The sequence below is a fragment of the Petromyzon marinus genome, chromosome 10 (assembly GCF_048934315.1).
Source record: "Petromyzon marinus isolate PM22_M1 ecotype Great Lakes invasive population chromosome 10, UKy_Petmar_22M1.pri1.0, whole genome shotgun sequence".
Lineage (NCBI taxonomy): Eukaryota > Metazoa > Chordata > Hyperoartia > Petromyzontiformes > Petromyzontidae > Petromyzon > Petromyzon marinus.
The window spans coordinates 5,939,653-6,083,831 of NC_133676.1; the positions used below are offsets into that span (position 1 = coordinate 5,939,653).

At 46.8% G+C, this 144,179-nt stretch overlaps 2 protein-coding genes across 3 annotated transcripts in view; both read right to left on the reverse strand.

Annotated features, from left to right (window-relative positions):
* Positions 1-3,620, reverse strand: part of LOC103091859 (homeobox protein DLX-5) — an 8,150-nt gene extending 4,530 nt beyond the window's left edge. Inside the window, exons 1-2 of the mRNA XM_032951639.2 lie at positions 2,685-3,620; positions 1,531-1,727 (exon numbers count right to left, since the gene is read on the reverse strand). Of these exons, the coding sequence (XP_032807530.1) occupies positions 1,531-1,727; positions 2,685-3,039 (552 nt within the window). The 5' untranslated portion in view covers positions 3,040-3,620. The remainder of the gene's footprint in view (positions 1-1,530; positions 1,728-2,684) is intronic.
* A 7,398-nt stretch (positions 3,621-11,018) lies between these two features.
* LOC116941047 (vitamin D3 receptor-like) lies at positions 11,019-111,031 on the reverse strand. 2 transcript variants are annotated; one of them, XM_032951637.2, is made up of 9 exons: positions 110,794-111,031; positions 87,681-87,860; positions 66,154-66,284; positions 54,706-54,890; positions 50,972-51,062; positions 38,375-38,546; positions 25,903-26,054; positions 20,566-20,682; positions 11,019-18,748 (listed from the first exon to the last, which is right to left on the reverse strand). In XM_032951637.2, exons 2-9 carry the CDS (start codon positions 87,854-87,856, stop codon positions 18,489-18,491), a joined length of 1,284 nt encoding a protein of 427 aa, XP_032807528.2. In that variant the 5' UTR covers positions 87,857-87,860; positions 110,794-111,031; the 3' UTR covers positions 11,019-18,488. The 2 variants fall into 2 exon arrangements, with proteins under 2 accessions (XP_032807528.2, XP_032807529.1); XM_032951638.2 differs by lacking the exon at positions 110,794-111,031 and adding an exon at positions 99,872-100,416.
* Between the last annotated feature and the right edge of the window lie 33,148 nt (positions 111,032-144,179).

Genomic DNA, 144,179 nt, shown 5'->3' on the forward strand with positions numbered 1-144,179 from the left:
GAGTTGTCTGGTCACACTTGAGGCTATTCAGTCCTCACTTTTACATCATTAAAAGAAACCACACGTCTCCGTGCACAACAACAACGGGTGTGTGCATAACGACGCGTGGCCGCACCTATGACTCCATGCTCAGCCACTCATCTCCCGACCAAGCCCTCAAACTCCCCACCGCAAGCTCCATTTAACAACTGGACACATTCGCCAATACCATTGCCCTGAAGGGAAAGCGAATGTACAAGAGGTGACGTTTCGGGCAATGACCCTTCTTTGTAGCACGTCACATTGCGTCGAACCTACGAAGAATTTCTATCAGAAAGAGCCCTAGACACCCTTTGACATTCGAGTAGGTTCAAGCAGCATTGGTTTGAGCGAGCCCGACTCTGCTGATGAGCCATTGATTGTCAAAACCGGTGCAGAGTTTGCCTGTGATAAACCAAAGCTGCTGGAAAAAAAAACTCCCCGAAGGACGTGGGGCCGATGAGATGTGTAAGAAAGTGTTATTTTGTTTAACGTGGAGAGATACATATGGGGAGGACGTAATATCTGGGTTATTTATTCTTGTCACCGTTCAGTAGGAAGCCTCGCCGTTTTAAATGAAAGCTATTTTTATTTTACCAGGTAAGGCCGACTGAGCTATATAGTTATTTTCCAGAAGCGACCTGGCCACAAATGATAGCTCAACGAAGTGGCTTATCACGTGGAAATGTATAGCAGCCAAATACTCTAAACGCGTGATATTGATTCTGAATGTGGAGAGAAAAGAGCAGAGGACCCGGAGAAAAAATCCACGCGACCACGGGGACAGAGAGACACGAAAACTCCAAATATACAGCAGGCGTCTGGGTCGGGATCGAACTCACGACCTCCTGCGTACCAGCCGAGGCAGTTAACATCTCGCCACCGTTTTCCAACCCTGCCACACCTCGCTCATCCCGCACACCGCGCTCGGTGAGAGCGCGGCTCGTTCAGGGAAAACAACAACAACAAAATGACGCGAAGTTCGAGGCTTGGCGCCTCGACCCAGAAGGCACGCGTGGGGTGTGCGCATCACCGCGGGGCCGGGCGTGCCGCCCCCTCCTCCTCGTCTCCGCGGGCTGCGCTCTGCGCGAGAGCCGGTGTCGTAACGCGACACGAGTTCGAGCAGTGGCCACTTCGTGTTATGAGTCGAGCCCTGCCGAATGGGGCCTCGCCTAAAAGCATGACTCAACATTACCGAGGGTTTTCTCGCACGTGTACGTGGTTTAACGTCGGACGCCACGGGAACACGTGGCCGGCCGGCTGGCTGACCCCACCACGGCAAATGCAAAGGGTTACCCCAACACGCGTAGCCTTAACAGACTGTTGGGGGCAAGTGGTATTAGACTCGCGCACGAGAAGCGTTCGCTGACAACGCGCACGACCTCCTCGTGTGCCGTGCCGGCACACGAGGAGGTCGTGCGGGTGGCCAGCACCAGGCCCGCCTTTGTCTCCCTCGAGGCTGAGTCGACCTAGGGGAGGCCCAGGACCGCACGCACACCAGCACACACACACCTGGGTCTGCGTGACTCCCAGTGAGGCGGCGAGCTCGGCGCGCTCGGGCAGAGCGAGGTACTGGGTCTGCTGGAAGCGGCGCTGGAGGGCGGCCAGCTGGAAGCTCGAGTAGATGGTTCGGGGCTTGCGAATCTTCTTGGGTTTTCCGTTCACCATGCGCACTCCGCTCTCTCGCGACGCCTCTTCCTTCTCGTCCACTGCGCACGGGGGAAGGGCGAGCAAGAGGGAGAGAGAGGGATAAAAGAAAGAGACGCGCACACACACACGGTCATCATTCGTGAATAGTCGTGCGCTTGATCCAGAGATGGAATCACACGAGCGAGGGATTGTGTCATTTCGTCTTGATATCGACTAAGAGTCTCTGACGGCGGCTTGGGGGAGGCATTCATCCAGCAGTGGATTGATCATGTCCCAATGATGATAACGATTATGAAGACGACTCAACAGCGGAAATATATCTCATCCGTATCAAACATCGATGATGTTCCGTGGAGGAATAGCAACATATTACACAGTACGTTGTGATGTTTTGATATTCGCTCAAGGGCTGCCTATAAATGTGGAGCCCCCTTTTAACACTGTAACGCAAACATCGAGCAGCTACCTACGCGTGGTCATCGCTTGGTGCGCTACAACTGCGCAATGGTCCTCGACTAGAGTGGTGCTCTTACGCCGAGTCCGTGTCCGCCGATGAATCCGACTGTCGCCACACGTTTACGCAGCACATTTTGCTCCATCACGACGACGATAGCGCGCGCGGGTGCTTTAATAACACGCGGCATGACGTGGGTTCCACATATATACACACACACACATACAGTCTAGGCGTACACACAGTATATATATACGTCGATCAAGGTAACCCTTGATGCAGACAGGTTTAGACCTCTGGTAAATTCATCAATCGATCAATCAAAAAAATAAACCTTTAAAACACGATCTCATCTCGCTGCGCCAAAGCGCTCGTGGATGCCGCTGGTTCATGTCGACAGCGATGATGGTCGTGCCGCTGTTGCTGCTGCTGATGATGTTGTTGACGACGATGATAGCGATGGTGATCACGATGAAGGCGATGATGACGGTGATCACGATGAAGGCGATGATGACGGTGATCACTCGGGCGATTACGATCATCATCGTGACCGGTAACTCACCATCCTCCGTAGCCTTGGGTGGCGCGCTCTGCCCGTACGCCTCGTAGGCGCTCCCAAAAACCCCGTACTGGTGGTAGCCCTGGTGGTAGGACTTGTCGGCTCCCTGGAGCGGCAGCTGGTAGGGGTAGTGGTTGAGAGGCTGCTGCTGCTGCTGTCCGTATGCCGGCGCGCAGTAGGATCCGTAGCCAGCGTAGGCGCTCGGAGGGGAGGGGTAATAGCTCATGCTGGAGTCCGTAGATGTGGACTCGGGGAGAGTCGGGGATGAGTGCGCCTGATGAAGCCCGTAGAAGTCGGCCTCTCTCTTCATGAAGTCCGGCCGCAGGTCAGCCGAGCCGCAGTCGAACACATCCGTCATGTTAGACTGCGGACTAAGGCGAACGGCCTGGCGGGTGTGTTGTTGTTGTTGTTGCCGTAGACAGGGGTGCTGCGTTTACAGGTGTGCCGTCTCCTAGGTAGAGCTGCCGTGCCTGCTTTCTGCTGTTGCTGTTGTCGTCTGAAGATCCGGAGGTGTCTACGCAGACTCCTTCCTGGCGGACGGATCTTCAGGTGGGCGTGTAGCTTCTCCAGGTGTAGCCGCGTGCAGGTGTTCCGCCTCCTCGTCGCTCGAGGCTCGCCCTCTTCGCGCGCAATATTCTTTCTGTCGACGCGTCTTCTCTGCAGGTGTGCCGCAGGTGTCCCTTGCCCAGGTAAAAAGGTGCCTCGTTTGTACCTGTCGCCTGCCCTCCCGGTGATAGGTAAGTGTGTCTGCAGGTACAACAGGTGCGCTGGCCTGGCCCCGCGCGCTCAGGTGAGCGAGCGGAGAGAGTCGGAGAGGACAAAACCTGTTTTTTTCCCCCTCCCCCGCCCTCTGTCTCTCTGTATCTCTCTATAAATATCTCTCTCTCTAAATATCTCTCTCGCTCTCTGTGGCGCGCGCGTGCTGGGTCCCGCGGGCGCGCGCCTTTTATGCGGGGAGACTCCGCGCGGGGGTCGGGCCGGAGCCCCATTGGATAAGCCAGCCCCAAGGTGCACGATGTTGAACCCTCCCCCCTCCCTGCAGCCCCGTCCCCTCGCCCTCTGCGCCACCCCCTCCCTCCCTCTCCCCCTCGACCCTCCTCCCCTCATCCCCTCCCTCACCACTCCCCGTCACCATCATCATCATCCACAACCGGCCCCAGCACCTCACCCCCGCACACAAACCCTGCCCTCACTAAGCCCTCACCACCACTCACGATCACCTCACAACCACCTCGCTCACACCCGCGCCCGTGACCAAAGCCTACCTCATCTCTCAGTTATCCCTCACCACACACCACCACTCACAGCCAACATTCACAGCCACCTCACTCGTCACTCACCCATCGCCAAACTCTCCCTTTCCACCTCTCTGAGGCCTTCGTCACCACTCCCTCCATCACTCACAATCACCTCACCCCGTAACCTCATCACCCACACAACTCTGCACATTGGTCCACTCACAAAACTCGGACCCACGACAACAACACCAGCTGCAACCATAACAACAACAGATACAACCATAACAACAATAATATGATATGTATGCACGTCCCAACTGTACGCGCTTTAAAATGTTGTCCAAATTCACACTGACGCCTGCTCCTATGGTTGTATAAGACTGGCAATAAAATGTTTTATATCTTGAACGAAAACACACATTAGGCATAGCAAGTTCTAGAATACAGATTCAGACGCAGGCGCTATCGATAGAAAGGTGCTCAAATTTGCAATTACTCGGGTTAAAAATAACACGGGTATATTTGGCACAAGTGTCGCTATACACAGCGAGCGGTGTTCAAATGGTCCCCCATTCGCAGATAATGCCCCGATGTATGGGATTTATATTAGAAACAGTGGCACGGCCTAGGCCTATGAAACCAGGCCACCTCAGTTCGAGCAACAGTGGGGGTTGACATCTGAGCGGGTTTCATGGAAGTCCTCCTCCACCTACCCGCAGTGACCATTTTTCTGCAATGACACGTAGGTATAGAATTCGTTTTATGCAACATAAAATCGTACGCTTGCATTTCGTTAAAACCGAATATGTATACCGCTGTTGGTTTTTTTTTGCACACAAGAGCCTCGGCGAAATAACCTGGGGAAAACACACATCTTGATGGTCAAGTCACAGTTTAAGTGAAGTACGAATAAACGAGGTTATATGTCGTGATAATGAATGATCATTATAATTGTTGAAATGTATTTATCCAGCAAAGTCTGAGTGCCGTGATCGTCACGAATGTCAGCCTGGGATGTGTGGCGAGTTCTTGTTTAAAATAGAGTCGAGAAAAAAATAACACGGGAGGAAGTTCACAGAGAAATCTTGTTGCGTCCGGCTGATGTCACAAAAAGGCGTTGAACACACACGCGTGCTGTCCTGCTGTTGCCAACTAATGTACAGTTTTTACATTCATAAATATACCCTGTCGTTAATAACAACAGTAACAACAATACTACGTACTGTGCAGACATGTTATCGATCCACAGCTGGATGAGGTCTTGGCGAAGTCGTGCGGGAGTCGAGGTGTGTGAGGAGGTGATATGACCATACTTCACCACGTTTGTCGCCAGTGCGGGTTAGTGTGTGAATGCGTGGAGCATAGACATTGGAGCACTGGAGTGGAGTACAACAGTGGATTTTACCACACAACCCCCCTCTGCTGACACGGTCTCTCCGCACAAGCAGCAGCCTCATGACCCTATGCAGGCTCGAAGCCTTGCTTAGCTTCCGAGGTTTGGCGAAAAATTGGGCGCATTCCAGGTGATTTCATCATTGGCCTATGACTTAACACAGTTCTGGAATTTTTTTTTTAAATCCCATAAATGGCCATACACAAGCGGTGTTTAAAAATACACGACGGTATTTATGATCGATGGACCTGGTAGGTCGATGACTGCCTTCACTCAAAGTCAGCGATGAGTCCGTTGAGAACAATATGGGCCGTTCTCGAACGCAGGGTTCAAGGAAGGGTCTTGGTTAAAATAAATACATCACGCAACAGGCTCGCAGGATGATAAATATGATTAGTATTGTTACATCGCAGAACCGCGAGAGACGGCGGCGTCGGCTTTGGGGGGGGAATGCATTCATCCAGCAGTTGATCGAACATGCCAGTCTCCTTTGAGAGTCCTCCACACTGTACGCGTAAGTGTGTACGCAACATACATGTTGATGATCTTTGGGTGAATATGCGCACGCGCGCACATCCACGTAGCCACGTGCGGATGAACGCACGGAGTGATCACTGCGACCTCTGAAATGTAGCGTGGATTATTAAAGATAGTCGTGTATCCACATATCTGCCGCCTGTTTGGACTTAAATTATACTAAAGGAAACCCCGCGTGTTCACATACGCAAACAAGCATTGCCCGTGCAGACATCACGAAACGAGACGAATTTATCAGTCACAAACACCCACAATAATAATATATTAGTAACAATACAATCAACGTGTTTCACCCGTTTACCAATCCAATGCTGGACAGAAGTCCACCGCACGCCGTGGTGGTCATGTCATGTTGGGCAAGGAGGGGGGGGGGGGGTTGTTTGACCATACTTCACCACTCCGGTCAGCAGTGCGAGTCGACGCACGCGTAATTTCAGTATAGCAATGAATGAATCCGGTAATTTAAAATAGAACCGCGAGGCAAATCAAATCACGGGGGGGGGGGGGGGGGGGGGGTTATCTATTCACGCGCTCAACTTCCCTATCCTCGTCCGCCACGTGGCTGATGTCAATGCAGCGCAACAACTTCAACTCGACGCCCAGGAGAGTCAAGGCAGGCGACGGTGTCACGAGCAGCGGGGTGTATCGTCGCTGCGACGTCTCCTTCCTATTTGTGGATCGGGCGTTGCGTCGTTATGAGTCTGATCGTCTATTCTGGATGACCGCAGACTGGAGAGGTGGTGGTGGGGGGGGTTGCCCCTTTGCGCATCAGGCATCCGAATCTTGCCAATGGTTTGTGCTGATGCGGTTTCAGGACGAGCCGCGAGCTTCGCTGGAAGATCAAATATCCCGGGGATCTCCTGCGTTGGGGCCTCTCCCAAGCAGCAAGGCGTTGTGTTTGTGAGTTCTCGCAGCGAACTTCGCTGTCGCCGTGACGCCGTCCGTTGTGGCCGCGTGACGCCGTGGCTGCCGCGTGCCGCTCGGCGCCCGCCAGCTGCGTGTTGCCTCTGCCCCCTGCTGACGGTTCTGGGGATAGCGCCACGCACCGCCAGGGAGAGCGATTGCGACGTTGAGTTACATCGGTGGCCGCACCCCCTCCTCGTGCTGGCTGATGCTGGCGAGTGCCCCCCACCCACCCCCCCCCCCCTGTCAAGCCCGTGTAGCCCTCTGTCCCAGGATGAGCCCGACTGTTGAAGGCCCTGGATGATGATGATGATGACGACAGTGTCACGACCCCTTCTGGTACGGCAATGTCATGGGCCCACGTTTGGTATCGCTACGAACCCGGCCACGACTAATTACATTTTTGGCAATTGGGTATCAGGACCGGTCCTGTCCTCCTCCTTTCCCCTCCCTACGCTACCCTCTTCCCCCAGCCCTCCCTCCAACCTTCACCAACCCGCACTGACCAGCGTGCTGAAGTATGGTCAAACACCTGCCATGACCTACACAACGTAGGGAGGCATTCACCCATTTGCATTGGGACACAGTAGCTATGCACTCTTAAATCTAGATTGAAAAAATAATTTCTTCAGAATATATTTTTGTCTATAGTTTGTTGTCCTTCCGCCGCACCTCCGATTAGTTCAACATACATACATTGGGTAAAGTCACGTAGGTAGAAAAATAATAGATCGCGACGTTTCGATCGCAACACAAGCAATCGTCATCAGGTGGGACAACCACAGCAAGAAAAAAACTGCTGAAGTAAGCCTACTTTATCAAGAAAAAAAACAGCTGAAGTAAGCCTACTTCAGCAGTTTTTTTCTTGCTGTGGTTGTCCCACCTGATGACGATTGCTTGTGTTGCGATCGAAACGTCGAGATCTATTATTTTTCTACCTACGCGACTTTACCGAAAGAACCAAAGAGTATGGATTCCTGCAGTCACGAAAGCTTCAAATCAAGATTGATACATACATTGCTTGCATTGCTAATTCCTGCATTAGTCTCATTTTTCCTTTCATTGTTGCTAGCGGGACATCATCACCTGCCGGCTGGCTCAGTGGCAGAACGAGCGGCTCGCATCTGGAATTTTGGCTCTGCAACGGGAAAAAAAGAGAGACAGCTGCTTTCATTTTCATCTTCACTATCTTCCCATACTGGGAGCACTAAAAGTTGTCCGCTTTTATGTAATAAAATGCCAAGCCAATGTGTATTCTGAGGGAGGTTTCTATTCTGGTGAAATAATTACCTGAAAATGAGCACAGATTGAAAAGGTAGTCATTTTAAATTACCCTTGGTCAGTCTCATTCTGTATTCGTTACTCCCACTTCGGTGTCACTTTCTACTATTATTATTAGTAGTAGTAGTAGACGTCTTCCGAACTTGTTATTCTGCCGTTTCAACTCAATGCTTATTTGTTGCACAAAAAAAATCCCATATAGCCAGTTACCCAGCTAGTTTAGGTGGCAACGGCCCGCAGCAGCCACGAACACCAGAGTTACTGCTGGGATGGAGAGGAGCCCAGCTAGTAGCCAGCCTTGAAACTCGAGGCATAGATGATTTTATTTTGATTTTGATATACTGCACATTTACTGACCAACTGCATACAGCTAAACTTTCAGTTGATGTCACGAACCAGTGGTCGGGCGTCAGAGAGACACAAGTTCAATATAAAATTCGCTTTAAAGGAGAGAGATATATTAAGGAACCCATCATTTATGCACCACAGTATCACCTACAGTTAGCGCCGATGTCTTGCTGATATTTAAATGCAGGGTGGCCACCGTGATGAGATCAGCTATACCGTAGCAGCAGTGCGAGAAGATGCATCGTGACATCGAAGGCAACGTTGTGGGTAGGCCTCCTTCATCCAGCAGCGGATACATTCAAGACTGATTTATGACGATGATCAACTGAAAAAAAGGAAACGTTGCCAAAAAAAACATGACGGCTTTCTGAATAAAACAGATAAATCGTTTGATTATTTCAATGCCAGACACAGCGAAAACTCCATTCTTTAGAACTCCTTTTTTGTGTTTAGTGTGTTGTCCTTTCCCCGCACCTCCGATTAGCACGGTTGGCTACAAAATAAATTGAACATACATACATTCACTCAGCCGTCGATGGCAAGAGCACAGAGGGAAATAACATTCCTTTGCCTCCAGCGCCACCTAGTGGAACAAATCAGTGTTAACTTTAACTGCTTTGATGGCAAAACAATAATACTGTAATTGCGTTCATTATACAGCAGTGTCTTTTACGCGAACTGCATCTCGCAATACTCACAAAGCCTCGACACATGGAGGTGCCGTGCATGTTTAGAGGTTTTGGGCCAATCAATGATGAGTGTTTATTATTCACGTGTGGGAGCAAGCCCAACGCGTGCGAGGGGGTGGGGGGACACTCTATCCCCACACAGATGGTACACGTGGATATTTAGTCCACACTTCACTGCACTGCATTCTCCTGGCAAGCCAGGGAACGGCACCTCGACGCCCAAAAGGGAACAGAGTCGTGTGACATTGTGCGCCTCCGCAGTGCCGGCATTACAGGCCACGTGCATCATCAGAGGAGACTTGGAACGCGGAGGCAGATATAACGTAAGATATGAGAGGACCATTGATACACTTGCCATTGGAGAAAGAAAATGAAGATGAAAAAAATCAGTACGGCTATTGCGTTAATGAAGACGATTCGAAATCAGATTGCGATCTCGGTGTACGCGTGTACGTGTGAACGCGTTCCACGTGACAGACAATTGCTCAGCGTGCCACGTGGGACGTGTTGAACAATCATCGGACGCGTGCGTCGTGGAGCGAGTTCCTTTGCATTTGAATGGGGAGAAAATTGATCGTCGCGAGGACTGGAGTTTGAGAAACCTTGACAGAGTGTCAATCATAGTCGTTGGGCTGGCTCGTCTAGAGCAGTGTTCTTCACGAATTTTCAGAGGGGGCGGGGGGGGCACCATCGCCGATAAGACATCGTCAGTGTGAGGGCCGCCACACATTTGAAACCATTGTGGTTTGACGGCAGCAGGATGATGATGATGGTGATGGTGGAGACGGGGGGCGGTGTTTTCACCATGTCTGTATTGTCTGGGACTGCCCGTCAGGGGCCGCACTAAAGTCCATCAGGCGCACAGCCAGGGGCCCGCGGGCCTTGCAATGAAGGGCACAGGTTTAGGGTCGGTCATGTGAAGCCGGTGACCCCGTGGACTGTACCGGCTGCCGGTGCGATGGCAGCCCTCCTGACTGATAAATCCCCGGCGACGACCTGGGATGCTGCTACCTGAAAGCGAAGGTTTCTAGCCACTGGCCCGACACACCGCTTCAATCATCCACCGGTGGAGGGATCGCTCGCTAGATGTCCCCCCCAGGGTGCGACTACAAACTTCTGGGGCCCGTTCCATTTGCTTCCATGCCCCCCCCCCGCCGCCTCTCCAACCACTCTGTGGAATTCCCTATACCTCGTCGGTTAAGGGGACTGATTGCCTGACCCTCCAAAGTAAACAGAAAAAAAACATAATACGTAACCCCGATTATCATAGCATTCGATGATGAAAATTGTATTGGTGATACAAAAGGTATGGCTGTCGTGTAACATAATTACTCTGGTTTTACATTTTTAATGGCGGATCCTTTATGTAGTGTTTAGTTTGTTGTCTTTTTCCCCGTACACCCGATTAGTACGGTTAACTATGTACGGTGCGAAAGAAGTTCAACATACATGCCTTGGTTTTAAGAAAGGTGCCTCTAAATAAATAAAGTTTCATTGATATTCTCGGAAGACATTAATATCAATCTCCATGATTTCTGCTGTCGACTATAAATGTGCAAATTGATGCAAGGATGCAAAGGCCACAAGACATGATGACGACGTGGGGAGGCCTTCATCTAGCAGCGGACAGATCGTGGGTGATAGTAATTATACACTTATTAACACAAGAAAGCCACCACACAAAGCCCAAATACACTTTGTTAAGAGGATCCTGTCCACATTGAGGGGTTTTTTTTAGCTCTGGGAGGAAACCGGAAACGCGGAATAACCCTCGGAGGGAGAATCAACACCACACAGAAAGGCGCCCGGGTCGGGAATCGAACTCTTGTCCTTCTCACTAGCGAGGCATGTGTGTTACCACTTCGCTGCAACCCCAATTGATGATGATGAGAACTGTAAAAACAAAGGCACGTACAATTTTTAAAAAATTACAAAAAAATACTTAAAATGCCTAATATAGCCTTTATTTTACACCCATATGTACAGGACACAACGCCTTGTGTGGTAGGTCAGCATATATATGCATGTACGCGACATTATTTGAGATGAAACAGACTTCAGTTTTCGTTTTTATGTTCTGTATTTCACGACACATTCATTTTACAATCGTATGCACACTCAGCTCAACAAATATACCGTTTTAACGTTTAGAAGATTAATTCTTTTGTTTATTGTAAAGATTACAGGTGTGTGCGGATGTGCACGCATATGCACAGCTTGTGTTGTGCGTCTGTATATATACAGTATTTGCAAAAGGGCTGCGAGATGGACATCTATTTATTTTTTCAATGAAAAGCGACAGAATTTTTTTTTAATAGGATAAAATATGATGGGGGTAAAGCTCACAAAGCAATGTTGCTGCATAAATTAACAATCGTACGATACAAAAAAAAACACAGCGGGGCTGATTGTGTAGAACACCTGAAAACCATTCTTTTATCTTACACATTTATTTCGTACACAGCGTTAAACTATGAAATTGTGTTTACTCTCTGTAATAATAATTCAAGGTGTTCAACACAAACGGGCGCACAGCTCTTTTTAAAGAAAAACAAGTGACAACACCTAAACACACACCCGAGGGTCATAGCCAAAAGGGACGTCAAGTGAATAGAGGGAATCTGCTTGGATCGACGAAACCGCAATGCTGTTTTTTTTGTTTAAAGTGCCGACGGATTTGTGGAACGGCTCGAGTGCAGCGATGTCACAAGATAAATACGTTGCGCATGCCTCTCAATGTCCATCACGCTCGAGAGTCGGTGTGCAATCATAGTGGGGAGAGAGGGGGGGCAGGAGGAGCGCAGCATCTGTTGCAGGTGTCATTTCTTTAAAACTGCTTTACGTGTTGAGTTTGTTGTACCTTCCTCCGCAACATCCCGAGTATCACGGTTGGCTACGTACGGTTTCGAAAGAAGTTCAACATAGGTACATGCATACGTGACAAAGCACTGCTCCCTCGCTCGGCGGTTTGTCCAGACTGACACCCACGCGACACCCGCATTGCACCCAAACAACACGGCACTGGCAGCGACTCCTCTAGGCTCCACGCAAGCACCGGCATAGCACAACGAGAACACGGCGCAACAACATCTGTTACCGCAACCCCACACCCTTTAAGGGACCTTTAATGACCCTCTTACAAAGAGTCCACCGATCAGTCAGTGGACGGTAGCTACAAAAGCAGCAGCAACAGAATTCGATGGCACACACACACACGTACACAGATCACTGGACATCAGCCATCACCTGTTGGTTACCCTGTCAGTCGCGACGCGGCGAGGAGACACATTCACATTTTTAACCAACAAAAACATTAACGAACGCGCCCCGTGCAGTGTTTACGCAGTGCTAAACGGACGTGACATTTTTTTTTGTACCTGACCCTAACGTCAAAAGCCAAGGGCCGGCCTTGTGCGGCACTGTTGATCCACCACCACACGGAGTGATATTGCATAAGAGTACAATTGTGAATAATGCCTGTTGGTTGCTCATCGCGCGACAGAAAACGAAGGCATTTCTCCGAAGACCTGCAGTCGAGAACGACACAAATTTAGGATGTGTTTTTGTGAGTCGTTGCGGGGGTGGGGGTCATATTTTAACAGCAGTATAAATACGACAAGAGCCAATGAAACATTCAAGCATCCTATGTATAAATTCATAACGTTGGCACATAAAATATACAGCTTTTAGTCTTGAAATATATATGGGTTTTTTAATGTTTATTTTTTACATAGGGTACAAGTTTGCTGTATTAATGCTGGTTGCATCTCCGGCACAGGTCTAGAAGTCACTCTAGTCATTTGGTAATACCGCATACATTCATAATACACCGTTACCGAGATCGCAGTCCACGCGCGCAACGCTACGGGCGCAGCTTGAGAATGCACAAGAGCGCCCAGTTGCAGAGGTTTGTGCCAGCGCGATCACGCGTTTTTGTTCAAAATCCAGAAAACAAAACTGCGACACACAAAACCCGATTGTTTTTTTTTGTCCCCGCCGTCCCGTAACCCGATTTCACAAAATGCATGGTTCCTGTGGGAACGCGTGCCTCGTGATTCGCACGAACTTGAGTGGTTGCATTGCTCCCTGCACACGGAGCCCCCTTACTGCCCCCACCACCCAACGCCCACAGTAGCTGCTTCTCAAAAGGCGAGACGACGTCCCCACAACGCGGTGGCCAAATGCGGAAGGCAATCGGCGCACACAACGACCGCAGATGGCGATTATTGGCGGCTGCGTCCGCTCCGTTTCACGTCTCCCGCCCTCTGTGACTCCGTCCACTCACGAACCCAATGTTTTTGTTGCTTGTAACGCTTTTGCAAAGGTGAATTTCCGGGCATGATGATTATTTATTCGACGGGGTGATCAATTGATGGATTACCCCCCCCCCCCCGTCACAAAATAACGGAGAAAGCATTTTACTGTGCAGGGAAAGCAACATTTAATAATATACAAACCTTTGCATGTATCTCACAGATAGCTCGGCAAGTATTAAATCGTTTTAACCAGCCCAGATATTGAACTGGTTTGTACCACCTTTAATGGGCCAAATTTCTTTAGGTGGCCAATAACAGTGGATTACGTGATAACCACTTGAAATTCACGAGGTTATCAAATAATACACTCGCGGTGGCCATATAGATGGATACGACTGATGTTTTGCTCAAATTAGGCGGTACCGACCTCTGATCGGGCCCATGGACGAAATACGCTCCTGTGTAAGATCGAGGCCAGCACTTTCACACAAATCAAGAACCGCTTGAGAAGAAATCGGGCCATTATAAATCAGCGGGGTTCCCAAAAAACGAATCGCCCTGTATTCAACAGCACACTTGTTACAGCGTGCGGGTAACGCCAACAACCACTCCTTGCACCAAGACAACAGCAACAAAACCACCTCTCTATAAGAGCTCTTTGTTTATTCTCAAGTGCAACGCATGACACGTGCGCAGACAAAAGTGTTGGTGCCTCGTCAAAACCATCACGAGATTGCGTCTCCGGAAACAAATTCTACGTCGGAACGACATCGCAATATAAACGGCATGATATACAAGCAAGGACACGCTTACACACATTCTTTGTTAAAATGGCTTAGGTTTCTTCTTCTTCTTCTTCTAACATTACAGCAGGATAAACGAGGCGTGTGATCTCGTGCACGAATGTTACTTTCCACGTAACGCCGTCGTATCTAGCGAGGTTTTACAACAACAAAAAGCGACACAAAACGACGCGGAGAAACAAACGACACTCTCCCCACTCACCCCAAATTCGACGACGGGACCTTCGAGTCTCCATCGTTCCGCCCCGACGGAGGCATCGACACCCTCCTCTTACCCGGGTCCTTTTCTCCGAATCGCCCCGACCTGTTTCCCGTTGTGTATTTGTGCGAAATGCCCATTTAACACGCAGAGTGGTTTGTTGAGAACTTTAGTGATCAAGCTAGGATGATGAGGAGCAGGAGGAGAGCTGTGCCATGCGTGGCGAGGTGATGCTTGCAGAAAGGGCAGAGGTCGGGACAAGGAGTAGGAGGGAGAGGCAAGAAGTCCAAGATGACCAAATCGGGTTTTTTTTCTATTCTACCCATTTCTGGAACGCAAGATCCTGCTTATATTTTTTTGTTGTTGCTGTACGAAAGCAAACACCCCAATTCTCAGGATAGAAATGTCAAATCTCCTAAGAAATATACCCATCGGCAAAAGCCATCACCATCGTCATCTCCTGTCACAATGCGTGATGGGTAAAAATAAGTCCTGCTCTGTCTGTGCCTCTCGTGCTCAGTGCATGCGCACGAGATGGGTGACCGCGTTTAAGAGCAAATGACCGATTAAAATGACCAATTAAACAAATCATATTCTTTATATGGCTGTTGCGACATTCATTGTTTTTCAACCAAGAGGTTTATATATATATCTTTCCACTGAGACATCCTACAATGCATATTTAGTTGTTACCATGGTAATTAACTTCGAAAGTGATGTCGGAAATAATGTAGTGCAAAATTGATACGCATCAGGTTGTTAGTTTAAAGAACACATCATCAGCTTCTGCTGAACATCTTTTCATCGCCGATGTTTGCGTAAAAACCAATTCATCTTAAAAACAATGTGACAGACACAACATCTCTGACATAAATTTCCACCAGCATATCATAAAATATGTTTTCTCCCCATCTCTGTAAAGTTGAACACTTAAAACGCCGTAAAGTATACGGTACAGCAGAAAAATAATAAAGTATGTGCATAGGGGACATCAGTTGTACAAATATAAAATGTATGACAATTTGTATTGTGTTTATACGCATCCGCGTCGCACGCATATATATCTCTTTAATCCTAAAATAATTTCTCTATCATAAACAACATTCCACTTTTAGTGACACATTCTGTCGTTTATATATCATCGTCGTGAAAAATAAGTGCTTTCGTCGGGAGCTCGTGATACGAGAGAAACGAGCGATCTCTTATTAGCGCCAGCAACGTTTCGTCAACCTAGAAACACACAGGATCGTTTTACCGTCCAAAAACTAGGTTGCTCTAAAACAGGGCGGTTTTAACCCTCAATAAAAGCAGCGCATATCTCAAAGTGACGATGACACCACATCCTTCAGTTTTGTCAACCCTGTCACAACATCCAGAAACACCGAGTACAAAGAGAGCGACAACACACCCTTGACAGAGCTCCAGGTAGAAGTTTGCTTAATCAAATACAGCACGCAGCAATCCAGCAAGTTCAATGTTATAGTTCACTCCACTAAAGCACTACCAAGAGTAACGGGTCCGTTTGAAAAAGGCAAGTACACTACAGTTCAGAAAACTATTAAAAGGAAAACAAAAAACACAAAAAAAATCTAAATGCCCATCAACGTTAACCACCGATAATTCAGAGCCCAGAGCCTTTAAAACTTGCAAAAAATAATGTACACTTTTTTTTTTAAATCACATAAATAATTTACAATATAGACGTGTATTTAAATGCTCATGCAACTGCCCAAGTAGTGTTTCTTTAACCACAGCTGTCGTCCGTCGTTGCAGCGGGTGAGGGACAAATAAAACGTGGTCATGTTAAGGTTGTTTGGGGGTATATACGACGTGGGTAAATGTTTTCAAGCACGCACCGGGTTATACGTTTGAAAACACAACGTAAATTAAAAGAAAACAAGGCCAATTTAATGAGGCTTGTTGGAAACGAGGAGGGGCGCTTTCCCCGCTCCCCCCGCCACCCAGGGCTGTGATGAGTGTAGAGAAGGCCCCCGATGGCTGAACAGCCCCAGAGTAGAATGTCCGTGGGGGGGGGGGGCGCCGTTAATTCATTCGCGACAAAAAATACCCAGGCTCTCTTTGTTTACATGGGGGGGGGCCCTCTTTTGTGGGAGACCAAGGGGCAATGTCCCCCCTTGTTGAAGCCCCCTCCAACTCTGGACAGCTCTGGTCTTTTGCAATGTTTCCGATGTCAAAAAGGTTAAGACATAAATAGCCAACTCTAGTGCAGCTAATGCCTTGCCGCTACAAACTGCCTGATCAATTTCCACATTGCAAGAAAGTAAAACAGTGACACACGCACATTTAGCTTGATTGTCAGGAATGAGCTTGCACGCTAACACGTGGGTTACTTGATTTACACATTCTTCCAAAGACACGCAATGCCTGGGAAACTTAATTGTCATAAGCGTGGATATATGACATGTAAACACGTCAAAAAACACCAACATTGTTTCAACAAAACTTGTCGTTGGTTGTCACAGATTATTTTGGAATGTGGAAAAAAAACGGTTAAAAAAATTAGTAAAGTTAACATGCAATGAATGACATTTCATTCGTGTGTTTTTGACAGCCGCAGCATTATGCAGTTTAATTTTCTCATTCATGAAACAAGCAATAGAGTTGAAGCTGCTATGCCTGCTGGTGTTGAAAATAAGCATTTTTCATATTATCTCCTGAATGTGCTCTAGTAAAAACAAAGAAAGAAACCTCACACAGAGGTAGTTTAAACAATCATTTTGTGAATTATTTAATCAAGAGGTTGTGTCTCTCTATCGAGAGAGAGAGACCAAGGTGCCATGCAAGCTCACAACGTATATTTGCCACGCACCACACCACACAGACAACCAAGCAAAGGCCTGGGGTCACTATAACCAGTGCACTGTTCACCACACTCAAGTTGGCAGTGCCACATCCAGGTAGGTGCGAACATCGTCCATACTCGCTACGGTAATGTTTGCATATTTCCTAGGATTTTTGTTTGAGAGAGGTCTCGTCTTGTCTAGAGCCCGTCCTCTCTTGCAGACGGTCGACAGCGAGCGGTGTCTCTCTCTCCGACTTTCGTCGCATTCCGGCGGTCCCGTTGCACTGTCGATCCGTATTCCGGTCCATTTTGTTTCATTTCGAGAAATATTTGTAAAAGTTAACAATGCAAATCGTAAACAGCACAAGTATGCGTGTAAAACGGATGGCAATGTTATTTTTTTTACAGACATAGCAGCTCTAAGAATATCTGTAAAAATAAATTATATTTTTGTTAAGACGCATTTTTCTGTTGCAGCGTCTTTGCTTTGTCGATAAAAAAACCCTGCTGACTTAACAAGTCATGCAATCTGTTAAGAATATTACTCACAATGCACAGTCCACACCCAACAGTTTACCATCGCTATCATTCCTACAATCATCACCACCATCATCGTCGTCGTCGTCATAATAATTACAATATTTAACGATCCAAAAACTCGACAAGAGTGAACATTTTAACCAAAAACGTCGTTGAGGATTGATATGGCACTGGTTTTGCGTAAAAGCGGGACGGTTTTTTGAGCAGCCACTGTGGAGAGATACGTACGTAGTTGAGGTAATGTGTAAAAAATGTGGAGAGGAAGGGGGGAAAAAAATAAATGACATAAAGACAGACACAACCATGAGAACGCGTGTCAGCTGGAACCAGCACCTGATCGCGTACGCAAGGGTCAGGCGGGCCAGACGGAGAAGACGCTACGTCAGCGTTACCTTGAAACCAAACCGGTTGAGACCTCACGCCTGAACCCTTTCCGCCGGGGTCATCTCGCCAAAGGGTGGAATCGCCCTGGCCGAAGACCTCAACAAAAGGACATCCTTTACGCGCGTGTCCCAGATGTGTCACAACGTCGGCGACCAGACCCAACGACAAACAAAGACCAACGATGCAAAACTTCTAACCAGCACCAGGATGGAACAAAAACTGGCTAAGTTGGCGACCTTGATAAAATGCAGGTAAATCAAGGATCTGCAATGCACCAGCACGCACACTGGTTGCATCTCAACGTCGACTCAATAACAAAAACAACAACAAAAACAACCACGACAAAAGTTCCGGGAAATAGAGGATTAACAAACAAAAAAATTCCAGATGCAAACGTGAAACGACCGAGGCTCGAGCGGCGGCGCCGCCGCCGTTAGGAGAGCGGAGAGCCGAACACCTCGAGGAGCAGCGGCGTGAGGTCGCTCGGGTCGCCGGCCTCGCGCGAGATCTCCAGGTACTGCTTCGAGTGCTCCTCGTTGAGGCTGCGCAGGTCGGCCAGCTTCTGTACCATCTTGGGGTAGAGCAGATGGCTGCTGGGCGGGGGGTGGTTGCACACGATGTAGGCCCGCAGCGTCTCCGACAGCCGCTCCTGGATCGCCTCCACGCGCTCGCGCTCCAGCAGGCTCGGCCGGTCTTGGGGCCGCCGATTTGTCGATCGCGGCAGGGGTGGCAGAGGAGGAGGAAGAAGAAGAGACAGAAGAAGAAAGACGCGATTTCTTACCCAGAACTGTCATCATCATCATCTGTTGCGCGGTTCATAAAACCACTTTCGTGAATAGTAAGTTGCCGCTTGGCTGTGGGTATGCAGAGACTGGGCCTCCCCTATCATGAGAGTTTAGAATTTTTGCCACAGCACCACAGTCGGTCAGCAGCTCTCCATGTGGTGGGGTAAAACGTGGGTACTTCCACCTCTCCAACCTCTTCCAGGCCATTTGGCCAGAGTGGAAGAGTAAACCAAAAACCCTCTAGAGCAGTCTTATTCATTGCAAGGCACTGGGGTGGCCTTTAGTGCGCCCCCGGACACGTGGTCCCCGACAATACACAAATGTAAAAACACCCCCCCCCCCCGCTCCCCATCATCGTGCTGCTGTCAAACCCCAATGGTTTAAAATGTGTGACGATCCTCAGCCTGCTGATGTCTTATCGGCGAAAGTACCCCCCCCCCCCCCCCTCTGAAAATGAGTGAAGACCACTGGCTCAGAAGGTCTTGTGAGTGCCCTCTATTGATGTTCATTCTGCCAGCAGTGGTGTGAGCGAGCAATTGGAGGGCTACGCCTTTACATTTCTAGCTCGGCGAAGTAAGTGCCAAGCGATGCTCACTCAAGTGGGGAAACAGCGACTTTTTTACATTTAGTTTTACCCAGGTACAAGTTGTTCCGATACACAACTGCATCCTTTTCGCACTCACAATGATAGAATTCAATCGTGCGTGCGAGAGTTAATTATCCATGCAAATGGCACGCCAAAGTTACAATTAGTTTCGCCGGTGAACAAAACTGCGCAGACGAGGATGAAAAACCCCGAGCAGCAATACCAACGAGATAACCAAAATTGACGGGCTGCTGGGGAATGGGGAGCAGTGGCGCAGTGATTAACACACGGTGACCAGAGTTCGTTTACCGCTCATGACCAGTGGCGAATATTGCAACTGTTACTAGGCTCCTCTCCTAGGTCGATTCAGCCTTAAATGAGTACCTGGCGGCCGGGCGTGGTGTTGGCCACCCACCCCTCTCGTCTGCCGTGCCGGCCTTCATAGGTGCTCCCTAACAACGCTTGTCCCACAAGTCTGTTAAAGGCTACACGGGGGACCTTTATCTTTGGTGAATTACCACACACATACAATTGCACTGCCGCTGAGATCCTGCCAACCTGTTTATGAAAAACAAAGAAAGTCTCCGATGTGTTTTTCTGGTTGCAGCGCGTGCCGATCGGCATGACATCCGACGTATATCCCAATTAAAATTCAGCTGCTTAAGTAGGTTGCAGCACGTGGAGTGAAACCAGTGAGCTAGTGAGTGAGCGAGCTAGTTAGTGAGCTAGTGAGTGAGCGAATGAGCTACTGAATAAGCTAGTGAGCAAGTGAATGTGCTAGCAAGTGAGCTCGCTCGTGAGTGAGCTCACGAGTGAACTAGTGAGCAAGTGAGTGAGCTAGCGAGTGAGCTAGTGAGTGAGCGAGCGAGTGAGCTAGTGAGCAAGTGAGTGAGCTAGCGAGTGAGCTAGTGAGTGAGTGAGCGAGCGAGTGAGCTAGTGAGTGAGTGAGCTAGCGAGTGAGCTAGTGAGTGAGCTTGCAAACTTGTGAGCAAGTGAGCTAGTGAGCGAGTTAGCTAGTAAGTGAGCAACAAAAGCCAGCGAGCTAGCGAGTGAGCTAGTGAGCTCACAAGCTTGTGAGCAAATGAGCGAGCTAGTGAGTGAGTTAGCGAGTGAGCGAGCAAGCAAGCGTGCACACCCACCAGGAGAGAAGATGCAGATGGCCATGAGCAGCACGTGTTCTGCCTCATGCAGATTCAGCTTCTTGAGTCCAATCTGGAACTTGACGAGAGGCTCCAGCAGCTCCATGTTGTGTCCGGCTGCGGAGAAGACAACGCATGGTGGAGGGGGTGGGGTGGGGGTGTTAATACCAAACAGCAGCCGTGGGCGGAGTCGAGAACCGGCAACCCTGTCAACGCGTTGCTCGCGTCGCACTAACGCGCCGCCCATCGACGCGACAAACGTTATCGATAAAGCCACCAGACGTCGCAGACTCGTCCATCTTCCCGCCCAGGTACTGGGCCACGAAGAGGGTAGGGGGTGGCGGGCAGCGGGAGGGGGGTGGGTGCAGGGGCAGGGGGGGGGAGTGGGGGCAGACAGAGTGGGCCCACCTGCATTTAATTTCCCGTACCAGGGCTCAACGCAGCCACGCTACGCAGCTGGGTCCCGCGGTCGGTGGTGGGACAGCAGCGACTCTCACACACAGCTCCCCCCACCCTTCAGAGCTCCCCCCGCCCCCCCACAGTTCCCCCCCCCCCCCCCCCACAATCAAAGCGGCCATCGAGCGGGGAAGTTGCCCGAGGAGACCGCCGCTTTGTGGCTGGGAGCCGTGGCCGGGCGCAATCCCGCGCCGCCACGCAGAGAGAAGGCGACGGACGACGCTGCCGGCTTAATGATGCAACAATGTGCTTGTGGTTATATTTAATCTGGCAAATTATTTCATTCGCAAAGCTTAAAAAATACATACAGGTGTGCGCAAGAAGGCGGCTCAGGCTAAAATTGTCTTGTAAACAATTGCCACGCCTGTAAACAATGTATAGCTATATTAATTCCCTGCTGATGTTGATTCGGGCGGGGGGGGGAGAATAAGCAACACACGTGTCGCGTTGAAAACATTGCTTGCCTCTAAAAATAACAGGCCTTAAAAAAACGACTTAATTTGAAGACAAGAATGTTAACCCACAATATCAACACTGTTTGGTTCTTTCGGTAAAGTCACGTAGAAATAAATTAAATAATAATAGATTATGACGCTTCGATTGCAACACAAGCAACCATCATCGAATCTAGTTCTTACAATATTAACAGTTTAACACGTAGGCTTTCGCGACAAATATCATCCATAATACAGTTTTTTTGGGGTTAGATCGCGTAAATATATAAATGTCTCGTTAAACCCGCCACCACCCGACACGGCCAAACAGTAAGGTTTGTCACGTTAATAGAACATGTCAATTCGTTCCGAGTACAGCACACCGGTGTGTTGGAGAGCAAAGCAACAACATTTACAGTCTGAGTACGACGTTTCGCCAGTAATTACAACTAGCTTCATCAAACAGGAGGATTTCTCCACAAATCTGGTTGTCGCCTGATGAAGCTAGTTGTAATTCCTGGCGAAACGTCATACTCAGTTTGTAAATGTTGTGGCTTGGCTCTCCGACACACCGGTGTACTGTACTAGTGACGAATTGGCATGTTCTGTTTATGTGACAACCCTTACTAATTGGCTGTGTCGGGTGGTGGCGGGTTTAACGACACATTTATATATTTACACGATCCAACCCCAAAAAAACCTGTATTATGGATAATATTAACATCGTTTACAAGGCCTTTTACATCCACGGCTGGATGAAGGCATTTCAGTCATGGAGGTCATTAGACTATACAGTCACACGCCAGCCAGTACGGATTGAAGAGGGAGTGTTGCTTGGGGTACCCGATTCAGGTACCACGTGGTACCTGTCGGGCCACGGATGGGAATTGAACACAGGTGGCTTAGTTCACCGTGGAGTGCGCTTAGCATTGCGCCATTGCTCTTCTTCATCATCGTCGTCATCGTAAGCCAAGTATGTGTGTATGTTGAACTTCTTTCATCGTAAGCCAAGTATGTGTGTATGTTGAACTTCTTTCGCACCGTGCGTAGCTCACCGTGCTAAAAAAATCGTGCTAAAATTCTGTGGTGGACCCTCCCTCTTGGGGGTGTGTGCCACTCCACTGTTAGTCTCGACCAGTGGGCATCGTCCCTCCCAGTGACGTTGCCATTCTCAGTATCGCACGAACACAACGGCGTGTATCTCTTCACCTCTTGTACATATATCACTGTACAAATGGCTCACGCGTATATTCTCGTTGAACTGAACAAAAAAACCCGCACATTTACGTTGTTTCAAATTCATGCCGTAAAAAAATATATAAACATATATTGCGCTATCCAAATCACGAACAAAAGCCACTGTTATGTTTTAAAAGTACCAGATGCCGCCGATCCATCCTCGCCAATGGAAAACCTCCCCCTCCCAGTAGACAGATGGGCAGGTTTTTCAAAATACAGTACCCATCCATCACCCCTGTTGCAAGTAGAGTGCTTCCAAGTCTATTATGAACACGTGCGTGTCCTCAAACGCGCCGACATGCACTGGAAGGGTTGTGGGCAGCGGGTCGCAGGACGAAGCAGCCGCCACCGAGGGGTCTTTTTGCGTTTGCTTTATCTTTCTGAAACTGCCATTGTGTGCCCCCCCCCCTCCTCCCGCCACCATCCTCTGGAGCTGCCACCTCGTGCTGAAGCCACGATGAATCCACTGTTGGATGAATCGCCTCCCAAAGCCTTTGCAAATTCTCTCAAGGACCTACTTTATAGCCGTTGGCAGATCCCTGTTTCGAAAGCCTTGATCTATCTACTGCTGCACGAAGGATTCCCCCCCCCCCGAAGCCGTCGCCATAATCTCATGGTCCTGCGATGTAACGAGCCACCAGCATCACATCCACACAAGCCGAATTCATCGTTCGATCCACACGAGCAAAATTCTTCAAGGGTGCGTGCCCTCCCGTTTGGATGCCAGGCGATACGCGACTACAAATAAACATCTGGGGGCCCGCGGTTCCATTCTGCTTACACAGCCCCCACTATGCAACATTCTCTACCTCGTCAGATAAGGGCCTGCCTGACCGTCCAACATGTAAATAAAATAACTTGCTTAACTGTTCCGGCCTGGCATTTACAGATAATTTGTGTAAAAAAAAAGTATGGCTGTAGATTAACCTAATTACTGTTTTAAGTGCAGAGTTGTAAAGATTTCATGGAGGATAATCATTTATGTACAGGGGGCCAAGTTTTTTTTTTTAACAGAGGTGCCTTAAAAGGAATAAAGTTAGATTTAAGTTTGACCGATGCACCAATTGAAAACAAGTCCTCTTTAATACAACCGTTCTGTTACTTTTCGTTATCAAAACTAATTTCTTTGGAACTGCTCTTTGTGTTTAATTTGTAGTCCTTCTCCCGCACCCCCCCCCCCCCCCGATGAGCACGGTTGGCTACGTACGGTACGAAAGAAGTTCAACAAACATACAGACATACATACATCGTTCCCCCCAAAAGCACTCCACAAACTGCAAGCTACAACAAACTGCACCCAAGGTTTATGGTTCCCCGCTGTTTGCATGAAAGTGGACCAATGGGATGCAGCTAGACTGCAGAGGACATTGGCTGCTTCGTACAGGATTCCTCTCCCCCGCTCGACGCAGCTACACTGGAAAGAACACCACTTCCCAGGGGGGCTTCTCTGGCTACGGGGCAAGCGCGAGTGAATTATTAAGCGATGCCCGAGCATGCGCAATCCAGCTATCAATTAAACCACCATCAGCAAATCCTAGAAATCCCAAAGCTGACCTTGTAATTCTCCGTAGCTGCAGGCCCCAAGCCATAGCTATTGAAGTTCTGCCAAGTGGACCGAATGTTTACGACGCATGTAACATCCATCGATTCGCCGATTACAAATTGATTCTCACGCCAACGATTACGCGCATCGTGTATCGTCGGCGTGAATGTGCGTAAATAATTAATTGTTTGCAGTGCATGCGTACTGTATGTAATTGTTGTATTTTAAGCTGATGAACAATTGAGAAACAATTCCGGACAATACCTCGCACCTTCAATTAGCACGGTTGGCTATGCACGGTCTGAAAGAAGTTCAAAATACATACAACAAGACATTAGCAAAAACACTCAATCATGAGTATGAATTAAGATGCTGGGGAAGAACAAAGCCTCAATGATTATACCACAAGTCGATCCCAGGCCCTTCTGTGCAGTGAGGAAACCCATCACCGCGCAACACCGCTGCTTGATGGGGACATTTTCAACTCTCCACTTTCAGTTGGTTGTCTCAACCATAGTATGACCAAAAGTTTAGCTCTTTTGAGCTGATTCTCTGGACAAGCCTGAGACCAATGTACATGCCATGTGGTGGTTGCATGACCGTGCACGAAAGGCGCGATGGGAGTCGTAACTTCCTGCCGTCGGTGAGCAGCAGCACACCTTTGCGCGTGTTGCTAAATTACAGATTTACACCACACCTACCAGCTCGTACGAGGTGAATGTAAGAGGTCATTTTCAGCACCAGGAACAGGCACAGGACCCAGAGTACGCGTGTGTGTGAAACGAATAAAGCATTTAAACACATTTTTATTTGAGCAGGTAAAGCCGACTGAGCTTGGCCACAGCTGAAAGCTCGACAAAGTGGCTTGTCACGTGGAAGTTTCTTGCAGCAAAAAAAAAAATCTGTGTGTCCTACCTCGGACAAGATCGCGCCACCCACTTTCTCCGATACCAATAACTATCTTTCTGTCTGTCACTTTGCCTGCCAGGGCTTGGCCAGGCGACGGTTCCCATTCGCCTCTCGCGACCACCTTCCGCCCGCCCCCCCCCCCCCGAAAGCATCGGTTTTCATGTGGCTGGCCGAACAAATTTTGCTTTTGAAAACTCTACGCAACGTTTTACGTCGCCAAGCGCAACCGGGTGAGCCGCTTGCTGCTCATGCGAAAACGCCGCAGCGTGAAAACAAGAAGTTGAGACTCTCGAGCAGACAATCGTTGCTGTGTTTAATGGAAGGGTGTCCCCCCTGCTGTCTCAATGCACTACACACATTCCGTCTGTCACGTCTTTCTAGAATTTTTTTTACAAAATGCCCGTTAAACAAGCCTCAATTCGAAACAGTTCCTGCACAGGTATCACGCCCACTGCGTTTGGCCTACGCTCGTATCACTCGAAACACCGCCAGACATCTTCCGTTTCCTTGATCCCAGTTGCAAAGCACACCGGGCCAAAAGGCCACAACAATGCAAAGCCCACAACAACAACGGGCACGATTGAAGGTTTAATAGAGGAGCTAATATAGTTCTCGAATTGAGATGTGGCTACACGGTTTTATTGATCCGATTAAGCTAGGGGCGATATAAGGAGAACGATTTATAGTAAGATGGAAAGCGGGAGTCCACCATCACAGCTGGTGGGGGGTGAGGGTGGGGGTCGGAAGCGGGCGAACCCTGGGTGACGTCGCTGATGCTGTACTTGAACTCTTCACTGCCGCACACCCAAGAGTTGTCCTCCGAGGAGAAGGACTCGTTGGACCGCAGCATGATGATCTCGATGACGCTGGACTTGAGCAACACGATCTGGTCCTCCGTGTTCAGTTCTCTGCACATTGACACCACCACCACCACCACCCCGTTATTGGCCGCCACTGTGACCAGACAAAGGGAAACAAGGACCTCTCGTATCACGTTAACCTGGCTGGTAGCGACGTGCCGGGTGCAAGACCGTCGGTCCCCCCCCCCCCCCCCAGAACGACCCGGAGCCCGATTCACAAAATGACAAAAGGAGGAGGCATCGTCGCGGCAGGGGCGATTCACCGCTTTCCGCTACTCCGGACGTAGTTACGCAACTCAACCGACTCGGCGTAAAATGATCGCCGATGCTCTCAATCAACGGCGGCCGTACGCCGACGATGGCGACGGGCAAAGGAGGAGTGCTTCGGGAACGATGGCACGGCAACCACGGTCGGGGGACCCACGGGTCGCACGTTCGGTTCGGCCGCCTCGGCGCGCCGAGTTGGAAAAACTAGGGCAGCTTTCGGCAATGGAACCCCACCGCCTCGGTGCACGCCCAGCGGTATAAAGGGGTACGCCACGGTCAGCCGATTGGCAGGTCGCGTGTGGCGGGGTAACACGTGGCTACACCCATCTCTTCCGAGATGTCCGGCCAACCTGGAAGAGTAGGCAAAAATATCCTCGAGTGGGAGGCCCGTGTTTGGTTCACTGTGCTCGTGCAACAATGCCAACGCAGCATCCTCAAACTATGTAATTTACACATTGTGAGCAGTTAACGAAAGCCTCACAGTTATCGTGCGCATCGTTAATTTAATTTACTGACAGAGCACCCCCCCTCCCCCCCCCCGCCACGTTTTGTCGACGTCACACGGGGGCGTGCATCACCGCCGGTGCACGCCGCTCACCTCGCACGCGCAGGTGCATTTCACCCTCACCGATGCTGCCGTTGGGTTGACGCTGCCATTCAACCCGGCACCAGCAGGTGGCAGTCACGACATACAGAGACTCGAGGCATCCATCCCAAAGCCAACAACCAGATCCAAATACACGGTACTGTAATTATTCTGCCAAGGCAAGCTTCGTGTTCCGAAATCACTCGTAACAAGACGTCTCCTGTCAACGTCGTGGTTCACCCCCCCCTCCCCCCCAATACCCCCCCCCCCCATTTGCTTTACCTAAAGCGGCCGCAAATCTCTCCCCACTCCTCAATATTTTTTTTCCCTCTGGTATAACCTGCAACCCCCTTGCATATTCTTTTGAAAATCACTGCAACGCTTTGCACAAGGTCGCAATGCAAAACAAAGTTTATTCTTTGACACTTGGCCCACCCGGCCATTGGCATACGGGGGGAAATAACCGAAAATGAGGAAGCTCATGTACGCTCGCGAGCATTGCTGTGCCAGAAGATGCATCAAGCGCGTGCATACGCGCCCGCAGAATTTATATTTCTCAATTTAGAGTTGTGTTTGTCTAACGTTACATAACGCTACTCCTTTTCGCCGCCCACGTCCGTGTCCTTTCGAGCGCATTTATATTTATATGGCCGCACAGAAGCTTCTTTGCAAACTTTATTAACATCATTAATTCGCCACCGGAGCACCGCGGCCCTCGCTCCGTTTCATCGCCATTCAAGCAAACCCAGCGGTGTACCCAGGATAGATTAAAAAAAACGCAGCACCACTATCAACAACATGCCCTCCTCCACTGAAAGCCAAACCCCACGGACACTCTCATCAGAGCTTGCTGCTGCTGCTGGTGCTTGGGCAATGACTGCATGCTACACCACATGTTTATGCTTGCCTTGAGCTGCAGGAACACAAGGCGATGTTTTATCCCCATAATCACTAGCTTCAGATTGGGCTCAAGAGGTCTGCGGAGACTGGACGTTTTTTCACTGCTTTTTTGCGTTTGTTCGAAAATTATTCTGTTTTATTTCTTTTAGCCGTCTCTCCAAAGAAACGCGTTGCACAGCCCGGGCAAATATTTCCCACGAAATGGAGCGCCCGTCCTTTTTCAGACATGGTGAAATATGGCATCAGCATTCTAATGAGGAAAATCAAAGCGTCCTCTGTAGCTAATGATAAAACCAATTCGCCAGAAACGAGCTGGCTGGAGACACAAAACGATGGTAATATTTTGACATCAAGGATAAACAACAGGAAGCGTTAGCTTAGTTGCGTGCTAAATATGTCAGAGCATGCTACGATGTGAAGATGACATGCAGCATTCTTGAGTTTGCTCCACGCACAGCCTCTGGCAGTCTCCGACTCGTAAGATGGCGACGGGGTTTGAAATGGATTTCATAAACACTGGTGAACAGCGTCGAGTTGGTCTGTTGGTCAGCAGGGGAAATGGTGTTGTTTTCATTAATTTCCACTTTTTTTTTTGAACGAACGCTTGGAACTGAACGCGTGCAAGCTGTCGCGAGTCACCGTCATCAGCGGTGATCTATCCACTACTGGACGAAGGCCTCCCTCGCCCACCCCATGCAATCGCAGTCCCTCACTGTCCTGCGATGTCACGTCGACCGGGAGGAGAAGTTGTGGATGGTGCGTAGTGCCCCCTCCGCCCCCCACCTACCCCGCATCCCCCAAAAAAACACAGTCTCCACTTCCCATCCGGCCTGACGGGGATATTTCTCGGGTTGGTAAAACCGCGAGCGTCCAGCGGGCGGTAACGGTCATTATCACAAAGTAACATACACCGAGCACCTGCGCCGCTTTCATCGCTCCATCTCTATTGGTGGACGAGGCACTCCTCTCCTTTGGCAGCCACTCCGTCGTTATTCTCAACCGCCAGCCATCAGCCTGGCTCGAGACGTGTCTTGGCCCAGACCCGCTAACGTTTATTTTTTTATAGTGACCGAAATGTTTCTAGCATCTTCTGGAATCCGCGTGTTCCACTGTTAATCTCTCAAAGTATTGCCAAATGTGCACCGCACCATGCTTCTTTGCGTACTTTTCTGTGCCTGAGTTTGTGATTTCTGATTTGTTGGCTTAAATTTTTTTTTCTGAGGGTTTCACATACTCAATATAATTGCTATAAACGTTTTAACCGTTCACGTGATTATGTATATAATTATCGGACAGCGTTGTCAGAAGCAATTAGCATATATTACGCTCTATACAACTAAAATTATTATTAATCATATCCTTGAATATCCAAGTTTTTTGTACAGGTATATTGCCTGCTCCGACACGTGGATCAGTCGCACAGCATACATCTATCAAAACATTACTCTCTAATCGATTTAAAGCTTTCGTGACTGCAATGATTCATCTTCTTTGGTTCTTTCGGTAAAGTCACGTAGAATGAGAATAAAATAATAAATTGATAAAATAAAATAACACAATAATATGATCACGACGTTTCGGCCACAACACAAGCGGCCTTCATCAGGTGAAGGGACGAGACAGTCTCGAGACAGTCTCGAGACAGTCTCGAGACAGTCTCGAGACAGTCTCGTCCCTTCACCTGATGAAGGCCGCTTGTGTTGTGGCCGAAACGTCGTGAGAATATTATTGTGTTATTTTATTTTAGCAATTTATTATTTTATTCTCATTCTACGTGACTTTACCGAAAGAACCAAAGAAGATTACTCTCTTATTTGTGACCGGCAGGAATTAAACCACAAGTTTTACCTCACGTTTCCTGCGGTGCTCTGGAACCTGCCTTCTTCTAAGTGAATTCAAACTGCACAGCGGGTTTTCTTGTTTACAAAACGTTTGGCTATGGATATATTCCACCCCGCCTACATCCACCATTTCCGACGACTGGATAAAGCGACGAACCGTTTCTACACGACAACACCAACCTGGATTCCCATAACCTGTCGTGATTTGCCATGTGACGGCAAGCAATGTCTATAAGTGCTGTCCCCCCCTCAGGCCCACCGCATCTCGCATCCTCAAAAACAGCCAGGCCAACTGTCCCGGCAAGGCCGAGTAAACCTGGCTGGCTGGCAGGTTGTATGCCACGCATCCGCAAGCAGTCAAAAGCCACACCTTATAAGGAATAACGGTTCCAGTGAATTCACTACAAGAGGTTGCAGTAACTGCGATTCACAATTAAGATTCCCCGGGGTTAGATCGTTTAGGTGTCATGTAAATGTTTTAACAATAACCCTCCACCATCCGACAGCGCCAAATCAAATCACTCCACTTCCCCTACCCCCCGCCCTCTCCTCCCTGGCCCCTCCCCCCTCTCTTACCTATATAACCTCATATTACGGGAGTCCTTCTACCCACTTCAGCAATTGTTTCTTGCTGTGGTTGTCCCACCTGATGACGGGCGCTTGTGTTGTGCCCGAAACGTTGTGATTTAATTTATTTTATTTTCTACCCACGTGACTTTACCGAAAGAACCAAAAGCGTATGGATCCCTGCAGTCACGAAAACTTCAAATCTAGATCAAATCAAATTTGTCATGCGATGGACAAATGCACTAATTTATTTACAATTGTTCAGCAAGCCTGAGGAGCAATGTTGAAAAGCGAGCAGAATTTTGACAGCGCCTTGTGCCTGCTCTGTTTATTTAAACACAAGGAGTACGCATGTGGAGACAAACATGACTAACGTTTAAAAATAACTGAACCTAGTGCCAATAATTCTTAACTGAATAAATTCCTACTACAAGCATTGCCTCCCCCATCCACCCACAGCCACCCGCGCCATCGTCTTCCCAACAGAACCCTGCGCGGATGTCGTTAGCCTACACGACAGAGGTTTTTCCACCTCGTCAAGGTAGTTGAATAAAGCAATGAATCGAAGGGCATTCATTGTCGAGGGCTCTCGCTCACAGCATAAATCGCCCCCTACCTCAGCCTGAGAATTTTAAACGCACCGGTGACAACAACAACCGCCATTCGCCACTAAGTGGCGGTGACGTCACCACGACGCTTGTGCCAGGCCATGTACACCTTGAGGCCAAGTGAAGTGTCGAACGCCCGCTGGCAGGAGGTCACGGGGCAGACCCAGGTGCCACGGGTCGACTGACGGAGATGACTGGCTGATGCACCACCTGTGCCCCCTACTGTGCCAATATGCTGTGCTTTAGCCACCCGGCGCTCCGCTCGTTGTTGTGAGTGTCGCTCCTCCGCCCTCCGTTGTTGTTGGAGGGCGACTGCCTCCAACTTCCCAGTAGTGTCCTTCACAAGCCTCCTCCAGAGGCCAATCTTGACACCGCTGGTACCAGTCATCAGCAAGTCCACTCAGCTCCACGTCCTCCTGTACCACATCACTCCATCTCTTTTCTAGCCCGTGCTGCGCCCGTTTAGCCCCCTCGATCCGCCCGAACAAAAGCTGTTTCGGCATGCGGTGGCTGGGCATGCGGGCTACATGACCCAGCCAACGCAGCCTTGCCTGCCGGAGGAGCTCACCGATGGGACCTTGCCCAGATCTTTCAAGAATTTGTGAGCTCCTCACACAATCCAGCCTAGTTAAACCCAGGATGGATCGTAGGCAGGCTAGCCTAAATGTTTCTAACTGGCGAAGATGTTCCATTAGGGGAGTCCACGTTTTGCAAGCGTAGAGAAGGGAGGGAATGACCGTGGCCGAGAAGACCTAAAGCTTAGTGCGGAGCGACAGACCAGGTAGCTTCCACACAGCGTTACGCAACCGGTGAAAAGATATTGCCGCTCGAATGATTCGGAGTGAGACCTCTGCTGTTAAACTGGAGCCGATCATAAGCACACTGCCCAGATATGGGAAACTCTCCACTCTCTCCAGAACTGCCCCATCACCGATTGGGAGTTGTGGGGGTGGAGTGTCCGATGGTACAAAATACCCAGGCAGGTGCTTAGTTTTGGTGGGGCTGACGGTAAGGCCCCATCTCTTAGTGGCACGCTCCAGTCCCAGCAGCAGCGTCTCCAACTCCTCCTCTGAATGAGCAGCTATTACCAAATCATCGGCATACATAACATGGTTGAGCAATAGGGAGCCATCCCTTGACCGCACCCGGGCATCGATCAGCCTCCCATTATATCTGTACCATATGGAGATTCCCCCGGTACAGCTATTGAAGGCTTCACGAACTACGTGGTCAAAATAGATGTTAAATAATGTGGGAGCCAGAGGACATCCCTGTCGCACCCCAAGGTGTACAGGGAAAGGCTCTGACTCCCGGCCACGTAGTTTTACCCGGGCCCGCCCACCATCATGAAGGTCCTTAATGATCGTGAGCAGAGGGTCAGGGACTCCAAAAGCATGAAGAACAACCCAGAGCCCAGGCCTACTGATGGTATCATAGGCCTTGACCTGGTCAATAAAGCAGAGATGTAGGTCTTGTTGGAATTCCCTACACCTCTGCTGTAGCAGACGGACAGAAAATATGGCATCTGTGCAGGACCGCCCTATCCTGAAACCGCATTGGGGCTCCGCAACCCTCTCCTCAGCGTGCCTGGCAAGGCGATGCTGAATAATCCTTGCCAGGACCTTTCCCAGCACACTGAGGAGTGAGATACCCCTGTAGTTGTTACAGTCCGTGCAGTCCCCCTTCTTAAAGAGGGGGACCTTCAGGGCATCCTTCCAATCCTGCGGAACCCGTCCAGTGGTCCAGATTGTTGTTATGATGTCATATAGGGCAGTCTGTGCACAAACGCCACCCTCCCTCAGCATTTCGCTTGGGAGATCGTCTCTACCCGGTGCCTTTCCTGGTCTCAGACTCTGGATCGCCTTCAGGACTTCCTCAACAGATGGCACCTCAGCCAGCCACTCGCAGGGGGTGACTTCTTCCAATATTTGAGGCACCGCAGCCTCAGCAGGGTCATCCCCACTTTGTGCCATGATATTTTCCTGGCTGAGGGATTTCCCCTCCCCCAGGACCTCACAGAAATGCTCAGCAAATCTGCAAACCTGTTCCTGGAGGTCGGAGATTGGATCACCGTTTTTTCCCTTAATGATAGTAATAGGTGTGGCGCTGCACGTTACTTTTTTGATGGAGTTAAATAGAGATTTGTGATCACGGGCCTCTGAGGCAGACTCCATCTCCTCAGCAACCCGCGACCACCACCCATCCTTGCAGCGCCTCACGGCTCTCCGAACCTCCGAGCGAAGGCTGCGGTAAGCCTCCTCATTCTCTGACGTGGGATTCTGTAGCCGATGACAGTGGGCCTGTCGCTTTTTCTCAACCATCTTGAACACCTCCTCTATCAGCCAGGGAGGTCTGGACCGCGTACCCAAAGCAGCCATTGCAGCTGCATGAGTCACAATCCTAAACCTCGCCCATTTACCCTCAACATCAGGAGGAGTGGGGGACATTGCCAACCCCAGCCGCAAGCGATGATGAAATTCTCGCTTGCAACTTTCATCAGATAACTGAGACCAGGCCACTTTAGGTTGGAATGGGGTCCTGGGTGTACACCCACCACTGGAGTGGAAGAATGGCAGGCGCATCTTACAGATGACTAGTCGATGGTCAGAGGGCAGATCAGCTCCACGGTAGGTCCTGGTGTCAAGGACATGGGCTCGCATCCGCTGGTCCGTCACTATGTAGTCCAGCAGATATTCTTGCTTGGACTCGGCATGCATCCATAATGTTGTGTGGATGCGCCGATGCCGGAACAGCGTGTTGGTAATTACAAGCCCATGGGCTGCACAAAAATCTAGCAGCCTCCTACTGTTGTTATTGAGCTGATCTGGCCCATGCCCTCCAATCACTCCAGACCAGGTGCCAGCATCATGACCAACTCGGGCATTGAAGTCACCCAACAAGATGACTCTATCCGAGGGGCCACTTTAGCCAGCACCTGTGACAGGAGGTCATAGAAGGCATCTGACTCATCGGCTTTGCCTGCATCCCTCCATGGATGTTCATCTTCGGTGGGGGCATAAGTAACCACGACCACCATTCCTCGCCTCCAGTTGATGGGAAGGCGAGCCCAAAGTAGCCTGGGGCTTACAGCTTCCCACACCTCACCGCCACGCTCCCACACCCCCTTCATTCTTTTGTTCAAAAGAAGAGCCACACCCTGTTGTTTGGCAGTCTGCTGCCCCGAGTAGAGGACTGTCCACCCCTCATGGTGGCAAGAGCCAGAACCGGTCCACCGGACCTCCTGAATGCCACAGAGATCCAGGCGGTACCGGTCCAGCTCCCGACAGAGGAGTGGCAGCTTCTCCTCCGCAGGGAGCGTTCGAACATTCCACGTGACCATCCGTAGTGGCATTTCGTTGTTTCTGGAGGAGCCCCGAGGGTTATTATTCAATATCCTGGCTCCGCCAATTGGGGTTTGGCCAGGAGACATCATAGACGCCTGTCCCCCCGGGGCCTCCGGCACAAGCTAATTAGTTACATATTTCATTCGTAGTTTAGTGGTAATTAATTGAAGGTGGAGGGGTTACTAGCCCCTCGCACCCATCCAGAGCCCCCGTTTAGCCACTGTGGTGGACACAGATGCCATGAAGGGAGGAGCCAATCGGAATTGGACCTCCCCCCACAGCACTGTCCATGACAGAGTTGCCCGTCTGGCACCGCGAGGAGGTAGGGGGTTGTTTTCACCGGTGACAACCACTGCATCACAGACACTTCGATCAGGGGCCCCTCTAGAGAGGTGGCTATCACAATGCTCGGTAGAGAGGTGGTGACCCAAGCATTATGATAATTGAGTTGTCCTGGTAAACTTGATAAGACAACGACCGCCTTGTATAGCGTTCAGACTGTTGGGGCAAGTGCTGTTAGCGAGCAGAACCTATGAAGGCCCGGCACGTTACACGAGGGGGTGGGTGGCCAGCACCACGTCCGACTGCCTTTGTCTCCTGAGTGGTGTGATATTGACACACCGCACCAGATACTCATTTGAGGCCGAGTCGACCTAGGGGAGGCCCAGGACCGATTCAGATAATCGTCACTGGTGTTGGCCGTGAGCGGGAACCGAACTCGGGTTGCCGGGTTCGTAGCGCAGCGTAGTGCTGACCGCTACACCACCGCTCCCCACAACGTGTCACGCACTCGCACACGCCCGTGCAATGCAATTAAAGGGCAGCAGTTGTCTGAATTTCTGCATCTGTGCCAATTAAGATGGAAACGTACACTCTACACACTGCTGCAGAGGAATTGCAACAGTGCGAGCTAGCGCCAATTCAAAGTGGAGGGCGGGCGGAGGCAGTGGGGGGGAGGGGAATGTCCTTTTAAAACACGAGGCCTTCAATGTGACCCCAGAAGTAGCACTGGAGTGACCCAGATGGGCCCACAACACTCGCCTCACACACCGTGCAGCTAGAATCGTCCAAAACATGACTTTCGGTACTTAGTGCCAATGGCAAATTGATTATGTTTTAAATAGATATATAATACCGTATTTATACGATGTATCACTGTTCTAACTTTTCTGTGAGGTGAAATCGTGGTCACTGCACCATCATCAGTCATGCTTTTTGTACAGCGCCCCGCCTAATTTAGTCCCGTCCGAGTTTTGTGAATTCCCTCGGACGGATAAAAATGATGCCACATGCCCAGTAACGTTCGATAGCATCGCAATAACATAACCTCAAGTGCACTCTGCACGAGACAGCAGCTCACTTGTCTCGCCTACATTTCCCACGACACATACACCACGTTCACTGTACGAGATAACGTCTGGCTTGCAACGCAGGTTTGTAAAAAAAAAGTTTTTAAATCTTACATATTATTGTTGTTGCTGCTGCTGCTGCAGGCGATGGCTTGGCTGATTCTGTTTTTAGTGAGCATTCAAATGAGGTCAGCCCAGGACAAGGCTATGGACAGGGTAGGGCACGGGACGCCACGCCCGGCAACCATTATCCCACTGTTCTGACAAATGCCGGCATAGCTGCTGCACATTCAACTCAGTCGAAACCAACGCGCGGCAAATTTTAAAGACATCCCCGAGGTTTTCCGAGAACGAATGCAAAACGGGGATTGCTCTCCCTCCCCCTCTCTCTTTCTCTCTCTCCCCCGGGTATGACGTTACACAGATCCCCTTGGCCTAGGCGGTGCTTTTGCCTTTTTTTTTGTTAAATCAAGCTTACGCCTGAATGAGGAAGCAGCTCTTGCTCTTCAATTTCGATACGGCCGGGATCGGAAGGTTGCGAGTTCGAATCTGGGTTGGGAGTCGACTCGGTCCGTCAAATAGCTCGGGAATCTAAACGGATTGAGCGCAGACGTCTCGCTACGCTCATTCGAGCAGTTAAGTCACCTTGACTTTGGCTCTCGCTTGGAGAAGTCTGTGCCCCGTGCGAGTTTTGCGGAATTTTTAAGGCAAATTAATGCACGCGAGAAAAGTGTTTTAAAAGGGCAGAGAGCGGCAGAGGGCATGGATGTTAGGCACTGTGCACACAGACAGGCTGCACTGCCATGCAGACAGCAAGGTCACAAACTGCAAGCCCCTCTGTCTCGGTAAACAAGCTTCCCCGCTGTTTCTTTCATTTCATGCTACCCAGAATTAAAAAAGGTGTTTTTGGCGCGATCTTATAGCTGCTATTATTTACCCAGACAATCTTGCCTCCACGGAAAGCTCTACGGCCACGATGGGGAATAGAGAGAGAGAGAGTGAAAAAACATCTGCGTGTGTGTGTGTGGGACGTGCAGATTAGCTTTCCCTCCACCGCGGACCTAACTCGTGATGCACGGCACCGCTTGTGCTCTCGCCCCCTCTCTTGCCGCGTGTCGGAAAAAAAAACGGGCGCCGAGGATGAAGGGACTCCCTCTGGCACTGTGAATAGAGCTCCGGGCGGAGGGTCCAGAGCATTGTGCCCCACCGATGGAGCGCGCGGTGCAACGCTCCTGGCCGCACGTTGCGGACCGCTCCGGAGGAATAAACGACTTTGACTTGCGTTCGGTTATCGGTTTGCGGTTTTTCAGTTCCGCTTCGCAGTTCGGTTCGGCTCTCCGAAAACGACAGTGGATGTTGCTGCACTGCCTTCTGTCTGCTGCCCACGATGCCTACTCAGCCCGTGTGTTTGCGCAATGCTGGTCACTCAACCGAGCGCCGTCAACAGGCTCAACTCTGCTTTGCCCCGATTTAATTTGTATGAAACAGCTTTCTCACTCCAGCCGTTATGGCATCCCCCACTCTCTCGGGAGGGAGGATAGACACGCTGCTTAATATTGATATGAACTGTAGAAGTGTAAGAGGTTTATTTGAAAAAAAAGGAGCATGGCAGTGATGCATGAGGCAGTCGTTGGGGAAATCATGCTAAGTTGTAGTCGCATGAAGGGCTGTAGCCTGCAATTACGTACCATCCGTTTGCCAAAATTTAAATGAATTGTTGGTAGCGAGAGAGCACATGCGTTTCTGGAAGTGAATGTTTCACTGAATAATCATTAGGGGGAAAAAACTCGAATTTTTGAGACACCCTCTTAAAAAGATCAAAATGGATGGGAGATGGACAGAGAGAGGGAGCGAGAGAGGGAGCGAGAGCTAGAGAACGGATCTTAGGAGTTAATTTCTTCTGCTCGTGGTTACTGGGAAAGATAAGCCACATAACACACCACAGCAGCACATGCACCTCCAAAACCACTTCGCATTTATATAACATAATTTACGTAATGCTGTTCGTATGAAAACTGTGCAACTCTTTTATCACAAAAATAAAATAAAAAATATGTACATAACGGGGCTATACGTTGTCATGAAGCCAAGGCAGACACGCACATACCGTTAGCTGCATTTAAGCTTGCTTAATAAATTGTTGAAATAGGAACAGTACCTCCAAAAGTTTTACTTTAACCCGAGTCATGTACTGATAATGGATATATCGTGCACAAACACAAAATGTACACATTCCAGAGGAACACATTAAAAAAAATCGTATATCGAAAAACAGATATCGATTCACATACAATCAGTCATCCCTCATTATACAACAACTCGATATGCAGAATTTTGCTTTTGGGAAAAATTTTCGTGAGCGTATCTGTTCCGTATATATTGGGGGATGTCCGTATAAAACATTTTTTGACGCAAAGGCACCAGCATAATGGTCGAACCTACAAACAATTCTGATACGTTCACAATTGGACTTGCATTTTTTTTATCTGGCACATTCCAAATGAAAACAATACCCCGCGGTGGAAGATTAAATCCGCTAGGATAGCGCCGTCGGGGTCACGCGCTCAGATCAACGTGCGTGAGCACAGTACGAAATGGAAAAACACAACTCAATGGGGATTACACAGCAACATCGCCCCCTACTACTGAAGACAGTGCATAAACACTAATGATGTGTTGACGTGCACAGCGACAACCAGACTTTCTCTAGAACCAGCAATCAATTGATAGAAAAATATTATTCCCAGTAACACGACTGTGAAAAAATCATCATCATCATCATTATCCTCGTCAGAAATAATCAACCCACTGCTGTACGAAGACCTCTTCAAACCCATTCCCAAACATACAGCCTTCCTCACAGCCTTTGCAGATAGAAAATGTGCTCGTGATTATGTAGAACTAACCTGAATCCGGGAATGCTCTTGGCAAAGCCGATGACTTTCTGGATGCTGTAGCTGACCAGGTCGGACAGATGGGGCAGCATGGAGAAGGGAGACGTCATGTTGCTGGCACTCTGGCCAAAGTTTTCGAAGCTGGCCAGCAATCCGAGGTTCCCCGAGTTCATGCTCGACTCTCCTGCAAGGGGAGATTCGCGGACGTTGGCATTAGGGCACGTCGCACGTCGCGCCACTGAGGCCAAGTTGGCGCACTAAAGACGGCAGAGTCGCAAGGTAAGGTCCTCTTACGTGCCCAGTTGACATGCGGGGGGCGAGGGTCGCGGTGCGCGTTATTCAAGTGTTGTTCCACAAAACGCAATTCACAAACGTGTCGTTTTTAGCACGAATAATATTTTTTTCACTGCAGGCCATGATGCTGGTGATCCACTGCTGGATGTAAAGAAGGCCTCCCCCCCATGGTGGCAAGATGTTAACTACCTCGCCTGGTATACTAGAGGTCGTGGGTTCAATCCCGACCCTGATGCCTGCTGTATATTTGGAGTTATACAGCATATTTCTCCGGGTCATCTGGTTTTTATCTCCACATTTAGAAACATCCGTTTAGAGTATTTGCTGCTAGAATTTTCCACACAGTAAGCCACTGCGTTGAGGTATCATTTGTGGTCGGGTCGCTTCTGAAAAATGCCCTAAATAGCTCCGTGGGCCTTACCTGGTAAAATAAAAAATAATGTATCAGTAAAATAGTATTAGTATGTCGCTGCAATCCTGCAACGCACGGTCTCGCGATGCCACGATCCATCTTATTCCTGCACGTGAGCCTGATCTCGTTGCTCTATCTCCACGGTTGAGCACTCCATTATTTTCCCCTTCCCTCCCCTCACCGTCCCCTACCACTTCCCTCCCCTACCCTTTTGTGACCCCAATGCACCCCTCTATCGTGGTCACTCATTCGTCAAACCCTTGCATGCCCCTGCCATCGAAATCATTTTATTTTTTCACCGTTTTTTTTACTTTATTAAGCGCCGTTAGTGAAGGCGATCTACGAATGTAAGATAATATATCGTTGCTCGATCCCTATGGTTGAGCACTCCGAATAAAATGCCTTTTCATCATCGATAGAAGCCCAGCCATAACGGTACTCAATATTCGTCTGTCTTTTCGAGAATTATTTGACTATGTGGTTAATGGAAGAAAAATGTAGCTGAGGTTGGTTGGCCTCTAAATTGTCCATTGTTCAGTGTTTTGCATGTGTGTATGTTTAACTTCGTATGCACCATACGTACATTATTTTAGTGAGACATGTATAATGAGGCTCATGGGCCATTAGTTCCTAAAATCTGTTTGGCCTTCAATATTTAGGCATCATTTCACAATGGAGGTATTCCATTTTTGCAAAAAAACATTTATTAAATAGGTACGATCATTTTTTTCAAAACGTGCCTTTGTAAAGCATTTAAATAGAGGAGCATCTGAAGATGCTGTGGCAAAAATAACCACAAAGACAAAGATGCCCCATATAACCATTAACAAACTGTTTGGGGCGAGTGCTATTAGGGAGCACCAATGAAGGTTAACACGGCACACGAGGGGGTGTGTGGCCAGCATTAAGCCCGGCCGCCTTTGTCTCCCCAGTGCTGACATTTTATACACCATACCAGATACTCATTTGAGGCGGAGTTGACCTAGGGGAGGCTCAGGACCGGTTCAGATAATTGTCACTGGTGTTGGCCATAACCAGGAATCGAACTCGGGTTGCCGGCTTCATAGCGCAGTGTGCTATTACAGCTGCACGACACAGCCACCAAATCGCACGCACTCAAAAACTGTTCTCTAAGTGCTTATGCACGACGTGTTGAAGGTGTACAATGGAAAATCAGACTCTCTCTAGGAGCAGCGATTAAATCGATAGAAAAATATTATTCCCAGTAACACAACTGTGAAGGAATCGTCATCGTCGTCAAACATGATCAATCCACTGCAGTTTGAAAACCTCCCCAACCCATTCCCATCTCTCACGGTCCTTGGATGTAACAATCGATTTACCACCGGCACACGAAGCTGATTTCTTCCTTCCATCTCCACTGCGGACGTGCCCCTATGGCTATGTTCCCTCCTTTGTTTGCCACCCTGATGTCAGTACTAACCACAGGGCTTCGCCTTGCCTGCTCGCGAAGTGTCATACCCCAGCCCACATGCTCAAGCCCACCTGCTCAAGCCCACTTGATTTTCTTAACAGAGTGAATGACTCGGGACGTAATAACACATAGTCACTTTAAGATGTTTTCTTGTTCGTGTTTTTGTTTTTTTGTTTGTTGCGGTTGCACCCGATTCAAGAGCCGGATGGCTCACAGGGCTAGACCAAAATAAATAAACTGAAAAACTGAAAAAAAAACCTGATGAAACATCGGGAATAAGCTGCTGTTTTTAGTTTCCACTGGTATCTCTATAGAAAAATACAGAATCTTCTGTACAAAATGTTGCAGAGATAAGCAAATTCATTATTAGAACAACAAACGGATGTCTATGTTCTTTAGAATCTGTAAAACACAGCATTGGAAAAGTGGCATTTTTTTCACGTCGGTTTGAATACTGAAAGGCATCTGGGTTCCTGGTTATTTCTGGTATTTTTTGCTGTTTGCGAACGTCGACAATGATTGACATCTTGTGGAAATTTGAGGCCCTAATGATCTCTTTACCAGGTAATCATTAACATTGTTTTTTTTGTCCTCTCCCGAAGCCACCCTCAATCAACCCCACCGCATGCAGAACAACGACCAGCCACCCCACCCCCTCATGCCTCCCACGATGCCGATCACACAGGACGATATGTCACCATTGACGGATCAACCAAAGGAAATTGTTCAAGTGCATTTAGCCCTCTGCTTGGCCCGAATGATTTCCCCACTCGCTATGGGTAAACGTGTCCAAGAGGGGCATGCGGGTCTCTTGTCCAGTGTACACAACAGCCACCCCCTCCCCTTCCCTATCCCCCCTGCAAAACGCACAAACAACCTTTCCCTTTACACTCCCCGCAGAGTCCTAATAATGGCCCGGCAATATAAACGCCTCTGACAAACACCTTGGCCTTCCAACACCTTGCCCCTGCCTACAGGGCCCGGGTGGACTCTGTCCCTCGCAGCGGTCGCGACGGCGCGGCAGACCGTCGCGCCGCCACCGTGCATCTCGATGACCCACCGTGTGCCTCACCAAGAAAGCGGTTTCTTGGAAAACATCCGTTTACTGCGCTCGCCCCCGGCGGCGGCCTCCTCCGCTGTCCAGGCCAGCGAGTCAAAGAGTTATTTCTGTTATTTATGGCGTGAACGAGCACCCCCCCCCCCACTCTCCCTGTTTGCAGCCCTAAGCACGGTGGTGTGTGAATTCCACATTCCTATGGCGGGGGGGGGGGGTCTATACATAGGACGACCTACTGTTGACTTCGCCCAAAAACGCTGCTCATTTTATTGACCACCCCCACCCCAAAGGGATGATGTGACGAGCCACCTCATGGCGGCAAGGATTTGAACTCGCAGCCTTCCGATTTGCGAGCTGCTCGGTCTATACTACTGCAACTGTCCGGCAGGTGATCATGCCCAGGTATTAAACAAACAAAAATAAAAGCCAGTCTCAATCCGCCGTCAGATAAAGGCCCTCCTCCCCCCCCCCCACCAAAGCCATGTGGATCATGAGCATTGTGTACCATACTTCACCACTCTGTTCCATAGGGCTTCCAAGGGGTGGGAGCAGGAGCGGGGGGGCAGTTCTGATGTCCCTTTCCACCGATGTTAGCCGTCACCAGGAATCAAACTTGGGTCACTGGGTTCGCAGCACGGCATGCTAACCACAGTCCCGTAGCTCAATATTTTATATTTTCTCTTCATCCGTTCAGGAGATGACATTTTAATCTTGTTCAACTACAAATAAATATATATAGGGTGAGCAGGGGCGGCAAGATAATTGGTATGTGCGTATGTGAATAATATACCCAACGTCTATGCAATACTCCTTAAGTGTGACATAATGAAAATAGTCAATTACACAAACACCAGGGAAAACACGCACTGCATTGGTGATGTGCTTGGATATAAATATTTATAGCGGAGTCCTTTTTTATTTTTTTATTAATCTTTAAATTGAGACGCCCTTTGCATGGCACTACGGAAACACTGCCTCGCGTACAAACTTGCACGTGTCAATTGAAGTGTTTTACAATTCATGGCGAGTGCACTGATGGTGCTCAAAAGTCGGCAAAATGTAACGCTCGAAACGGGGCGCCTGGTGGCCACTCCACACACATCGCAACAATGTAATGTGCAATTAGAGCAGCGTGTCCTTTGTCAGAAACACAGGATGCTGCTGAAGGCATTGTTTATTTTTTTTTTAAAGGTGATAAATGCAGAACGGAAGAAAGGGGCCACTGCATCACAAGATATTGTACGGTTTCATTATAAATTCACAATGCCTGTTCAAACAAATCCACGAGGGGCCAATTTTATAAGGCACTCCATGCAAGTGTTGGTAAGATTGCGGCTTGTTGAAATATAAAAAAAAGTTCCCAGTTGTTTTCCTCCAAAGCCACATCTTGAGACCACCTTTCTGGGACAGCATGTCGCTTTAACGGAGCACTCTCAGCCAGTGGCGGTTTCGTGTCAAGTGGCGAGTCACAACGCGTCAAGAGGCGCGTCACAACGTGTCAAGTGGCGCGTCACAACGCGTCAAGTGGCGCGTCACAACGCGTCAAGAGGCGCGTCACAATGCGTCAAGTGGTCCGTCACAACGTGTCAAGAGGCGCGTCAAAACGCGTCAAGAGGTGCGTCACAACGCCTCAAGAGGCAAGTCACAAGGCGTCAAGAGGCGCGTCACAACGCATCAAGAGGCGCGTCACAACGCCTCAAGAGGCAAGTCACAAGGCGTCAAGTGGCGCGTCACAACGCGTCAAGGGGCGCGTCACAATGCCTCAAGAGGCAAGTCACAAGGCGTCAAGTGGCGCGTCACAACGCCTCAAGAGGCAAGTCACAAGGCGTGAAGTGGTCCGTCACAACGTGTCAAGTGGCGCGTCACAACGCGTCAAGAGGCGCGTCAAAACGCGTCAAGAGGCGCGTCACAACGCGTCAAGTGGTCCGTCACAACGTGTCAAGTGGCGCGTCACAACGCGTCAAGAGGCAAGTCACAAGGCGTCAAGTGGCGCGTCACAACGCGTCAAGTGGCGCGTCACAACGCCTCAAGAGGCAAGTCACAAGGCGTCAAGAGGCGCGTCACAACGCGTCAAGTGGCGCGTCACAACGCGTCGAGAGGCAAGTCACAAGGCGTCAAGAGGCGCGTCACAACGCCTCAAGAGGCGCGTCACAACGTGTCAAGAGGCAAGTCACAAGGCGTCAAGTGGCACGTCACAACGCATCAAGTGGCGCGTTACAATGCATCAAGTGGCGTGTCACAACGTGTCAAGAGGCACGTCACAACGCGTCAAGTGGCGCGTCACAACGCGTCAAGTGGCGCGTCACAACTCGTCAGGAGGCGCGTCACAACGCGTCAAGAGGCGCGTCACAATGCGTCAAGTGGTCCGTCACAACGCGTCAAGTGGCGCGTCACAACGCGTCAAGTGGTCCGTCGCAACGCGTCAAGTGGCACGTCACAACGCGTCAAGAGGCAAGTCACAACGCGTCAAGGGGTGCGTCACAACGCCTCAAGAGGCAAGTCACAAGGTGTCAAGTGGCGCGTCACAACTCGTCAAGAGGCAAGTCACAAGGTGTCAAGTGGCGCGTCACAACTCGTCAGGTGGCGCGTCACAATGCGTCGAGAGGCAAGTCACAAGGTGTCAAGTGGCGCGTCACAACTCGTCAGGTGGCGCGTCGCAACGCGTCAAGAAGCGCGTCACAACGCGTCAAGTCACCGCAAGAAGATATCACGCAGTGCCCGACTAAAAAGAGTTAGGCTAGAGTTGGGTGAGGGTTAGTGTTAGTGTTAGGTTAGAGTTGGGTGAGGGTTAGTGTTAGAGTTAGGTTAGAGTTGGGTGAGGGTTAGTGTTAGGGTTAGGTTAGAGTTGGGTGAGGGTTAGTGTTAGGTTAGAGTTGGGTGAGGGTTAGGTTAGAGTTGAGTGAGGGTTAGTGTTAGGGTTAGGTTAGAGTTGGGTGAGGGTTAGTGTTAGGTTATAGTTGGGTGAGGGTTAGGTTAGAGTTGGGTGAGGGTTAGTGTTAGGGTTAGGTGAGGGTTAGTGTTAGGATTAGGTAAGATTTAAGTGAGGGTAAGTGTTAGGGTTAGGTTAGAGTTGGGTGAGGGTTAGTGTTAGGTTAGAGTTGGGTGAGGGTTAGTGTTAGAGTTAGGTTAGGGTTGGGTGAGGGTTAGTGTTAGGGTTAGGTTAGAGTTGGGTGAGGGTTAGGTTAGAGTTGGGTGAGGGTTAGGTTAGAGTTGGGTGAGGGTTAGTGTTAGGTTTATTGTTAGGTTAGGGTTAGGTTAGGGTTAGAGTTGGGTGAGGGTTAGTGTTAGGTTTATTGTTAGGTTAGGGTTAGAGTTGGGTGAGGGTTAGTGTTAGGGTTAGGTTAGGTTAGAGTTGGGTGAGAGTTAGTGTTAGAGTTGGGTGAGGGTTAGTGTTAGGTTTATTGTTAGGTTAGGGTTAGAGTTGGGTGAGGGTTAGTGTAAGGATTAGGTTTATTGTTAGGTTAGGGTTAGTGTTAGGGTTAGGTTAGAGTTGGGTGAGGGTTAGGTTCGGGTTGGTTAGGGTTAGGTTTCGGGTTAGGTTCGGGTTATGTTAGGATTAGGGTTAAGGTAAGATTAGAGTTAGGTTAGGGTTAGGTTAGGTTTATTGCTAGGTTAGGGTTAGGTTAGCGTTAGGTTAGGTAAGGGTTGGGATAGGGTAAGGTTAGGGTTAGGTAAGGGTTAGTTTAGGGTTAGGTTAGCGTTAAGTTAGGTTAGGGTTGGAATAGGGTTAGGTAAGTGTTAGATTAGGGTTAGGTTAGGTTTATTGTTAGGTTAGGGTTAGGTCAGCGTTAGGTTAGGTAAGGGTTGGGATAGGGTAAGGTTAGGGTTAGGTAAGGGTTAGGTAAGGGTTCGGTTAGGGTTAGGTTAGCGTTAGGTTAGGTTAGGGTTGGGATAGATAAGGGTTAGGTAAGGGTTAGGGTTAGGTAAGGGTTAGGTAAGGGTTAGGTTAGGGTTAGGTTAGCGTTAGGTTAGGGTTGGGATAGATAAGGGTTAGGTAAGGGATAGATAAGGGTTAGGTAAGGGTTAGGTAAGGGTTAGGTAAGGGTTAGGTAAGGGATAGATAAGGGTTAGGTAAGGGATACATAAGGGTTAGGTAAGGGTAAGGGTTAGGTTAGGGTTAGGTAAGGGTAAGGGTTAGGTTAGGGTTAGGTTAGGGTTAGGTAAGGGTTGGGTTAGGGTTAGGTAAGGGTAAGGGTTAGGTTAGGGTTAGGTAAGGGTAAGGGTTAGGTTAGGGTTAGGGTTAGGTAAGGGTAAGGGTTAGGTTAGGGTTAGGTAAGGGTAAGGGTTAGGTTAGGGTTAGGTAAGGGTAAGGGTTAGGTTAGGGTTAGGTAAGGGTAAGGGTTAGGTTAGGGGGACGGCGCTGATGGCGGGCACGGACTCCGCAAACGCTGGCGCAAGGTGAATGAGCATGTGGGTGCGAGCGAGCAAAGGGTAAATGGCCAGCGTTGGCACAACACTCAATGCCCCTTACCAACTCACCCGGAGTTGCACTAGGGCTCATCAAGATCTTGTAAGCTAAGCGAGTTTGCGTCTGGAGAGTGCTTGGATGGGCAACCACCGTATTTCTTGTGTGGGGCTATACTGTCAGCAGAGAGCAGTGGCGAAAAAAAACTACAGTACTCTTTGTACTGTACCTATGCTCCAACGTCTATGCCACCTCGCCTTTATCAACGCACACCAACCAGCGTAGCAAAGTATGGTTGAATAACCGCATGAACCACAAGGTATAGCGAGGCTCTCATCCAGCAGTGAGTTTCCAACATGAGTGTACATGTACAGAGGATTATTACTTCCATTGAGCGAGTTCATATGTAGAGGAGTACTGTGAGTAGCCAATGAGAGATGAGCGTGGGGGGGGACTTTCGGAAAGCACTTTCGGGAAAGTTGGTGGGGCCGAGCTGGGGGGAAGAGCTGCCGAGAAGGTTCTTAAGGGGGACCATGTGACGGACACGTGGTCATCGTGGGGAGCCAGGGTAAGGATCGGCTGGAAGAGGTCTCTCTTCTCCTCGTCGAAGGGCCATGTTGGCTGATCTCCAGGCCTGGGCAGACGGGTAAGAGAGCCTAGGGGTAGCCGAAGTAAGGCCCGACGTATATCGTTATCCCAGGTCCAAGTGAAGGACAGAGAATAGGGGGCACCTACACTGGTGTGAGTGTATAGTATTCCTCGTCTCCGCGTGGTTGGACTGCACTACACATATAAAGTATAGGCTAAAGCGGACAGTATGAGCAAGCCATTACATGTATAATATCAGTGTGCACAACCAGATTTTCTCTGCACCCTCTGTAAGGTCAAAGAGCTCCCATGGCCCACACAGAATAGGGAGGCCCTCATCCAGCAGTGGATTGACAAAAGGACTGTATAGGTTTCCCTCACTTTATGTGGTAGATACGTTCCAAAAAAAAAGGCACACAAAGCGTAAGTGTAGCATGGACCCAACAGTCACCCAACCCACAATGCTCAGTACGAGACAGCTGCCTGCCGAGTAGCACACAATTACACACAATGTTGTCCCACATCCGACCGCATATCCGCCCCAAATGAGTGAATTCAAAGCACATATCGCGAATTCTGGGTATAAATAGGTTAGCTATATATACAGTTTGCAATCACACAAAACCGAATCGCATAAATTAAGGGAAACCTGTACATAAATATGTAAACAAAGCATAGGCAAGCAGCTATTGGCAGGCAGTTGTGGGCAATAAAGCACGCACTATCAGCTGAATAGCATGAACCTGCACGAGAAAGTAAAAGCGATGCGCTGGGACAGACATGTCGAAATAAAACCAATGTCACCGATGGGTCCAGGGAGGGGGAAGTGAAAGTGTTCCACTGGAGAGGAGAAGCTGGTTCGTCGTTAATTAAAATGCCCCTTTCAGCAGAATCACAGACAGGGGCTCATCTGAATATGTGAACAATTTTGAGCAAACATCATTCCTGGTCTGGACATAACCTGCGTAGGAAATGCATTAGGCATTATAAGGGAATAAAATGTTGGATAGCTGCCCGGTTGTCGGGATATATTATACTTTAAATGGTTTACAGATACCAAGGCAACGCGGATAACTTGGAGAGGCCTGGCATGCAAGTCACGCTGACCCAAGCAGAACAACAAATGCCCAAGCCCCAACCAAAGGAAGCACATTGTCAGATTTGAAGGCGGTGAGTTTCCCAGTCTCTCGTGGCACGTGCAGGAGTGTGATGCAAATTACGCAGGCCTCAAAAAATAACCACACGCACATGGTATGTTCATTTCCATACAAGCGATATTTTATCGTTGCATTGTAACTCATCTTAGTTTGCTTCTCAATTCCAGATTTGTGAAAAGAATATCCATTGTGATACAGCGAGGGAAAAAGTATTTGATCCCCTGCTGATTTTGTACGTTTGCCCACTGACAAAGAAATGATCATAATAATAGGGTTTTTCCCCTTTTTTCTGACAACAAAACTGAAACCTTTTTTACAAGGATTCATGTCTGCATTAACCACAATACCTGCAGTCAAAATGCAAACAAAAAACATACTATGATAATATATGCATTGTCCTTGAAACTGATTGGTCCACACCAAGGGACGGCTTTCTTTTGAGCCTCGATCCAATTGGTGCTCGACCAGATGACGCCAAAAGGTGTCATCTGGTGAGCATCTACATCTAATGATGTAGATGCTCACCCCGAGCCCTCATTACTTTGATAGTGCATTGTCTTTGAGCTGTACGCCTTTTGGCGTCATCTGGTCGAGCACCAATTGGGTCGAGGCTCAAAAGAAAGCCGTCCCTTGGTGTGGACCAATCAGTTTCAAGGACAATGCATATATTATCATAGTATCTTTTTGTTTGCATTTTGACTGCAGGTATTGTGGTTAACGCAGACATGAATCCTTGTAAAAAGGTTTCAGTTTTGTTGCCAGAATAAAGGAGAAAACCCCTATTATTACATTTGGTACCGGCAAAGGAGGTCTAATGAAAAAATAAATTATTAGTCGATAATTTTAATGGTAGGTTTATTTGAACAGTGAGAGACAGAATAACAACAACAAAATCCGGAAAAACGCATGTCAAAAATTTTATAAATTGATTTGCATTTTAATGAGGGAAATAAGTATTTGACCCCCTCTCAATCAGAAAGATTTCTGGCTCTCAGGTGTCTTTTATACAGGTAACGAGCTGACATTAGGAGCACACTCTTAAAGGGAGTGCTCCTAATCTCAGCTTGTTACCTGTACAAAAGGCACCTGTCCACAGAAGCAATCAATCAATCAGATTCCAAACTCTCCACCATGGCCAAGACCAAAGAACTCTCCAAGGATGTCAGGGACAAGATTGTAGACCTACACAAGGCTGGAATGGGCTACAAGACCATTGCCAAGCAGCTTGGTGAGAAGGTGAAAACAGTTGGTACGATTATTCGCAAATAGAAGAAACACAAAAGAACTGTCAATCTCCCTCAGCCTGGGGCTCCATGCAAGATCTCACCTCGTGAAGTTGCAATGATCATGAGAACGGTGAGGAATCAGCCCATAACTACACGGGAGGATCTTGTTAATGATCTCAAGGCAGCTGGGACCATAGTCACCAAGAAAACAATTGGTAACACACTATGCCGTGAAGGACTGAAACCCTGCAGCGCCCGCAAGGTACCCCTGCTCAAGAAAGCACATATACGTGCCCGTCTGAAGTTTGCCAATAAACATCTGAATGATTCAGAGGACAACTGGGTGAAAGTGTTGTGGTCAGATGAGACCAAAATGGAGCTCTTTGGCATCAACTCAACTCGCCGTGTTTGGAGGAGGAGGAATGCTGCCTATGACCCCAAAAACACCATCCCCACCATCAAACATGGAGGTGGAAACATTATGCTTTGGGGGTGTTTTTCTGCTAAGGGGACAGGACAACTTCACCGCATCAAAGGGACGATGGACGGGGCCATGTACCGTCAAATCTTGGGTGAGAACCTCCTTCCATCAGCCAGGGCATTGAAAATGGGTCGTGGATGGGTATTCCAGAATGACAATGACCCAAAACACACGGCCAAGGCAACAAAGGAGTGGCTCAAGAAGAAGCACATTAAGGTCCTGGAGTGGCCTAGCAAGTCTCCAGACCTTCATCCCATAGAAAATATGTGGAGGGAGCTGAAGGTTCGAGTTGCCAAACGTCAGCCTCGAAACCTTAATTGACTTGGAGAAGATCTGCAAAGAGGAGTGGGACAAAATCCCTCCTGAGATGTGTGCAAACCTGGTGGCCAACTACAAGAAACGTCTGACCTCTGTGATTGCCAACAAGGGTTTTGCCACCAAGTACTAAGTCATGTTTTGCAGATGGGTCAAATACGTATTTCCCTCATTAAAATGCAAATCAATTTATAACATTTTTGACATGCGTTTTTCTGGATTTTTTTGTTGTTATTCTGTCTCTCACTGTTCAAATAAACCTACCATTAAAATTATAGACTGATAATTTCTTTGTCAGTGGGCAAACGTACAAAATCAGCCCCTGCGTGTGTGTGTCTACGGGTGTACAAGAAGTATTTGGACCAAAAGTATGTACAAATGTGCCTTGTGGCCAAAAACAATAATCACTGTGTCAGCTTGACCAGAATCATTAGCAGAATTATTAAAGCGGCTTTAATGGTAACCGTCCATCATTTTTTTACAAGGACACGTAGCAGTGCAGAAACTCGGAATAACGAGGGTCACACCGTCGGTAAAAACACAACCAACACCCCTTGTTAGGATGGCGGCCCAAGTGAGTGGTGTAAAGGTTTGCAGTTCGAGGCACTGGTTATAACATGGGGTGGGGAGCGGTGGTGCAGAGGCTAGCGCGTTGTACTACGAATCTGGTGACCCGGGTTCGATTCCTGCTCACGACAAAAAAACTGTGATTAATAACTGAACCAGTGCTGGGTCTACCCCGAAGCAAACTCAGCTATAAATAAGTGCCTGATGCGGTGTGAAAATATCAGCACTAGGAAGACAAAGGTGGCCGGGCGTGGCATAGGACATCCACCCCATCGTATAGATTGCCGGCCTAAATAGATGCTTGCTAACAGCACTTGCCCCAATAGCCTCTTAAGGCGATACAGAGTATCTTTATTTTTGTTAGAACATACTATGCAGTGACCGATGAGCGCCGTGTGGGTGTACAATTGGCTGCCCAGGGGGATGGTGGCGAGGGTCGGGCGGTGGAGGGGGCCAGGGAACAATTTTCCCAGAGCTTCACGCAAAAGAGGGTGCCACAATTCGCCCATTTTTAGTTTCTGCCACTCAGGAATAAGTGGACACCCCAATTGGCTTTCTACTCCGGGCCACCAAGTACCTCTGGCCAACTCTGACCGCCAGTCGCAGTGTGGGCTACAGTCCTCTGCTCAAGAGTGCAGGTAAGGTGTGGACATGTGCGGAGTGGACGGACACCTGGCGTGGAGGAGCCGAAGGAGCAGTCCGTGGGAGCCTCCGGCATGGAACAGTCGTCACTCGAGTCGAACTCATCCTTCCGCACAGGGGGCTGCACACGATATCGCAAGATGGGCGGGGGGGTGGGGGGGGTGGGCAAGGGTGCACACATTTTTTTAATGTAGTATCGCGTTTGATAAGGTCGTCTCTGCCTTCTCCGCGCTCACACAGAGAAACAGTGGTCAACTACCACAGGGCTTTCTTTCACAGCTTGCTCTCTCTGCTGTGGCAAATGATGAAAAATATATTTATTTATTTTTATTCGGCTCACTGCGGTCCTTCCAAGTTGTCATGGCGGCTCCGTGACATCACTCGCAAATGCCAAAAATGGCATTAAACGGTCACCAAAGACAGTCGCGTTTCGCTCGACATTTTTCATTAAACGCGATTAAACGTGACCCTTTATACGAACTATAATTTTATTTAAACGTTAAAGGTGTTTGTAGAATAGGGAGTGGTTGCAGTGGTGAGCACATTGCACTCTGAACCCAGTGACATGAGATCAATTCCCTGCCATGGCTAATATGAGTGGTGAGTTATATCTGAATCAGTTATATGGTGAACAATGGCATGGGCAGGCCTTCGCCCATCGGTGCTGTGATAAGGGGCCAAAAATTGTTACTATTACACTGCAATACCGTATTAAGGCAAAGGTGCATCACTGCAATTACTTGCTCACATCATGTTGGCGGAATCGTCTCCGCTAGAGGAAGCGCGAGCGAGGATGTTTTGGCTTACTCTTTCACACTAGCGAGCTGTTTTAGAAGAGGTAGGAGTACCCACACTTTACTCCACCGCACGCAACCTGCTGATCGACTGTGTTGAGCTCATTTACACTGCTGGTGTGTCAGGGGGGAAACAAGGAACTTGTGCCCAATACGTTTAACACGTAGGCTTTCGCGATCAATATCATGCATAAGAATTTTTTTTGGGTTAGATCGCGTAAATTTTATAAATGTTTCGTTAGTACAAATCTGGCTGTCGCCTGATGAAGCTCGTTGTAATTACTGGCGAAACGTCGTACTCAGATTGTAAATGTTGTGGCTTGGCCCTCCAACACACCGGTGTGCTGTACTAGTGACAAATTGGCATTTTCTGTTTGTGCCCAATCGTTTCAACGAAAAACGATTAAAACCCTAAACTATAAACTATTTTCTATTTTACCAGGTAAGACCCACTGAGCTATATAGCTCTTTTTCTGAAGCGACCTTGCTACCATAAATAATAGCTCAACCAAAGCGCCTTATCACGTGGAAATGTATAGCAGCAGTCAAATACTCTTGAATGCATGTTCATTCTAAATGTGGAGGGAGGGGACCCGGAGAAATATTCACACGACCACGAGGAGAGAGGGAGAGAGACAGACATGCAAACTCCAAGTATACAGGCTGCTCTGCCGGGAGATCGTATGGAAACCGTCGGGCTCCGGATTGCAAGCCCTATGTGCTGATCATCACACCGCAGTGGCAGCATCCCATAATACCGCAGTACATTGCATAAATCAAACCAGCGTTTATTACAATTTTTTTTTTACTAAATTAACTCGATGTGTGCGCCAGCTTCGTGGCCTGACCGGCGGGTTCACCGGAGGTCAGACGAGGACACGATTGTTCCCCGCACCTCCAGCTCAATCTGTAGCCGCCTAATTTGCTTACAAAGTAAAAGCAAATGTTTTTTTTTGATATATAATACTACAATGGCAGTGGTGCCAGACAACCACAAACAATATATATATAACACTGCCTTGAATAGCAATAAATGCAGTGTCGGTGACATTTATGACGTTGGCTAAAAGGTTGCCAACGAGGCGGTTCCGTAGAGGGAAGCAGCGGTTATGTAAAGTTTTATATCATTTCCTCTCCATGGCGTAGTTACCCACGGTAGCGTGTTTCGTCTTCGCTATTCGTTTGCCCAAAGAGCAATTCCCACCGCGTGGTAGTCGAGAACTCGGCAGTAATACGAACTGCGTCCGAGCCGTGCAAATGAGAGAACGAAAAGAAAGAAACAACAACGGCCAAATTGTTCTGATCAATGGGATGAAAGCACCTTCGTGAAAAAGACAAAGTACACTTTGTATCGGCAAAGCTATCACGGCTCTCTGGTTTAGCATTACATCGCTCCGTCGTGCCGCATTAGCCCCCGGCGCATCAAATCACCGGGGACCGTGTTACAAATAGCTCATCATAGCCCCGAACACACTTCAGCGATTGCTTTCCACAACACAGCTCAACGGGGAGTTGTTTGAACGACCTGTCACCCGGGTAAATCGTCGACGGTATTCCAACAACAGTCCATGCAAGATATCGTCGAGCCTTGCGTGGAAATTACGGTAATTATTTTTTTTAGTTAATTAGTTTTTTTTTAACAGCGGAAAGCCACCCCCGGCTCAAAAACAATTTTTTTTCAGGGGGGCCCTGCTACATTTGGATCTTTTGCCAAAACCAAGCATGCTGCCTATGTTTAGCTATGGGAGGAAACCAGAGAAACACGGAAGAAACGCATGCAGAACAGGAGGAAAGCATAGAAACTCCACGCAGAGAGTCGAACCCAGTCGCTGGGTTCGACTTGCCGCCGTCCTGCCGCAGTGCCAACCTGCCAGAGCATCAACCTGACATCCCTGCAGGGTGGCCCAGGGGTGAACGCATGTAGCGGAGATATATTTTAAAAAGTTTTTTTTTTTATCAAATTTCAGGTCATCGAAGAATTGCTCACAAGAACAATGGAAGCAAAGGCTAAAAAATGTTATTGGAACGGATCAATTCGGAATCCGGAAAGGGCGCCGGGACAGGAGAAGCAAGGTCCTCCGAGATGCCTCGGTGCAAGGGGCCTCTCCATCAAAATCAAATCGTTATTGTCCAGAGATGGATTTGCTGCATCGTAGGCAGCGTGAGAGGCGCTGCCTACGATGGGGATCGGCCTTCATCCAGCAGTGAATAGATCGAAGCTCAAGATGAATAAAAAAAAAGGAAGCCAGATGCCAATGCTATAAAATAGACACGTACAGTTTCAAGTTCAGCTGAACTTATAAGCTTTAAACATGCTACAAACGTCACGTTAATGTACCAATGAGCAAAGCCCACAGGCAGATCGATGATCAATATTATTAAATACAATATTTACCAAAAAATGTTTTATCACAATGACCTATAACACTATTTCATACTTCATATATTTCCTGTACACACCCAATGTAATAAATCTTGACGTGAAATGCCTCGTGCACAACCAATATCCAGACCACACTGGGCCGAGGGTGCCATTGCGTGGGGACACCAACACAGGCGCGCCCACACACAGGGCAGCCCTGCATTTAAAGCCGAGATGCACATTATTGCTCCATGACATCATGAGTTATAGGCAAAGGTGCAGCTCTGCAATGGCTTTGCTCATACCACTGCTGGAGAAAGAGGTCTCCACTCGAGGGAGCACGAGATCCCCCTCTAGAGCGTATTTGGCCGACTCTTCCACGCCCGCCACACGTCTTGGAGGTAAGAGCACCCAAACTTTACCCCATCGCACGCGACCTCTGCCGATCGACCAACTATGGTGGAACCCATTCGTTCACAGGCGCTGGGGGGGGGAGGGGACCGGAAAAAAAAACGCGCACCATCCGCTGTCATGAGCAGATGGGGAAAGTAAACCCACTTTGCCATGCAGCCGGTCCGGATGCCATCGTCCTCCCCTGCGCCACTCACCCGGAACTGCCCGAAATCCGAGTAGGAGGAGTCGTAGGTCTTGTGGTGAGCCTCGATGAGGGTGGCTATCAATTGCTCCTGCTCCTCCGACATCTGTGGCCGGCACTTCTCCTTGCAGGAGTCCTCCATCTTTCTCTTCATGATCATCTCCTTTTTCCTCTGGAGCTCTTCCTCCGTCATTATCACTGCGAGGTCGTGACCACATCGGGGTTGGGGGGGGGCGGGGCAGCGAGGTAGGAAGGGGGGGGTGGGAACTGTTGCGATCAGACCGTACACCAAGCTACTGCTGCCGTTCTCTCCGCGACGAGCATTCCGCGCGGGCCGTGTCGCTCGTCACTCGGCATGACGGACACCGTGCCGGCCATGCGCGGCTTAACCCAGAAACGCAACGTCGCGCAGAGCTGCACAGCACAACCGCGAAAAAAAACACACACGTAGGCAATAAGCACACAAAGCTGTTGTTCATGAACACGGTAGTATTTGGGTCTGCAACCACTTCCTACGCGGAGAAATTATCTCAAACACCCCCTTTGTGTTGTGGCACCACGGAAATGTGCACCGCATGGGAGGCGCGGTATAATAAACATCAAAGTTGCACCTCCAATTAGCGCTCTTTAACTAGGTGCAGTGCGAAAGAAGTTCTACATTTATACAAACAATGATGATGGCATAGGAAAGCGAAGAGGGACTTTTTTAATTTACATCTCCTTTTCCTTTCCAGAAAAAGACGAGATAACAGAAATGTGATACAACAAATGTGATACAACAAATGTGATACAACACGTAGTCCCACGCTATATATACACCGCACGCCGCACCGCCATCATCGTCGTAGCGTCATCGCACACAATCTCAGATGTTAAATTGAAAGACCATTCCGCAATGATTAAAATGATTTATGGAACAAGGTCTTGGCAAAGGGAGCTGACGGGTGGCTCAAATGGGTGCAAAGTTATTTGTTTTACGATTGATAAATGTTCATTTCCATTAACCACGGTGGGGGGGTTGGAGACGGCACGGGGCTATAGCCATGGACTGTTTGAAGGAATACACCTGGCGATTCTCACGATTGCTGACATGGAACCGTCATTTGATTCCGAGACTCGACGACGATTCCTGCAGGGATTCCCCAGCTGTAGTGCCAAGTGGACGGGCAAGGGCTACAGGAAAGGGACAGACTTCACGGAAATATCAATGCCCTAACTCTCAAGCAACTGTGCCGCCCACTCTCGCAAGTCTCCTCTTAACGTGTGAATACAGTATCAGAATAGACACTTCAACATGAGTGATCACAAGCATGCTTCCCTGCAACATGCCACTGCGTTCCTGAATCCTGGAAGGAATTTCCTCCCCCAATAAAGTCTAACGTTCACTATTTACGCCTCATTTTTTGTTCGGTAGAAATGTCATAATTGGCTGTTTGCAGTTTAAGTTTCGAGATTCCTCACAATTTCTGGAGAGACCACATTTGTGTCCCTAATTGGCCTCGCACCTCATTCATTCTTTTTGTTTGGACTGCCACGCAGGCGTAAAAAAATTTACATAAAAAATAAACAGCTTATTCTTTGGGTCTTTCGGTAAAGTCACGTAGATAGATTCAAAGAAAATAACAAAAAACTACGACGTTTCGATCGCAACACAAGCGGTGACGACAAGCGGTGACGACCGCTTGTGTTGCGATCGAAACGTCGCAGTTTTTTGTCATTATCTTTGAACCAATCTACGTGACTTTACCGAAAGACTCAAAGAATATGAATTCCTGCAGTCACGAAAGCTTTAAGTTGAAGAATCAACAGCTTGCTTCTGGATGCAAATGCAGACAGAAAGCATATGTCTGAATGTTCCCAGGCCCAATAACATACAATTCACTTCTTAGGAACGGTTCCACACTATGCATTTAAATATGTTCCATGTGAGGCAACAGACTTTAAAATTATACAGATACTAAAACTACAAAAACGAAACTTTTTATTTCACCAGGTAAGGCCCACGAAACTATATAGCTCTTTTGCAGAAGCGACATGCCCACAAATGATAGTTCAACAAAACGGCTTATTGTGTGCAAAAGTATTGCAGCCAAATACTCTAAAAGCACGTTCCTAAATGTAGAAAGAGCCAGGAGAGAAATCCACGTGACCACGGGGAGTACATGCAAACTCCAAACATAGAGGCGTCAGGTTCGTGATGTTAACTACCTTACCTGTATACCAAGCAAGGTAGTTAACATCTCACCACCATGGCACCCCATCTCACCACTGTGATGCCCCAATAGTAGCTGAGTTAGCCAGCAAGCCCTTAAATTATGGCGAAAGGGTTACGGTGACATGAAGCGTGATTTAAATGACAAATTCCAAAGCGCACATTTTACAAATTGTGGGCACTTGTTGCACGTTGTCTAAACGCGAATACATAATTGGCTTTGAAAATTGATTTTGAGTGGGCATAATTGGTCAACTGCTGTAATGTGTCATTACCGTATAAAAAACATCGCATTTGATGCACGCCAGACTTCAGGGATCTGTAATGACCGATTAAAGGAAATGGTACCAATAGATAGTTTGTCACTTGGAACACGACGCATTATTCACTTTTTATTTAACAGATGCCATTATGCAGTAAAAAAAGCAGAAGAAAAAAAAGTCTCACGTCATACATTTTTATTTCTTTAAGCCGGCTCTCCCAGCTTGAACAATATTAAGTTGTCGTGTCAAATCAGTGGCATCGATGAGCATCAAGCAGAGACAATGAATGCAAGCCAAGCGCGATGCACACCACCGCACGAGCACGCAGCGAACGAAGGCTGGCCTGGCCCGGCCCGTCTACCTCGGGGAAGGAGAAAATCACGAAGGTTGGAACGTACTGTAGCTGTCCTGGGGACACCAACCCCCAGATACGAGGATGGCGATCGATACGTCTCTTCTCCCTAGCCCAGGGGTCGGCAAACCTGTGGCTCTGGAGTCGACCGCGGCTCTTTAAGGACTGCTTCGTGACGTTATCTAAGGACAGCCATCACATATTCACATTGCACTGCGACTCTTGAAATATTGGGGGGCTCTTTTCCCGAATTATAAAAAAGGCTCTTTTTGTTAATTTGGTTTGCCGACCCCTGCCCTAGCCCATCCTGCCACTGCTATTCCCCTGGCTCCCACTCTAGCTACCTCAACCCCTATCGCTACCCCAACGCTTAACACTAGCCCTTTCAACTACCCCACCCCTCCTTAACCTCTCCCCGACTATTCTCCTAGCTGTCACCATAGCTACACAACCACTTTCAATAACAACCCCATTCTTTATTATCTCAACCACTATCATCGTATGTGCAATTTCGTAATTGCTGTGAAGCGCCTTGGAATAAGACACGATATATATTTTTTAAATATATAAAATAAGATAGATAAGAATTCAGAGTGGGGCCTGAGCCTTCAGCATGGGTAGGGGGCTCAGCCGCTTTACAGCCGCCCTCCCCGTCAACGCTACGGGGCTGCCCGTCGCAGCAAATAAAAAAAAAATTCCTCGCCGAGCCCGACTTGCCGTGCGCGTTGGGGCACAACAAAACGGTCAAGACCACGAAACTCTATGCAGGGAGACCGCCGCTGCGGAATAAAAAAAAATCCAAAACGTGGTGCCCGCAGCGCAGGTTTCACCAGTCGGCGAGTGGTGCCGTGCGGCCTCCTGTAACAAGCGCGTCCACAGCTCGACGGGAATGCACGTGCAAGGATGCGTGCGGTGTGCTGGCGATATTGCGCTCGGCCTTGTTTCGCACAAACAAGGCGGCATTGTCCATTCAATAAACTAGCTAGGTTTGAAAGTTCGATGGAAGGTGGTGGGGCAAAATAAAAATGTAGTATCCAATACGCTTCACCCTTCTCTCTGCCGTGTGTCCAGGCTGTGTGCTAGGTGTAAGTTTTTTCGCCATGGCATCTTGACATCTTACTCCACATGCCGGGCAGCTTCTGCAGGCACCGAATACATTCTATTAAACTTAAAAAAAAAAACTATTTAGACAATTTTTTATTTAGCTTTGTAAGGCCCACTGAGCTATATAACTCTTTTTTTAGAAACGACCTGGCCACAAATTAGAGCTCAAAGAAGTGGCTTATCACGTGGAAATGTATCGCAGCCGAACCCTCGAAACGCACGTTTCTGAATGTGGAGGAAAAAACCAGAAGACCTGGAGAAAAATCCACGCGAACACAGGAAGAACATCCAAACTCCAAATATACAGGGGTCGGGATCGAAGCCACGACCTCCTGTATACCGAGCGAGGTAGTTAACATCTCGCCACCATGGCGCCACGTTGAGTCGAACCGCGTATCGTTCGGCAGTCGCGACACGCGGTACGACCCGAAAAGCATGACGGGAGAGCGAAGCGGCGCAACTCTGACGACAACGACGAGGCAGCAATACACTTGCCATTGTTTCCAACTACGTTGCATAGAATTGCTCCTCGCATTCACGTTAATTTCGTTGATTCTCAAAGGAGGCACCCGATGCTGGCCGGGGGGGGGTTCCACCTCTTCCCACACGGATCACAAAGCCGTGCACCCGTTCATATTTATTTTTCTGCCACAGCGTCGCCGAAATGAAAGCGCCAAGGCGTGGGCGCGACCTCCCTTGTGCCGGCTGCGTCCGTGACCTTCTATAAGCAGCTCGTCATTTGTCAGCGCCCGGCGAGATTTCACGCTGGGATAACGAGTCCGATGCTACGCAATGACGTGATGGGACGTCGACGCAGTTTCAAACAGACATCGTGCCTCATCGGTAAACCCGGCTGCGAGAGTTTCTCCCGAACACCGCGTGACACTTTCATCTGCGCTACGTCTCATCAACGAACAAACAGCAGGATTTCTTCCACACCAAGTAGTTGGCTTCACGTTTCGCTAAACAGCTCGCCATGTCCGTTACTACTCGGGTACAATCTAAAATTGTATGATATCATGGTTATCGCGACGTCAGTTTCCCATAAAATTTGTTATTGAATTTAAACATTTTATTTTATTGTTTTTTGTGCTTTGCTGGAAGTCCGAATTAGAATCACTTCACAACATATTTGACTGCAGTTCATGGAATGCAAAGCTGCCGCATATCTTCTAATCATTGGAACTTCACAATATATATTAAAATGCTCATAACATAAATGCTGTCAGTTATACAAGACATTATTGAGTAATTCAACTAACTACGAAAATCACGACATTCTATATTTACCATGCCGTCACTCAGGTGAGAAAAAACATCGCAAATAAATAATTTAACATATAATCGCTATTTATTTCAGATTTTTCATTACCGACTTCGTTGTTTCATGAAATGTGTCAGAAGAAGGAAATAATTAAGAAGACTAAATAAAATGATCAACAAAAAAAATCACAATGCGATGAAATTCTGCAAAATGGCCGACGCGATCGTTGCGGGCCCCTGTACGACGCAGATCCAGCGGCTCCGCCACGTTGCGGTCACCCCAAGTCATTTACCGCGGTCCCGAGAGCCACGGATGCAGCGCCCGGGCTTCGGGCAAGACGGACAGAATACAGCGTCGGATAAAGACTGGCGGTTTGCGCGGGACCGCCGACGCTTCAACACCGTGCTGCTGATATCACTGCGACGGACGTGAGCGACCCCCCCGTGCGATGCCATGGCAGCGGCCGTTGCGACGGCGTTAGAGCACGCAATTAAGAGCACAATATGCAGGTTCTAACGATAGCGCCGTTATCGCTCGTTATCGGGCACCCTTGGAGGAGGGGAAAGGACAACGTATAACAATAACTTTGAGAGAGAAAACAAAAATAGCCGTCCTATCGCAACGCGGGGCCTCGTCAGCTCACAAATGAAAGATAAATTAATTCAATAGAACTCTACATTATGTACTTTCATGGCCTTGCACAGGCAAAAGGAAACTTAGCTAATATCACAACAGTCGTAGCACTGCTTCTAGAATGTAACCGATGCACCATCTGCATATTTTCATAACGGGTCGAGCAGTGGGTGACGATCACAGATCTGCCGCATCTCCTAACGGAGACTCAAAACAGAATTCTGGAAGACTGGTCAGGTGCAGCAGAAGTAACTGTTCTCGATTCATCAACTTCTTTATTCGTCATCACTGTGACCAATCCACTGCTGGATGAAGGCATCCCCTTTCCCGCACACCCCCGCCCCACCCCACCAAAGTCATCCTCTCACAGCAGATTTTGGCGAACCATCGAACAAAGCCGGTCACTGCAACGCGCACTTTAAAATGCGCTTTTGCGTCCGTCTGGAATGCCCTTTCTTTCGACATAAGGAAGCCACTGGAGCTATGCACTTTAAAATCATCGAGATTGAAAACGAATTTCTTTAGAACTGCTTTTAGTGTTTGGTTTGTTGGCCATTCCCCGCACCTTCAATTAACGCGCTTGGCTACGTACGGCGCAAAAGAAGTTGAACACACGTACGTACAAATACACTGCCACATCCCTCACAACCCCGCCAACCAAGAAATGCAACATCCACAGCACCTGCACGAAATGTTCCAGTGAAGGGAAAGGTGCAGCCTGTGAAACTGCTCGCTCACGACACTGCTCTGGCGGACGGGCCTCCACTCAGAGGGCGCTCCATGGGACCTTCTCTATCAAGGGTATTTGGATAAAACTCTGCCATGCTGGTCGGACGTTTTGGAAGAGCTGAGAGAGTACCCACACCATTCCCATATCCATTAGAGGGATTTTTTTGGGTTAGAACGTGTTAATATAAATGTATCGTTAAACCCGCCACCATTCGACACAGCCAATTAGTAAGGTTTGTTTCGTAAACAAATCATGCCAACTCGTTACTAGTACAGCACACCGGTGTGTTGGAGAGCAAACCCACAACATTTACAATTCGATTACGTGACAAACCTTACTAATTGGCTGTGTCGGGTGGTGGCGGGTTTAACAATACATTTATATTTCAGTTTCTGTTTCATGTATTAGGTATAACCCTGTGAGCCATGCATCTCTTGACTCGGGTGCAACCGCAACAAAACAAAAACATGAACAAGAATCATCTTCCATAAAAAGCACCGCATTTCAACGCTGTATGCAAAAATCCCAGTGGGATGCAAGTCAAACAATAACAACCATAAGACAATGTAGATTAAAGTTATCAGGCCAACTCTGTACTACAACAAACATGGCTAAACCAAAACGTTTTCAAAATCACCAAAATAAAGCTATAAAAACAATGTAACAGTGATCATAGGAACTGTGATTCAAATGTAACAATAAACGATATACATAACATGTACGACCAAACTATGCAGCCATAGTTGGCTGCATGAGTCACTCCATAACAGCAGGAGTATCAGTAGCAGACTCAAAAATTTTCAATACACAATTAGAGATCAGCACACTAAAATCAAAACTCAAGATCATACTTTGCAGCGGTCATCCGGAATGATTCATTTGATTTCAGGCCATTCTTAATAGCAGTGATCTCACAGGTAGTGATCCGAGTTGCAGTTTATTGGCGATAGCATTCCAGACCCTGGGGGCATCAATAGAAAAGGCCCTTCCTCCAGTATTTGTACGGCAATAAGGAATGTGAAGGTGGTAAATGAGCGAAGGCCTTAGGTCAAATTTGTTCTTCGAAACAGAGAGGAGATCCAGCAGGTAGTCTGGTGATTTTTTTGTAAGTAAATCGTGAATAAATAGGATCTGATGCACAAGCCGTCAATCATTAAGAGAAGTTAAGTTTGACCCAATGTAGAGATCGCAGTGGTGGGTCCTATATGGGCAGTTCAATGCAAATCTTAAGGCCGAGTGATAAATTGAGTCAAGCTTCTTGAGCACTGGGGGCTGATTTATATACGATGTCACAGTAATCAAGTAGAGGCAGTACGGTAGCTTTTATTCATTCCAAGCGGAATATAGGGGGGGAGCAGTGCTTGTGTCGATACAGAAAACCAATTTTTAATTTTGTCTTTTTACCAATATAATCAATGTGATCTTGAAAATTCAGTTTTGAATCAAAGATGACCCCAACATACTTATAGATCTTGACTTGCTCTATTTGATGATCATTTAAGGAATATAATTGGGGAAAAATAACTTCCTGCTTTAGTCCTGGTGAGAAGCATAGCACCTTGGTTTTGGAGGTATTCAGGACTAGTTTAAGAGCAACTAGCTGATGTTGTAGTTTGTTGAAATCACTCCTGGAGCTTAGCAATCACGTCATCAGGTGAACGGCCAGCAGTATTTACGCACTCTAACCCAAAAAAACTCTATTATGGATAATATTGGTCGCGGAAGCCTACGTGTTAAACTGACCATGCCCATAACTCGCAAATATCATCTGATCCACGTGTCCTATATGTCTAAATGTAATCCAAGCATGCACCAATCCACGTTGCTTTGTGCACTCTTCACTATTTAGCCTTTTGTGACTCGAGTACACGTACATCTAAAGCCCTTGTGTCAATCCACTGCTGCATGAGAGCCTCCCAACGCCATGTGGGTCATGGGTGTTAAATATTTGATCATATTTCACCGTGGCGGTCAGTGCGGGTTGAAGGCGGGTAGCATAGACAATGAGGCATAGTGCAATACCACAATTGATTTTCCTGCACTGCCCGCCTGCTCACAATGTAACGCCACAGTAGCCTCCGTCACCTGTTATTATGCATTGTCGTCACTCGTCCAAGTGCTATCCACGCTCAATCCTGCTTAGCTTCTGTTACTCTGACGAGATGGGCCACATTCTGGGTGATTTGGTCATCTGCTGCAACTTGGATCAAGTGCATTATCTATTGCTCATTGCTATCGCTCATATGCAACGCTTTTGTCGTTTGTTCAGCGCCCTTGTAATGGCCTCATATGTTATGGCACTATACGTTTTGTTGTTGTTGTTGTTATTTTTGTATTACGGTAATTAGGAATGCAGCAAATGAGAATGGACTGCAGTGAGGGCCACGGTTGGTTCACCTCGAGGTTAGACCGCAGCCACGTTGACAGATAAGCACGCAATCACATACGTCAGCGCTGTGTGCACAACTTGACGCCAGGGCCCAGGGGAGTTGTCAAGGTTGGTATGAAAGGTAGAGCCACAGGTGATCTTGCAGCAAGCTTACGTGATGGTTAGCAATCTTACTACTAGCTATTGCGTTTCAGAACCAAGATTAAGTGTTTTTTTAGGCAAACTCACAATGATGGGCTCCACTGAAGAGTTCTTGATTTGGCTACTCATACGTACTTATCTACGTACGAAGTGCCTAGTGTAATCAACGCAAGTTGTCAAAAACCAGCCACTATTTGCATGCAGTGTGAAGGCCAGGCTGCGACTCTTAAGCGACAAGTCTGGGCCACTCAACACGCCAAACTGCCCAAATATGTAATATTATTATTCCGCTTGCTTACCCAGAGTCTCAAGACTCCTTTTCATAGGGTCCTGCCAAGTTTGTGTGAGTGGGAGACAATGTTGCCATGTGTTAATCCCTTCTGAGTAATTTGCAAGTACATTTTCGGCATTGGAATGTTTGTCAAATGCAGTACAAACTCCACACAGAAAGGCACCAAGGTTGGGAATCAAGCCTAGGCCCTTCTTGCTGTGAGGCAACACATGTTACCACTCTGGCAACCATGCTGCCTCACTGTAAGCCTAGAAAGTTAGCCGGATATTTGATTTCACGCTCATGAGATAACCAATCGCAATTTAGCGGGGGGTTGGTGGGGGGGGGAGGGAAAACACACAAACCCGGTCGGGCAGAGGTCATTCAAAGTCGCTACGACAGCGACATCAAATACGCCGCAGATGCACACACAACACCGAGCAGTTACGCACGCGCCCTGCAGCGTGCAGATGATCCCAAGCAAGCCTCAAAAGCGTCTGCTTTGAGGGTGGCAACATTGGGTATTATTTGCATTACCGGTAATTGCACGGAAAAAAAAACCCGATAAAACTACATTCTACAGGATTTGCCGCGTAAAATTAAACCGCCGAGCAAATAAAATACCTAAATAGGTTTTTTTTTTAAAGGAACATTAAGGGGAGCCGCCGTGGTTTATTAGTTAGCACACTGGTCGCTGGTTTCATTCCATGTTCTGCCACGGCAGTTGAAACAATGCGGGGGGGGGTTTAAGGTTTACTTGAAGAAAGAAATCCCCTCGTGCTTCTACCAACCCAGAAGAATGAATGGGTTCGCCGAGATTAGTGGAACGGCAGGTCACCTGTGGCGGGGTAAAGTGTGGGTATGCCCCATCTCTTCCGAGACATCTGGTCAGCGTGGAAGAGTAGGACAAATACCCTCGAGCACTCCCTCTCGTAGAGTCCCTTTCACCAGCAGTGGCGTGAGTGACTGAGCGAGTGAGCAATGGGCAGGGTTGCAAGCGAGGGCACATGTAACCACGCAGTAACTTATGCTGCCGTGCTGCTTGTACTTTTGCGTCCACCAAATCGGTGTGTAGTTCATTTACTGAAATTCCACTGGGTAAAATTACCGGTTCTCGACTTTCAGAAACGGTAAATCGGATTCTGAAAATGGTTACCAGTTAAGCGGTTATCGTTAAACAACCATAGTCTGCTTATGTGCTATATAAAAAAGAGGCGTCACGGTCTGAAATGTCACCCCTTTATATATGTTTTCTTTGAAGGCAGTGGCTATTGACAAACATGCCGCGTTTCTGTTGTGTGCGCTTGAAGCGCGCCACGGTTCCACTGGAGTCACAGATATGTTTCGTTCTGCCGTGTTGTTTTTGAGCTCCCTTTTCCACCCTGTTCTGAACGGTCACATCTGCAGCACAGGCCGGATGTGTATGCGTGCACGTGTGCGTGCGTGCATGCGTGGGTAGAGCGGTGGAGTAGTGGTTAGTGTAATGCGGGGCGGAGGGCGCTACGACCCTTTAGTCAGTCCAACTTAGTAGCATGAGCACAGGGACCCGAATTTGACTACCGGCCACGGACATCATCAGGAGCGATAATCTAAATGAGTGCCTGGAAATCCGTTAACATCAGTACCGGGGAGACAAAATGTCCACCATTCAAACCTTCATTAGGTTCTCGCTAACAACACTTGCCCCAACAGCCCGTGTAGGCTACATTTGGGGGGGGGGGTGACCTTTGTCTTTTGTCCCTTTTTCACCGGCACATCCGAGCCGAGAAAGTGAGGGGGCCCCCTCATGGTACGGTTAGTTTTCCACCGGCTATCTTGCCGAGCCAATCCAGAACCAAACCGTTATACCGTACGATGCTTCGTAAGTCATGTGATTCGGACTCAGGGACAGCACTAATGGCGACACTCATCGTGTGCGATGTCCGTCAGCACCACTGAGACAACGGCGGTGGCGCCGCGTCACCGACGCGCATCTCGACTCGTCGGCCGCGTGCGACGCTCGTGACACGCCAAATCTTTTTTGGCTGGCACGACATGGGGTCCCCGGGCGCGACTCGGTTGTGTAGTGAAAGGACATTTGCGTGTCTTCATTGTCCACTCACACTCCTTCATCATGCCGATGTCCTTGCAGCGTTTGAGCCGGCACGATTGGCAGTGGCGGCGGTTGTCCTTGGTGATGCTGCACCTCCCGTCAAAGGGGCAGGTGAAGGAGGCTGAGCGCTTCATGCTCCTCCTGCGCGACACGCCAACGCACACAACGCACACAACGCACGCAAGCAGGCAGGCGCGTGCACCGCACACCGATGAGTCTCCCCGACTATGAGGTACGACTGGCGGAAAATATACACGGCGTTTTATTCGAGGCGTGACGAAGAGTGTGAATACCCAGACTTCAGTGACAGCCTCAAATGAGATTAACCGCGGTTATAAGTTACAACGCTACGATTCACATTGTCTAACATTCAGGCTGATCTCTGTATGCGGCTGTTCAAAAGCCAGAGTTGGTCTCATTCTGCTCAAATGAGCGCTTTGGTATTGGTGCTCATCTATGGTTTTACAGCCCTGAGGCTGTGGTAGAAATGATGCATTCCTATGGCAGAGGCGAGTCCATCCATAGAAAAGCCATTGTGTTGACTTGCTTTTTTATCGACCCCAGGAGAGATGATGGGATGACTCAACCCCCGACCAGAATTTCAACTCTCAACCTATGACAATCTTAAAATGTTCTCTAAATAACATTCAGAGAACCAATAAGATTACCCTAAGGGGATGTTTTTTGTAAGCAGCCGTTATTGATGGTAGTTGTAAAAAATATATATTATTTTGGGTTTAAACATTTATTTTCTTCTAAGAAAAGAGTTAACGTTAAATGACGTCACAAAGAGGCAGCGCAAACGAACAGGGGCTAAATATGCCAGGAGACATTCCAAATACCTTCTGCGGCACCGTGGCACGGCAGGAGTATAACACAATAATTATACAGCTCGCGACTCTGGCGCAATACTTAATGGCATTTCACGACGGCAATTCACCTGGGGACGTGCACAGAATACAAACGCAACACCTCTGCGAAATCAAAGCGCAGCCCAATAGGTTTGGCGTTTTGAATCGGCCACGCTGCGTCGCCACGGAAGGTGGAGAGGGGGCCGCCGCCCACCCTTCAGGGAAGATAGAAAACCGTGGTGGCCGCACACATCGGTAAGTTCACTGTGTGCGCCAGGCAAGACAAGCAGCGGTGGCATCACCGTTTAGCCAAATAATCAGGCGCTCGTGTGGGCGTGTCTCTCTCGCATCACTTGGCAGCGGCACGAGATTTCTCACGGGCCCTCGCACAACGGTAGCTCCTGCAAAGCCGGAATGCACTTGGACCCTGTCTGATATCCAGAATAGGGGTGTAGCCTTTCCGTCCGATCGTACAACCTGTTGTTCGGTATCGTCATTATTATTTACTTGGCTTAGCCAAAGCCCCGGGGCTCGCATAATTTGTCTGAAAACACAAGTGTGGGCACTTGACTTCCATTTGCACGAATAATTTCTTCAAACCAAATCTGCATGGAAAAAACAGCCAGTGACGCACACAGAGGCCAGGTGACAATCTCTTCTGAATCCCAATGCCCCCCCCCCCTCCCTCCTGTCTCTGCCTCACTCGGCTCTGTGCTGTCAGATGGGAGTTTGAGATAAACACGCTGGAGATGGTGGTGTCGGGGGGGGGGGGATGTCGCTCTCTGTGGCGCCTCGAGTGGAAAAAGGGGTGGGGTTATAAAGAGGGGGTGCGTCGGTGGCTTGATGTTCTGCTCCCCCAGGGGCCTGCGCCAGATCTGGACCTGAGAGTGTCGAATTCAATTAAACCCGCGTTCCTGAGCCCATTTACTGCTTTAGAGCGCAATCGCCCGTGCTCAGGCATGAAGGCCTACCAACCGAAAACAGGCGAGCGGCAGACAGTGCTGAGGAGCGGTTAAAAGGTGGCGGAGACGAACAACGTGTCGTGGGAATCGAGCGAGGTGAGGCAAACAAAAATTCAAAAGGAGACGATCCGGGCAGTGTAAGGAAAGAGAGAGGTCGATTTCAACAATGAGGTGGAAGGATGAGGGGAAACGGCGCATCTGTTAGAATGAGTCATCGACAGCAGGGGTAGGTGTCAAGGCGTGAAGTTCACGGGCACAGTGACCGAATGTAGCAGTGGAAGTGGTAAAAGAGTAACCAAGCAATTCAAATCTTTACTTCTCCAGGCAACCCGACGAAAGGCGTCGCAATTCGGCACGCTTAAGTAAAAAAACGGCATCGGTATATGAGGAGTACAAATTTACAACGGGGGCGTACGAATGCCCGTACAGAGTTTGTGTTCAGCTTTGCGTAAACGGTCGCAGGTCGACTAAAATCGGCATTCACGGAGGCTTTCAATAAATCACACGGCGGTGGGCACATGCGCCAAACAACCGCCACGTGCAGCAATACTGCTCCGCAATTATTCTCCGCTTCGGGTTGGGCACCGCAACAACTTTTTTTTTTACTGATCGCCACAGGTGTTAGCAATGCGCGGTGGCACATTCCGCTCGCGTAGATGATGATGCGTGTTTGTGTGTGTGTGTGCCACGTGAAGTGAAGTTTCCCGATTGGGAAGTTGGCCCCGAGAGCAGCTCGAGGGCTATTTTAAAAGCAAGCCCCCACGAGTTTCCATCGAGGCACCGCCCCCCCCACCCCTACCCCCTCTATCACCACCGCGTGGGCACAGCGGCCGTGCCCGCGCGGTAATCCTCCCAGGATGAAAATCGCGGCAAAGTGCCAGGGGGAATTCCGATTTCCAGGAAAAGCAAAAAATCCAAAATCGTTAATTACAAGAGCGGCGCTAAAAACCGAACACACTGCCAGGTGGGTGGGGGGGGGGGCATCGGCCTGAGCCACGCACGGCTCCACCGTGCATTCCGGCAGTCTGTGAAACCTCTCAGCTCTTGCGCCAGGACCAAACAAAAATATATACGGTGTCGCTTTAGCGTTCAACAACTCTTGCCTCTCGACCTGCACGCCAGGTGAAACAACAAGGGTGCAAGTTTCTTACAACCCCCCAACCCTCACCACCTCTGTCCACCCAGCAGTGGAAATATTTACTTCGCCGTTGGTGGATCGGCAGGCCGGGTGTGGTAAAGTGTAAGTAGCGTGAGCACACTGCACTACGAACCCGGCGACCAGAGTTCGATTCCCACTCACAGACAACACCAGTGACGATTATTTGAACTGGTCCTGGGCCTTCCCTAGGTCGACTCAGCCTCCAATGAGTACCCGGTGCGGCGTGGAAACATCATCACTGGGGAGACAAAGGCGGACGAGAGTGGTGCTAGTCACCCACCCCCTCGTGTGGCGTGCCGGCCTTCATAGGTGCTTTCGGTAAGTCACGTAGAAGGGAAACAATAAAATAAAAATAAATATTGCTGTGGTTTTCACACCTGATGATGATTGCTTGTGTTGCAGTCGAAACGTCGTTAGAATTTTATTATTTTATATTTTTATTATTTTATTGTTTCCCTTCTACGTGACTTTACCGAAAGAACCAAGAAAATGAATCCCTGCAGTCACGAAAGCTTTAAATCAAAATTTAAGTATGTTAAGGCTACAGGGAGGGATCTTTGTGTTGTCTTTGTACTCCCACCTCTTACAAGACGTATGGCCAGCGTGGAAAAGTGGCACAAAAAAAACTTCCAGGAGGAGCACTCAAGAGCGCTCTCAGTAGTGGATGACCTTCTGCCAGCAGCGGTGTGAGCAAAAAATTTCAGGCCTGCACCTTTACCTTGACCCTCGCAGTCAAGTTTTCTGTAATGAGTTGCAATCATTGATTTGGCAATCGCACCGGAAATATTTTTATCATTGCATTGTAACTCATCTTAGTCTGCTTCTCAATTCCAGATTTGTGAAAAGAATATCCATTGTGATATATGCATACAGTATATTTAAATATACAACTGCTGTTATGTAATTCAAGGGATTAGCTTATTTAGGGAGATGCTCCCAGCATACGGAGAAAAGCTTTGGGGACACAGTACGATGAACAAAAAAAAACACCCAGTACAACCTGAAAACACAACGCAGAGCCACACACAGCCACAACAGCAAAAACCTACGCAGCACTAAGTCAAGACTTTACGTCTGGCATTTTTTTATTTTATTGGCTTCGTAACCCACGGGGTGGGCTCTCTGTTGAAAAAGAGAGACTCGTAGTCTCAACAGGCTCTCACCTGCTTAAAAAAATCCACTTCACTTAAATGGGAACACCTGCAGATGGGGGCTGTAAACGGAGTGCACACACAGTCCACTGCATTTCCCAGGCAGCTGGCATGGTGCAAGGCTGCGTGCGAGCGATCCCTCTGTGAAGGTGGCGGTCTCTGTACGTTATCGCGGCTGGGCTGAGCAATGTCGCTCTCCACGTGTGTCTCGGGTCGTGTGCCACGTGTCAGAATGAGAATATTTGTTTATTCTGGAAGAATCCGATAAGCTATAAAGCTCTTTTGCCACAGATGTCCAGTAGGGGCAGGTCAGAACGTTACAACAAACAGTACACAAACACGTCAGGAATGCCAAGTATAAGAAAGATAAACCAATCACTTTAAAAAATATATAGAAATAAAACTCGTCTATTTTTTTTCCTTACCAGGTAAAGCCCATTGAGCTATTAGCGTCTTTTTCAGAAGCAACCTGGCCACAAATGAAAGCTCAACGAAGTGGCTTATCGTGTGGAAATTTACAGCAGCAAAATAATCTCAACGTATCGGTCGGCACGATGCTCGACGTTTCACCCCATGCGGAGAAGCCACCAGAAACGTCGGATGTCACAGCGGAAAACGTGCGGTGACGACCAACAACACCCCACAAATCGGAGACCTGCGACTTCGTTGAGTCTGCAAGCGGCAGCGCAGTCAGCTGTTAACAGTAGACAGACGTACAGTCACAGGTACTGCGCAGCCCTTTTGTCAAGCCACCGCTGGAGGAGATCTTCCCGACACCGTGTCGGCTGTGGTGGATACTTGACCATACCTCATCCCGTTGGTCAGTATGTGTCAGTAATGGTGGGAGAGGGTGAGGTGGTGGGGGGGTACTGAACTGGTCCAGATTACATTGCTGTTGGCTGTAGTTAAACTCAAATTGCGGGGTTCATAGTTCGGTGTGCCAACTGCTGCACAAACACTGCTCCTCCACACAAGCACAGAGCCATTAAGTACAACTGTGAAACCAGGGTAGTGAACCCAAAAAACCTCTATTATGGAGAAATTATATATCATACATTACAGATATAATCATACATCGCACAGGCTGTTGAGGCCAGTGCTGTTCATGAGCACCGCTATGAAGACCGGCACAGCGCACGAAGGAATGGTGTAGACAGATCCACGTGTGGTCCCCTTTATCTCCCCAGTGCTGATGTTTATGCATTGCACGGAGTATTAGATTAAGCGCAAGCTGACCCAGGGTTGCCCCAGGTCAGATTCAGATATCTGCCACTAATGTTACCCGTTGCCAGGAATCGAACTCGAGTGGCCGGGTTCATAACTGCTTACAAATTCAAAGATCCCCCGTATAGCCTTAACAGGCTGTTGGGGGAAAGTGCCGTTAGCGGGCACCAATGAAGCCCGGCACGGCACACGACGGGGTGGGTGGTCAGCACCTCCATGTTTTTATCTATTTGTTCAACTGCTTAACGTGTTGCCTGAAAGTGAGACTTCGATCGAGCACCACTCCAAGGTATTTCGGGAGTGGGTCGCGGGTGATGGCTTTACCACAAAATTCGATCGTCAGCGTACTTTCTGCCTCCGTGTTGTTGAGACGGAACGCTGAGGATACTGTCTTGGTTGGGTTTGGCTTAAGTCGCCAGGAGTAGAAATAATCTTTAAATTTCTTAAGGTCAGTGTTCAAGATGCCTTTAGCTGTGCCGAGTGTCGTCACTGGGCTGGCCCGTGCTAGATTAGCTGCGTAAATTAACGTGAGGCTTCATGAGCTGTTCTATCTCAAGGGGTTTTCCAGGTAAAATATTTTTACGAATAACAAAAATTAACAAAAGATTATGGGCCGATTATGGGCCGTTAAATCATGACCTTGCGATTACAGGTCAAAGGTTTTGTAATTACGGCACAGCCATCCCAGATATCATTCTTTGTTACAAACACCATTTGTTTTAATTTGTTTAAAGATAATTAAACAAATGTTCAACAAATTCACAACGTTGGTGGGCACCGAACATTCCTCCCCCCACGCATACACGGCCAAGGAGCCCCCCCACCACGGTTTTTCTGTCTCCTCCCCCAGAAACCACAGGACGCGTTGTACCGGGCTTGTGTTTACCACAATAAATAAAAAATCCCAACGTACATTGGTTACGGTTTTACTGCAATAAAAAATTAACTGGACAATCACCTGTACAGCAATTTGAAATACTGCCGTGCTAGATCAGACACACACATTTAAGACACGTCACGGCATATACACGGCACGCTCACCGATGTGTGCATGTTCAGACGCCACACACGATGTGGCGTCTGCTTTATTTTAAATTATAAATATACTGTACCAACGTACAGTACATTGCATCAGGGCCGTTTCAAGATTCTTTACACTCCGCAGAAAGAGAGAGATCCGTCAGATTTTTGTAGTGGCATTGAATGAGTCACTGTAGCGCGTGCCGCTGGGAGATTGTTGGACAATGGAATTATGGGTAGCAGCGCGTTCTACCAATTGCACCTGTGGGCTAGGCACGGAGCCCTCTGGGGGATCCAGAGGGGTGTGGGCCCGAGGGCGGAGCCTGGCCACGCTGGGGAAGATAAAAGGCGAGCTCCGACTCACAGTCGGGGCTGCTGCGATCTGGAATGGAACTCGTCGTGCTGCCGTCGTCGTTGTGATCTTCACCCTCTTGAAGCTGTGGGTCTGGCAGCATGTTGGTTGTCCCGACTCGGTGTGTGGTTATCCCCTAAGGCTGTGAAGGCCGGAATAAAAGAGAGTACCTCCTACTAGTGTCTGTGAATTAGCACACTACACTTTCACCGGAATGTAAAAGTCATCGAGGAAAACATACCGTGGTCTACTCCCCTTTTCCCCAAATCGATGATGCCATTTGTGAAGAAAAAAAACAGGGTTATTAAACGTTAACCGGGTAACCGTTTTCAGAACCGAATTCTCAGTTCCGGAAGGCAGGAGGCAAAACGGGGGCAACCGATTCAAGCGGAACTTTAGCAAGTGCCGACATGCAAAAGGCACGGCGGCACAAGTCACCGGGCGGCACGTTGGATCCTCGTTTCTCCCTTACAAAAGGTAAAGGTGCTTCCCTGCAATTGGTCGCTCACTCGTCCACGCCACTGCCGGTGGAAGCGCCTCCACTAAAACGGGGAGCTCTAAAGTGCTCACTGGTTTACTCTGCAGTGTAGAGCAGACGTCGCGGAAGAGGCAGGCGCACCCACATTTTACCCCATTTGTACCGCAGTGTGCTGACCATTTCACCTCTGTGGTAGCTCCCTGCGTGTCTCAAAAAAGTACAAATTATATTCTTACTGCTAAATATATCTATACGTGCGGCAAAGCACTGAACACGTGTTTACCGATTTGTTCTATGCAGTTACCCGGACTGCAACAAAAAAACTATTGTAACAAATCTGAATAACCCTGCGAGAAATCGCTGCTTGCAACGTGAAGAAACAATAACAGTCTGATTTTGCATCCTGTATCATCCTAACACGTGATTTCTGGTACACCCACATACCCCCATCTCCTGACATGTGCCAGAGAATGTGAAAATACACAACTCTTTGTAGCCACGATAATGTGGGGGGTCAAATGTCGCAAATCCTGTTATCCCGTGCGGGTTATCTGCGAATTTACTTCGCTTAACTGCGGGAAAGAGAAAAAATCGGGGATAATTAAGGAGGCCATTCCACAAAAGCAGGATGGGGAGAATAAAACTGTGGATGGTTGGAAGAAAGCAATGGTGTAGTTTTAGCTCGTAGGGTTGCGGACTAGAGGAGTTTTCTTGTACTGTCGTGGGCCTCGTGGTAACGTAACGTCCCGAGCATAGGCCTGCCTCAGTGTCTCGCCATGGTGGGTGACACGGTTCGACTCCCACTGGGGTCGGAAAGGGAGTAGCTCGCTGCTCTGCGTTTATATGCGCGACTCAAGCCAGCCTGTTGACTGTAATAGACACACGATTTATGCACTGCTGCTGTTGTTTCCACGAAATCAACTGGCCTCAAGGGTGTTAAAAGAATGGCAGGGAGGAGGGCACGCAACACTCGACAACACGGCACTGCGGCTACCATTTTGACAAATCACGAGGTTGACTCCCCCCACCCCCCTAAAACAAAAACGCGGAACTACGACAGGTAAACCGGCCAATCGCAGGGCCAAAAAAATGTGCAGCAAGCACGTGTTAGGCATCGTCTAAATGTGTTGGCAAGAGGAGTGGGATTCATGATTTGGAGGGAAAGTACATCATGTTTTTTTTATTACAGTGCTTGTGAATAGCTGAGAGCGGTCGTCCTTCTTCAATAACAGGCGGTTACGTAACAGTTACGAGCCACAGACCGGCAGCACAAAGTCAGGCTCGCAACGAGAAGATACAGCCGAAAATCTGCTATCGCCTTAACTCAAAGGCCATGCCACCTGCTTAGGATTGCCACCTCCGAATTACAAAACCAGGACATGTCATGGAAGAAGAAAAAAACATCTCATAATACCAGAAATAAGAGGGGAGAACTACAAGTAAAATGCATTTTGTTGAGAGGCAGTATTATGTATGAATGTTAAACTTCTTTCGCGCCGTACATGGCCAACCGTGCTAATTGGAGGTGCAGAGGAAGGACAACAAACTAAACACGTTAAAAAAGGAAACTGACAAAAAAACAAGGACTTCTAATTCCGCCTGGAAGAATTACAAATTTCCCAGCACAGCTAGCTCAACAAGACGACGATCCTGGGAAAATCGTGGCCCAGGAGGCAACCCTGCACGTGCTAAAAAGGCCGCACTGCATTCGTTGCAAGCGGACGGTGATTGAGCAGAATCGCCAATCAGCTGTCGTGCCTCTACACGCACCCACACTGTGCAATAGCGGTCGTTTTACAGCAATTGTCCGCCACTGCGGTCACTTGCTGTGCTCCCCAACAACAAACAACCACAGCGGGCCGCCCCATAAAGACGTGGCACGGCTCTTAGAAAGCCGGCCGAGTTCCCAGCGCGAGTGCAAATGTCACCGCACGCCGCCCGCTCCGTCCACGCCAGCCACAGTGGCGTGGACGGAGCTAACGCGCGGCTTTTATCAGGGAAGAACACGAACGACCAGAGTAATCACGCGGAAAACAAAGTGACCCCCCCCCAGAATTGCGCCTGTATTGTCGCTTTTAAGCGGGTAGATTTTTTCTCTCTCATGTTCTGCAATGTCTCGTGGAAACGTATTTGCCAGGCGGTTGAAGATTTAACGTTGTTGCTGCTGCTGGTTATAATGGGGGGCGGGGGGGGGTTACTTTACAGTAAGATGTGTTTTGGCCTCGAGCCAATTTAGAGAAGCACTCTGCTGTGGATGATGTGTGCACTGCACGAACGCTTCACATTTGACCTCGGTAAAAAAAACGGATAATTGCACATTCCGTTTTTGGACGAGCACCGATTTGTGAGAATTTTCCCGCTAATCTGTTGCATTTCAGCCTGGACAACATTCCCGGTTCATAAGACACATATAATATACTGTACAGAACACACGATACACACAACTGGCAATATACACCCACGTGCATATTGTAAGAGCAGTGTGTACATTTTAAATATATTATTGCCAAGACGTTAAAGCAAATGGTTGTGTCTAAAAATATATATTTATACGGTAATAAAAATAAATGCACCAGAGGCCAATCAATGCGCGAAATAATTTGGAGACTTTATTTCATGACCAATGACCACATTTAGAATTTCCCTTCGACGAGCGTTTAATTTCGTGATTTAGAACAAACAACCCATCTGGCAGCGTCTGCTGCACGCATAACAATGACCATCTACGACGTAATAACATAACACCGGCACGTGAAGCTACACACAGAGAGCGATCATCCACACTGTCTGTGGCTTCACACAAGAAGAGGCTCGGGGCACAGTGGTCGTCAGTTATCGACACTTCCACCCGAAGACAGCAATATTTGTGAATGCAGGCCCAACAATGAAATGTAATGATACGGTGGGATAAGTGCTGTGATAGACACGAATGTTCAGTTCATTAAAGTGCCAGATGGTTAACTTTCTATTTTGACCACGTAGAAGAAATGCTGATAATTTTTTTTATTTTACTTAAACGATAGTCTTGTAGATTACATCAACACTTTCACAAGATCCTAAAACGAATTATTTGCTTGCCCTGGGAAAAAAAAAGTCATCCTTGCTTAATAACTCGGAATGCAAAGCAATTAACGCGGCAGCTGGTATTCGAGTTTAACACGTAGGCTTTCGCGACCAGTATTATTCATAATAAAGGTTTTTGGGTTAGATCACGTTATTATAAATGTGTTGCAAGCCTCCACCACCCCATACGGCCAATCAGTAAAAAATGTGTCACGTTAACAAAACGCCAATTAGTTATTTCTTCAGCCCACTGGTGTGTTTGAAGAGTGAATCCAAAACATTTAATATTTGAGTACGACGTCATCCTGCACTATTTAAGACCGGAAGCAGGTGGATGGCTTCACCATTCTGGTAAATCGCCTGAAGATGCTGGATGTAATTACCACCGAAACGTCGTACTCAAATTGTAAATGTTGTGGATTCACTCTTCAAACACACCGGTGGGGTGAAGAAGTAACTAATTGGCGTTTTGTAAACGTGACACATTTTTTACTGATTGGCCGTGTTGGGTGGTGGAGGAGGGTTGCGACACATTTATAATAACGCAATCTAACCCAAAAACCTTTATTATGAGCTGTTATGTGGTTGATCAGTTAAGCTGACATGGTGGCACCTGGTAATTTAATTGAGGTCTTCCCAGTAGATTGTCCCAAAAGGCTGCACCCTATGGCCTTCAGAAATATGGTGCCAGTCTCTTCAAAAATATTGCATGAGAAAATTGTTAATTCCCAGAACGTGCCTTGCTGATGGCATGGTGTGCCATTCTTGCATAACATGTAGAACGCGTATGAAATCAAAACTCCACTTAAAGGCCCAAGGCAATGGCAGGGAAATATTAACCCCTTCCATTCCAAGTGTGGCCGAGTTTTTCGCCACTATAAAAAATGTCTGCCACTGCCGCCAATTGATGCAGAAGCATTAATGAATATTGACAAATGTGGATTTCCACATAACCACTCCAAACAAAATAGATTTTTCATATTAAACCCTGGCCAAATTCAGTTGTGTAACACAGCCAGTGTCCTAATTTCTATCTCATGGTCTGTCGCTTAAACATTCTCGTAAAAGTCCGTCATGCTGGAAGGCTGATACATCGTGTCAAATCGTAGCTTGAGAACCATTCCGGCTCTCAGTCACTCCAGAGTTAAGACATTTTGTTATAAATGAGGATAAGTTCCCGTTATTGCCTTTGCAAACGCTACAACCCCGCTTCCCACTACTAATCTGATTATCTGATCTGAAAAACGTAATGTAGATTCCGTAGCTCAGGAAACCAGACCGAGATGCTGTATATAATTGAATTCAAAATTATTCTAGTTCCAACAAATCCATATTCTTGGGTCATTCGGTAAAGTCACGTAGATATACGTTCAAAGAAAATAACAAAAAACACAAGCGGTCGTCTTCAGGAAAAGACGACAGGTCGCATGTGTTGCGATCGAAACGTCGTAGTTTTTTGTTATTTTCTTTGAACCTATCTACGTGACTTTACCGAAAGACCCAAGAATATTAATTCCTGCAGTCACAAAAGCTTTAAGTCAAGATTCAAACAAATCATTATTAATATAAGTGTACTCCATGAACAAGGTGAACAACAAAGGCACTGCTGTGTTCTTCAAGATGTGTGCGCCGCCGCCGCCACAGGGTATATGGATAGCAGGACATTTTTATTTGTAGTTGGTCAAGTTGACATCTACACCGAGATTCTGCCGCATTCAACAAAGTTTAACCGTTGCATTACATAAGCCCTCCACTACCACGCTGAGCACCGCATAAACGACGACAGTTCCGAGCGCCAGCAACGAGCGAGCGCTCACCATTTCATTTTTAAAATCACCGTTGCTGAACATACAGCGCACACAAAAAGCCCAAAACGACAAGCCGGCAGCGACAAACAGTGCTTTATACAAAAACAAGTCCAAGTGATTTCTTGCTCATGAGAATTTTGTGTCGGTGTTCCACATCCATCTCCTGTTTACAGCCCTGAGCGAGGTGTGTAAATTCTACATTCCTATGGTGGGGGTGGGGGTGGGAGGCAAACTCTCCATAAGCCAACAATGGTTGACTGCCACACAATTGTGGTACTAATTTTATCGACTCCGGAGGGATGATGGGGCCGAGTCAACCCCAATCCAGGATTTTAACTCGGAACCTTTCGACCACGAGCAGCTCAATTCGCCACTCGAAACATCAGGCCCACTGCTGAAGGCATCCTAAACTAAAAAAACATATTTGACCAGATAAGGCCTACTGAGCTATATACCTCTTTTTCAGAGGCGAAACTGGCTATCACAAATGATAGCCCAAAGAAGTGGCTTATTATGTGGACATTTATAGCAGCCACAATAGTTTAAACCCATGTTTCTCAGTGTGGAGGGAAAAACCGGAGGACCCCGAGCAAAATCCACACGACTACAGGGGGGTGAGGGGGGAACATGCAAACACCAAATATACTACAGCAGGCGTCAGGGTCAGGATCGAACCCGCGACCTCCTGTACACCAGGCAAGGTAGTGAGCATCTCACGACCATATAAGACATAAGGGGCAATATGCGTTCTCCAATTCAGCAGCGTTAATAACATCTTGGGAGAAAAAAGACGACTGGATTGAATTCCAAAGTGTACCAGAGTGAGAAAAGCAGCAGACAAATTTTAAGTGTTGGTGACCTGCAGTGTCATTATAAAGTCATCCATGGAATATCCAACTCATTTAATAAGGTCACAAAGGCCCTCTCTTTTCGCTTCACGTTTCACCGGACACTCCCATTACTTTATTTAACATTAACGCGTGTGACCGTCCCTATTGTAAGCCCAGTGACCCTGCCACCACCCCACTTCTGAGCATCTCATCTGTTAAGGTCCTCAAATACACAGAAGTCCTACAGTACGAACCGACATTTTAAATAACGGCAATCTGAACAACACACACATTTTGCAGCAACAACCTTGAAGTGGGGACATGCAAAACAAGTTACGGAAAGTCACCAGAGTAGAAGCACATCGTGAACCAGCCTCGCCTATGAGATCGGCAGGGCACTCTGCCATCTTGAGAAACATCAGGCCCACTGCTGAAGGCAAAGTGATCTCTCTCTGCTAGAAAGCATTATCAGTCACGACATTCACATTGAATACATATACCATAATTCGGTAGAAGCTGGATATAAGCACACCCCTTTGCGAGTAATACCAGCTGTGGCTCAAATAGAACGTCAGAAGTTGCCCTTTACCGTTTCCCCCCTCACCCTCACCAGAGTACAGTAACATAAACATTTGTTTATAAACCATGCAAAACTATAAAAAAGTACAGATTATGTTTCATTTACCAGGTAAGGCCCACTGAGCTATATAGCTCTTATTGAGAAGCAACCTGGCCACAAATGGTATCCCAATGAAGTCACTTATCATGGAAATGTAAAGCAGCCAAATACAAATGTATAGCAGTCAAAAACGCATATTTCTAAATGTGCAGGAAGAAACCAGAGGACCCAGAGAAAAATCCAAGCGACCACGGAAAGAACACGCAAACTCCAAACAAACAGGCATCAGGGTCTGGATCGAACCCACGAACCTCCAGTGTACCAGGCTAGGTAATTAACATTTCGCCACCATGCTTATACCAGAACTGTGCTTTTGCATCGAGGCTGCTACTGTGCTACACTGCGGTGCACTAAGAACCTGGCGATCTCAGTTCGATTCCCAGCCATGGCGAGCGTTTAGTGGTGGGCGATATCTGAACTGGTCCTGCACTGCCACTGCCCTCTTCACATCGTAGTGAAATATGCTCAAACATCCGCCATGACCGACACAGTAGCTTGGGGGTGGTGTTCATCCAGCGATTGATATTTACAGTTACTTCCAATGCAACTCTATCTGCTCTATCCGCACCTCCGATTATCAAGTTGGTTACGCACGTTGCGAAATAAGTTCAACATACATACGTACATAAATGTCTACTCGGATGATTTTCAGTCTGCACCGCGTTTTAATTTAACATCAAAGCTCCCTGCATGACGCCACGCGACGCGAGATTACAATGAGCCCCATGGGCAGCCCGCGCCTCTCCCATACTGTCACACAAATTGCTCGGCCAAACACCTTAATGTCACTTCTAACGCAATTACAAAATCCCATTACTTTATGTCCAAATCGTTAGTTCTTCCATTGTTTTGAATTGAATAGGATTTCAGCATCCACCCTGTACGGTTGTACACAACACATTTCATACCGCCGTGATGTATGCTTACATAAGGGTTGAAGAGCTACAATGTAACTCGAGAGAAAAAAAAAGCATGCAAGTAAAAATAACTGCGACTGCGCAGGCATGCATTTGTATTGACTCCAGCCGTTCTCAATTTGACAACGGATGAAAGCCTGCCCAAGAAATGTAGAGATTTTATGGAGCGGCACAGGTTTCTGAAGAAGTGGAGGGGGTTGGCGGGACTGGTTTAGATCGTCACTCGCCAACCGGACGTTAGCAATTGTTAACACTGTCCTCCAGACAGTCTCGTCCCTTCACCTGATGAAGGCCGCTTGTGTTGTGGCCGAAACGTCGTGAGAATTTTATTGTGTTATTTAATCAATTTATTATTTTATTCTCATTCTACGTGACTTTACCGAAAGAACCAAAGAAGATTAATCCTTGCAGTCACGAAAGCTTTAAATCGAAACAAAATAAATGTTGACTGATTCACCACCAACAGATAATAACTATGAGGACAAATGTTCAAAAGTGTCGCCCTGTTAAAGCGTATATGTTTTCTGCGATACGGCAATCTTAATGACGGAATTTTAAAAAAATAAAGCTTCACTCTTTTCCGTTCGCTGACAGCACTGTAAAATGCCAATTTACTTACAACGCCAATCTTATTTTGATTTAATTGCGTTACCACTTTAGGAGAGCCTGTCGTTTTTTTAACGTTTGTTTTTGCTCCGGATGTTGGGACATTCGTTAATTGAACCTTATGACGGTACCCCGGGGTACCGCGGTACCCCGGTTCTCGCACAATGTCCGTGATGCAGTCCTTGTTAGTCTGTTGATGGTCGGCGATGCGGCAATCGACTCATGTCGACGAGCTGTTACATGATGCACCACTACGGTGCCTTCGGGCGTTGAGGGTTTCAGCACAATCGTCCTCGCTGCGTTTCGACATCGTGTAGTAGCACTGATTTCGGATTGATTGGTACCCCAGTCGCGGAGTGAAGTAACACCCCTGGACAAAAAATAGTGTCCCAGAAATAAAGTATTTAATTGCCTCGGCCCATTTTCTATTATTTGCTACCCTGGGGTAGCGCCATAAGAATCAATTAAGTATTGTCGGGTACCACACAAACGCTGCCGTTTGTTTACAGTTGTTACTGTTGTTTTATCAGTGCACTTTGTATATGGGTACTTGCACACATTATCTTCTTTAAAAAGGGCATGTTTTTTCGTCACAGTTAACTCCCACCTGGTCTTATCTGGCCTTTGCTTCATCTGACATCCCTCTTTTCCTTTACTGCTGTTATTGAAACCTTCTGCCCGGCTCACAAGAATGATGACCTTTTGTAACTCCTGCCTCACCTACCACAATCAGGTGGACTATGGACTGACTAAAGGGCGCTGTTAACCCCCACCCCCCCCCCCCCCGGAGCTATTATTACAGGAGACCACGTCCACTCTTTCCAGTACTTTACAATCTTAGGTGTTTGAATGTCCTTCAAACTTTGATCCCCCCCCCACCAATCATTTTTATGTCCGGATCCTTCTCGGAATTGAGGGACATTTGCTTTGTTATTCATTAAAGCTGGGTCGTAAAATTGCAGGGCATAGTACACTTTCGAAGACCAGTGGTCGTTGGTACACCAGGCAAATATAGAGCTCGCGCGCACACACACACACACAGACCCAAACATCGAACTCGGGCCCATGTCTAGAGACAAAGAGTGTCTTTGACGAGAACATCTGCCAGTTCACCAGCGTTGATTCACGCGAGCCTGACATCTGCTGATAAGACAATGTCTGTCAAGACTGGTCCTAAGTTTTTGCTAATATTGAACCAAAGCTGCTGAAATGATGCAGCTCCAAGTCTTCTGGATGACGGGATGTGTGAAATGTTGTTATTTTTTTTACGTGGACAGAGAGCTATAGGAATGCGATGCAATGTGCGCTTATTTATTGTGCGACTTATATTCTCCACAACGACGCTCATGATCGCTTTGCATTACACACAGATGCATCGACCATGTTTTGCGATTACCGCTTCGTTCGTGCACCGCCCTATGAAACTAGCAATGCAAATTTGTTGATTCCTGGCCACGGCTAAAAAGAGCGGCAAGCGATATCTGAATCGGTCCAGGGCCGCCCACCCCCCCCCCCCCTTCGACAACCAAGTACGTGTGGTCAAAAACAGACAACGTGAGGCCTTCATCCAGTCGTGGACTGACAAAGGGCTGTAAATTATTACATTCATAATTTTGCATGTATCAATTGTCGGCACATGCAGTGCCTTTGAAGGCTGATGAAGACTGTTTTTAGGAGTGCTTCCATCATCTTCCAGGCAGCAAAGGCTTGAGATGCGTAGGTGGGGGTGCCGCGGTGGTGAGACGTTAACTACCTCACCTGGTATACAGGAGGTCGTGAGTTCGATCCAGACCCTGGCGCCTGTACATTTGGAGTTTGCTTGTTCCCCCGGTGGTTGCGTGGATTTTTCTCCGGGTCCTCCGGTTTTTCGCTCCACATTTAGAAAAATGCGTTTAGAGAATTTGGCTGCTGTGCATTTCCACATGATAAGCCACTTCATTGAGCGATTATTTGTGACCAAGTCGCTTCTGAAAAAGAGCTATATAGCTCAGTCGGCCTTACCTCGTATAATAAAAAAAAGTTTACTAGTTTAAGTGAGCGAGATATCAAGTTGCTCTGTGTCACCGAACATGACCTGGAACATACTAAACTAAACCCCGAATTACAGTCACCAACGTAGAGTGTAGCATTTTGCCAGTTTCTTGTTACGCCAAGGCAAAGTCAGTCCCTCAAACACAGAAATAGTTTTGGGCAAGCCTATGCAAACTCATAATGCGCAGACACGCGCACGAGCGTACAAGCGGCTATGAAAGCTTTTTGAGAACGAAATCCAAGACGCACAACCTTTCCACGTTTGCTTCCAATTCAATAGTTGTCTGCCGAAATTAAAGGATTGTAACAATATATATGGTATAACAATCCTGTACACATGGGCCATCTCAGCAGAGATTTAGGTACATTGTGATGAACTCCATATTTTGTTGTGGTCGGGCCCCTTTAAAAAAATGGCAGCTGCCACCACATCCAGCCTTCCGAAAGACGGAAAACCTCTCCAAGCCACTGCCAGCGTAACACCAATTATGCCAATGACATCACTAGACCACACCCATGCATAATTTTTTAACAGCTAAGACCCACTGAGCTATATAGCTCTTTTTCAGAAGCAACTTGGCCACAAATGACAGCTTAACGAAGTGGCTTATCATGTGGAAGTTGATAGCAGCCAAAAACTCTAAACTTATGTTTCTAAACGTGCATATAACAACCGGAGGACCTGGGGAAAAATTCACGCGACCCCGGGGAGAACATACACACTCCAAATATGCAGGCGTCAGGGTCGAGATCGAACCCAAGACCTCCTGTATAGCGGGCGAGGTAATTAACATCTTGCCACCGTGGCACCCCACTAAGCCACAGCTCTGCTCCAGCAATGGCACACGTGGCAACAGAGGTGACATTTTCCTCCCCCGCACCACCACCCCTCCCCGCAACTATTATCCGATTGAGTATTCAAATTGATAGTCATTCAGAGTGATCCATTACTCAAATAAATCTCATAAAATCATTAGGGAAATCAACAATCTCTTAATGACTAGGTGAAAGAAAAACACCATTTGATTCAAGAGTTGGATCTCCACGTCTTGTCAATGCGGTCACTATAATCACGAGGGGAGTCAGACCGTCCGTGTCCCAATACGCAGTTACTGGCAGCTAAGGCTTGAGTCATCCAACGAGCGTAGGGGGTGCTGGGGTGGGCTCTGCCCCACCAAATGTCCCTTTGCAGCACCAGAGTTCAGTTTCCTTGTGGTTGCCCCCCACACAACAGGAATACTGTCCACGCCCACCCCCCACCCCACACCATCTGAGAGGAGCTGGAGCCAGGCCTGTACACAATATGCACGGAGGGTCAGAAGGCCTGGCAAAAACAAATTGGCAACAACATAAGTGAAAAGTGTCAGATAAACCGAAACCCTACCAAAGGCCCGGAAGTTTATGTTGCTTGAAGATGCTTAAGTAATGAAGGGCTGTGTGCCAAATCCGTTTACCTATTTGCGTCTGTAAACTCCACCGGCGTACGTTTGTGCATAGCTTAACAAGTAGCCACTGTTCTCCGATTGCAGTCTATAATCTCCACTGCCAGGTGTACATCACGTTTGATTTGTCCGATTACAACGATCAGAGATTAAAGGAGGGAATGTGCATGTCATCGGCTGGGAAAAATAACACTGCACCATCGTACATTTGTGCATGATTTCAGAAGCGGCTCATGTTTTCTGATTGCAGATTATAGCCACCACACGTGTCAGTTTTGACTTGGTCTGATTCTAGAGCGGCAGGGTTGCGCAGTGGTATCATTTCTGCCTCTCAGTAAGAAGGGCCCTCGGATTTAATTCCCGACTTGGGTGCCTTTTGTACGGAGTTTGAGTTTGTATGTTCTCCCCCTCTTCTGTATGGGTTTCTGCCAGGATCTCTGGATTCCTCTCATAGATAAAAAAAACAGTTGAACTGGTATTCACAAACGTTTAAATGCAACAACAAAAATGCTAATCACTCAATTGGGATTATACACAGTAACATCACACCATTCTGCAGAAATTTGACAAGACCCTCCTGAAGCAGTCATAAGACTCAGACTTCCTGGATAAACAAGTGCATTGAAATAATATCACAGCAATTCTTTGTTGCTTGTTTTTACCGTGCGCCTGTATTTGTTTTGATGAAGTTTACGCTATTTGTGGCAAAAGCGTTCATATCAACAGCTGAGATAAGCTGCCCAAGGACGTGAACGGCGATGCACAGGGTTCACTACACGCGCGGCCACAGTGAGAAAGGCAAAAAAGTGCCGTGACACAGCCTCTAGCAAACAAATGCCCAAAAGCAGATTTTCAATTGCCTTTCTCGGAATCCCAAACAGCAGCGGTCACACGACCAACGACAACCTGCATTACCTCCGATTAGCACGGTTGGCTACGTACGGTACCCAAGGAGGTTCAACGTACAGTGAGGGAAAAGAGTATTTGACCCCCTGCTGATTTTGTACGTTTGCCCACTGACAAAGAAATTATCAGTCTATAATTTTAATGGTAGGTTTGTTTGAACAGTGAGAGACAGAATAACAACAACAAAATCCAGAAAAACACATGTCAAAAATGTTATAAATTAATTTGCATTTTAATGAGGGAAATAAGTATTTGACCCCCTCTCAATCAGAAAGATTTCTGGCTCCCATGTGTCTTTTATACAGGTAACGAGCTGAGATTAGAAGCACACTCTTAAAGGGAGTGCTCCTATTCTCAGTTTGTTACCTGTATAAAAGACACCTGTCCACAAAAGCAATCAATCAATCAGATTCCAAACTCTCCACCATGGCCAAGACCAAAGAACTCTCCAAGGATGTCAGGGACAAGATTGTAGATCTACACAAGGCTGGAATGGGCTATGAAACCATTGCCAAGCAGCTTGGTGAGAAGGTGACAACAGTTGGTGCGATTATTCGCAAATGGAAGAAACACAAAAGATCTGTCAATCTCCCTCGGCCTGGGGCTCCATGCAAGATCTCACCTCGTGAAGTTGCAATGATCATGAGAACGGTGAGGAATCAGCCCAGAACTACACGGGAGGATCTTGTCAATGATCTCAAGGCAGCTGGGACCATAGTCACCAATAAAACAATTGGTAACACACTACGCCGTGAAGGACTAAAATCCTGCAGCGCCCGCAAGGTTCCCCTGCTCAAGAAAGCACATATACATGCCCGTCTGAAGTTTGCCAAAGAACATCTGAATGATTCAGAGGACAACTGGGTGAAAGTGTTGTGATCAGATGAGACCAAAATGGAGCTCTTTGGCATCAACTCAACTCGTCGTGTTTGAAGGAGGAGGAATGCTGCCTATGACCCCAAGAACACCATCCCCACCGTCAAACATGGAGGTGACCCAAAACACACGGCCAAGGCAACAAAGGAGTGGCTCAAGAAGAAGCACATTAAGGTCCTGGAGTGGCCTAGCCAGTCTCCAGACCTTAATCCAATAGAAAATCTGTGGAAGGAGCTGAAGGTTCGAGTTGCCAAACGTCAGCCTCGAAACCTTAATGACTTGGAGAAGATCTGCAAAGAGGAGTGGGACAAAATCCCTTCTGAGATGTGTGCAAACCTGGTGGCCAACTACAAGAAACGTCTGACCTCTGTGATTGCCAACAAGGGTTTTGCCACCAAGTACTAAGTCATGTTTTGCAGAGGAGTCAAATACTTATTTCCCTCCTTAAAATGCAAATCAATTTATAACATTTTTGACATGCGTTTTTCTGGATTTTGTTGTTGTTATTCTGTCTCTCACTGTTCAAATAAACCTACCATTAAAATTATAGACTAATCATTTCTTTGTCAGTGGGAAAACGTACTAAATCAGCAGGGGATCAAATACTTTTTTCCCTCACTGTACATATTGCACCGTAACAAAACAAACCTCTCAGAACGCGCATTTGGAGCACGCGTGCGTGTACACGAAAAGTGCGCTTGTCAATGCCCCGCAGGATCGAGGGCCTCCCCACACCTTGGGATATTTTTTTATTATAATACTTTTACCGTGCTGGCCGGCGCAGGTTAAAGGTCGGGTAGTAGAAAACAACAACGGATTCTGCTGCGTTGCCGCCAATGCCCATTATTGTAACACGCATTGTGCTTTAAGGCGCAGCGGGTCACCCGGCTCAACCCCAGGCAAACATTCGGGGCGACTTGGTCACGGAAACACTATCAGTACTCTATCCACCATAATACCACCAAACAGCCCTACTCCCCTCAACAACAACAACAACAGCAGCAGCAGCAGCAACAACAACAAACACGTAAAAGACACCAAAAAGTGAAAGGGTCAAACAGAAAAAGGGGGTGGCCATGTGTGAACATTCAGCCAAGAGCACACGGAGGGGGGGAGGTGGGGGGGGTTGCCGAGAGGTCTGCGGTGAGTGGCAGAATTGGGTCGTCGCGGGGTGAGGACTACCGAAAGAAGCCCTTGCATCCCTCGCAGGTCATGGCGTTGAAATGGTAGCCCGTGGCCCGGTCGCCGCACACCCCGCAGATGCGCGGCGCGTTGTCATCCTCCTCCTCCTCCTCGGTGAGGAAGGCCGACGTGCTCACCACCGTGTTCTGCACCGACGTGCAGGGCAGCTCCGACATGGCCCTGTGCGACGGCAAGAGCCACGTGTCAACGGCGCGCACCGACAACCGCCGTCCCCGGCCCGCCGAGCGGCAGCAACGTCATCGCGGGGCGCGTGCGCCGGGCTACGTGCGCTTTGGTTCCATGTACGTAACTGTGTGTGTGTATGTATGTTGAACTTATTTGGCACCGTACGTAGCCAACCATGCTAATCACAGGTGCAGGGGAATGGCAACTAAATAAACGCGCGCTGTACCGGCTTGCTGCGTTTTTGTCCGGCCGGTGTGAACTTCACTCCTCCGACCTCTTGTTGTTGGATGGCAACTGCCTCCAACTTCCCTGTCGCCTCAAAGTGAACCTAGCCTGGCACTGCCCAGTAGCATCCTTGACGAGCCTCCCACACAGAGGTCGCTGTTGACACCGCTGGTACCAGTCATCGGACAAGTCTAATCAGTCCCATATCTTCCCGCACCACATCAGCCCATGTCATCTCTCGTCCTCTTATCCCTCAACACACAAATACAAAGATACCCCGTATAGCCTCAACAGACTGTTAGGGCAAGTGCTGTTTGCGAGCACCTATGAAGGCCAGCACGGCACACAAGGGGGTGGATGGGCCCACTACCACACCTGGCCGCCTTTGTCTCCCGAGTGGGCGATGTTTACACACTGCACCAGTCGACCAGAACCAGTTAAGATAATCGTCACTGCTGTTGGCCGTGAGCGGGAATAGAACTCGGCTCGCCAGGTTCGTAGCACAGCGCGCTAACGACTACCCTACCGGTCCCCACAAGCGGTAGCCCGTGGCCTCAGCACACACAAAGACAAAGATCCCCCGTGTAGCCTTAACAGACATTTGGGGCAAGTCCTGTTAGCGAGCAGCAGCTATGAAGGCCGACACAGTACACGAGTGAGCAGCGTGGTTAGCGCCACGTTCGGCCGCCCATGGATTCCCCCAGTGTCGACGTCTTACACACCGCACTGAGGACTCACCCACAACAACAACAACGAAACGCGCGCGTGTACAGCCGACCACTGCAGGCCCCAGTGCCAGCGAACGCGGCGCCACGACACGGGCATCACGAAGAACGCCGGTGCTCCTTTGAAATTGGACCCTGTTAACTTTGGCCACAACGTGCCGCCGCCATTGTGCCTAGGGCCTGATCGGTGTTGTTTAGACGGCGCGCCGACGCGACGCGTTCAAGCCCCTCGGGGGGGGGGGGGCCTTTGATGCACAAAGAACACCAAGTACAGCGTTTGTGCTCTTTACCCTCGGTCTCAGACATCTTGCCAACCCCCCCCCAACCCCCCCCCCCCATAACCACCCTCCCCCACCCCCCAATTTTACGTTGTGTTTTTGTATATATTTTTTCCTACTTTTTTTTGTACCTTTATTTCGCTCTCTCTCTCATTTCGCTCTGCGTACAACGATATTAAAAAAAGATAAAACATTTCTACTTTGCAGAAATAAACTCTGTGGCACGCTACCGTCTTGGCGTATTTTTTTTGTTTCATATATATACTGTACTGCATGAACATTAAGAACAGATTTTTTTTTTGTCCAATCACACGCAGCTCTTGTTCTTCTGGTTTCAGTTGATGCAATAAGGGAGGTCACATCTTTAGTTTTCGTTTTGGGTTAAGGTGTCAGATCTTTGGGATAAAGGAGTTAGGGTTGTGGTTTCGGGATTTAGATTGTTGGTTTAAGGTTAGGGTACATGATTTACGAGTTAAGAGTTTAAATTTAGTTTTTAGGGAATATGGCTGTAAAGGGGTGATGTTTATAGGTTATGGTCTATCGTAGCTAATATTGAATTAACTATCACGAATCCCACTGATTATCTTGACCTGCAACAAGCAGGGCAATTTAGTATTGAGACAAAAATAACCACGCAACATTCTCAAAAGCCAGCGCCACCTCGTTATGAGGCCCCTGCTATAAACACTGCCATGTACTTTACTTAAACTGTTCGAATCCGTCTTGATGAGGATTATGTTAACCGGGAATCCATGGAGGATGGAATGCATGTGGGTATGGTACAGTGGGCCACTTTCGTATTAGCAAACCAGAGATTGCGCAGCTTTGGGCTGCAGCAAGCACCAAGGCGTGCCAATTGTCGGTGTGTGTGTCGGTAGTGTAGCGATTAGCGTGCTGCACTACAAACCCAGCAACCTGGGTTCGATTCCCACTCAGAGCCAACACCAGTGACGATTATCCGAACTGGTCCTGGGCCTTCCCTAGGTCGACTCAGCCTCAAATAAGTACCTGGTGTGGTGTGAAAACATCACCGCCAGGGAGACAAAGGTGGCCGGGCGTGGTGTTGACCACCACCCCCTCGTGTACGGTACGGGCCTTAATACGCTTGCTAGCACCACTTGCCCCAAGTCTGTCAAGACTATACGGGGGATCTTTGCCTTTGTTTGTGCTGACGAGGGTTGTTAAAGGAGAACCGGTAAACCGGTAAGGTTTCGAGAATCGGTAACCATTTCCGTTGGAAAGTTAGTAATGAACGCACTTGATTGGCATGCGCCATGGTGGGATAAGTCCAATTCATTCACAATCTTTATCTCCGTTAAAAGGTAAAGTAGAGCAGTCCTGCAATCGCTAGAACACTGCTGGTGGTGCTGTGCCTCCAATGTAGCTAGCTGTGGGGAAGGGGGGTATTTGGTCTACTCTTCCAAGCTGAACAGACGTGTCTTGGCAGAGGTGGGAGTAGCCCCGCACTTAACCCCGCCACGATCGACTGCATGATCTCCGTCTACACTGTCGGGTGGACAGAGGCCAGGGTGCTTACCATTAGACTGTGACAGCTCTCCATCTCTCAGCTGAGGAGGTAAACGTGCTACGTTGCTACGTTCATTCCCCAACATTCCTATGTGCGGCAAAAACTGGTAACCGTTTCGCTGCGGTCAGCAACCAAAATAGCAAAAACAATTGTAAAAAAAACCCTCAATATTTCAAGAGCCGCAATGCACTGTGGTGAATACGAGACAGTGGTCCTTAATAAATAACGTCATGAAGCAGTCCTTAAGGAGCCGCAGGTTGCCGACCCCTGGTCTAACAGGTAATGCAAAATAAAAGAGCGATTTTTAACAACCGCAAGCGCCTACATAAATTCGTGTGTATGTGTGTGTGCGTGCGCTACAAAAATCCAGCACCGGAGTGATCATCGGGACCACGTTCCGAACATGCCGCAGGTGCATGCGGTGGGAACATCAACACCGGAGAAACTCGAAAGGTGACCGAGCGTGCGCCTGTGCCACCCTTAATTGGTGGTTCACTTGCAGCACTTGCCCCAACAGTCTGTGTAGGCTACACAGAGCAGGGGTGGGGGGGAGCATCTTTAGTCGTTGCTTGCTATTGCGTAACACGTGCCATGTCTATTTAATTCACAAAGTGTTGGGAGTGCTACCGCTTACGGAGTGCTAAAAATGCTATGCTTTGGCATTCTTCTGGCATGAAAAGAAATCAATTGTAATCTGCTGGAGTTCCTTGAATACTTTTTTTAAAGCCATCTCCCACAGCCCAACAGTGATGCAATCGCCCCGTCTTTGGATAACTGCATTGTGTAACAAGTTGTTCGTGTTGTGCAGGCTGAATCTCAGGCCCAGATTAGGGTCATCCTGGGCTCTAAGCCAAGACCACATTTTGGACCTCCAGCATTTTGGGTCTGATATAACCCAACGCACTCCTGACCCCCCGCTGGCAACAGCTCGCTCTCTCTCTGTTGGGTTATTGGGCCCTAATGGGTGGCACTGGCTAGGGTTTCACCCGAGCCCTGGGGCTTGTTGTGAAAAACAGTCAGGAAAATATTAAACAGTGTGGTGCGGCGGGTCCATCGAGAGCTGGGGCTACAACAGTTCAAGAGGATCTGGTGTCATGCGCACTCTTGACGACGCAGTGGGATTGCCACCCATCCTGGTTTCCCAGGATTGTCCTCATGTTGAGATAGGCAATCTTGGGAAATCTGTAAGACTTTCCTTGGATATTAAAAGTCGGTTGCATAATAATAGTATAATAATAGTGTGGTATACCCCACTCAAGAATATGCATTTGGAGTACATGAAGTGCTCCCTTCTTCTATCCAAGATATGCCCCGTTTTTTGTACTTTGGGAAGGTGACAACCATAATTGTGAGCCTGCTTAATCGACTGCACACTAGGCTAGGTACATGCACAGCACGTTTGTTAATCCGCCGGTTGGATGAGGACTTCTCCACACCACCTTGAGAGGATGTTTGACCATGCTTCACCACGCTGGGCGGTGCAGGTTAGTGAAACGAAGTACAGAACAAAATGGCAATTTGCTGCACTGCCCTCGACTGCCAATAACGCCTGTCCTTCGCGCATGGTGGTTACCCATCCGAGCGCTATCCAGGCTTGAACCCGCTTAGCTTCTGAGATCTGTGGGCACATTGCGGGCGATTTGGTCCAGGGCTACAGCTCTCCTGAACCATCTCATTTATATACAGCGCTGTATATGTATTCATGTCTATTGTTCTCCCGTACCATCTATAGCCATCTCTGAATTATCTCTGAGATTAGTGTCATCTTTCCAGCACATTGAATATACTAAAGTATAGTATATAACTGAAAATTATATATAATTAGAATAGTATATAATTATACTATATATTACAATTAAGTACTGATGTTATATAACTATACATTATATATAGTATATATAATTAGGATAGTATATAACTGAAAATAAATCATCGGTGACGTTGTGGAGAGGATAAGCGGATAAATGTCTCCTTCACGTATTCATCTTTCCACATAAACAAAAATATAAAAGTATTTCTGACACAACACACATCAGTCGCACGGCCTTCTGGGAGTGAATAATTCCTGCAGCATTTACGTAAAACGCAATCTCTGGTCTGGTTTCGACACAGAGTGTCTCATCAGCAGTGAGGCTTGCTTGAATCAATAATGCTGGTGAACCACCAGATTTTTTTATGGGCAATGACCGATATTAGGTAGCCATTGGAGCTTATGCACTTTTAAATCTACATGTAAAACTAATTTCTTTAGAACTGTTTGTGTTTAGAGTTTGTCTTCCTTCCCCCGCACCTCTGATAAGCACGGTGGTTGGCTAGGCACTGTGCGAAAGAAGTTCCACATACATACATCATTCATAATACACGTTTTTGGGTTAGATCGCGTTATTTATAAATGTGTTGTAACCCTCCACCACCCGACACGGCGAATCAGCAAAAAAGTGTCACGTTGACAAAAGACAAATAGTTCACTACTCTAGCCCACGGGTGTGTTGAAGAGTGAATCTACAACATTTAGAGTCTTTGAGTACGACGTTTCGCTGGTAATTGCATCCAGCATCATCGGGCAATTCGCCAGAATGGCGAAATGTTGTGGATTCACTCTTCAACACACAGGTGGGTTAAAGTAGTGAACTATTTGTCTTTTGTCAACGTGACACTTTTTTGCCGATTGGCCGTGTCGGGTGGTGGAGGGTTACGACACATTTATAAATAACGCGATCTAACCCAAAAACGTTTATTACGAATAATATTGGTCGCGAAAGCCTACGTGTTAAACATACATACATCAGGTGATCCCATTTCGCCTCTCGACATTGCAGATAAATAAATACAAAATATGGCGTGGGATAAATTGGTGGCATAAATCTGCAAAAATCGAACTCCGTGCTTGATGTGGGTTGTGTAAGAAATAAAATAATACCTCGATATACGTATATTTGGTAAACAAAGCTTCGGTAGAATGAACGTTGGATTTTTTTGTACCAATTTCTTACACATAAAGTACATAAAGCAAAATTATAAATAAATACAGTGAAAGGAACAAAAAATGTATCGATCTGCAGTGCTGTATAAATAAGAATAAAGTTATGTTTCTTAACTTTATTTTATTTACGTCAGTTTTTCATTTTATTCTAATAATTGTCAACATAAAATGTCTTTGTTGAGAATATTAATGGTAAGTTATTATGTGTTTACAGTATTACATGGTAAGTTACAGAGGCTGGGCACGCCTCTGTAACTTCAATATGCGAACGTATGTCGAGGTAAAACTGTACTCTTTAGTTGTTTTAGTTGTTTTTTTTCCATATGGAGAGACGGATATGAGAAGGAGCCATTGTCTGCGTATTTGTTTTTCTTACGCCGTCAGTCGTGTGGTCGTAAATCCGGTGTTCCATCTCCACTTACCCAGAACTGAGCGCAAAACCAATTGATTGCCAAATAACCACCCACCCGACAACCCACTCTCCTCCCCCCCCCACAGGCTGCATTCTAGTAACTCGAAGATCTGCCACGCTACAGTGTATTCCTGACCGCCTCAAAAAAAACAAGACACTCAAGTACATCATGACTTCACATATTTCAAGCAGCCAGTCGTGCCTGCTGGTGGTACTAATAATAGTGTTACTCGACAGCGCATGTGCTGTGAGAGTGCTGGCGGTTAAAACCGATTGCGCACCCAAGCCAAATTTCCCTACAGTGGCTGCTTTTCAGTAAATGTCATTTGGCATTGTTTAAAAAACGTTGCGGGCGTTGTTTGATAGCAAGGTTTGGGAGGGATAATGCGAGGAGCGATAGCTGAAAACAACACGCGCAACATCTACATGTGTGAGCGCGTGTGCTGCCGTCGTTCTCAATTTGAATCGGGGAAGTTGTCCATTGGTTTTAATGTCATATAAATCAGATGTATTTAAAGCAAGACTTTGATCTTTTACAAGTTAGAAATTAACCAGACAAATGTAGAGTGGTTACACATGTGCACTCCTCAGATGAAAGGTCAACCCCCCCCCCCAACAAAATGTAAATAATTTTGTGAAGCCACTCATGGCAAATACAGTCATTTTAAATGCAGTGTTCACCTCACTCGTTCAACGATTTCATTATTAGCAACAGAACGTTCTAAACATGTTCTTGTGCGAATCGAGTATTTTAGAAGTCTATTGAAACTGAATGATCAAACGACATAACGTGCATGCCTCTGTTAATAATTGCCATTAAATTTGACACCACGGCTGCGGATATTTTTTACGTTTAAAGGTCTGCGTATGAATACATAAACAAATACTCGTATTATGTTTTTTTTCTATATGCCTGAATCTAATTTTCTAATCGCCTGTTGTTTCCACGACAAATGACAATGGTTGTGAAAGAATAATTAATTGAAACATTTTAATAAGCAGCAAATGCTGCATCTGCACTTATTCAACCACTTTTGCTAAAATAAAAATGAAAGGCTAAATCAGGATAACTAAAACAAGGCAGAATCTGTTGCGGTAATAAACAGAGCATCCTATTATGCGCAAATGTCAATTTTCTATTCAGAAGGACGTAGCTTTAAGTGTAATCCACTCATGCACGTTGCACATAACCCCATGTGGCCTGCTCTTCATTACTGGAATTACAGTGGGCAGACGATCTACTTAATAATCACACTTCACATTTTATTTCTGAGAAAACGTCTCTTCCAATAACAAAGATAGATAATTCCCTCTCGGGGGAGGGGGGGGGGGCTGGAGATGTTAATATTATCACAAACATTTCCCATGTGTTGGTACTTTTTAAGCAAACGTCAAAGCAAATGCATAGACAAAGCCACTGTTCTGGGAAAATGGCCCATCACTCTCCGTTTATGGCTCTGCCAATGATGGAGCTGGCATGGGCAATGGAAACGTACAGAATTGTGATGCCACAGTTCAGATCAAAATGTAAGGGTAATGGTTTTCATGATCAAATAGCCATTGACCAGCAAGGCGGCTGGCAATCGGAAGGTTACAAGTACAGATCTTGGTTGATGGGTGATTCATAGGACTGTGGAATTTCCACTACTGGCTCAGGACTGTACACAGGAGAAGAGCACTCACTGTCTCAATGGTCATTTGGGCAAGAAATCACTTTTGAATTTAGGCGAATATTTTATTTGCTTGCGATGTCGTAAAAACCTCACCTCCATTGCTTCCGCCCACATCACGGGAATAATCATGGGAATTGATGACGAAGCGAGCCGTGAGTGAATTCCAGCCTGAAATATCGACAGTGGAATTCACGACGGCAGTGGAAATTGCGTTGTGCATGCACACCCTATCCTACAGAGAGCATTGTATCACTGGAATCTGTAAATGTATGTCTTCAATCTGAGGATGACCATCCTTGACTGTGTGATTGGTATTCTTTGGAAAAACATTTTAACAATTCAGCTGCCCCTTGAGTAGCAATTATACAAAACCTCAAAATGAAAATGTATTTAATACGTATAGTTTCAGTGTTTTTATGCTGTACATTTGCACTAAACTATGCAAGAAAAGAGCACAATTAATCTGTCACTGTAATACAGCCTTAATTCATATTCTTAGCTCTTTCGGTAAAGTCACGTTGAAGGGAAACAATAAAATAATAAAATATATATAAAACAATAAAATATATTGTTTCCCTTCAACGTGACTTTACCGAAAGAGCTAAGAATATGAATTACTGCAGTCACGAAAGCTTTAAATCAAAATTTACAGCCTTAATTGTTAAGCAATGAGCTATTTTATTTGTTTATTTTAGTGTGCCCTTGTATAAGACAAACCAAGGTGAACGACATCAGAATGAGTGTTGCGACAGTGTTGTCATTCACACTCGGACGATAATCAAGTTAAGTTGATTGCTATTCCACTGAACCACAAAGTCTGCCCTGCAATGCTGAATTTACGAGTACATCAAAATAAACAGATACCTTACAGCACTTTATTAATGGGGAGGGGAGAGAGAAAACTGCTTTCGAACGAGTTTGCCCACATTCACAATGTGCGTTTGTCCAATGTCACGCAGAAGCAGTGGCGAAGGGGGTGATATTACGCTCATCCTAAGTGGCATCACGACCCATTTCACAATCCTGGAGGAACATTGCGAAAAAATGGCAGAGTTTTAGATTTTTGGACCCCGCTGAAAGGTGGCCCACACACAACAGAGAAACACAGGGACGTGCAGAGACACTGATACGCAGGCACACTTAACGCAGACACAGATAGAAACACGGAGAGACAGACACAAAGTCACACACACGGTTACAGAAACGCACATACACGTACTGGTACACGAACACGCTCAAAAGCGGAGGACATGGCCACAGATATAGACACAGAAATATAAATACAATGAAACACGTACATAGATATGAACAAAAAGAGACAGCACAAAGACAGAAAAAGGCAGAGACAGTCACACAGATACAAAGAGACCGGCATAAAGATACAGACAAATAAATATACAGTGAGGGAAAAAAAGTATTTGATCCCCAGCTGATTTTGTAGGTTTGCCCACTGACAAAGAAATTATCAGTCTATAATTTTAATGGTAGGTTTATTTGAACAGTGAGAGACAGAATAACAACAAAAATCCAGAAAAAAACGCATGTCAAAAATGTTATGAATTGATTTGCATTTTAATGAGGGAAATAAGTATTTGACCCCTCTGAAAAACATGACGTAGTACTTGGTGGCAAAACCCTTGATGGCAATCACAGAGGTCAGACGTTTCTTGTAGTTGGCCACCAGGTTAGCACACATCTCAGGAGGGATGTTGTCCCACTCCTCTTTGCAGATCTTCTCTAAGTCATTAAGGTTTCGAGGCTGACCTTTGGCAACTCGAACCTTCAGCTCCCTCCACAGATTTTCTATGGGATTAAGGTCTGGAGACTGGCTAGGCCACTCTAGGACCTTGATGTGCTTCTTCTTGAGCCACTCCTTTGTTGCCTTGGCCGTGTGTTTTGGGTCATTGTCGTGCTGGAATACCCATCCACGACCCATTTTCAATGCCCTGGCTGAGGCAAGGAGGTTCTCACCCAAGATTTGACATGGCCCCGTCCATCGTCCCTTTGATGCGGTGAAGTTGTCCTGTCCCCTTAGCAGAAAAACACCCCCAAAGCATAATGTTTGCACCTCCATGTTTGACGGTGGGGATGGTGTTCTTTGGGTCATAGGCAGCATTCCTCCTTCAAAACACGGCGAGTTGAGTTGATGCCAAAGAGCTCCATTTTGGTCTCATCTGACCACAACACTTTCACCCAGTTGTCCTCTGAATCATTCAGATGTTCATTGGCAAACTTCAGACAGGCATGTATATGTGCTTTCTTGAGCAGGGGGACCTTGCGGGCACTGCAGGATTTTAGTCCTTCACGACGTAGTGTGTTACCAATTGTTTTCGTGGTGACTATGGTCCCAGCTGCCTTGAGATCATTGACAAGATCCTCCCGTATAGTTCTGGGCTGATTCCTCACCGTTCTCATGATCATTGCAACTCCACGAGGTGAGATCTTGCATGGAGCCCCAGGTGGAGGGAGATTGACAGCTCTTTTGTGTTTCTTCCATTTGCGAATAATCGCACCAACTGTTGTCACCTTCTTACCAAGCTGCTTGGCAATGGTTTTGTAGCCCATTCCAGCCTTGTGTAGATCTACAATCTTGTCCCTGACATCCTTGGAGAGTTCTTTGGTCTTGGCCATGGTGGAGAGTTTGGAATCTGATTGATTGCTTGCTTCTGTGGACAGGTGTCTTTTATACAGGTAACAAGCTGAGATTAGGAGCACTCCCTTTAAGAGTTTGCTCCTAATCTCAGCTCATTACCTGTATAAAAGACACCTGGGAGCCAGAAATCTTTCTGATTGAGAGGGGGTCAAATACTTATTTCCATCATTAAAATGCAAATCACTTTATAACATTTTTGACATGCGTTTTTCTGGATGTTTTTTGTTGTTATTGTCTCTCACTGTTCAAATAAACCTACCATTAAAATTATAGACTGATAATTTCTTTGTCAGTGGGCAAACCTACAAAATCAGCTGGGGATCAAATACTTTTTTCCCTCACTGTATACAGAAAAATAGATACACAAAGACACATGCACACATGCACACACACACACAGATACATAGATGAACAGAGACACTGACACGCACTCATAGACAAGACTGATGCACACAAACACACAGATTCCCCCCCCCCCCGTGATAGTCTGCACAGACCTTTGGACCAGGTGCTGGACAGACAGCTCCAGAAGGAGATACACGTAACATACACACAATCAGCACAAATTGACAACACGGACACAAATAAACAGACACAATTAGCACGTACACACAGGAAACAATCTAGGACGGTGCTCACAATGAAATGGCCTTGCAGTTTACCCATAATTCACGGACAAATGCCAATGTTTATTATCACCGGTATGTTGTTTTCTCGGGGAGTTGGGGTTTTTTAATTTTAATATACATAATGTTGGCCAGATTTGTGCAAACAAGCCATATCATAGATAATTCCGTCACCGTAAGAAACGCAGGTGTTGCCGCTGGCTTTTCACGCGCTAATTATAGCGAGATAACGGGACGTTTGCGTCAATATTTTACGACCATTTGTGTTGTGTACGTTGACATTTGACGACGGTCAATTGATCTGTGTTAAGTAAATGATGATCATTATTATGGGGAGGCCGATGTCGAAGAGAGACCGAATAACCGAATGTCGTATGGTCTTGACGGGGAAGGCGGCTTTTGACTGTCCATCGAATCTACTTTTAAATAGGCACGGCTGCTGTGCCCGCGTGAAAGTGTTAAAGCCCCGTTGACTTATAATAGCATTGAAGACCCAGTGTCAAAAGCGTTTTAAAAAAAAAAGCGCGTGCAGTACTCTGTTCGGCCAGTTATCACGCGTGCGAGATTATGTAACACAGTATCTAAATGGGGGGGGGGGGGTGGAAATAAGTAAATTTGGTTACCGTGCACACACACACACAGATCCTACACAATCACCACACAACCGTGCATATATACGCACGGTCGTATGCCATGCCACAAACAACGCTGATTTGCATTCAAAACGTTGCTCAAACGAGCCAGCAGAAGCAGACGGAACGTTACCGGTTCGTCAAAACGTCTCGACCGACCGACCGACCAAAATGTGTGGGTGCCGTTCTGTGCGCAGGTTACCGACCAGGCGACAACAACAAAAGCCACTCGTCAAATTGAAGAATAACAACCGAACCGTTCGTACCGACCTGTTGGGTTTTCTAAACTTTTCTTCTCGCGCCACTGACAACCCAAGCCGCCGCCGCCGATGATGATGTTGTTGATGTTGTTGTGATGTCTCTCTCTCTCTCTCAAAGGGTCCACCACCACTCTCCCCAGAGGGAGAACGTTCTCACGCCACCCCCTCGGCTCCCGTGCCACGGTCCTCTCTCAGCGGCCTCCCCCTCCCCTTAAACTTTCATTTTCCAGTCGTCAGCGTGACAAGACGACCGACCGAACTCTCTCTCTCTCTTCCCTGCGTGAAATGTGTTCACGCACACGGGCACGCGGACGCACGCACGCGCACGCACGCACGCACGCGGACGCTTGTGACAGATCGCCTCTTCGCCCTCTCGCCTTGCGATTTTTTTTTTCCTGGAAGGCAAATGGCCGTCACGACACTGTTGTTTTGCGGCGTTACAACACCCCCTCCCCTCCCTTGAATACGGTGCCGCTTCAATAGCAAGTGGCAACAGCGGCTCCAGCCACAAACCTAGTTGACGCAGATGTTATTTATGCTGCTGGCCTCTGGCCAAGCAAGCCGCGGCACCATTGGATGTTGCCGATGTGTGGGTGTAGACGGGAGCAGCCAATCCGGCTTGGGCCCTCTCATCTGGCAAAAAAATTCATGACACCCGCAAGAGGGTCCTCTCCCATGCCAGGTTCAGACGTTTTTACCTCTTTTGAGCCATAGAGGCTGCATTTGTGAAAATGTGTGAAGGCGTTACAGAGCGAGTGCGTTGTCCATGAATTGTAAAGGGGTTTTTAATTGTCCGTGTCCTGTTTTTTTTGTCTATCCAGAAGTCAATTTGACAGCTGTGGCTGGGCTATAAAGCAGATATGTGATGATGACATTTAATTAATAAAGATGGTTGTCTCATATCTCTTTGTCACTGCACCCTAAACGCATCTGCTCACAACAATAAACTCTAAGGAGGTGAAAAATATGTGTTGTAGTCTTCAGTGGAATTAATTATTTAAAAGAGGTGTAATTTTACCTGGTCACATTAATAATTTTAATCTTATTTTGTCAAATAAACAGCACCCCATACACACACAGGGATGGCTGATCAGGAGCATCAATATATGGTATGTTGGTCTTTTGAAAAATGAAGTGTTTTTTTCACGCAAAGTGTATAAATTATCTCGCTGACACCATAACATTAACAATTCTAGAAGGCCAATGGGCCAAAACACGAAAGTGTATGATATATATGCTGCAATGGGAGGCTGCCGTGGTGTTATGGTTAGCACTCTGGACTTGTAATCCAGAGGTTATCCTGTTCCGCACCTTCAATTATCACGGTTGGCTACGTACGGTGCGAAAGAAGTTCAACATACAGTACATGCTACATACGTTCGATCTCCCAACCCTGGACCCATAAGTTTAAACAATGACGAAAGCATTAAGGTGTTCAACACAGGTAGACGATTTAGAGGTTGCGTGTGTTGGGATTAAGTGCGTGTGCTCTTGCCTCTTCCAAGGCGTCTGACCAGCCATGGGGGAGTTATTGGGTGGATAAAATGAGCATCACTTGAGGAGACCCTTCTGACAGCAGTGGCACAAGCACGATATTGTGCAGCTTCACCTTTGCCTTGTATGTGTTTTTATTTGTATTGCTCAGGATACTCCACAACAGAGCGTTTCACATTCTCGTGTGTATTAACACTGGCAAAATGTGTCAGATGAGAGGTTGTACCTTTATGTGTGTGATCCTTGAATTCGGGAAAATTTACATTTCCAGATTTGCAAGTGTATTTCTTAAGAATTTGAGGTGAACCGTAGAGTTGGATGAATATTTTTTTCTCTCTCCTGCATTTCAGGTGTTTTCTTTCCATCTGGAATTCCATTTTGTGGCAGTGCCTTGTATGTCAGTGTGGGGTTCTCTCAGGCTTATCTGGGTAAATTTACATTACATGCACTGCGAGGTGTGATTTATTTTCATACTTGTAGTCCGATGGAAATAGTGCAGTGTTTATCGCACCGACTTGAGTTCAATTCTCAGCTAAATCAGTGGTGGCTGATATACTGTATATGAACCAGTATTGATTCCCACAATCACCAATTTGCACCGACCGAGTGCAGTGAAATATGTACATTTTGGCAATTAAAAAGTGATGCATTTCCATATGTTAAATAGCAAAAATATTCTTATTTTACTTGCACTGCTGCAGCCATGAATATTTGGCAAATGTTCCGCGTGCCTACACGTTTGCAAATGTTGCGTGTCCCGCACCTCCGATAAGCACGGTTGGCTACGTACGGTGTGAAAGAAGTTCAACATATATCCTTTACGAACAATACCATGTGACTCTGCAAGAGTGATGAACACATCTCCATCAATCCACCCTCAATAAAGGCATCAGTGCATATGACAACGGAACGGGAACGGTATAGTCTTTTGTCGTACCGTGCTTCTATGCTCCCACGTCTGTGCTCCCTGCGCTCACTAACCCGCACTGACTAGCGCGGTGAAGTATAGTGAAGTAACCTAAGAGCCTCACTGGTATACCGAAACAGGAATGAAAAAAAAACCCTGACGACCTCAGCGGCTAACACCGACCGAACAAAGTAAATCACAACCGTGCGAAATTTAAAATTAACAAAATACTGAATCAGTAAATAGATCCTTTTAATTTTAAAAATTTGATTTTATGGGGATGCAAGTCGGAATAGGTGGGTCTTGCACAGGCCACGAAATTGAGAGACATTCGGCGCGCTTCGGATATCCGGTGGCAGGCAGGCGCGGTGTTCCAGAACACACGTGGCGATATAACCCTGGTGATGAAGAGACTACGGCTGGCGCAAGCCGATTCTTGTTTACCCGATGATCGCTAAAACCATCACGAGACGTGCGTTGCCTGACGCCTGCATCACAGGTGCGCGCACGTGCCTCTAGTCTGTCTGGTCGAGGCTTTCAATTCTCCAAACCAAAATAGATGCTGTTTTCCAGTGATTGTGTGCCAGGAGTCACATTGATTAAGAGCTTTCTCCAACAATTTCAACTATCAGAACTTGGCAGGCTGCGTGTAGAAAAAAATGTGTTTTAAGTTTCAATTCTGTACTGCAGTTGCGTGCAAACTCGCTCACCTTGCCGAATGTGTGTGCCCTTCAGTGGAGTCACAAATTACACCACGTGTTAAATAATTCACATTTTTTTTTTATATTCGCCCAGCGGTGAGATGCTTTACATTTCCAAGCTACGTTATGTAAGATTGCGTCCCAGAAATGTACACGCTTTTAACTCACGAATGGGTGTTCAGAGGAAGAGAGTGGGCCCGGGAAATGGGCTCTCACCTCGTCTCAAATCGAAAGTCAAAGTGATTTCCCGCTCAAAATGAGGATTGAGGCGGTACTCATCTTCTCTATAAAGCGTTAAGCCAGTCGTGTGAATTCCACATTTCTATGGTGGGGGCGAGTCTGTCCATAGGACAATCAGTGTTGACTCCACCAGAAAGTGATGCTCACTTTATCCACCCATGCAGAATTGCTGAGCCACGTGGCCGGGTCGGGTCTTAAATAAATAATGTACTTATCGTATTGAAAGGGTTCATCACATATTTACAATGTGATGCATTTAATATCCATGTGTTTGCATTACAATACAGTTTTCATACTCATTCCATATCCTTTAAACAAATATTACTGCACGGTACTCGAGGTGCACGCGTTGCCGTGGTGGTGTAGTGGTGAGCGGACTCGCCAATCCAGAGGAGACGACAGGGAAAGGTTCTTAAACCCCCACCCCGCACGCCTCCGGCTCTGTCCACCGAACAGCCATAAGTGGGTCAAAACAAAGTCGATCGGCAGGTCGCGCGTGCTGAAGTAGAGTGTGGGTCCTCCTTCCTTTTACAAAAACATAATCTGGCCAGCATGGAAGCGACGGTAAAAAAACACCCTACGACGGTAAAAAACACCCTATTATGACATTGTTCTTTCATTGAGAGTCCCGCGGGCCTATGGAGGCCCCCTGGTAGCCTTTTAGTGCGGCTCCTGACAATACACAAATGTGAAAACACCCCCCATCATCGTTCTGCTGTCAAACCACAATGGTTTCAAATGTGTGGCGGCCCTCACACTGATGATGTCTTATCGGCGATGGTGCCCCCCCCCCCCCTCTGAAAACTAGTGAAGAACACTGCTCTAAGAGAAGGACTCTCTAGACCGGGGACGTCGAGCAGAAAATTGCAGGACTGCACCTTTTACTTTTTCATCCGTCAGAGCTCAGAGCATATTCAAGCGCACTTCCGAGACGACTAGAGCTGGCTGAATATGACAATTTATGAGATTTCGGAGCAACTATGAGATTTAAACTACTAAACGATTTTTTTTTCAACGAAGTGGATACTCATGTTGACATTCATAGCAGCCAAATACTCTGAACGCATGTCGCTAAACGTGGAGGGACGTACCGGAGAACCCGGAGAAAAATCCACGCCACGACGGGGAGAAAAATGCAAGTTCCAAATACACAGGTGTCAGGGTCGGGATCGAACCCACGATCTCCTGCGCACCAGGCGAGGTTAGTTAACATCTCGCCACCGTGATTCAACACAAATGCCTCTCCTTGCCACGCAGAACGACAGTCGATGGTGTTTACAGCCCGCGCACTGTGCATGCAGTAGCCAGTTTTCAGCATGTGCTTTACACGTGGCCACTCGAGGCAAACGCTTATTTGGTGCAAAAAAAATATATAGAATAATCCCAACGCTTTTACCGTAACCGTATAACGCACAAGCGCGGATTAACACAAATACATGTAGACTTTCAAAACATTACCTCCGCCTGAGAGTGATTGGAGGTAAAGACCACAACCCACACGATGCTAGCCAACCGAACCACTGTTCGGTCAGCAGATTTATTGTGCGCGCTGACTTACAGAGGGGTATGGACTCTCAAGATCCGAAACAATGAGGGACCACTGTATGGTCACTTGGCTGTCAGGGACACCGCCACGCACGCTGCTGCTGCTGCTTTTGCGCGTGAATGCTTTACAGTACCGTCGGACAGGTTTTACGAGATTGTGAACATCCCTGCAAATCCTTTGGCGTGCGTGTGTGCGCGCGTGTGTGCGCGTGTGCGCGCGTGTGTACGGTCAGCGCGCTGCACTACGAAGCTGGCCACCCGAGTTCGATTCCCGCACACCGCGCAACGCCGGTGAAGATTATCTGAACCGGTCCCGTAGGTCGACTCAGCCTCAAATGAGTACCTGGTGCTTGTGCGTAAACATCGCCACCGGGGAGACAAAGGCGGTCCGGGCGTGGTGCTGGCCACCCACCCCCCTCGTGCGCTGTGTCGACCTTCACAGGTGCTACTCGCTAAGGGCACTCGCCTCCAACAGTCTGTTAAGGCTATAATGGGGATGTTTTTCTACGTCACGTTAAGAACAACAACAAAAAAAACGTGGCTGTTGAACGTGGAGTAACATCGCTGCAATTACCTTTCGATTATGACGCACGCACACAGAGAGCCAATTTGGTGGTGGCGCTTTTAGAAGCAGACTTTCTCAAAGCTGCGGGGTGCTGCTTTTAAGAGGCTCTGATCGCCGCCCTACTTTCATTGAAAGGGAAATTGCATCGCCTGCCTTATTCCTGAACATGATTGGTTACTGTTAGGAAAAGGAAGACGTCAGGTTTAAACGTTTGAGCAAAACAATGAATAAATAAGCTTTAGTTCCTGTCAAAAACACGAATGACAAACAAACCCGAGCATTTACATTTTAATAGCAAGTGAATTAGCTACTCGGTTTACGATTGATTGCCAAACTAAACATATCAAATATGCAGGAAACTCATTAACACTCTTGTATGATGTTAATGCGTTTCACTGGCATTATTCCTGGCAGTTACTTGCAGTGGTATAAATAAGACAAACCCGTTTCCAGATTAATCCCAGACTTTAAATCACTCGTACGTCCAAAATGAAACACCCATGCTTGCAAACACTGTACTCTTGACACACTTTGCCCTAAACAGCATAGCCCAGATGTCTTGTGACGCCCAATTAATTGACCTCTAGCAAGAAGTTGGGGGTGTGTCTCTTACAATCTGGAGAATACCCTCCATATCCCAGACCCCCTTTGGGAATTTCACTGTGGATGTCCTCGCCCATTCCTCGTGTGAACGTTCATTCGAATGGTTTCACTTCAATGTTGTTCATAATCTAAGATAGATAATCTAACCCTCCCCCCTCCCCGCCATAAAAATGTGGAACTTCCACCACTGGCTCCAGGGAGATGAGCACCACCTCAATGTTCATCCCAACGAGAAATCAGTTTAACTTGTTTTTCTTCATAACTATCACATTGTACAGCATGTGTAGTAGCAGTGTTAGTATTTGTCAAGTGAGTGGGCTTTGGCAGGCCATTGAGTTGCCCACCTGTCCTGGTGTTTTTCCAGTACATCCTGTTGTTGTTGAGTTGTCCATCCTGGGAAATCTGTAAATCTTCCTGGGAGATGGACCTTTTTGTCAGTTACGTAGGAATACTGTACACCACACGAGGCAATGCAATTGCAGGTAGGTGTCCCCTCTTATTGCATCATAAGATAATCCTTCTTATTCTTCCCCTTATGTCCCAGTATTTATGACTCACAGGTTGCGGCAGGCAACCCTAACCAGACACATCTCTAGACGCGATGAGAGCCAGTGGTCAAGATCAATGGCAGCCAAGGGGGAAGGGAAGGTGTCTTTCAGATCCGCGGTGGATGTATGTGTAGTGTCAACGATTCAGAGACAGAGTTTCTAGGAGGCACTTTCTTAACAACTTTGGCGGTCTCGTCCGCACACTCCACAGTAGCTCAGCCTAGTCTGTACATAACACTGGCCGTCTGACACTGATGGCGCTGACTGAGATAGCCAACTACTATCCTTCGTAGCACAATATATAGTGGAGACATTTAGCGATGGCGGCGACGAGACAACAGCAACGATGGGACGAGTCCATTCCCAGAACCGGCAGCCTCGAGCTCCCCGCTCTCCTCTCCTTTTACGCTACCAACGCGGCCTGGCTCCGCCCTGACCGCGCCTCCCTTCTCGAACCCGCCAGCAGGTTCCAGGGGCCTCCAGGTTGGGTCCTCTGTGACCCTTAACCTAGTTCCTCCCCTCTGCCCACACCGTGCTCATGCTCACCGGCGTGTGTAATGTCTGTCCACCACAGTTGCCGCTGCTGTCCACCAGCCGGCGCTTTGACACTACATGTGTACTAAGTTATGCATATATGTAGAACTGTTTTAGTACCGTATGTAGCCAACCGTGCTAATCATAGGTGTGGTCTGGGGAAGGACAACCTAAACACACAAATAAGTTCTAAAGAAATGAGCTTTGAATCTAGATTTAAAAGTGCTTATAACTCCAGTAGCTTCCTAATATCGGAAGGAGCGTGGATCGTTATATTCCGGAATCGTTAGAGATGATGACGCCTTGGATTGATAATGGCTCATGTTGATAATTTTAAAAAGGCATTTTTGCTCCCCTCTGCATCCCAGACCCTTCCGTACGTTCTCTTCGTAGTTTGCCAAAATTCTCGCTTGAAGAAGACACACATTGTCTCAGCGGGATGTCACCTGGTTCAAATAAATACATTCACCAACCTACCATACGTCGCATGTAGCATATAGTACCGATTTTTTGGGACTAAGAATGTGTTTTTCATCATCGTAAGCCATGGTCAATCTACTGTTGGTTGAAAGCCTCCCCATCTATTGCTACTTATTATTACAATCCTGTGATGCAATTATCCACCGAGCTCCTGCAGGGTATTTTTTTATCTGTTTAAAAAATGCATTTTTACTTTTAATTTCCAACTTGCCCATTACCATTGTTTCCTCAGGAAAGCCTCACCGAGGCTCAATACTCTTTTCAGGAGGGTCCTGCCAAGTTTTGGGGCATGACATTGTTGCTGTGTGTAATCCAAATTAAGTAACTTGACGGTAATGTTTTCTTAGCAGTGGGATGTTTGAACATGGCCAGTTACATTGTGTGTATTTTTTTTTAACTCTGGGAGGAAACCAGAGACCCTCAGAGTGAGTCAAAAGAACCCTGTGCAGAACAGGGACAGAACACACAAGGCACCCAAGTCAAGGAATTAAACTCAGGCCCTTCTATGCTGTGAGGCACGAGTGTTTACCACAGCGCCACGCTGCCGCCCACCTCAGCGCCAATGAAGAGAGGAGGGTTGGCTACGTTGCGTGCAGGACTCCACCACTTACGAGGATTGACATGACGTTAGACGCTTGACCCATGTGTTTCCTTGTGATGTTTTCTAATCGTATTATGTAAATCGGGATTAAATGTATTCCCGTTGTCTTTTATTTGCATGTGGGCTGTGTGTTGCGGTTCTACCAGGGTATATTCCCTAGCAATTCAAGAGAAGCAATGAGGAAAACATATCAATCGTTGTAATAAATAACTTGAAATACCCCGTGAAAGGGCACGAGACATTGGAACAGCCGAGCGGTGTGCATAGACCATAGAGGTACACATACAGCAGACCAGTGGCAGATGATCTGTATGGGGCATTCGGGATGGCCCACCACCAAAAGAAATAGCTTTAAATATATGTGATGAAAGTATATGGGCGCCACGATGGAGAGATGTTATCTCCCTCGCCTGGTATACAAGAGGTCATGGGTTCAATCCTGACCCTAACACCTGTATATTTGGAGTCTGCATGTTCTCACCGTAGTCGTGTGGATTTTTCTCAGGGTCCTCTGGTTTTTCCCTCCACATTTAGAAACATCCGTTTAGAGTATTTCGCTGCTACAAATTTACACATAAGCCACTTGATTAAACTATAATTTGTGGCCAGGTAGTTTCTGAAAAAAGAGCTACATAGCTCAGTGGGCCTTACCTGGTAAAATTGAAAAAAATGTTTAAATATTTATGAATTTAAAAAGTTTTGAAAAGTAAACAAAAATACCTAAAAAGGTTGCTAATTGAAGTCACTGCCTTACATTTTAGAAACTATTGGGATAGCATACATTGAGAAAAGAATCAAATACAGAGGGATCGCTCCTATGGAGGGTGTAATTGAGTGTGTATATGTTAGCTTCACATTTGGCTGATTCAAACCCATCCTCCTACAGAAGAGCAGAGAGGATGCAAAATGCCTTGTGGTGTGGTCACTTTGTGCTTCTCTGCACCCTTTTCAAAGTTTGTTCCATATTTTTCGCTGATGACCGCCATATTTCCTGAAGCACGAAGCACAGCAGGTCGCACGAACTAAGTGAAAACTTTTTTCTTCAGGCGAATTTGTTTGCTTACCAAGGTCAGCTTTGCGAAAGCACTCCAACGACACGCTCTCGTGCGCCTCTTTATTACATTGCCTGTCTTCGCCAAGCAAAAGTTTTCAATAAATATAATAATTAACCGGATGATTTTTTTTACAATTTTTTTTCGACGATCAGACACGAACTACTCGAAAAAAAATTATTTTTCTGCAAAAAAACACAAAATTGTTGACGTGTTTCAACTTCTTATATTTAAAGACGTACACATCGGAAACTGTTCAATTTAAAGATTACGTTATTTTTTATTAGAAAGAACAAACATTTATGAACTTAATACTCTATGAGGGTAAGCTCCTATCTTTGACCGTTTTCGAATTATTCAAAATTGAACATCATAAAATGCGTCTTTTTTTCGTTCAAACCCGCTTTCATCCGAAATATCTAAAAATAATCAAAGCTAGAACAATGGTTATCGCTTTAATTTTGCTGTTTAACGCACTATATTGTATTTTTAACGGGTTCTCAATGACACCAGGCACAAACATGTTTATGGTGCCCTTTAAAATCGAGATTTGGGGGCCTTAAAATTATTTTCAGATTTTTGTGCCTGTTTGTGTCCTTCCTATGTACCAAATGTCAGCTTCCTACCATGTAGAGAAGTACCGCAGAGGTTTTTGAAACATACAGATTAGGGTCTTTATATAGATTCGAATTGTTCCGCTGTCGATTGCTGTTATGCCTACGTATAGCTAGCTGTACGCCTATTTGTGTTCCTCAAGACAAGATCTTTCCTTTTGTTTAGCAAACTTGTTGTACATAACCTATACAATGACATACATACATATAACACAAATATTTAATATATAAAACATTTGTTTTTTTATTTACAGGGCGAATGTTTAGTCATACTTCACTTGCGATGGTTGGTGTGAGTAGGTGAAGGGGTATGTGGTAGCAGGAGCAGTACAGATATCACTCGTCACTTGTGTCAGCCATGAGCAGGAATCGAACTTGGGTAGCCGATGTTCAAGGTGCAACAATGATAATTGAAAAAGGGCTATCAGCCGCAACAGTTAAACGCACGGTGGATCTTCCAGAACACCCACCCTCCGATTAGTACGGCTGGTTACGTGCAAAAGAAGTTCAACATTCCCTCTGGCCTGGTGCGTGCATGCCTCTTGACAGTATAGCCAATGTCAGCGGCCAGACTCCCGAGCAGACATTATTCACAAAGCCTCCCACCCCCTTGCTAAAGTCCCCCGTAAAGCCCCTTGGCATGGTACTGGCATGGTGCTGGCATGTTAATTTATAAAGCATGGGGGTGGTGAAATCTGGAACACTTGCAAAAGACCACAGCGGCGATACTCCTGTTTTTCCCCGCGGTACATTTTCAACAACCTAAGTCCAACTTGTGCGTGCGCGTGTGGCTGTGTGTGTGTGTCCGTGCGTCCCTCATCCTGTGACCTCCCCCACCCTCCTCCATCCTTCCACCCGCACGTTAGAATCACCGTATTTTAGCGACGCCTGACATCCATCTACACGCGCAAACAACCAAAAAAAATCGGAGCTGGTGCCGTACGCGAGCGAATGCGTACGTGCATTAGAGTAATGGCTTCTTATGTGGGCCATGCAACAAAAGAGAGAGAGAGAAAATAGCGAGCCCCACCACGCGAATGGCACCCACCACAAGCAGTGACTACCGCCGCTGTTGCTGCAGGCTGACACGCCCCGCTCGCTCCCCCTCTCTCGCACCCCGTATGTGCCGGATTTACTCTCCTCCAGTGTGACGCAGTCGGTGGGTGTCCTCGCCTCACCCCGACCAACATCGGTGCCGTGCACGCGTGCGCGCGAGCGAACGACCTCAATCGACTTCTCCCGACTTCTCCCTCCTCCCCCCCCATCGCCGCACACCCCCACCAACACCGCCAACCATGGGCGGCACGCACGCCACCCACTTTTGAATTACAAATAAGCAACGAAGTGCTTCGTCAACCGCGGGTATCATCGCCTAACGTGCCCGGTACAAGTCCAACTCTCCTCGCCAGAGCCCCACTTGTTTTGAACAATACATCTTTCACACGTGCCAGGGGCTTAATTGTTGACGTTTTTCTTAAAATATATATTTGACCGTTCCTGCACTTCTCAAGTTCGTTGTATTGATTTGACGGACGGTTTATTTTGTTGAGTTTTTAGTTTTTCGGAAATATAGTACGGTTTATGGTGGCGGCGATCTGATACGTACACTTCGCAACGACGCTTGTTTGAAGCCTATAGTGTTACGTATGAAAGAATATCCACCAAAAAAGATGTGTGGTTTGTACTCACTGGTGTACTTCCCTCGTGGCAAAACTACCAAACAATGTTTTTTTAAACACACCATGTTCCAGAGCAAAGTGTTTAAAGCGATCCATAATGAATCCGTGTATCTTGTAAAAGTCAACGTTTAAGCCCAGGAATGAGCTACACGCATACATTGTCGAAAATGTATATATTTTTTTACATTAATTTACTGTACATGAGGATCAGCCAATTGAAATATTGTGGCAGAAATGCATAATAAAGCACGTATAATTTTTGTATCGATTTGTACGTATACCCTTTGCAATTGGATTAAAACTGTGCGTGCTTGCTAAATGTGTAATAATATAACATGCATATCAATAGTGACCTACATATATACATATAGAAAAAAACGATCTAATGTACAAAGACAAATGAAATCCCTGTAAGATTTGAAATCCCCACCGGGAGGTGTCCCTGTGGCTCAGAGGTCAGAGCACGTGAGCCTAGCACAGCTGAGAGCCTAAGGTCGAACTCAGGCAGCTGCTTCTTATGTGATTAAAGTGGGTTCTCAATTGAAGTGAGTTTATCATCTCAGACCGGTCACCAATTAATGGACATCGTCATTTAATTCTGTTATGCGCTCAATTTGGATACATTCCAGCCCTGGTAATATTGGTTTGATTTCCATGTGACGAACGTTATTTTTGCCGGGTGGGCGAGTGGGAAAGTGCTGCCCTCTGGTATGATCAGTGGTCACTTGAAAGGATCTCAGAAATAGTTCCGTGGTATCCACTTCAGTGCACTCTTTTGTAAGGAAGGGATGTTGTGCTTCTCGGAGAGAGTTCACAAAGTATTGTTCGTCTAATGACGGGACGCAAATAGACACAATTGGGGTAGCATTGTTGAAAAAGGGAACACAATTAAAAATAGACTTTCAAAACCCACAATGAGGGTACCATTAAATGGCTTTTGTACGAACATAAACGCTGTTGACGTATCTATTGAAATGTCTGCATCATTACATAGTTTAAGCTACGCTAAACAAGGTGCATAAATTGCCACGATTATTCATTTAACAGAGACGTTCACATGTCCTCGTGTTCTTCCTCTTTGCCGCTGGTCTCAGTAATCCATGATTTCTCTCGGGTTTAACTTCTTGGTATCTCCGGCTTCTTTCATGAACCATTCTAGGCACCGTCACTGCAGAGATGAAATCGTTTGAGTGAAGTCCAAGTGCAAACATAGCATGAATGGCCACATAGTAAAAAGGCAAAGTCTAATTTCCGATACATCCTGCGAATTTGAGAGATATCTGAAAAGGGAGTTGGTACCGTAAACAATGATAATTTGGCACCAATGGTATTTTCTTGTTAACAATGCACTGTAAAAGTGAGTCTCTTTAGTAAACCCTACACAGTGACTATGTATGTATGTATGTTGAACTTATTTCGCACCGTACCTAGCTAACCGTGATAATCGGAGATACGGGAGGACAACAAACTTAACACACGTGTAGACGCCGTATTGCAGTAAATCTGAAACTTGCAAGCGAAAAGCAGACCGCGACGTGATATTCATTGCATCAATGCGCGTGCAATTTGTAAGGGCGCGGTGACACAGACCTATTTCATTTAAAGGTTATAATCCCTTGTTCATCACGACGTCCTTTTGAGTTTGATGTGTCAATAGCGTCACGGAGATCACGTGACGTGAGGGTTCTGCCTTTGTAGTGAGGGTTGTTAGTTGACGCCGAGGAGGGGGGAGGGGGCGCATAGCCCCCCCATGTGGAGTGACGTCAGCCGCTAATTATTATTAATGGAGGGAGGGGGGGGTCCATTTGGAGGACGTCACCTTGTAATGATTATTAATGAGGGGGGCTGTCTGATGTGGAGTGACGTCACCAGCTCATGTTTATTAATGAGGGGGGGGGGTCCATGTGTAGGACGTAACCTGTTCATGATTATTAATGCTGGTCGACGTCGCCAGCGTTGCACACAGACATTCTTGGGTAAATATAGTAGGTAATAATAATGGGGGGGGGGGGGGGGGGTGTCTATTTGGAGGACGTAGCCTGCTCATGATTATTAATGAGGGTGGCTGGTCGATGTGTAGTGACGTCACGAGCGTTAAGGACATACATTCTTGGGTGATTATCGTTGGTATTTCTGAAGTGTCTTACATTTTGAAGAGTACACGCTTCTGAGTATATTGGTATGATGACGCATAAAGAGAAAAGATAGTTATTATGCACCTTCCTCTTGAATACAGTAGCAGATTATATTGTACAACAGTTTAGTTGAAGGGCAGATAGACATGTTTAGCCGAACAATTGCATCATGTTATGTTACACCGTTCAGATTTACTTTAAACTAACTGTTGTGTGTGTGTCTTTGTCGGCAATGTAAAATTGCCTTTATCTCTGTGAGACGTGAAGCAGAGAAAAGAAGCAGTGTGCCAGACACGAGGGCATTTGGGCGATAATTACATTTTCAACACACGGCTATTGAAGCCTTTGTTATCGTGATAACAACGTTAATATTCGCCATGTATTCTTTTGAATTTTTTAAATTGCTCTAGCCATATGTTCCAGTTTTTTTCTTTTTGCACATAAATAAACAGGCTATGTGGTCTGTGTAGGCTACACGCAGCACACAAATCAACTTTGCTAAATAAAACCTTGAGGATATTATTTTCCGTGGGTTGGTTATCATCCAAAAATCGTATCCCAATTGTGCTATTAATGTCATGTCACGACATGCTTTAAACATTTTACATTTGAAACTCAGTCAGCTTTGCACAACCTTGTGTTGGAGAACAAATTCTGGGGGGGGGGGGGGGGAAAGACATTAGAACTACTTATGAAGTTCCTCTAGGGCATTATTGTCAGGGCTTATTGAACCTGACGTGTGCAATTGCCAGAGGTGGAATGAAGTTAAATTAAGGGAGAGAATCAAATGGTAAAGCAAAATAGGTGGGCTTGAGCAGAACACAGTGCAAGACGGAATGATGGGTTGATGGTCGAGACTCAAGATGAAGTATAATTGTAATTGAAAGATAGAGAGGAACACGTGATTTCCTCAAGGATCCAGATGGCTCAGGCAGCTCATGCTGTGTCACAACGCTGATCCGGGGTTTCAGCTCTCTGTATCCATGTACCTCCCGTACTGTGATAGACAAATCCTGGCAGAGGAGAGGCCTTGGTAACAAAACAAAAAATCCCATCCAAAGTAAACTAATTGCAATTGTTACACAAGAGCAGCATTAATATTCCACACTGCTATAAATAAAATAGCTAACATTATTACACAGCGTAGCGATGCGTTGTTAAATGTTACAATTACGTTCTAGTTTGTGCGTTGTGGTTGACACTAATCTTGTTTTACCGTACTGCGGTAGTTGACAATGTATTGTCCTGTCATAAGCTTAGTACTCTTACTAAAGTCCCAGCCAAACTACGCGTCGCGCTGGGCACCGGTTAAACTTAAAGGATGGCTCTGCCCACCCCGTGCGGGTCGTGGGGGTTATCTGACCATACTTCACCATAGGGGCCGTCCATAAATGACGTCACGCACCTGGGGGGGGGGGGGGTCAGACACTTGTGACGATGTGTGACGAGGGGGGTGGGGTGTTTGAGAAATGTGACGTCACATCAAAATGCGCAACTTTTAATAAATATAGAATTGTTATAACAACACTAATTGTTATAGCAACACTCCTACAACATCAGAGTGCAGCGCCACATTAAATACGCACTACAATGACTATAGTTTAAAGCGATTTGAAGCATGTTTTATTTTCAAAATGGAAATATGGTTTTGGGGGGGAGGGGGGCAGAGCTTTGTGACGTCATATTTGAGGGGGGGCTGACTTTTTGTGACGTCATGTGACGAGGGGGGGGGCGGTCAAAAATCGTCCAAAAATCGCGTTACGTCATTTATGGACGGCCCCATATCCGTCAGTGCGGGGTTGGTGAAGGCCCGGAAGCATATCCAGCACGCGGTGGGAGCACAGAAGTTGGGTACAACAATGGATGGATCTTGTTTTCTCTGCACTGCCCTCCGTTACCCACTGCGTTGCCCCGCAGCAGCCTCTCGCAGCCTGTCTGCGCAAGGCCCTATTGCAGGCTCCACTTTGCTTGGCGTGTATGAGATCTGATGGAATCATTGGGGCACATTCCAGGTGGTTTGATCATAGCCGCAAGGAGAGGCAGCGTTGCTTTACATCACAGGGGATCGGGGTTTTTGTTGTTGTTGTTGTCATGAACCACGTTTCGTTTTCAAAGCTGTGGTGGGGAGCACTTAAGATGAAGTGCTCGCTTGGCCAGGCATCACAAGGTCTTGGTACATACGCATCGAACTTAAGAGTTTTGTTTGTTTAGTCCCATTGCCCAAATCGTAAGTTTATGGGGTTTAAAAAAAAAACTTTGCCTAACTTTGTACAATACTGTACAGAAATACCCCGATTTATGTCTCCCTCTTTTACGTCGTTCCGCAAATACACTCGTCACTTTTTGTATTTTACCAGCTAAGGCCCAATTGAGCTATATAGCTCTTTTTCAGAAGCGACCTGGCCACCAATGATAGCTCAATGAAGCGGCTTATCACGTCGAAATGTATAGCCCGACAAATACTCTAAACGCACGTTTCTAAATGTGGAGGGAAAAAAACCGGAGGACCCGGAGAAAAATCCACGCGACCACAGGAAGAGAGAAGCGCAAACTCCAAATATACAACCGGCGTCAGGGTCGGGATCGAACCCACGACCATCCTGTATAACAGGCGAGGTAGTTAACATCTCATAGCCACCATTGCGCCCTTTATTAATACCACGACCTGATTCGCTGACAGCATCGTCCATCCTTTCTCGTATCCGTCGCTTAGGCCTTCACCTCCACCTACCCTGTACATCGCTTTTGACTGACGTCGTTTCGATATTCGTCATCGCACCTCTCAGAAACGCATCCTCGATGAAAACCCAGAGTATAGCTGCCAATGCCTGGCTGGAATGTTCCGAACAGTGTAACCGTCACACGCGGTTACATCTCATAAGCCAAAATATCACGAGACAGGAAGAGGAAGATGACAATGACCGATGGTCGAGGCTAACTACAGAGTTGATATTCAAGGCGGGACGGGGAACTCACGCCAGAGAGGATGTCCACTGCGGAGATGGGGGGATGGAATCAGCTCGTTTGCAGGTGCGAGGTGGATTATTACATCGGAGGACCGTGAGGGTATAATGGACGACTTTGGGGATGCTTTCATCCAGGCAGTGGATAAATCACAGCTGAAATTGATGTAACCAGTGGTGGAAATGGGCCGGAACGCCGTCGTGGGAGCGGACATTTGAACCCCGACTGCGTTCCGGAAGGAATCAAGGATTCATCTTTTTTATTTATTTGACTCGCAGATAGACCCCTAGACTAACAGAGAGACCCACAGACACCACGCACGCACGCTCAAAGACCCACAAACACGCATAGAGATTGGCAGACGAGCACATATACCTGCAGACACGCACAGAGACCCACAGACTCACACATAGACCCGCAGACACGTACAGAAACCCACAGACACGCACAGAGAGCCACAGACACGCACGGAGACCGACAGACACGCACATAGACCCACAGACACGCACGGAGACCCAGACACACACATAGACCCGCAGACACGCACAGAAACGCACAGACACGTACGGAGACCCACAGACACGCACGGAGACCCACAGACACACATAGACCCACAGACACGCACAGAAACGCACAGCCACACACGGAGACCCACAGACACGCACGGAGACCCACAGACACACACATAGACCCGCAGACACGCACAGAAACGCACAGACACGCACGGAGACCCACAGACACGCACGGAGACCCACAGACACGCACATAGACCCACAGACACGCACGGAGACCCAGACACACACATAGACCCGCAGACACGCACAGAAACGCACAGACACGTACGGAGACCCACAGACACGCACGGAGACCCACAGACACACACATAGACCCACAGACACGCACAGAAACGCACAGCCACGCACGGAGACCCACAGACACGCACGGAGACCCACAGACACACACATAGACCCGCAGACACGCACAGAAACGCACAGACACGCACGGAGACCCACAGACACGCACGGAGACCCACAGACACGCACATAGACCCACAGACACGCACGGAGACCCAGACACACACATAGACCCGCAGACACGCACAGAAACGCACAGACACGTACGGAGACCCACAGACACGCACGGAGACCCACACACACACACATAGACCCACAGACACGCACAGAAACGCACGGAGACCCACAGACACGCACGGAGACCCACAGACACACACATAGACCCGCAGACACGCACAGAAACGCACAGACACGCACGGAGACCCACAGACACGCACGGAGACCCACAGACACGCACATAGACCCACAGACACGCACAGAAACGCACAGACACGCACTGAGACCCACAGACACGCACGGAGACCCACAGACACGCACATAGACCCACAGACACGCACAGAAACGCATAGACACGCACTGAGACCCACAGACACGCACGGAGACCCACAGACACGCACATAGACCCACAGACACGCACATAGACCCACAGACACACACATAGACCCGCAGACACGTACAGAAACGCACAGATACGCACATAGACCCACAGACACACACAGAAACCCACAAACACGCACAGAGACCCACAGATGGAGAGAAGCTCCTCTGACCCCTCCTCAAACCTAGTGGGGGTGGCGGGGAATCTTTTCTGAGTTCCCCCCCCATTTATTCCTTCCCATTTCCAGCCCTGGATGTAACATCGTTTCAATGTGGGGTGTTTTGCATTGTGTTTTCTTGAAACATTACATGCTGCTAATAAAATAAAAATATTCTTGGTTCTTTCGGTAAAGTCACGTAGAAGGGAAACAATAAAATAATAAAAATATAAAACAATAATAAAATAAGAATAGTCCTACTGTCACCATAAGTAGTGTAAACTATGTATTCGCACAAGTTAATGACAAGTATAACACGTTGGACAAATGGGATAGCTCGCTTCAAAGTCAGGGTTCAAGAGTGTGTTGTTAACATATTGGCTCAGACGCATTATCCTATACAGTATACATATATCGTATATACTAATAAGAATAATTATTTCTTCCTGCCTCAGCAGTCCGCCTGCTGTATTTTTTCACCTGAAGACTGCTTGTGTTGCGATCGAAACGTCGTGATTTATTATTTTTCTTCTATCTACTTGCCTTTACCGAAAGACCCAAAGAGTATAGAAAGGCAAGTCAGATTTTTTTTTGCGGGGGGGGATATGTAATGAGAAAATAAGCGACTAAATATTGTTTTGACTGGGAAAATTATATGGGTTACTGGAAAGCGGTAAAGACAGCGAATTAAGTACATTAGCGATGTAATAAATTGGGATGTAACTGGGCGTATCGAATGCAAATTTGTTGAATAATATCACGGACAGAGCCAAATGGAAGGAAGGTCATGATCGCGAAGTCTTTGAGAAAGGACGCAGGGGGAACGTCTCGCGAGATACGCTGTCCATCATTCTGCGTGGCTCAGCACGATGCGTGTTTGTAAAGAAGAACACACCCTCCCCCCCTCTCCCCTCTCCCTTCCCAACTATTTCGTGACCGCGAATAATGTTAATTTCGCTTGCCGCAGTCACCTCCGAGTCACAAACAACATCTCGCTTGAGTGCAACGCAGAGGCGTGGCGTGGCTTGTTTTCCATTTGATTAACGTGAACTCACTGTCCCGTGACCCGAGCGCAGTGACATACAATGCACCTTGTTACCCCCCCCCACACACTCCTCGGCTCCCCCTTCCCCGGCACACGCAGCGAGCTCAAAGGTCATTGCGGCACGGGAGCGCGCGCGCGCGCCTCATCGTGCGCGCGCGCGGCGCGTGCGCACGCGCTCCTGAAACGCAGAGGAGGTTTCCATAGCCACGAGCGTGCGCGCGCACGCAGCTGATGGAGCAGAAGATACCCAGGGTGACGTCAAAGTTTGGATGTTCATTCAAGAGGTTTGGTGAGATGCAGCAGAGTGATTTTAAGATAGATTTGCATACAACACACATACACACACCCACCCCCAAACATAGTCTCCCGCATGGAGACCCGCTTAATTCATACGTAGGGCCCACAGACGCGCACGTGATGGAGATTATGATGATGTCGTATGGGGGAAGTGAAACATTTTACAGTGTGACGTCAACGTTTTGAATATTCACTCGAGCTCGCCGGGAGATGCAGCAGAGTGAGATACTGTATGGAGATTTATATACAGAGCCCTTTCCCCCACAGACTCCACATGGAGACCTGTAGACTCGCATATAGACCCCATAAATGTTGCATGTTTTTGATTATGGTGGTGGTTTCGTATGGAGGAATTGAAACATTTAACAAAATTACGTTAATCTGTGTTAATATCCAGGAGATCAGAATATTTATTTTTACTGGAGGAATCCGATGAGCTATGAAGCTCTTTCACATATGTCCAGTAGTTTCACAGATGTCCAGTCGATGTGGAGTGAATCCCAAAGATGTTTCTGGGAAATGAATAACAGTGGACCCAGTTGGTCACTCGATGTTCCATTGTTTGAAGCGGTTCACCACATTCCCAGTGCCGAGAGAGTGCCCTTGAGTGTCCGTCCCCTGCGTGTGCGCAAGCTGCCCGCAGCGTCCGTGTCAAGTTCCCTTGTGGCTCACGACCGTCGCCCACTGTCGCTGAGGGAGTGTGAAGCCGGGGGGAGCCTCACCGTCACGTCAGCTTACGGCCTCTTTTTTTTTACGTATGCCACGCGTACCGCTGGTACTACTGTTAACCGCATCGCTTGGTATACAGGCGGTCGTGAGTTCGATCCGGACCCTGACGCCTGCTGTATATTTGGAATTTGCATGTCTCTCTTTCATCATCATCATCACGGTGGCTAGGCGATGTTAACTACCTCGCCTGGTATACAGGGGGTCGTGGCTTCGATCCTGATCCTGACGCCTGCTGCTATATATTTGGAGTTTGAATGTTCTCCCCGTGGCCGCGTGGATTTTTCTCTGGGTCCTCCGGTGTTATGCCATCACATGTAAAAACGTGCGTTTAGAATAGTTGGCTGCTATACATGTTCACATAAGCCACTTCTCTGAGCTATCATTTGTGGCCAGGTTGCTTCTGAAAAGGAGCTATATAGATAGCTCGGTAGGCCTTACCTGGCAAAATACATAGTTTAGTTTTGGTTCAAATATGCTCAAAATGTCCCCCCCAATATATTTCTAGAAAATATATTTCTATTTATATGATTATGGTTGTACTTTATTAATCCCTAATCTCTGCCATTACATACAATGAAATAAGAAAAGATAAAAAAGCAGAACAATGTTATACAATACACTATTAGACATTATTGTAAAAAAAAAATTCCAGCCTATGTGTTAGTGAATTTTATTTATATTTTAGGCAGGAAATTCGTTTTCAAATTTAGATTTTTTTTCTGGGGGTGGGCCTCCAGACCCTTGGAAGATTTGCCCCCCCCCCCCCCCAATGTTGACTCCATGGCTACGGCCTTGGTTCCATTCGATCTGTTGGCGTGGAAGTTGAAACAATGGCCATTAAAAACTAACCCTAACTGTCCACTCACCAGTATAGTAATGGGAACAAACACTGTTAGTCGATGGACAGTCCACGTGCGGGAGGGTAAAGTGTTGGTGGTACTCCCACCTCGTTCAAGAGCAAGCAATTGCAGGGCTGTAACCACTTTGGCAGAGCGTGGGGTTGTGAGCTCTCGTGTGATTGAACAACAACAACAACCTCCCTTCCTCAGGTTTGTTCAGCAGCGCTGGGTCTTGGAGCAATGAGGCATCAAGTACATACCTGTCAACCCATACGGTTTACGCCATACCTGTCAACCCCTTATCAGTGCCCATCTTATTACAGACGAATTCAGACCTCGTTGGTTACCTCGTGCCCTTATAAATCTGCAACGTGCATCCTACAAAGTCCCATCACAAGGGAGAAACACAAATAGAGAACGAAAACATTGTTGCTCGTATTTAAACGTCTGTACGCCGTGTGGATTCCGAAAACGCAATTTCCCTGTACAAGAATACGGGTTTTAAACCCCGTATGACTTTGACAGGCATGCAAGTAGCAGTGAAGAAGGATCTACTTCCACAGGTCACGTGATTGGCATAGCTCGATTGACGCTTCCTCCAAGGACGGCTGGCCAGCTTTGAAGAGTAGGCCAACATTCCTCCGAGGGAGCCGCTCCCTCCTCGGAGGAATGTTGGGATTCGCTCCCTCCTCTCTCACTAGAACTCCGTCTAGCGGAGGCCTTTCCGCCAGCATTGCCGTGAAGGCGCCATTGCAGAAAGTGTGCGTGGATTTTATTTTACAACTGAAGTGGAAAGTTTCGATTTAAAGCTTTCGTGACTGCAATGATTCATCTTCTTTGGTTCTTTCGGTAAAGTCACGTACGTGACTTTACCGAAAGAACCAAAGAAGATGAAGTGGAAAGTCACGATTGTGTTCAGCCGAACTCTAGATTACGCGTCATTGCTTCGCCGTGACGCAAGTTAATTATTGAGAAATCTGAGATTTGTTTTCTCTCCAAGTTGTTGGATAATTATTCTACATTGTTAAATACGCAATACCATTGAACAGCACTGCCACCTGCAGTTGACTGTGGGGTATAAATTATGCTACTTTGGGACCAACACCGCAAGCCCATATGGACTCCCAGCCCTCTTGTTAAAGCGATCACGTCGCACAACTGCTTAAGGAGGTCCTATCCTTCCCCCTAGTGGCAGTGCTGGAAATTTATGTTGTTTCTGTTTCATCCTCCCTTCCGTCGGTCGTCGACGATGAAGCTGAACGCAACCCTCGTCCACTCCATCCTAGCGTCTGCCAAACCCTGCCTGCGTCTTCATGCCGCTAAGACCACATCTTAACCCCGCTGAGCTTCCGAGAATCGAACGGATTCAGAGTGATTTGGTCACAGGCTCGTGCTCACGATCAACCAATACTGCGTATCATACTCATCGGACATTCTCAATCCACTGATGGATTGGGCCCCCCCTTCCACACCGGATTCATGCTCACGCGCTCAGTGACCCTGGGCCTCCTAGGGTCACTGCGGCTGCGCGAGAACACGGCACAGCGCTCTCCTCTGGCCGCCGCGGGGTATTGCACCACGAATTCACGGCGGGGGCGGGGGGGGGAACCAGTCACAGGCGAGTGTTACCAAATAAATGTCAAATGTAGAAGTCGATTGATTGTCCGACTCTTGAGTCTATTATGGAGGTAAACATACTAATTTGTGCGCAGAGGCGGTGGGGGTTTAGGAACCATCATCCATCTGTTTCTTACCGGGAGGACACTGTGCTCTTAAACTAGTCCTGAATACCTCCAAAACCAAGGTGCTATGCTTCTCACCAGGACTAAAGCAGGAAGTTATTTTTCCCCAATTACATTCTTTAAATAATTATCAAATAGAGCAAGTCAAGATCTATAAGTGTCTTGGGGTCATCCTTGATCAAAACTGAATTTTGAAGATCACATTGATTATATTGGTAAAAAGACAAAAATAAAAATTGGTTTTCTGTATCGACACAAGCACTGCTTCCCCCCTATGTTCCGTTTGGAATTGATAAAAGCTACCATACTGCCTCTACTTGATTACTGTGACATCGTATATAAATCAGCCCCCAGTACTGTACTCAAGAAGCTTGACTCAATTTATCACTCGGCCTTAAGATTTGCATTGAACTGCCCATATAAGACCCCCCACTGTGATCTCTACATTGGGTTAAACTTAACATATCTTAATGTTCGATGGCTTATGCATCAGATCTTATTTATTCACGATGTACTTACAAAAAAATCCGCAGACTACCTGCTGGATCTCCTCTCTGTTTCGAAGAACAAATGTGAGCTAAGGTCTTCGCTCATTTACCAGCTTCACATTCCTTATTGCCGTACAAATATTGGAGAAAGGGCTTTTGCTGTTGATGCCCCCAGGGTCTGGAATGCTATCGCCAATAAACTGCAACTTGGATCACTACCTGTGAGATCTTCACTCAAAACTGCTCTAGAGGAGTTGTACACGCCTAGCTGCCACTGCTATGCAGTAGCCTGAAATAAAATGTTTTACTCTGGATGACCGCTGCAAAGTATGATCTTGAGTTTTGATTATAACGTGCTGATCTTAAAGGTGCATTGAAAAAAATTGATACTCCTACTGATACTCCTGCTGTTATGGAGTGACTCATGCAGCCAGCTATGGCTGCAAAGTTTGGTAGTAAATGTTATGTATATCGTTTATTGTATAATTTCAGTCACAGTTCCTATCACTGTTAAAATTGCTTTTATAGCTTTCTTTTGGTGATTTCGAAAAGTTTTTGGTTTAGCCATATTTGTTTGTTGTAGTACAGAGTTAGACTGATAACTTTCATCTAAATTGTCTTATGGTTGTTATTGACTTGCATCCCACTGGGATTTTTGCACACAGCATTGATATACGGTGCTTTTTCTGGAAGACTTTGCTGTTTTTTCCTGGATTTTTCTGTTTGCACAGTCACATAGTCACTTCAAGATGTTTCTTGTTCATGTTTTTGTTTGTTGCGGTTGCACCCGATTCAAGAGCCGAATGGCTCACAGGGCTATACCAAATAAATGAAACTGAAAACTGTCCCGGCGTGCTGACAATTCCACTCCAGCAGCCCCCCCACGTGGAGAAGGGTGGTTCGTGCTATATATCGCGTCGCAGCTCATGCAAATTGACGTCTCACAATCGCTTATGGCGAACAGACAAGCGGGAAGGCAGCCACATCATTCAATTATCGTTTAAGAATAAATTGAGGGCCCTCATTTTTCAGTCGAGGTGCTTATACATGGATCACCCTGTATATTGGAGTCGCAGTTCGCCCTGGTAAATAATGCAATGCATCATGCGTCCCAACTGTCTTATATTTCATCTCCCGGTTAAGATACATTTAAATATATATACCAGGTAAGGCCCACTGAGCTGTATAGCTCTTTTTCCGAAGCGACCTGATCACATGATAGCTCAACGAAGTGGCTCGTCATAAGAACATTTACAGCAACCGAATACCTTAAACGTGGAGGGGAAAACCCCGGAGCCGGAGTAAAAATCCACGCGACAATGGGCAAAACGTGCACACTCCGAATATGCAGGCGTCAAGGTCGGAATCGAACCCACGAGGTAGTTAACATCTAGGCCATCGCACGGAGGAATGAGTGACCTCGTGGCGTGGCTGTCGAGTGTGAAGGCGGTACAACTGCACCGGGGAGCCACGGGACAGCGGGGGCACAGGCGCCGGGCTGCCAAAGGAGTCCAATTTCATTCCTCGCACCAGGGACCATGTCAATTGCGCTACGACCCACTGGCGTGACCTGTAGCAGCAGATCCCTCTTCACTTGCTCCTCGATGCCTCATTGCTCCAAGACCCAGCGCTGCTGTAAACACGCCTGAATGAGGTTTGCTGCTGTTGTTGTTGTTCAACAAGACGAGAGCTCACAAACTCTCGCGCTGTCAAAGGCGTTACAGACCTGACATTGCTTGCTCCTAGAAGAGGTCGGAGTACCCACACTTTACGCTACCACGCGCGGACTGCCAATCGACTATGCTTGTAACCATTCATACCGATGTCTGAACAGCGACGGTTGAGTTAAGCTGGCTGCGTGTATGAAAATGCTCTTGCATTGCACAGTACCGAAGCCAGATGGAAGTCAGACACACGTGTCATCAAATTCCTCGCTAATCCACGGATATGATTTTTTATTGGTACAATGTAAGACCTCAACTTCCCTAGTCCATACTTATGCGTCTCCTCGGCAGTAGGACGTCTGCTGCTGCTATTGTTGAGTGACAGGAGCAGATGATGAGGAAGAGACTTGGCTTTAATGGGCCCCCTCCCCCCTGCCGCGCTCCCTCGACACCACCACGCACACCGCAGCCTCCCGTCGCCTCCACTCCCACGCCCCGTCTCCCCTGCCTCCACACCCCAGCTCACATAAATTCTCTACCCCTCAGAGCCCTTTCTCCACGTACACCCCCCATACCCCTACACTCACACCCATAATACATACTCCCTACACCCCTACACTCACACCAATAATACATACTACCTATTCCCCTACACGCACACTCATAATAATACTCCCTATACCCCTACACTCAGATCCATAATACATAATCCCTATACCCCTACACTCACACCCATAATACAGACTCCCTATAGCCCTACACTCACACCCATAATACATACTCCCTGTACCCCTACACTCACATCCATAATACATACTCCCTATACTCTACACTAACACCCATAATACAAACTCCCTATACCCTACACTCACACCCATAATACATACTCCCTACACCCCTACACTCACACCCATAATACATACTCCCTGTACCTCTACACTCACACCCATAATACATACTCTCTATACCCTATACTCACATCCATAATACAAACTCCCTGTACCCTACACTCACACCCATAAAACATACTCCCTATACCCTACACTCACATCCATAATACATACTCCCTATACTCTACACACACCCATAATACATTCTCCCTATACCCTACTCTCACACCCATAATACACACTCCCTTTACGCTACACTCACACCCATAATACATACTCCCTACACCCCTACACTCACACCAATAATACATACTCCCTATACCCCTACACTCACACCCATAATACATACTCCCTATACCCCTACACTCACACCCAAAATACATAATCCCTATACCCCTACACTCACACCCATAATACAGACTCCCTATAGCCCTACACTCACACCCGTAATACATACTCCCCATACCCTACACTCACATCCATAATACATACTCCCTATACTCTACACTAACACCCATAATACATACTCCCTATACCCTACACTCACACCCATAATACATACTCCCTGTACCTCTACACTCACACCCATAATACATACTCCCTACACCCCTACACTCACACCCATAATACATACTCCCTACACCCCTACACTCACACCCATAATACACACTCCCTACACCCCCACACTCACACCCATAATACATACTCCCTGTACCTCTACACTCACACCCATAATACATACTCGCTACACCCCTACACTCACACCCATAATACACACTCCCTACACCCCCACACTCACACCCATAACACATACTCCCTGTACCTCTACACTCACACGCATAATACATACTCCCTGTACCCTACACTCACACCCATAATACATACTCCCTATAGCCCTACACTCACACCCATAATACATACTCCCCATACCCTACACTCACATCCATAATACATACTCCCTATACTCTACACTAACACCCATAATACAAACTCCCTATACCCTACACTCACACCCATAATACATACTCCCTATACCCCTACACTCACACCCAAAATACATAATCCCTATACCCCTACACTCACACCCATAATACAGACTCCCTATAGCCCTACACTCACACCCGTAATACATACTCCCCATACCCTACACTCACATCCATAATACATACTCCCTATACTCTACACTAACACCCATAATACATACTCCGTATACCCTACACTCACACCCATAATACATACTCCCTGTACCTCTACACTCACACCCATAATACATACTCCCTACACCCCTACACTCACACCCATAATACATACTCCCTACACCCCTACACTCACACCCATAATACACACTCCCTACACCCCCACACTCACACCCATAATACATACTCCCTGTACCTCTACACTCACACCCATAATACATACTCCCTACACCCCTACACTCACACCCATAATACACACTCCCTACACCCCCACACTCACACCCATAACACATACTCCCTGTACCTCTACACTCACACGCATAATACATACTCCCTGTACCCTACACTCACACCCATAATACATACTCCCTATAGCCCTACACTCACACCCATAATACATACTCCCCATACCCTACACTCACATCCATAATACATACTCCCTATACTCTACACTAACACCCATAATACAAACTCCCTATACCCTACACTCACACCCATAATACATACTCCCTGTACCTCTACACTCACACCCATAATACATACTCCCTACACCCCTACACTCACACCCATAATACACACTCCCTACACCCCCACACTCACACCCATAATACATACTCCCTGTACCTCTACACTCACACCCATAATACATACTCCCTGTACCCCTACACTCACACCCCTAATACATTCTCTCTATACCCTACACTCACATCCATAATACATACTCCCTATACCCTACACTCACATCCATAATACATACTCCATATACCCCGACACTCACACCCATAATACATACTCCCTATACCCTACACTCACACCCATAATACATACTCCCTACACCCCGACACTCACACCCATAATACTTACTCCCTGTACGTCTACACTCACACCCATAATGCATACTCCCTGTACCCTACACTCACACCCATAATATACACTCCCTACACCCCGACACTCACACCCATAATACATACTCCCTGTATCCCTACACTCACACCCAAAATACATACTCCCTACACCCCGACACTCACACCCATAATACATACTCCCTGTATGTCTACACTCACACCCATAATACATACTCCCTGTACCTCTACACTCACACCCATAATACATACTCCCTGTACCCTACACTCACACCCATAATACATCCTGCCTGTACCCTACGCTCACACCCATAATACATACTCCCTATACCCTACACTCACATCCATAATACATACTCCCTATACCCCTCAACTCACACCCATAATAATAGTCCCTACACCCCTACACTCACACCCATAATACATACTCCCTATACCCTACACTCACACCATAATACATACTCCCTATACCCCTACACACACACACCCATAATACATACTCCCTATACCCTACACTCACATCCATAATACATACTCGCTATACCCCGACACTCACACCCATAATACATACTCCCTATACCCTACACTCACACCCATAATACATACTCCCTACACCCCTACACTCATACCCCTAATACATACTCCCTGTACCTCTACACTCACACTCATAATACATACTCCCTGTACCCTACACTCACACCTATAATACATTCTCCCTATACCCTACACTCACATCCATAATACATACTCCCTATACCCCTACACTCACACCCATAATACATACTGCCTACACCTCGACACTCACACCCATAATACATACTCCCTGTAACCTGCACTCACACCCATAATACATACTCCCTATACCCTACACAAACATCCATAATACATACTCCCTATACCCCTACACTCACACCCATAATACATACTCCCTGTACCTCTACACTCACACCCATAATACATACTCCCTATACCCTACACTCACACCCATAATACATACTCCCTAAACCCCTACACTCACACCCATAATACATACTCCCTATACCCTACACTCACACCAATAATACATACTCCCTGTAACCTACACTCACAACCATAATACACACTCCCTATACCCTACTCACATCCATAATACATACTCCCTACACCCCTACACTCACACCCATAATACGTACTCCCTATACCCTACACTCACACCCATAATACATTCTCCCTACACCCCTATACTCACACCCATAAAACAAACCCTATATACCCCTACACTCACACCCATAAAACATAATCCATATACCCCTACACTCACATCCATAATACATACTCCCTACACCCTACACTCACACCCATAATACATACTCCCTGTAACCTACACTCACACGCATAATACATACTCCCAACAACCCTACACTCACATCCATAATACATACTCCCTATACCCTACACTCACACCCATAATACATACTCCCTATACCCTACACTCACACCCATAATACATACTCCCTATACCCCTACACACACACCCATAATACATACTCCCTATACCCTACACTCAAACCCATGAAACATACTCCCTGTACCCTACACTCACACCCATAATACATACTCAATATACCCTACATTCACACCCATAATACATACTCCCTATACCCTACACTCACACCCATAATACATACTCCCTATACCCTACACTCACACCCATAATACATTCTCCCTATACCCTACACTAACACCCATAATACATACTCCATGTACCGGACATTCACACCCATAATACATACTCCATATACCCTACACTCACACCCATAATACATACTCCCTGTACCCCTACACTCACACCCATAATACAAAATCCATGTACCATACATTCACACCCATAATACATACTCCCTATACCCTACACTCACACCCATAATACATACTCCCTATACCCTACACTCACCCCCATAATACATACTCCCTATACCCAACACTCACACCCATGATACATACTCCCTATACCCCTACACTCACACCCATAAAACATACTCCCTATACCTTACACTCACACCCATAATACATACTCCCTCTAATCCTACATTCACCCCCATAATATCTACTCTCTATACCCCTAAACTCACACCCATAATACATACTCCCTACACCCTACACTCACACCCATAATACATACTCCCTATACCCTACACTCACACCCATAATACATACTCCCTATACCCTACACTCACACCCATAATACATACTACCTATACCCTACACTCATACCCATAATACAACACTCCCTATACCCGTACACACACACACCCATAATACATACTCCCTATACCCTACACTCAAACCCATAATACATACTCCCTAAACCCTACACTCACATCCATAATACATACTCCATATACCCTACACTCACATCAATAATACATACTCCCTATACCCTACACTCACACCCATAATACATACTCCCTGTAACCTACACTCACACGCATAATACATATTCCCTATACCCTACACTCACATCCATAATACATACTCCTTGTTCCCTACACTTACACCCATAATACATACTCCCCATACCCTACACTCACACCCATAATACATACTCCCTATACCCTACACTCTCACCGATAATACATACCCCCTATACCCTACACTCACACCCATAATACATACTCCATGTACCATACATTCACACCCATAATACATACTCCCTATACCCTACACTCACATCCATAATACATACTCCGTGTACCTCTACACTCACACCCATAATACATACTCCATATACCCTACACTCACATCCATAATACATACTCCCTATACCCTACACTCACATCCATAATACATACTACCTATACCCCTATACTCACACCTATAATGCATACTCCCTACACCCTACACTCACATCCATAATACATACTCACTATACCCCTACACTCACATCCATAATACATACTCCCTACACCCTACACTCACACCCATAATACATACTCCCTATACCCTACACTCACACCCATAATACATACTCCCTATACCCTACACTCACACCCATAATACATACTACCTATACCCTACACTCATACCCATAATACAACACTCCCTATACCCGTACACACACACACCCATAATACATACTCCCTATACCCTACACTCAAACCCATAATACATACTCCCTAAACCCTACACTCACATCCATAATACATACTCCATATACCCTACACTCACATCCATAATACATACTCCCTATACCCTACACTCACACCCATAATACATACTCCCTGTAACCTACACTCACACGCATAATACATATTCCCTATACCCTACACTCACATCCATAATACATACTCCTTGTTCCCTACACTTACACCCATAATACATAGTCCCCATACCCTACACTCACACCCATAATACATACTCCCTATACCCTACACTCTCACCCATAATACATACCCCCTATACCCTACACTCACACCCATAACACATACTCCATGTACCATACATTCACACCCATAATACATACTCCCTATACCCTACACTCACATCCATAATACATACTCCGTGTACCTCTACACTCACACCCATAATACATACTCCATATACCCTACACTCACATCCATAATACATACTCCCTATACCCCTATACTCACACCTATAATGCATACTCCCTACACCCTACACTCACATCCATAATACATACTCACTATACCCCTACACTCACATCCATAATACATACTCCCTATACCCTACACTCACATCAATAATACACACTCCCTGTACCCTACACTCACACCCATAATACATTCTCCCTATACCCTACACTCACATCCATAATACATACTCCGTGTACCCTACACTCACATCCATAATACATACTCCCTGTACCCTACACTCACACCCATAATACATACACCCTGTACCCCTACACTCTCACCCCTAATACATACTCCCTATACCCTACACTCACATCCATAATACATACTCCCTATACCCTATACTCACACCCATAATACTTACTCTCTATACCCTACACTCAAACCCATAATACATAATCCCTATACCCTACACTCACACCCATAATACATATTCCCTATACCCTACACTCACACCCATAATACATACTCCCTATACCCCTAAACTCACATCCCTAATATATACTCCCTATACCCCTACACTCACACCCATAATACAAACTCCCTGTACCCTACACTCACATCCATAATACATACTCCCTATACCCTACACTCACATCCATAATACATACTCCCTGTACCCTACACTCACATCCATAATACATACTCCCTGTACCCTACACTCACACCCATAATACATACTCCCTATACCCTACACTCACATCCAAAATACATACTTCCTATACCCTATACTCACACCCATAATACATACTCCCTATACCCTACACTCAAACCCATAATACATATTCCCTATACCCTACACTCACACCCATAATACATACTCCCTATACCCCTAAACTCACATCCATAATACATACTCCCTATACCCCTACACTCACACCCATAATACATACTCCCTGTACCTCTACACTCACACCCATAATACATACTCCCTGTACCCTACACTCACACCCATAATACATCCTGCCTGTACCCTACGCTCACACCCATAATACATACTCCCTATACCCTACACTCACATCCATAATACATACTCCCTATACCCCTCAACTCACACCCATAATAATAGTCCCTACACCCCTACACTCACACCCATAATACATACTTCCTATACCCTACACTCACACCATAATACATACTCCCTATACCCCTACACACACACCCATAATACATACTCCCTATACCCTACACTCACATCCATAATACATACTCGCTATACCCCGACACTCACACCCATAATACATACTCCCTATACCCTACACTCACACCCATAATACATACTCCCTACACCCCTACACTCATACCCCTAATACATACTCCCTGTACCTCTACACTCACACCCATAATACATACTCCCTGTACCCTACACTCACACCTATAATACATTCTCCCTATACCCTACACTCACATCCATAATACATACTCCCTATACCCCTACACTCACACCCATAATACATACTGCCTACACCTCGACACTCACACCCATAATACATACTCCCTGTAACCTGCACTCACACCCATAATACATACTCCCTATACCCTACACAATCATCCATAATACATACTCCCTATACCCCTACACTCACACCCATAAGACATACTCCCTGTACCTCTACATTCACACCCATAATACATACTCCCTATACCCTACACTCACACCCATAATACATACTCCCTAAACCCCTACACTCACACCCATAATACATACTCCCTATACCCTACACTCACACCAATAATACATACTCCCTGTAACCTACACTCACAACCATAATACACACTCCCTATACCCTACTCACATCCATAATACATACTCCCTACACCCCTACACTCACACCCATAATACGTACTCCCTATACCCTACACTCACACCCATAATACATTCTCCCTACACCCCTTTACTCACACCCATGAAACAAACCCTATATACCCCTACACTCACACCCATAAAACATAATCCATATACCCCTACACTCACATCCATAATACATATTCCCTACACCCTACACTCACACCCATAATACATACTCCCTGTAACCTACACTCACACGCATAATACATACTCCCAACAACCCTACACTCACATCCATAATACATACTCCCTATACCCTACACTCACACCCATAATACATACTCCCTATACCCTACACTCACACCCATAATACATACTCCCTATACCCCTACACACACACCCATAATACATACTCCCTATACCCTACACTCAAACCCATGAAACATACTCCCTGTACCCTACACTCACACCCATAATACATACTCAATATACCCTACATTCACACCCATAATACATACTCCTTATACCCTACACTCACACCCATAATACATACTCCCTATACCCTACACTCACACCCATAATACATTCTCCCTATACCCTACACTAACACCCATAATACATACTCCATGTACCAGACATTCACACCCATAATACATACTCCATATACCCTACACTCACACCCATAATACATACTCCCTGTACCCCTACACTCACACCCATAATACATACTCCATGTACCATACATTCACACCCATAATACATACTCCCTATACCCTACACTCACACCCATAATACATACTCCCTATACCCTACACTCACCCCCATAATACATACTCCCTATACCCAACACTCACACCCATGATACATACTCCCTATACCCCTACACTCACACCCATAAAACATACTCCCTATACCCTACACTCACACCCATAATACATACTCCCTCTAATCCTACAGTCACCCCCATAATATCTACTCCCTATACCCCTAAACTCACACCCATAATACATACTCCCTACACCCTACACTCACACCCATAATACATACTCCCTATACCCTACACTCACACCCATAATACATACTCCCTATACCCTACACTCACACCCATAATACATACTACCTATACCCTACACTCATACCCATAATACAACACTCCCTATACCCGTACACACACACACCCATAATACATACTCCCTATACCCTACACTCAAACCCATAATACATACTCCCTAAACCCTACACTCACATCCATAATACATACTCCATATACCCTACACTCACATCAATAATACATACTCCCTATACCCTACACTCACACCCATAATACATACTCCCTGTAACCTACACTCACACGCATAATACATATTCCCTATACCCTACACTCACATCCATAATACATACTCTTTGTTCCCTACACTTACACCCATAATACATACTCCCCATACCCTACACTCACACCCATAATACATACTCCCTATACCCTACACTCTCACCCATAATACATACCCCCTATACCCTACACTCACACCCATAATACATACTCCATGTACCATACATTCACACCCATAATACATACTCCCTATACCCTACACTCACATCCATAATACATACTCCGTGTACCTCTACACTCACACCCATAATACATACTCCATATACCCTACACTCAGATCCATAATACATACTCCCTATACCCTACACTCACATCCATAATACATACTACCTATACCCCTATACTCACACCTATAATGCATACTCCCTACACCCTACACTCACATCCATAATACATACTCACTATACCCCTACACTCACATCCATAATACATACTCCCTACACCCTACACTCACACCCATAATACATACTCCCTATACCCTACACTCACACCCATAATACATACTCCCTATACCCTACACTCACACCCATAATACATACTACCTATACCCTACACTCATACCCATAATACAACACTCCCTATACCCGTACACACACACACCCATAATACATACTCCCTATACCCTACACTCAAACCCATAATACATACTCCCTAAACCCTACACTCACATCCATAATACATACTCCATATACCCTACACTCACATCCATAATACATACTCCCTATACCCTACACTCACACCCATAATACATACTCCCTGTAACCTACACTCACACGCATAATACATATTCCCTATACCCTACACTCACATCCATAATACATACTCCTTGTTCCCTACACTTACACCCATAATACATAGTCCCCATACCCTACACTCACACCCATAATACATACTCCCTATACCCTACACTCTCACCCATAATACATACCCCCTATACCCTACACTCACACCCATAACACATACTCCATGTACGATACATTCACACTCATAATACATACTCCCTATACCCTACACTCACATCCATAATACATACTCCGTGTACCTCTACACTCACACCCATAATACATACTCCATATACCCTACACTCACATCCATAATACATACTCCCTATACCCTACACTCACATCCATAATACATACTACCTATACCCCTATACTCACACCTATAATGCATACTCCCTACACCCTACACTCACATCCATAATACATACTCACTATACCCCTACACTCACATCCATAATACATACTCCCTATACCCTACACTCACATCAATAATACACACTCCCTGTACCCTACACTCACACCCATAATACATTCTCCCTATACCCTACACTCACATCCATAATACATACTCCGTGTACCCTACACTCACATCCATAATACATACTCCCTGTACCCTACACTCACACCCATAATACATACACCCTGTACCCCTACATTCTCACCCCTAATACATACTCCCTATACCCTACACTCACATCCATAATACATACTCCCTATACCCTATACTCACACCCATAATACTTACTCTCTATACCCTACACTCAAACCCATAATACATACTCCCTATACCCTACACTCACACCCATAATACATATTCCCTATACCCTACACTCACACCCATAATACATACTCCCTATACCCCTAAACTCACATCCCTAATATATACTCCCTATACCCCTACACTCACACCCATAATACAAACTCCCTGTACCCTACACTCACATCCATAATACATACTCCCTATACCCTACACTCACATCCATAATACATACTCCCTGTACCCTACACTCACATCCATAATACATACTCCCTGTACCCTACACTCACACCCATAATACATACTCCCTGTACCCCTACACTCTCACCCCTAATACATACTCCCTATACCCTACACTCACATCCATAATACATACTCCCTATACCCTATACTCACACCCATAATACTTACTCTCTATACCCTACACTCAAACCCATAATACATACTCCCTATACCCTACACTCACACCCATAATACATATTCCCTATACCCTACACTCACACCCATAATACATACTCCCTATACCCCTAAACTCACATCCCTAATATATACTCCCTATACCCCTACACTCACACCCATAATACAAACTCCCTGTACCCTACACTCACATCCATAATACATACTCCCTATACCCTACACTCACATCCATAATACATACTCCCTGTACCCTACACTCACATCCATAATACATACTCCCTGTACCCTACACTCACACCCATAATACATACTCCCTGTACCCCTACACTCATACCCCTAATACATACTCCCTGTACCCCTACACTCACACCCTAATACATACTCCCTTTACCCTACACTCACATCCAAAATACATACTTCCTATACCCTATACTCACACCCATAATACATACTCCCTATACCCTACACTCAAACCCATAATACATATTCCCTATACCCTACACTCACACCCATAATAGATACTCCCTATACCCCTAAACTCACATCCATAATACATACTCCCTATACCCCTACACTCACACCCATAATACAAACTCACTGTACCCTAAACTTACACCCATAATACTTATTCCCTATACCCTACACTCACACCCATAATACATACTCCATGTACCATACATTCACACCCATAATACATACTCCCTATACCCTACACTCACACCCATAATACAACACTCCCTATACCCGTACACACACACACACCCATAATACATACTCCCCATACCCTACACTCAAACTCATAATACATACTCCCTATACCCTACTCTCACACCCATAATACATACTCCATATACCCTACACTCACACCCATAATACATACTCCCTATACCCTACACTCACACCCATAATACATACTCCCTATAACCCTACACTCACACCCATAAAACATACTCCCTTTACCCCTACACTCACACCCATAATACATACTCCCTATACCCTACACTCACACCCATAATACATACTCCCTTTACCCCTACACTCACACCCATAATACATACTCCCTATACCCCACACTCACACCCATAATACATACTCCCTATACCCTACACTCACACCCATAATACATACTCCCTATACCCTACACTCACACCCATAATACATACTCCCTATACCCATTCACTCACATCCATAATACATTCTACCCATACCTTACACTCACATCCATAATACATACTCCCTATACCCCTACACTCACACCCATAATACATACTCCCTGTACCCTACACTAACACCCATAATACACACTCCATATACCCTGCACTCACACCCATAATACATACTCCATGTACCATACATTCACACCCATAATACATTCTCCCTATACCCTACACTCACACTCATAATACATACTCCCTGTACCCTACACTCACATCCATAATACATACTCCGTGTACCTCTACACTCACACCCATAATACATACTCCCTATACCCTACACTCAAACCCATAATACATACTCCCTATACCCTACACTCACACCCATAATACATATTCCCTATACCCTACACTCACACCCATAATACATACTCCCTATACCCCTAAACTCACATCCCTAATATATACTCCCTATACCCCTACACTCACACCCATAATACAAACTCCCTGTACCCTACACTCACATCCATAATACATACTCACTATACCCTACACTCACATCCATAATACATACTCCCTGTACCCTACACTCACATCCATAATACATACTCCCTGTACCCTACACTCACACCCATAATACACACTCCCTGTACCCCTACACTCACACCCCTAATACATACTCCCTGTACCTCTACACTCACACCCCTAATACATACTCCCTATACCCTACACTCACATCCAAAATACATACTCCCTATACCCTATACTCACACCCATAATACATACTCCCTATACCCTACACTAAAACCCATAATACATACTCCCTATACCCTACACTCACACCCATAATACATATTCCCTATACCCTACACTCACACCCATAATACATACTCCCTATACCCCTAAACTCACATTCATAATACATACTCCCTATACCCCTACACTCACACCCATAATACAAACTCACTGTACCCTAAACTTACACCCATAATACTTATTCCCTATACCCTACACTCACACCCATAATACATACTCCCTTTACCCTACACTCACACCCATAATACAACACTCCCTATACCCGTACACACACACACACACCCATAATACATACTCCCTATACCCTACACTCAAACTCATAATACATACTCCCTATACCCTACTCTCACACCCATAATACATACTCCATATACCCTACACTCACACCCATAATACATACTCCCTATACCCTACACTCACACCCATAATACATACTCCCTATACCCTACACTCACACCCATAATACATACTCCCTTTACCCCTACACTCACACCCATAATACATACTCCCTATACCCTACACTCACACCCATAATACATACTCCCTATACCCTACACTCACACCCATAATACATACTCCCTATACCCTACACTCACACCCATAATACATACTCCCTATACCCCTACACTCACACCCATAATACATACTCCCTGTACCCTACACTAACACCCATAATACACACTCCATATACCCTGCACTCACACCCATAATACATACTCCATGTACCATACATTCACACCCATAATACATACTCCCTATACCCTACACTCACTCTCATAATACATACTCCCTAAACCCTACACTCACATCAATAATACATACTCCCTGTACCCTACACTCACACCCATAATACATACTCCCTGTACCCCTACACTCACACCCCTAATACATATTCCCTATACCCTACACTCACAACCATAATACATACTCCCCTGTACCCTTACACTCACACCCATAATACATACTCCCTGTACCCCTACACTCTCATCCATAATACATACTCCCTGTACCCTACACTCACACCCAAAATACATACTCCCTATACCCTACACTCACACCCATAATACATACTCACTATACCCTACACTCACACCCATAATACATACTACCTATACCCCTACACTCGCACCCATAATACATACTCCCTACACCCTACACTCACACCCATAATACATACTCCCTATACCCTACACTCACACCCATAATACATACTCCCTATACCCTACACTCACACCCATAATACATACTACCTATACCCTACACTCACACCCATAATACAACACTCCCTATACCCGTACACATACACACCCATAATACATACTCCCTATACCCTACACTCAAACCCATAATACATACTCCCTATACACTACACTCACATCCATAATACATACTTCATATACCCTACACTCACATCCATAATACATACTCCCTACACCCTACACTCACACCCATAATACATACTTCCTGTAACCTACACTCACACGCATAATACATATTCCCTATACCCTACACTCACATCCATAATACATACTCCTTGTTCCCTACACTTACACCCATAACACATACTCCTTATACCCTAAACTCACACCCAAAACACATACTCCATATACCCTACACTCACATCAATAATACATACTCTCTGTACCCTACACTCACACCCATAATACATTCTCCCTATACCCTACACTCACATCCATAATACATACTCCGTGTACCCTACACTCACATCCATAATACATACTCCCTGTACCCTACACTCACACCCATAATACATACTCCCTGTACCCCTACACTCACACCCCTAATACATTCTCTCTATACCCTACACTCACATCCATAATACATACTCCCTATACCCTATACTCACACCCATAATACATACTCTCTATACCCTACACTCAAACCCATAATACATACTCCCTATACCCTACACTCACACCCTTAATACATACTCCCTATACCCTACACTCACACCCACAATACATACTCCCTATACCCCTACACACACACCCGTAATACATACTCCCTATACCCTACACTCAAACCCATAATACATACTCCCTGTACCCTACACTCACACCCATCATACATACTCAATATACCCTACATTCACACCCATAAAACATACTCCCTATACCCTACACTCACACCCATAATACAAACTCCCTATACCCTACACTCACACCCATATTACATATTCCCTATACCCTACACTCACACCCATAATACATACTCCATGTACCATACATTCACACCCATAATACATACTCCATATACCCTACACTCACACCCATAATACATACTCCCTGTACCCCTACACTCACACCCATAATACATACTAGATGTACAATACATTCACATCATAATACATACTCCCTATACCCTACACTCACACCCATAATACATACTACCTATACCCTACACTCACACCAAAATACATACTCTCTATACCATACACTCACACCCATAATACATACTCCTTGTTCCCTACACTTACACCCATAATACATACTTCCTATACCCTACACTCACACCCATAATACATACTCCCTATACCCCTAAACTCACACCCATAATACATACTTCCTATACCCTACACTCACACCCATAATACATACTCCCTATACCCCTACACAATCACCCATAATAATACTCCCTATACCCTACACTCAAACCCATAATACATACTCCCTATACCCTACACTCACACCCTTAATACATACTCCCTATACCCTACACTCACACCCACAATACATACTCCCTATACCCCTACACACACACCCGTAATACATACTCCCTATACCCTACACTCAAACCCATAATACATACTCCCTGTACCCTACACTCACACCCATCATACATACTCAATATACCCTACATTCACACCCATAAAACATACTCCCTATACCCTACACTCACACCCATAATACAAACTCCCTATACCCTACACTCACACCCATAATACATATTCCCTATACCCTACACTCACACCCATAATACATACTCCATGTACCATACATTCACACCCATAATACATACTCCATATACCCTACACTCACACCCATAATACATACTCCCTGTACCCCTACACTCACACCCATAATACATACTAGATGTACAATACATTCACATCATAATACATACTCCCTATACCCTACACTCACACCCATAATACATACTACCTATACCCTACACTCACACCAAAATACATACTCTCTATACCATACACTCACACCCATAATACATACTCCTTGTTCCCTACACTTACACCCATAATACATACTTCCTATACCCTACACTCACACCCATAATACATACTCCCTATACCCCTAAACTCACACCCATAATACATACTTCCTATACCCTACACTCACACCCATAATACATACTCCCTATACCCCTACACAATCACCCATAATAATACTCCCTATACCCTACACTCAAACCCATAATACATACTCCCTGTACCCTACACTCACACCCATCATACATACTCAATATACCATACATTCACACCCATAATACATACTCCCTATATCCTACACCACCTCCATTTTACATACTCTCTGTTCCCTACACTTACACCCATAATACATACTCCCTATACCGTACACTGACATCCATAATACATACTCCCTATACCCCTACACTCACAACCATAATACATACTTCCTATACCCCTACACTCACATCCATAATACAAACTCCCTGTACACCTACACTCATACCCATCATAATACTCCATATACCCTACACTCACACCCATAATACATACACCCTATACCCTACACTCACATCAATAATACATACTTCCAGTACCCAACACTCACACCCATTATACATACTCCCTATACCTTACACTCACAACCATAATACATACTCCCTGTACCCCTACACTCACACCCCTAATACATACTCTCAATACCCTACACTCACATCCATAATACATACTCCCTATACCCTATACTCACACCCATAATACATACTCCCTATACCCTACACTCACACCCATAATACATTCTCCATATACCCTACACTCACACCCATAATACATACTCCCTATACACTAAACTCACACCCATAATACATACTCCCTATACCCCTACACTCACATCCATAATACATACTCCCTATACCCCTACACTCACACCCATAATACAAACTCCCTGTACCCTACACTCACACGCATAATACACACTCCCTATACCCTGCACTCACACCCATAATACATACTCCATGTACCATACATTCACACCCATAATACATACTCCCTATACCCTACACTCACACCCATAATACATACTCCCTATACCCTACACTCACACCCATAATACATACTCCCTGTAACCTACACTCACACGCATAATACATATTCCCTATACCCTACACTCACATCCATAATACATACTCCTTGTTCCCTACACTTACACCCATAATACATACTCCCCATACCCTACACTCACACCCATAATACATACTCCCTATACCCTACACTCTCACCGATAATACATACCCCCTATACCCTACACTCACACCCATAATACATACTCCATGTACCATACATTCACACCCATAATACATACTCCCTATACCCTACACTCACATCCATAATACATACTCCGTGTACCTCTACACTCACACCCATAATACATACTCCATATACCCTACACTCACATCCATAATACATACTCCCTATACCCTACACTCACATCCATAATACATACTACCTATACCCCTATACTCACACCTATAATGCATACTCCCTACACCCTACACTCACATCCATAATACATACTCACTATACCCCTACACTCACATCCATAATACATACTCCCTACACCCTACACTCACACCCATAATACATACTCCCTATACCCTACACTCACACCCATAATACATACTCCCTATACCCTACACTCACACCCATAATACATACTACCTATACCCTACACTCATACCCATAATACAACACTCCCTATACCCGTACACACACACACCCATAATACATACTCCCTATACCCTACACTCAAACCCATAATACATACTCCCTAAACCCTACACTCACATCCATAATACATACTCCATATACCCTACACTCACATCCATAATACATACTCCCTATACCCTACACTCACACCCATAATACATACTCCCTGTAACCTACACTCACACGCATAATACATATTCCCTATACCCTACACTCACATCCATAATACATACTCCTTGTTCCCTACACTTACACCCATAATACATAGTCCCCATACCCTACACTCACACCCATAATACATACTCCCTATACCCTACACTCTCACCCATAATACATACCCCCTATACCCTACACTCACACCCATAACACATACTCCATGTACCATACATTCACACCCATAATACATACTCCCTATACCCTACACTCACATCCATAATACATACTCCGTGTACCTCTACACTCACACCCATAATACATACTCCATATACCCTACACTCACATCCATAATACATACTCCCTATACCCCTATACTCACACCTATAATGCATACTCCCTACACCCTACACTCAC

Excerpts from the sequence above, each read along its gene's own strand:
- LOC116941047 (XM_032951637.2), bottom strand. The coding sequence starts at position 87,856 with ATGTCGGAGCTGCCCTGCACGTCGGTGCAGAACACGGTGGTGAGCACG. Across the intron at positions 26,055-38,374 it reads AAGAGCATTCCCGGATTCAG|AGAACTGAACACGGAGGACC; the intron begins GTTAGTTCTACA and ends GTCAATGTGCAG. Across the intron at positions 18,749-20,565 it reads CATCTGCATCTTCTCTCCTG|ACCGGCCGAGCCTGCTGGAG; the intron begins GTGGGTGTGCAC and ends GGCGGCCCCAAG.